This window comes from Phalacrocorax carbo, chromosome 15, assembly GCF_963921805.1.
Source record: "Phalacrocorax carbo chromosome 15, bPhaCar2.1, whole genome shotgun sequence".
Classification (NCBI taxonomy): Eukaryota; Metazoa; Chordata; class Aves; order Suliformes; family Phalacrocoracidae; genus Phalacrocorax; species Phalacrocorax carbo.
The window spans coordinates 5,764,231-5,882,903 of NC_087527.1; the positions used below are offsets into that span (position 1 = coordinate 5,764,231).

The 118,673-nt window shown below is 57.3% G+C and overlaps 6 protein-coding genes across 11 annotated transcripts; 4 read left to right on the forward strand and 2 right to left on the reverse strand.

Moving 5' to 3' along the window:
- Positions 1-9,732: 9,732 nt before the first annotated feature.
- On the forward strand, positions 9,733-20,297 carry LOC104043051 (caspase recruitment domain-containing protein 8). Of its 2 annotated transcripts, none has more exons than XM_064466292.1 (11): positions 9,733-10,037; positions 10,550-10,588; positions 10,875-10,945; positions 11,294-11,416; positions 12,305-12,366; positions 12,450-12,670; positions 13,964-14,223; positions 14,901-15,026; positions 15,488-15,632; positions 16,831-16,872; positions 18,520-20,297. In XM_064466292.1, exons 1-11 carry the CDS (start codon positions 9,779-9,781, stop codon positions 18,780-18,782), a joined length of 1,611 nt encoding a protein of 536 aa, XP_064322362.1. In that variant the 5' UTR covers positions 9,733-9,778; the 3' UTR covers positions 18,783-20,297. The 2 variants fall into 2 exon arrangements, with proteins under 2 accessions (XP_064322362.1, XP_064322363.1); XM_064466293.1 differs by having other exon boundaries at positions 11,297-11,416.
- Positions 20,298-21,439: 1,142 nt separating this feature from the next.
- On the forward strand, positions 21,440-51,740 carry POLE (DNA polymerase epsilon, catalytic subunit). 2 transcript variants are annotated; one of them, XM_064465836.1, is made up of 48 exons: positions 21,440-21,694; positions 21,875-21,955; positions 22,034-22,078; positions 22,227-22,319; positions 22,904-23,058; positions 23,975-24,116; positions 24,442-24,522; positions 24,804-24,911; positions 25,347-25,457; positions 25,772-25,857; positions 26,436-26,555; positions 27,352-27,484; positions 28,147-28,260; positions 29,210-29,422; positions 30,329-30,436; positions 31,192-31,320; positions 31,696-31,798; positions 31,891-32,037; positions 32,673-32,818; positions 33,624-33,772; positions 34,177-34,269; positions 34,538-34,682; positions 35,206-35,363; positions 37,473-37,668; positions 38,357-38,571; positions 38,869-38,971; positions 39,168-39,248; positions 39,322-39,444; positions 39,529-39,747; positions 40,066-40,275; positions 41,377-41,520; positions 41,870-42,010; positions 44,304-44,457; positions 44,538-44,644; positions 45,505-45,681; positions 46,088-46,311; positions 46,451-46,671; positions 47,270-47,474; positions 47,947-48,120; positions 48,407-48,532; positions 49,058-49,190; positions 49,303-49,495; positions 49,615-49,746; positions 49,854-50,047; positions 50,266-50,466; positions 50,752-50,877; positions 51,003-51,092; positions 51,324-51,740. In XM_064465836.1, exons 1-48 carry the CDS (start codon positions 21,455-21,457, stop codon positions 51,435-51,437), a joined length of 6,903 nt encoding a protein of 2,300 aa, XP_064321906.1. In that variant the 5' UTR covers positions 21,440-21,454; the 3' UTR covers positions 51,438-51,740. The 2 variants fall into 2 exon arrangements, with proteins under 2 accessions (XP_064321906.1, XP_064321907.1); XM_064465837.1 differs by having other exon boundaries at positions 49,306-49,495.
- Positions 51,741-58,733: 6,993 nt separating this feature from the next.
- Positions 58,734-61,793, forward strand: PLA2G3 (phospholipase A2 group III). The gene is made up of 7 exons (XM_064466075.1): positions 58,734-59,198; positions 59,282-59,414; positions 59,495-59,629; positions 59,810-60,315; positions 60,424-60,553; positions 60,686-60,820; positions 61,044-61,793. The coding sequence occupies exons 1-7, from the start codon at positions 58,766-58,768 to the stop codon at positions 61,246-61,248; spliced, it is 1,677 nt and encodes a 558-aa protein (XP_064322145.1). The 5' UTR covers positions 58,734-58,765; the 3' UTR covers positions 61,249-61,793.
- Positions 61,794-61,897: 104 nt separating this feature from the next.
- INPP5J (inositol polyphosphate-5-phosphatase J) lies at positions 61,898-70,644 on the reverse strand. Of its 3 annotated transcripts, none has more exons than XM_064466071.1 (12): positions 69,737-70,644; positions 68,642-68,752; positions 67,023-67,131; positions 66,278-66,394; positions 66,032-66,207; positions 65,344-65,455; positions 64,835-64,944; positions 64,306-64,495; positions 63,926-64,063; positions 63,442-63,534; positions 63,090-63,194; positions 61,898-62,942 (listed from the first exon to the last, which is right to left on the reverse strand). In XM_064466071.1, exons 1-12 carry the CDS (start codon positions 70,522-70,524, stop codon positions 62,322-62,324), a joined length of 2,670 nt encoding a protein of 889 aa, XP_064322141.1. In that variant the 5' UTR covers positions 70,525-70,644; the 3' UTR covers positions 61,898-62,321. The 3 variants fall into 3 exon arrangements, with proteins under 3 accessions (XP_064322141.1, XP_064322142.1, XP_064322144.1); XM_064466074.1 differs by having other exon boundaries at positions 62,914-62,985; XM_064466072.1 differs by lacking the exon at positions 63,090-63,194.
- Positions 70,645-74,311: 3,667 nt separating this feature from the next.
- On the forward strand, positions 74,312-76,349 carry SELENOM (selenoprotein M). Its single transcript, XM_064466718.1, has 5 exons — positions 74,312-74,500; positions 74,575-74,610; positions 74,694-74,728; positions 75,463-75,541; positions 75,634-76,349. The coding sequence occupies exons 1-5, from the start codon at positions 74,384-74,386 to the stop codon at positions 75,841-75,843; spliced, it is 477 nt and encodes a 158-aa protein (XP_064322788.1). The 5' UTR covers positions 74,312-74,383; the 3' UTR covers positions 75,844-76,349.
- A 690-nt stretch (positions 76,350-77,039) lies between these two features.
- Positions 77,040-100,739, reverse strand: SMTN (smoothelin). Of its 2 annotated transcripts, XM_064466716.1 has the most exons (21): positions 100,522-100,711; positions 95,055-95,215; positions 94,713-94,806; positions 94,543-94,621; positions 94,112-94,449; positions 92,198-92,300; positions 91,731-91,993; positions 91,536-91,599; positions 90,075-90,173; positions 89,153-89,527; positions 87,893-87,996; positions 84,356-84,514; positions 84,188-84,263; positions 83,746-83,910; positions 83,084-83,146; positions 82,852-82,915; positions 82,347-82,517; positions 82,148-82,271; positions 81,924-82,075; positions 80,419-80,590; positions 77,864-77,998 (listed from the first exon to the last, which is right to left on the reverse strand). In XM_064466716.1, exons 1-20 carry the CDS (start codon positions 100,570-100,572, stop codon positions 80,446-80,448), a joined length of 2,850 nt encoding a protein of 949 aa, XP_064322786.1. In that variant the 5' UTR covers positions 100,573-100,711; the 3' UTR covers positions 77,864-77,998; positions 80,419-80,445. The 2 variants fall into 2 exon arrangements, with proteins under 2 accessions (XP_064322787.1, XP_064322786.1); XM_064466717.1 differs by lacking the exon at positions 80,419-80,590 and having other exon boundaries at positions 77,040-77,998; positions 100,522-100,739.
- Positions 100,740-118,673: the final 17,934 nt, after the last annotated feature.

Here is a 118,673-nt window from a genome sequence, read left to right on the forward strand (position 1 = left end):
GAGGGCTGCTGCTCATCCCCATCTCACTTGCCCAGCACAAGTCCCCACCCCTGGACCATTGCTGTCACCCCTGGCCTATTGCTCTTACCCCCAGCCCTCTGGCCAGACTCTCTTGTGAAGAGGGTCCTACCACCTCCCAGGGCAGCTCCATCCCCTCCCCACCCCACTGAACCCCTCCTCTCAAGCCCTGTCCCACATTTCACCTCCCCTCCCTGCATCTTCTCCCATCACCTCTCCTCAGTGATGTGGGGGCTCCCAATGTCAGCCAAGAATACTGACGTGATCTCTTCACACAGGGGCTGGTGGGTGTGAGGCCAGAGAAGGCAGGGGCTGTGGTGCTGACCCACCGTTTGCTCCCAGAGAAGGGAACCTGCACTCAGGCTGGACCATGGGCCCACAGGACCTGAGGATGGAGGAACAGAAGATGCTGGAGCAGCACCTGAGGACCCTCGTTGTGGCTACCAGAACAAGAAACATCTCAAACTCTGTGTCTTACAATCCCAGACCCTCAAGGTTTTGCAGGGGCACAGCCCCTGGTCCTCCCACAGCTGCAGCTCCTCCACTGCCCCATCCTCCTCTCATGCCAGACTCAGGCCAGCCCTGGGGCTGCTGGGGACACAGTTCAGGTTCCCGAGGTCTAAGGGCTCAAGAATACGACCGTCAGTCCAAGGTAGCCAGACAACAACCTGCCACCACCAGCAACCAACCTCCAGTCTCCCAGGCAGTTCAGGATCATGTGCTCTGCCAGCCTTACTCCTCTCTCAGTTTCTGCTGGGGACAGGTTCATGAGGCACCACTGTCTGGACTTGCTTCCTCCCACAGCTGGAAATGCCTGCATGATCTCTGCCATGGGTCCAGCAAACCAGGTTCCCAGGGCTGCATGCTGGCAGCGATCAGCAGGCTTGCCCTCTCCACATGGATCTCCACCACAGCTGAACTCTCCACTTTCTTTGCAGTGCTCTGAAGGAGGCTCTGGAGGAAACCTGGGAAAGCACCTGGAGGTTTCCGAGGAGCCACTGGAATTCAGGGTGACCAAGTGGGACATCTGGGACCTGCTTTGTTCCCAAGGAGATGACTTGCCTCTTCATTGACACCAGCTGTCTGGAGGAAAACCGCTGCATGTTCACGGAAAGCCAAGGTCCACAAGAGTGAGGATGAGGAAGATCTCTTCTAGGACACAGACCAGGATCAAAAAGCAGAGGTCAGCAAGAGATACCTCCTAAGGAAGCCATTCTCTCAGGATGAGGAAGAGAGTTTCCCCAAGGTCAAGAAAGAACTTCTCCGTTTGGAGGACTGAAGAAAACCACAATGGAGAGGACAGGCAGCGTGAGCCGCTGGGGTGCCTGTTTCCCAAGAAGAGTGGGATAAAGGGCTTACCAAAGAGATGTGACACCACTCGGCAGCTTTTAACCCAGGGAGGGTGACACAGCAGCCCCAGTGCAGTTGTGGTCATGACCACGCTGGCCTTCATCTCCCGTATGGATGGCACCTCTTGCTCTGCACCCTCTGTCCAGGCAGCTCCATGTCATTCCTCTGCCATTCAAAGGTCTCCTCCTCGCTGTGCATGCTGCATGTCCAGATTCACCCCAAGGGCACCAAGACACTTGGGAGAGGTTGGGAGGCTGATGGCAGCCTCACGTGCCTGCAGCAGGGGGTCCCACAGGCATTAATAACAGGCATCACAGAGGGTATTTCAGCCTTGCAGGAACACGCTTAATTCCATGTCTGAGAGCACTGCGCTAAAGAGCTATTGTGTAGACACAGGATCGTGGAAGAATTTAGGCTGGTAGAGGTCTCTGGTGGTCATCTGATCCAAATCCAGCTCTGAGCAGGGTGAGATACCAACCTGGATCTACTTAAATCCTGCTTTAAGCTTTGGAAAATGGACCCAGTGCCATTCGTGACATGACAAGACCCACTAACACCTGCAGGTCCCCAAGGGTACCAGGCCTTTCAGATACTCAGTGGTATACAGAGAACAAGAAAACCCATTCTTGGCAGTTGGAGACCACCCCAGAGCTCCCCATCTGCACCTCTTCCATTGCCAGATGCAGCATCCATTACAAATGGGAAGTGGAGATATTCAAAGATGTTACCATCTCTCAGCACTTTGGAGCACCCAATCGTCACCTGCAGGGACATCTTTTCTCCCAGGCCTACAACTTCTGGAGTATTTTGCCATGCTTGGAAGCCCCTGAGATGCCTCCAGGGGAGGGAGGGAATGGGTCCAGCAGTGCTGGTGTCCCCTGGAGCCAGGGCAGCCCCAGGGGGCATGGCAGCAGGTCTTGCTCACATGCTCAGGGAACAGCCGATTGCCAGTTCTGGGGTCAGGAAGCAGTTTTTTCCCCCCAGGCAGACTAGCACAAGTCCCTGGGGTTTTTCCGCCTTCCTCTGCAGCACTGAGCATGGCCCCTTGCCAGGGCTTCTCGCGGCCATTTCTGGCCAGCGATTCCCTGCTGCTGTAAGGCCAGGAGTCCAGCTGTGTCCGTGATGTCTCCGCCTCTCTTCCCTGTGGCAGCTTTGTTTTTCTAGTTTTCAGTCATTTGTAGTCTAGGTCTTCTAAGGCAATGTCTTACAGCTCCATGCTCAACAGGAGCTGCTGGTTTTTAACTGCTCCTGCATACAACAAAATTTTCTTATTGTTGTATCTCAGTTCTATTTTCTGCAAACATATGCCTATTTCTGCCTCAAGAACTTCGTCCTTCAGAAGCATTATCAGTTACTGCAGATAATTTTTGGACTCACAGTGATGTTATCACCATTTGAAGAACTCTGTGTGTTCTTCTCAGGGCATCCTTCACAGATGTCTCTGAAGAGTCCATGTCAGAGCATATCCGTCATTTATTTCCTGCTCAGTATAAGGACACCTAAAATGGGTCTCACCAACACCCCTGTGCTCTCACCAGCTGCCACAACGCACCCAAGTCTGAGAGGAAGCCCTACAGCCAGAAGAAGAAAGACAATGGAGACACTTGCACTCAGTGATACCACCCCAACAGACACCTGGAGTTTTAGGAAGGTCCCTGATGTCTATCAATAATGGTCTTTTCTACCACACTTTCTGCTCAGGTAAGAGATTCTGGCCGGTTGATGCACATGGCTGATTTTCCATGTGAACTCTTTATTCTGGACAGAATTGATCTTCAGAAACAAGGAAGCAAAACTTTTCTATCTATAAGCCTGGACACACACTGCCCCGTGCTCCTTGATTCCTCACCTACCAGCATGCAATGCCACGCACACCAGACACGCCAGGGAACAGAGGACACATGGCAGCTCCATATCTCCTGGAAGATTTGCTTGTCCCTGAACAGTCTTGTCTGCTCTGCAGGGCAAGGAGAACCACGTGCCTTTTCCACCCAGTGAGATCCGGCTCTGCGGGCTGCGTCCCCTGAGCAGGAGCACAAGAGGAGGGGGTGGCTAGAGGCTCAGAGCATCTGGTGACACACTCCATACTCACAGGGAAGAGCTGGCTCTGACTCTCATCCCCGCTGTGGAAAAAAACAACCCTTGATCCCAAACCTTACCCTATCTACCGCAGAGCTGCCTCCTTGCCAATTCTCCATACATGCAAAATATTGTCTTTAACACAAGACCCAGCAGGAACTGTGGAGCAGTCCCAGCAGCAGACGCACTTCGGACACACCCTATAAAGTGAAGCACAGACCCCACCACAGCCTCTCCACTGTGTCCCATAAAGCACAGCCTATCCCACAGGGCAGCCTGGTCCTTGGGTACAGGGTTCCTCCTCTGGCCAATGAGCCCTGCACTTCACCAGGACCTAGAGCCCTTGTTTCCCACCCACCTTCTCACCCTGTGTGATAGCACCCAGCGGTGAACTCCATCTCCCAGACCCACCATCACACCACACAATCACTCTGTGTCGCTCCATCCCAACCAGGCACATACCCACCCTGATCCACCACACACCCCCTGCCACGCCACCAGCTCCCACGCACCAGACTCACACTTTTGGTGTCCTCCTGGGACATGGGATGCTCATTTGTCTTACTTTTCTGGGGATTTGCTCTAGCTCGACTCCCACAGTGATTGCCAAAACTATGCAGCGGGCCACCACCCTCCACCAGGTCCTCCCATGCCTGGCGCAGCGATGTTAGAAAGGTTTAAAACAGGTAACTCTATGTCGCCCCAACCCTGATGGGGAAACCCAGACTGCCCTCCGCTGTCATCTCCTGAAGGTCAGCTCCTGTTTCACTCTTGGTCCCCCTGTGCACAGCCTCGTGCCCCGCTCTTCCTCCATCTCTGCTCAGCAGGGCAGCTCCAGCCACCAGCAATGCTTCTCACCTCCACCTCCTCAGCAAGTTTCAGCATCATCTGCTGCTTTGGGGGCAGAGGCCATTCATAAATAAAAATATATAAGGTGGATCCCAAAAGTCCCTGCAGCCCACCAGCCAATACTCCTGCCTCTGTTCCAGTACCTTCCTGGTCCCCAGGAGCCTTGGCATGACCCCCAGGACCCCTGCCATGCCTCCCCTACCCTGCCAGGGACCAGGCTTCAGCCCAGAGGCCCAACAGCACCCTCCCACAGCCGACTTCCTTCCCTCCCCAAAAGCAGCCAGTCTCCATGGGCAATGGCTTTGGAGCAGTCCCAGTCCCTCCCAGCACAGCCTGGCAGAGCAGGAGCCCACACTGACCCTGCAGGGCACAGGCCATGCTCCCCACAGCACAGAGCAGGCGGTGGTGAGACAGCACGTGGGCTCCGGTTGTCGTCTGAGCACAGCCGCACCTGCAGTGTCACGCAGCCCACAGGCACTGTCCAGCTGCCTCCACCACCCTGCAGAGAGTGATTCCACCAAAAACCAAGGCCAGCTGCCAGCACAAAGTCCTGCTGACACCCCGAGCTGCCCACGCAGGGGCCCATCCTCCACCCACTGCACCACCCTGGGCACAGCCAGGCTGCCACAAGCCCACGACCTCCCCAGTTTAGCATCAGGAGCTCCAGTGCCCTGCAAGGTCTGGCTCAGTAGAGTCAAACTGCCCCATCTCCAGAACAATCCAGGCTCTACTGCCAAGGAAAGCAGGTCTCTTCTCTGAACATGGGACTCTGAGCATAGCTCAGGCATGGCTGGAGTGTTGGGGGTCCCAAGGCTCTTCCCCGCACCCCACAGACCATGCTGTGCACTCTGTGTCACCCAGGCAACGCACAGCAGCCCTGCTCTGACCCTGGGGAGGTGCACAGGGCTCACCCACCACAAGAAAATCCTGGGAAGACAACCAAGTCACAAAAAAGAGAGTGTGACAAGGGATGTTTTTAGGCAGTGAGAACTTGTATATTGAAAATAATTTTGGGGTGAAAATAGATGGGTCTCCATGCCGAAGCAGACTTTTTTCAGGAATTGCACTACAGAGGATGAACACGGGGCTCCCACAACCCCCCGAGCCCCGGCTTCCAGTGCTTGCACAGACCAGCCTCCCAGCACAGGGTGCCCAGCTGGGGGGCAAAACACCCTAGTTAGTGTAACTGCTTCCACAGTCCCTCCACCTCAAGGATGCTGCACCCATGACACCATCATGCTGCTTGCAGGGATGTGCCGCACACCACTGCCTCCCCCGCCCATGCAGCAGATGAGCCAAACTCAAGGGGGCTGGTGCACAGGAACCCCCTTGTCTCCTCTCCCTGGCAACCCAACCTCCCCTTTACCTCTCCAGCTCTTCAACCCCTTTTTTGCCCCAGAGATCTCTCTAGCCAGTTCCCCCCTTCCATCTGCCCGACCCTCCTGCTCCCAGTTTGCTGCCGTTTCTATACCCATCCAGACCCTGGTGCCTGGCCCCTGTGCTCCAGGGATCCCCCAGCTGCTGACACCACCAAAGCCCCACAGGTCCCCTCCTGCTTCCCCCAGGAACCCCCGACCCCCACCCACTCCTCAGCACACCCATCCCAGCCAAACCTTTATCTCTCCAGCTGCTTCGGGGTGGGGACCAAGACTCACTTTGCACCCACCTGGAGCAAACAGTGGTTTTGGCTTTGTCAGGTAATTCTTTTTCAGGTGGCCCAAGAAACAGAAGCAAAACTCACTCTGCAAAATGCCAAGAGCAGCTCACAGCCCCGCCAATGGGCAGCACGGCCCCGTCTCACGGAGGACGAGGAGGGATATGTCCTGTCACACCTCACCTTGTCACCCCGTCACCAGGAGTTTGTGTCAGCGGTGGCACAGAGAGCTACAGAGCTGCCGTTTAACGTGCCGCACCGGGAGCCGCTGAAGACACGCAGCGGGAACACTGTGTCAGGCTACAATTAGCCACAATTGTTTTACTCGCTGCTGCTTCAGCAATTTATAGAGTCCAGGTTAAAGGAGCCTCATTCGGCAGTGCTGTCATTGCCAGCCCTCCAAATATATCCTCTGCAAGCTGGATTGGAAATATTCTGAAATTAATAATTAAACATGAGGTTCAGGTCTCAAAGGTACACCAATAAAAAGCGCAAATGCTGAAAATTCTCCCCAGGTGCCGACTGCTTGATGCAAAAATCGAAACATTTCACAACACAAAAGAGTTTTCATTCTCAAACGCTCTATCACAGGCAGCCAAGTCCTTCTCTTGCTGGCTATCACTGCCAGCTGACGATTGCACAAGAGAAAACCGTGTTCCCTGCAGAAGCTGCAAGCAGCGCAAAAGGAGTTTATCAAGGCTATGTTTTCCAAGACTAACAGCTAAAGCGCACCACCACTAAATTTCAGCTTCCATCCACCGCGCTCGGAATTGGTTGCTCCCTCTCAAAGGAGACCGTGCAGCTACCCACTTTTGCTAATACCAGTTCCCCACGCACTCATGCAAAGGCGGATTTGCACCTGCAAGTATCGCTTGGGCTGTCTGCATTTTGCCAGTCCCCGGGCTGCTGGTCTGTGAAACCGGGGCTGTTTGCCCAGGTGGGATTACAGTCCCCCAAAACGGGGACAAACAAACTCGGAGAACACACTGGGGGGAGGACGGGGACCCCAAAACCTGGGGTTCAGGAGAAACGCGGCTTTTTCCCCGACAGCAATCGCAGCCCATTTCTTTGCTAAGCAAAAAAAAAAAATTCTTAAGCAATTGCTGCATCTCAAGAGCGATGCGAAAACAAGCGGCGCTCCCGCACCGCTGCGGAGGCCATCGGCCACCTCTCCGCCGGCCCCGGCCTTGCCGGCAGCTCCCGCCGCAGAGGAGCCCCCGGGTCCGGTGCGGCGCCCCGCCGCCCCCGGTACCCCCGCACCTGGGAGGCGCAGCGGCGGACCCTGCCTGCACCGGGAGCCCCCACACCCCAGCACTCCTAGGACAGGACCCCACCGCCCCCCGCGCTTACCTGGGCAGCAGCGGCGGGTGCCGGCGCGGCGGCGGCGGCGCGGCCGCCCCGGGCGGGGCGGGGCGGGGCGGGGCGGGGAGGGGCGCCCGCCCGGGACGCGGCACCGGCAGCGGGGAGCCGAGCGGGGGGTCCCGCCGGCCCTCCCCTCTCCCAGGACACACGTGGCGTGGGTGGCCACGCTGGCCCCGCGCCCGCGAAGAGGCACTTTTGCTCCCCCCTCGGTCAAGCAGGGATGGGCATCGCCGCCTGCAACCAGGGTCATTCCTGCCCTCTTGGAAATACCCCGTCCCATCCTTTCCCAGGTCACTTGTTTTACATTTTGTTTCTGGATTCACATTTCTCTGGTCTCCCCTTGGAGACAGCGATCTCTTCCCCCTCCCACCTGCCTGGCACGTTTCTGTTCTCCCCAGTAAACTATTTTCCTTCTCCATCATACCCTCTTTGGCAGAGTGTCAGCACCCCTGAGTGCCTTTTCTTATTGCCTGCCCTAAATATGTCCTTTGGTTTCCCTCTATGACTTTTGAGACCACCCTAGATACACAGGAAGGTTTTTTCCTCCCCCCAGTACAGATTGTCCTGGGTCGCTGCTGTTTTACACCCTGATTATATGACTCCCTGAGGTTGTCCAGGTGGATTGCTGCCCTCTGATGCACAGTTTTAGTGCCTTGCTCCCTGCTCCAAATGCGATGAGAGGCTTAACTGGGCTCTTCAGCTGTGGTTTTCACTGCTGTTAAAAAACACTACCCACGGATGGAGCCTGCAGACACAGGAGCTCCAGGGAGCACGTCTCCTTGGCTTTGCAAGAGGGATTGTGGATCCTTGTGGAGCTGCCTCAGTTTTAAGGCAGGAGAAATGACACCATGTCCACTGGGTATGGCTGCAGGCAGTGGAGCAGGAGCATCCCCGCACATGGTGCTGTGCCTGGCTGTGACACTTGGTGCAGAGCTCATCCCATGGGATGCAGCACTGCTGGCAGTGGGGACCCATGGCAGCCAACGGCCACCTCCATTTCCCTACCCAGCATGGAGGTTTTTGACTTCTGGTATGGAAAACTGCTGCCATGCAACTGCAAAGCAAACAGCAAGGAGTGGGTGTTGGAAGGAGTCAGTAAAACACTTTGCAGGGAATTATCCCAACAGCAAGTTCTCTCGGCAGGCAACAGGCAGTCAGGCTTGGCTGACACTACAAACGTACAAGATTTGGGGCTGTTTCACTGCACCTTGTAGGGTCAAATGCATTGCTCCAGGGAAGGGATGGCGAGACACCAGCAGCACTGTGGGGCTGCCTGCCCCAGGAACAGTGGGAGCTGCAGCTCTGCCTGCAATGGGGTGACTGGTCTAGGGCAAGGACCCGTGACGGCAGGGCGTGCAGGCAGCCCCAGCCGTGAGGGATGGCTGTGGGTACTCCCTTCCCTGTAAATACCACAGAGCTGCTGGGCAGTGTGTGCCCCCATCATTGCCATCTCTTGGAGTGCAGCTGCAGGCACTGACTGCATCACCCTGACGCCACTCCACATTAGGCACTGCCTGGGCTGCAGGGTTGGCTGCTGAAATGTCCTTGTTCCCCCTCTGCCAGGGCAGAGGGAGTCCTGAATGTTGCTGGCAGGTCCTGCCCCACTTGCCCAGCTCCTGGGCTTCCCTGGGCACCCTGGGGTATGTGGCAGGGTGCTCAGCCATCCTGGAGCTGCTGGAGGGGGTGGTGGGTGCTGTAGGGCAGGGCCTGTGGGTGAGCAGTGCCTCACTGGGGGCTGACAGGGCCATGCCAGCAGTGCCAGGCAGCTGCCCACCTTTCTGCCTACCCTAGGCTCCCTGCAAGCTCTGCAGAGGTCAGGGAGCTAACAGCCCACAGCTCTGCAACTCCCACCACCCCCAAATTAACACCCTCCACATGCCACTGCAGCAGGGGTGGGAAGGGGCTGGTCCCCCATGCAGCCTGGGGCAGGCAGAGACATGTCCTGCCTGGCCTGGGCACAAGAAGGGCTGGCAGGAAAGGGAGGGCAGGGATGTGCTGGGGAGATGGTGAAGGGCAGGAGCTGGGGTGACCCCGTAACCCAGTGGGGGACCCTCTGGCACCCCCAGACCTGCTTTCCAGGCTGGACCCAAGCCCCTGCTGCACCGTTTCCTTAGGAAAAAGCTCTGTCCTTGCCTGCACATCCCTGCCCTGCCTTCCCCTGCCTTCTCTGGGGAAGGAAATCCTGCAAGAGGGACTAGGTGGGGGACAGGGGAAAGGGAAAGTAACAAGAAGAGAGGTGGTGCGAATGCCCAGGGAAGAAAACCCAGTGCAGGCAGGGAGAGAGCCCATGCAGGCAGGGAAGAAAGCCAGGTGAGGGCAGGGGCCATGGGCAGGAGGAAGAGCGCTCATTAAGGCATGAAGACTCTTTAACAGCATGTCAGCCCTGACGTCACCCAGCACTTTCGGTTTCTTGGGAAGTGACGGAGCCGGAGCTTTGGACCTTCTGTGGTGGCTGAAAGAGGCGCCATGGCAGAGCAGCAGCCTGAGACCGAGAGCCCCGGCAACTTCTGCATCTTCATTAAGACTCTGACCAGGGGAACGTTTAAGGTGCAAGTGTCTCTGGATGACACTGTCCAGGACCTTAAGGTCAAGCTGAATGCACAGGATGCTTCCCTGGTCCCCGACGGGGGAAGGCTGATTTACAGACAGAGTGTTATGGAGGACCACCTGACCCTGCGAGACTATGGAATCACACCAAACTGCATTTTGTACTGTTTACAAAGGTGTAAGTGCAGGATGGCCTGGGGGAGGTGGGTGAGGATCAGGCTGGAGGTGGGAGAGGGGGAGTGGGTGCAGATCGGGGTGTGTTCCAAGGAGGGACCCTGGCCAGGACCACAGGCAGGAGGGAAGGGGCAAGGTGGCTGCGGCCATGTGTGTGCCAGGGAGCTGCCAGAACATGCTTGCACTGGAAGACGGGAGGAAGGCAAGGGCCCAGGGATGCACCTATGCAAGACAAAGGCAGGAGAGAGAGGAAGGACTCTGCTCCTGGAAGTTGAGCAAAAAATCTGCTCTCTGCATGGCAGTGGGGAGGGCTGGGGAGGAGGGGCTGGGAGCATGTTCTCCTGCTCCCTGGGACGGGCAGCTGGGTGGGCTTCCTGGTGCCCGGCAGCTTGGTGCGATTGGGCACAAACCAGCAGGAAGAGGTAAAGGTGTGACAAAGAGGGAGAGGGTGGGCAGAGGATGGGATATTCCTCTGAACATGACCTGGCTCCTGAGCTTTTCTCTGCTTTGTTGCAGTGCGAGGTGGTGGTGCAGCTATTGGAGATCTCACTTTAGGTAAGGTCATGCCCTGGTCCTCACTGACAACCTGGTGCAGCAGGGCTGGTGGAGCTGCACGGTAGTGAGCGTAGGACCTCAACTCACAGCATGGTGGTGAGCATGTCCCTGCCATGGTTCATGGAGGATGTGGAAGTTGTAGTAGGTGTGGGAGCATATGGTGGTTCACAAGGGGACCAGTATGGCTAATGGGACTGGGAAGGTTGGGTGAAGGCTGCTTGAGAATGGCTTCTTCTCCCAAACATGAGGCAAAAATGACAATGTCTTCCTCTTGTTCCAATCACAGGCTTGCCCATAAGGCAGCAAGGGGCAACCACTTACAAACGTCTGACAGACAAGGTCTCGGGGAGCGCAGAGGTGAGGTAGCACAGGACATGATGGCTGAGGCATCACTCAGGGGTGCCTAAGTGAGAAGCACCATGGGGCTGGGGTGGAAGGCATGGCTGCAGTGCACAACTCTCAGCCAGCCCTGCAGATAGGGGGCCTGGTGCTGCCCATCGCCACTGCAGCACTGCACCGTGGCAGGAGCTGGTGGGTGCTGCCCTCGGTCCCAGGAGAGGGACCTCTCACTGCTGGCACACCAGGTGGGAACAGCTGCTGCGCCAGCCTGTTTCCACCCTGCAGGAGTGGGAAGCAGGGCCAGCACTACACCTGATGCTGGGGATGTTGCTCGTGTTCTCAGAGGACCTCTCCTCTGGCTTCTAGCAGGCAAGCACGGCTGGAGGGGAGAAATACTACTTTCCAGTGCCTTCTGCTATGCAGCAGAGCCATCACTCCATGAACCTGGTCTCACCACTGCAGAGAAACTGTTGGCAGTGCAGGAAGGAGGTAAGGGCTTTGCTGGGCCTGGCAGAGCACTGTCACACCCAAAGGAAATGGCACAGCAGTGCAGAGAGTGACCCTGGCTGTCATCTGGGAGGTTGGGTGTGCCTTCGAAACCTGTAATTCACAGCAATTCTTCATCTTCCAGGAAAGTCCAGTCATTTTTGCTAATCTATCTCGGCATGCAGTGCCCAGTTTCCAAGTTTGTGGGAGGAAAAATTCCACTTGCTCACATGCCAAATTTATTCTCACTGCTAAATATTTCATCTGCTTGTGGCCGCTGTCCTCTCTGCTGATACACCATGACAGAGAGGGAACAGTGCAGGCTTTACTCACAAGAAAGTCAACAGCCAACAACATTTTCACTCTCAGGAAACAGAAGCTTTCCTATCTGGAATTCCCATTTGCAAAATACATCGTAAAAATCCGTGAGTCAAACGCATAGTTTGGATCTCCAGGAGCTGCTCTGCATATCCACACATTATCTCTCCTACTGATGCATGGAGGATGCATGGACTAACCGATGCCTTCCCCACCCCAGTGGCATCTACCCAAGCTGGGCTAAGTGTTCAGCCCTCCTTGCTGAAAAGGATTTCTCTTGGGCACCACTACAGGGATCTGTACTAAAGGGGTCATGAGCCTCAGGCATGAACAGTGCTTGTTTTAGATCCCAGGGCAGAGGAGTTGCCAGTTGATTTTTCTGGCCTCTTCACCAATGAGAATGAGAATGACACCTTTCTGGGCACCAGGCCGCAGCTGCTGCTGCCTGCATGGCTCTGAGCTCCCACGCCAAGCTGCATTGTGCTTCACTGTAAATCCCAGCACACCTCCTGCAAGCAGCACCCAGTGTGCAACATCCCATTCAGTCCTAAACCGCCCACTCTTGTGTTGCAGAATCTTCCAGAAGTGAAGCCGGAGATAACGCAAGACTTTCTCAAGTACCGCACTGAGTACCGGTAAGAGCTGTCGGGCGAAGTGGGAGCACCTTCCCAAAGCTCTGTCCCAGGTGGCATAAGCCTATCGCCCCTCCCACCTGCAGAGCTCACCTCCCTGGTGCAGGCGTCTTCCAGTGTTCCATCACAGGCCTCAGCTTCAAGGTAAAGTCGGAAGTGACCATCACCTACAGATATGCCACCTGGACCAGGCACCTGAGCAAGGCTGACCAGGAAATGTGGGTGCCCGCTGGACCCCTCTTCCACATCAAGGTGCAGCCTGGGGTCGTGCAGGCAGTCCACCTCCCCCACTTCATCTGCCTGGCAGGTACAGCAGCCACAGGGACATGGGTCTCCCAAGCCACCATCCCTGGGGATGTCTCAGTTCCTTGGATATCTCTCTCCAGACAGGGCTGAATTCTCCCTTCCCTCCAAGGTCCCCTGTATGCCCTTGTATTACTCTGCTTTGCTTTGGCATCTATCCTTCTCCTTGTCAAGCCTCCACAGTGGTCCCTTTCCCAGCTCCTGCTCCACACCACCAGCTCCTCCTCGCCCACCCTCTCCTGCCACCTGCTGTGATGACCCCCAGGCACTACCGCAGTCCAGCTCCCGGGCTCCTCTGCAGAGTTTCTCAGCTCTTTGGATCTAGGGCAACTGCGGATGGCAATGACTGTCCCTGCTCTGCTCCACCAGGACAGGAGCCAGCTGGCTGCACCCACCCACAGGCTGGACCACCCTGGGGTGGGATGCAACAGGCCTGGGCAGAAGAATAAGTGGAATGAAATTGTCCATTTTCACCCAGGCAATATGACAAGCCACAAGGCTTGTGTCTGGATCCGCTGCCCGGCAGTGCTCTTAGTGAGCCACTGTTAATGGGCGGAGAAAGAGCATCAGCATCTGCAGCTGGGCTGCAGAGTGGGCAGAGGAGTCCCAGCCCCCCATGCTGGGGACCCTGACACAGGCACTGGGTGTGCTTGCTGAGGGACTTTTCCTGGCAAATCCTCATCTGAAACAGAGCACACTGCAAAAGGAGTTTCTCGTTGCATGGCTCCATCCCACCCAGGGCCTGGCAAGCACAGCCATGTCAGCTGAAAAGTGGCTCTACGCACGTTTGACACGGCTGTGATAAGCAAAATGCTGTAATTATATTGATCTGTCAGGTTAATAGCAAAGTGAGCTCCAGAGATAACCCCAGTGACTGGGCATCAGCGGAGCTTTCTGACCCAGTCATTCCTAGGGATGTCACCTCACGATGCTCAGGCTGCTCTGGTGATCAGAAACTAGAGTGGCTCATCACGCAGCGACTGCCTGCCTCCCTGGTATGTGGTGGTGTGGCACTTGTATGCAGGATGCTGCAATGGTGCGGTCTGACTATTTTCATGGTCCCAAACTGCCACCTTCAGATCTGCAGTTTCCTGAGCCTGCAGGAAGACTGCCAAAGGCCTGTAACTCCCTGCTGAACCCCAAAAACCCAGGGCACACAGGGGCCTAATGCAGAGCATGTAATTGTCCATGGGCCCATGTTTCCTTTCTGCTGCTAAAGCCTTAAAGAGAAGGAAACAAACTGAGAGGGTGCCAGGATGACTAAACAGAACCTTGTTGCCTTTGCTGTCTCTTGCAGAAGAAGTAGACACCAGCCTGTGCTCCATCGCCCATTTTAAATCTGGGCAGATGACCCTGGAGAAACCAACCAGACTGGTCGCTTACTCTGCTGTCCTGGAGAATCCCAGCTTCTCACTGCTTGGGGTGCTTTGGAGGAAGTTACGTTCAACCTTAAATTCACTCCCTGTGCACTCCTTGGTGCTGATCTTCCAGCAGCTCAGTGCTGCAAATACAACTCTCCACCTCTACCTCATTCCAGATGACAACTCTGTGAAGAAGGTAAGACACAGGGAGATTTTCCAGGTTAAAAAAGGATGACATCTGGGGTGGCTGCAGTAGGAGGGACTGGATTTGATAAGCAGACATGCTCCCAGTTTTTCTGCCACCAGCCTCTGATTCACACACAGTACTGTGCCCCTATCTCCCACTGCGGGACAGCAGCTCCTGCCCCCCCACTCTCCTCTTCCACAGATGCCTCCAGGAATTGCTCTCTTTTTTGTTTGTTTTCAACTGGGATTGGTCATTTCAAACAATCAGTTCAAACTGAAGGAAGACACAGTTATGATCATGTGTTCAGCTGGGACAGCATGTCCTAGCACGAGCAAAGCTGTGGCACAGGATGGTCTACAACGTGGAGCAGATGTAGGACTTGCTGGCCGCTGCCAGACACAGCAATAGGTGGCTGCATACCAGCCATTCTCCTGTTGTGGGCAAGTCCTTACCCTCTTTCACAGTGACAGTGCATTACCCTGCCCGTGTTCCTGCCTGCACATGGTAGGTCCCTGCCTGTGCCACGTGGGAGCTCCCTGGCCCCTGAAGGACAGCACTGCCTGTAATACTCAGCAGTCTGTTCTGACTGGGTTGGTATCTTCTCTTCTTGACTTTCTGAGGGCTACCTCCAGTTCACAGCTCTTTTTGTTTTTTCCTCTCTCAAAAGTGATGCTTGATGTTTACAGGCCATTGAAAAGCAAGAAATAGATTGGCATTCAAAGCTTATTCCCAAGCCTCCTCCATTCAAACCTCTGTACTTTGGCTGCAATTACCAGGTGACCAGTACAAAATCCGTGGAGATAATGCCCGAAGTAAGTACGATTGTTTCCTTTTTTTTTTTTTCACTGAAATAGAAAATACAAGAAGCTTCTGTCTTCAGCCATATTCTGCTACCAGAATCTGTCTTACTAGGTCTCAGGCTCAGAGGCACAGGGAGCTGTACTGGTTACAAGTGGCAAAGGTATTTCATGATACACACAGAAGGTGATGAATCTCTGCTCTTTGAGGTTTTCCGTACTTAGCTAGACAAAGCCCAGGCTGAGCAGATTTAGACTTGACATTGGTCCATCTTTCAGAGGTAGGTCAGACAAGACAGGCCAGAGGTCCCTTCTAACCAAAATTTGTGATACTGGCAGCATAGCAGAGCCCTGACATGTGCATCTTCCCTTGTCTTTCCTCTTGCTGGTAAGGCCAGGAAGCACAGGATGATGTATGTGAATTCATTGCAGATCCCCATGGTGAGAGAGACTCAACTTGCTCCTTACCTTTACAGGCACAATTGCCATTTTGCTACAAGAGTCCGAAGGAACAGCAGCTCTTTGTTGAGATCTACATCAGCAACATGGCAGAGGGAATTGGGCTCTTTATGATAGACACACGCAATGACACTGTGGTCTGGAGGACATCACTGAGATCAGGTAGGAACAGCAGGCCCATCTAGGAGCTCATTCGCCTTAGCAAAACCAGAGGTGCGCCACCCAAGCAGACCCCACTCATTTTATGGTCACAGTCGTCCACGTATCCTGCAGGGGAAGCAAATCCTATGTATGCAGCGATTGGCCACTGAAGAATAGGGACCTGAAAGGACACCCCAATGTCAGTAGACCAGGGCTTCAGATTTAATGTGGAGTTTCAGATGCTGGGGTTTAACAGGGCGTGACAGCACTATCTCTGTTCTCTTGGCTACAGTTTGCATAGAAATCTGACTTATTTTTAAAAGTCCATTAATGTAATGAACACGCATGGATGTGCTAGTGCAACCACTCTGTGATGCAGAGGAGGTAAGGAGAATACCAGAATTTTAGTGAAAATCAACATCTTAAAAAACTACATGTTCCAGCCAACAGGACTTCCAGATTTGCTGGGTGCGACACCAGTGTGTGAAACAGCACCCAGAGTGCGCAGGATCAGGGCAAAGCCAGATGGACCAGAGCCTGCCTTCAACACACGTCTCTGCTCACAGTGGCATCACGAACGTGGCATGCAGCAAGCCTGCTGATGGTGTGGGCACTGCTCTCTTGTGGCATCAAGAGACCATTGCTTACAACTATCCTGCTTTAGGGCTGACTGTACGGACTTGGGTCCCATGCAGAACTTCGGTCAGGACAGCAGATGATGGAGGCAGGAAGAGCAGGGTTAGCGATGGCGGGTGCCAAGACTTCTGTTCATGTGTCCTCTGGGAAGACAGAGGTGCAGCCAGCTCCAGAGTGGCAGATTCCTAATCTCCACGCCTCTCTGCCCAGCTGCTGCCAGGTCGGCTCAGCAGCCACCACACATGCCATTAACTTCATGTAGCAACACCCACCTGTGAGGTCCCCTGTGGGAAAGCTTGGCAGAGGAGCGGCAGGCAGCAGCATCTCACAGCTGCAGGGTATTGTCTGCTCAGTGTGCATTAAGACCCCTTCTCTGTTGGTCTAATCCAGCACCCCCTAAAAGTAACACCTACAACCATGGAGAGCCTCGGATCTTTTATTGAGATCTCCACAGATGGGCAGGAACAGTAGGAGGAATGGCTAACAGCTTTGTGGAGGATTAGGCTCTCAGGAAGATGTGGAAGATTAGGCACCATTATTTCAGTGATGGCATATTCAGTGATCTCTCTTCTTTCTCTTTCAGGTGATATTATTCTTCCTGACTGTGCCTCCAAGAGCTTATCAGGTCAGTACAGTGTCTCAGAGCGGCATTTCTAGAGTCTGAATCTGTTTCTTTGGAGCTCACCATCCTCTGGTTTAAAGCAGATATAGGCTTCTTTTCCCATCCTTATGACAGTTTCTACACAAAAAGCCTTGAAAGCTGTGACCTCAATCTTTTACTCCCTCAAACTTTTACTCCCACATTGCTGGCAGCATGCTCTGTGCCATGCTGGTGGGTAACGTGGCATATTGCAAGTGACCCTCCAAGCTGATTTGCCTCCTTTGGGGACAGATGCCGTGTTGTTACAGAGAATGAGCTGCAGCTAGTACACTTCTCAATCCATAAATAATGTTTCATTGGAGTTCTAGTAAATGGTACAGCTGCTGCATCCCATACAGACAGCTCAGGGCTGATAGCTCCTGTGCCAAACAGGAGCGTCTTCTGTGGGAGTGATGCCCCCGGGAAGGAGCCTGCAGCCAGGCACTGGCAGAGGGGATGGCAGGGCCAACTTTACAACAGCTCCAGGGTTTCTGACCAAGGGGCTTTGCTTTCCACTTGCTTCAAATTCAGTAACAACAACATGCTGCCCAGCAGTTTTGCAGGTACTATCCCAGCCTAATTTCTCCAGGGCCAGAACACTTCATCATTACCTCTTGAATCCTATCTTATTAATGAAATGCCAGATCCAAGAGGACACCCAGGCAGCTAAACCACAGGTTGAGGCAGATAGGCCTGGCTTGGATAGACACAAATGCAGATATTTGCATGTTATTCTTTTTGTTTGCCATGCACATGGAGTCACCACACTGGCCAACAACCTGCCTAAGAGCACTAGGAGGGTAAGATGGCAGGGAAGAGCAAGGACAGGACAAGGGGCAACAGTTTTAAATTGAAAGAGGGCAGGTTTAGATTGGACATAAGGAAGAAATTTTTTACACTGAGGGTGGTGAGACACTGGAACAAGTTGTCCAGGGAAGTTGTGGATGTGGATCATCATTGGAAGTGTTCAAGGTCAGGCTGGATGGGGCTTTGAGCAACCTGATTTGGTGGAAGATGACCCTGCCCATGCCAGGGGGGTTGGACTAGGTCTCTTACAACCCAAACCATTCTGTGATTCTACAAAGAGATGCCCGTCCAGGTGCCCACTTCAGTGTCATGTAGGAGGACTGGGTGGAGGCTTGGGAGAAGAAGCTGAGCAGCACTGCCCACTGCACTGACCCACGGCTTGCTCAGCACCCTGCTGGCATCATCTGCCTTTCCAGGCTCTGTTTCTTTACAAAGTGTTTGCAATCCTGCAAGATTTCAGAGCTTCGAGTGACCTGTGTTCTGAGTTAGGAGCTCCTCACCTTGCAGGGTGGTAACTTAATGCCCAGACACTGCAGGTGTCCCAGAGGGGACAGTTGCTTGCAGCTGATGGGGTCTGCCCCCGACCTCGCCTCCCCTAGCTCTGACCTCACGTTCCTTCCCCTTTCCTTGCCCTGCCTCCAGTGCTCCCACCGCTGATGCAGCAGGTGCCCATCCTTTTTGGCGGAGGGATGGAAACAGTGGCTGAGGGACAGGGTGCACAGCCATGGTGTCTTCTGGCTTAGGGTGCCACGTACCACAGTGTGGCACTCACCTGCGGCTGCCTGGACACGTGCAGCACAGTAACACAGGCTTGGTGTCTGTTAGGTGCAGCTTTCATGAAGAAGCACAAGACCAAGCTTTGCTCCAGGATGACGCAGCTCTCCACCATTCTGCTACACTTACGGGAATCAAATGTCATCAACAGCGATGAAGAAGAGGAGGTGCAACGTCAAGATACGAGTCAAAGGAGGAATAAAGTTTTGCTGGAGCTAGCTGAGAAGAAAGGGCTGGAGGCCCAGGAACAGCTCTACCAGATCCTCCAGAACAAAGACCCGTTCCTCATCGCAGATCTGGAGAAATACAGCTAGACCTGGGAAAGCAGACTGCTTTTGCTCCCATTGCTTTGCTTATGGGAGCAATGGAAGGGCAGTCAGCTTTACCAGCACCTGAATCTGGACCTTTCAGTGCAAAATCTACAGTGCAAAGTAGCAATAAGCATTCTGAACCACACAGTCTCAGGCCTGCCTTACTTGGCTGACTCAATTGCCAGCAGTGGACAACCAGTGTCATGCTGGCCACTGGTGAGAAGCTGCTGGAACAAGACACCTTGGTTCCCAGTCAGTGCCAATACCTCAGACCTGTCTGCCTCCCTGTGACAGGGCCTCTGGCTCTCCAGAAGCTCCAGGCAGCTGCCAGCAGAGGAGCTCCCATCACAACCACCTCCAGGTCAGCCTCCCCATCCTCAGTGTCCATGGACACCTCACAATTGGAAGAGGGGAGCTGCTTTACCAGCTGCTTTGCTGTCTGCAAAGTCTTGTTCTCATGTGCAAGCCACAGGAAGCTGTAGATGTTGATATGAGCCCATATCAACATCAAACCTTCCCCTCGTTTCCCTCCAACCTAGTTTACCCAAATGACCAAAATTCACTGAAGGAGTAAACAAGCATCGTGACCCCAGCAGCAGCTGGGTGAAGGAGGCCCTCCTAAAGAAGCCACAAAAAATAGCCAAGATAGGAGATACACGTCCATGCATCTTCAGGGAAAGTCTGACTCAACAGCCGCTGGTTTACATTCAAAAGAAAGACAGCAGATTATTTTTAAATCACATTCTTTGTATCCATGAAGTCAGTTCTTTCTGGATCATGTGGATGTCTTCACTGCCAGCCAGGGTAGGAGCAGTCTGCTCTGGTGTCCCGTATTTCAGAAGAGACTTTTTGGGTCAAGCTCAGGTGAAATTCAGACTTGCCTAAGTGGAGACAGCAACTTCTGGAAGCTCAAAGGAGCTTCCAGGGACTGTTGAGTGAAATGGTCTCCACAACTCTCTGTGGCTTTGTGAGGTGGAAATGAGACTGCTGCTTTAAGTATTGCTTTACATTTATTCCTTCTTTTGAAGACCTGGAGAGCACATTGCTGCTGAAACATGCTGTTAGGGTGTGTGTTTGCTCCATTGTCAAGGACCTTCACTGCAACTAGAATTAACGTGAAAAGGAGGATGCTGGAATCAAGGCCATGCAGGGACACAGACCTGGCTGCCCGGTGACAAGGGAAGCAGCGAAGGGGACCGAACATCACCGCTCGCAGTAATTCACGGGCTATCCAGAAACCACGCTGGGGCTGGCCTTTCCAGGAGGATCAGGCCAGGCTTTGCAACTGCTGAGTGTGTGAACCTGGGGCACCCCGGACATGGGCTCTGTGAGGGGAGCAGGAATGGACCCATGGGAACAGGAAGGGGAACCAGGAGGAAGAAAACGGGCAGAGACAGAAAGGAATATAAAAGGGGCCACTCAGGCGTAATCCATGGCTGGCTTCCCTGAGCCCGTGTGTAGCCACTACAGTCTGTCGTATCCTTTTATATTTTCTTATTAAATGTTTTCTTAACTATTTCTCTGCATCATCTCACTCTCTATCCTTGTGAATGTGTGCTGCAAGGACCAAGTGCCAGCTACTGTGCCTACGTCAGGGGATTTGGTGTCACCTACTGGAGTGAGTGGGGGTCTTTAACCTCCAGCCACAGGGTTGGAATAGTGTCCCCAAAACTAGCTACTTGGGGGGACTGGTGTGAGGTGAATGAGGGGCTCCACTCAGTCGGTGCTGAACCATGTGTCACAGCCTGTGTGTCTGGTGGGAAGATGAGGGTATCCCCCCAAAACATGGTGTGTGGGGGGTGTGCCTGTGCATTCACCAGCAAAATTCCAGCTGGACCAGCTGGTGAGCCAAGGACCCATGGGGTTGCTCAGAGGGCTAGGGTGCGGGCTGGGGAGCCGGCAGGACAGAGGGGCCACGTTGATGCTCAGGGGACCCATGAGTGTGCATGTGCTTGTGAACCCAGAGGGTGTGCCTGCACTAGTGACCTCCTGCCTCTGCCACCCCAGAGGAGGAGGGGACGGGGATGGTGTGTGGTGTGGGTCCGCTGCATGGGTGCCGATGACAGCAGCGCCTTGCCTATTATGGGTGTGTGTCCTGTGTCTGTGTGTCCACTCGTGTCTCTGAGGCATATGCTCAGCTTCGCTGCTGTTTGAATCCACAAAGGGGAAAGCGGCAGCCACAGCCACAGCCTGGGCAGGAACCCCCGGACCCCTGGGCTCTAGCGGCCGGGCGGGGGGCTCCCGGCGGGGCGGTGCCGGAGGCGGCCACGCCGTTATGTCGCCGTGCACACGCACGGTGTGCTGGGCTGCTCTTCCGCTTCTCGGGCCGTGGGTGAAACCCTCAGCCGCCCACGGAGCACTCAGCTCCGCGGCCAGGAGCGGGCAGCACGCTGCCCTCACCGCGCACCCGCAGCCCCCGCTTGGCCCGCGCAGCCGGGAGGCCGGGCCCGCGGCGGGCAGCGCCGCGGACGGCGGCGGGGCCTGGCGGGAGGCGGGGCGCGCCGGGGGCGGGGCGCGCCGGCATCTCCACCCGCCATTGGCGGGAGGTGCCCGAGGGGGGAGGCGTGCCCGCTCCCTGATTGGTGCTCTCGCCGCGAGGCCGGGGTGGGTGGGGCTTAGCTCTCGCGGGAACAGGGCGCAGCGCGGGAAATTCCTTCCGCGGCGGCGGCGCGGCCATGGTGCTGCGGGCTGGCGGCGGGGACCCCGAGGGAGCGCGCTGGGGGCGGCGGGCCGGCGGGTCCCGGGAGCCGGCGGGGGCTGAGAGCGGGGCGTCTAGCAGGGACGATGGCCCCGCGCTGTCCGCTCTCAAGCGCCTGGAGCGATCGCAGCGCACGGACCGGCTGGACGCGCTGTTCGGCTTCGAGCGGCCGGCGGAGCCCGGCGAGAGGACGGGGTGGCTCATCAACATGCACCCGGTACCGACCGGCGGGGCGGGGGGGCGGTTTCCACGGAGAGATTCCCGGTAGGACCGGGGCGGGGGAGTGTCCCACGGGGAGGCCCCCGGTATGGCCGGGGGCGGGAGTCCCGTGGAGGGGCCCCGGGTGGGGTTGTGTCTCACGGATGGACCCCACTGAGTCCATGGTGCCTGTGGGCAGACGGAGGTGTTGGACGAAGACCGGCGGTCAGTGAGCGCTGTGGACTACTACTTCATCCAGGAAGATGGGAGCCGCTTCAAGGTGAGTCCCCGGGGGACTGGGTGGGGTGCAGGGTCCCATGAGGGGACCTGCTGCAATCACCCATCTGCTCTCTCCCAGGTGGCCCTGCCTTACAAGCCCTACTTCTACGTCGCTACCCAGAAGGTGAGGAGGGGACCCTGGGAGGGCCGAGGTCCCCAGAGAAGGGGACGGCAGGTCCCCGGGGAGTTCGAGACCTCCTGGCATCCTGCTTTGGGATGGTCTTCTCCCGAGGGACAGAACTGCGCTGCTCAGCACTGGGATCTCTTGTCAGGGCTGTGAGCGAGAAGTGTCTTCCTTCCTCTCCAAGAAGTTCCAAGGGAAGATTGCAAAGCTGGAAACTGTCCCCAAAGAAGACTTGGACCTGGTCTGTATTCCACCGCCGTCTGCGCTCTTGAGTAGCGGTTTGGGTTTTTTTGGACCTTGCACAGCTCTAGTGAAGTAGGAAGAGACTGAGTAGGGAAGCGGAACAGTGCATTTCAATCTCCTAGTCCTGCTTGTGGTCCCTATCAGAAACATGTTAGTTATGGCTAATTGCTTATCAGTAGTAATTACATTCATCTCCTTGAGCACATCAGCTGTTTCACAGTGTGTTCAGGACATTTAATTGCAGGAATTACAGAATGATTGGGGGAGGAGAGGGTGCTGTGGGAGGGGAGTGTTGCTCATGCTTGACCTGCTCTTCTTCCTCTTCCCTGGGTACATCCCGCTCATGGTCCTGCCCGCACAGGCAGCAGGGCTGGCTGGGTCCTTGCTGTGCAGCTCTTGTGCTTTTCCCTGATGTGCCCACCAGAGTCTCCTCTTGGTGATTGACTCTCCCACCCATTGGCACCTCTTTTTTGGCCAATTCTTCCACCTGCATCGGTCGAGTCTACCTTCCCCACCCGCTCTTATGGTGGCCACCCTCAGTACTCATTCCCCCTGAGCTGGCATTGTCTTGCTGCTTTGCAGCCAAACCACTTGGTCGGGCTGAAGAGGAACTACATCAAGCTGTCCTTCAACACAGTGGATGACTTGGTAAAGGTGCGGAAGGAGATCTCTCCTGCCGTGAGGAAAAACAGAGAGCGAGACCAGGCGAGCGATGTCTACACAGCCATGCTGTCGAGGTGGGAGCTCTCCTTAGGGTGGCCAGTTGGTCCCTCATGTTAATAATTAGGCGGCATTGATTATTTCTTAGCTGTCCTCAGAGAGATGTTGTCCTGCCTGGGGTCTGACCCTGGCTATTCCTCTCCGCCATCCATCTCCAGGGTGGTTCTTCCAGCTCAGTGCTGCACATCAAGAGGCCCCAGAGCCTCTGGGATATAATGTGCTGTGGTGGTACCTCTGCCTGCTGGTTAAATAGATTCCCTGTCCCCTGAGAAAGGATACTGAGAGGCACTGGGCAACCTTACTTCTAGCTGTGACTAAAGGGGGGAAAAAACCCAACAAACATTTTCCAGCTAAAAAGCCAGGCACTTGTTTAAAAGATTGGAAACACAGTTGCAGACAGAAAAAAAGTATGAAACTTTGGTTTTAAAGTCATCCAGAATATACACGTGAAAAATTCTTTGGTTTCCTGGCCCTGAAGTCTGATTTCAGTTGAAACTTGAGGAAGAATAATCAAGTGAGACGAGCGCTCCCTGCTCACCTGGAAGGTGTACTGTCCCTTTTCAAAGTGCTTCCCAGGTTGCCTCGTTATGCTTAGACCCATTACCATGCTTATAAATCCAGTGGCCTAAGAACCATTCATTATAAAGGCTTTTGTCTTTGGGGGTTTTGTCTGTCTGTCTCTCTGAGCAGACACAGCTCACAGACGTGAGAAGAGGGGAATTTAGAGGGGAGTGACGGGACTGCACGTGCTGTCCATCCCAGGGATGCCTCTGCAAGCAGAGGGTGGTGGCATGGTGGGGAAGTGTTCCCCATTCTCTCCTGTCACTGACTCATGCTGCTGGGTGTCACTGGTGCCCCGTGGCTGTCCATCACAGCTGAACCCAAGGAGATGTGCACTCAGGTAAGGTGGCTGTTTCGCTCTGCTCCTTGCAGTGCTCTGAGTGGAGGCAGCCTGAGCATGGATGATGAGGAGGCTTCCAGAAAGGTTGCCAACCAGATGGACAACATTGTGGATATGCGGGAGTACGACGTACCCTACCACGTTCGCCTCTCCATTGACTTGAAGATCCATGTGGTGAGTAAGGAATAGGAAAGCTGGAAGAGCTTTGCTTTCCTGCTGCCGTACTCCTGAAGTGCAGGCAGGGCGGAAATGTTTTCTCTCCAGGACCTTTGCAAAGGTGTCAGTGAGGATGAGTTCCTGTGTAAAGCTTAGTCCTGTACCACTGGGCTTTCTTAATCAATGACAGGCAGAAAAGTTAAATGATTGATGCACAGCCACAGTTTGAGTCTTTCTTCTGGGCTGTATTTAATTCGCGCAGCTCTGTCCCCAGCAGCTGAACAGAAGTGATGCAGGAAACTGGCCACACAGTAAGGCACTGCCTGCTCTCCTCTCTCAACAGGCTCACTGGTACAACGTGCGATACCGGGGCAGCACCTACCCCCCCGAAATCACCCGCCGAGATGACCTTGTGGAGCGACCGGTGAGCGTTGGTCGGGCAGGTGTCAGTCTGTCCAGGTGCCTGGCTGGTGTGTCCACCCCGAGGAGCTTGTTTCCAATGCGCTGCTGGTGTTACACCATAGTGTGCAGGGGGAAAGCTTTGTTTCTAGGCTTGGGTAGTAATTTTTGGGTTGATAAAGCAGTAAAATTATTACTGGGGAGGGTCTGGTTTTCTGTTTGATCTAGCACTGAGCTTAATGGGAATTACTATTTAACTAAAAAGTCAGCTGTAGAATATTTTCTAATGGATTTGGTCCTGCTCAGGATCCTGTTGTTCTCGCCTTTGACATTGAAACTACCAAACTCCCTTTGAAGTTTCCTGATGCAGAGACAGACCAGATCATGATGATCTCCTACATGATTGATGGGCAGGTAAGGGACAGCAGAGTGGTTTCCTCCATGCTCACCAGCAAAGCCGGGAGCAGGCCAGCATTTTGCCTCCAATGCAGCTTGCTCCGGGCTTGCCTTGCTGCTGGCTGCTTGGTGTGTGTGGCTGTGGAAGTGAAATTAAAGTCTGAATGATGCATAAGAGATTTAGTTTCGTGGTACCCGGCTCAGGTTGCTGGTGCTCCTCTGAGGGAGCAGTAGCAACCTGGAGAGCACAGGGACAACTCGGCTGTCCCATGTTGTTTCCCTGTGGCATCCTTAGCTGATGGCAAGCAATGCTTCAGCGTATAACTCCCAAACAGTTGTTCCCCCTTGACAGAACCTCTGGCTTTTAAGAGGAAAATGTCCCATTGTTCGGACAGCATTTTCAGACTGCCTGCAAGCCAAGTCCTCCTAACTGCCTCCTTGTCACCTCTCTAGGGCTACCTGATCACAAACAGGGAGATTGTCTCTGAGGATATTGAAGACTTTGAGTTTACGCCCAAACCGGAGTATGAGGGTCCATTTTGTGTCTTTAATGAACCCGATGAAGTAAGTCAGTTCTGCCCAGCAGACTTTTTACCTGCCTGGAGCTCTTGTTGGCCAAAGAGAGCTAATTGCTTGGTAGGCTGCCTCGCTGGGGAATGTGGTGGGTCCAGCAGTGCTGGTCATGCTTTCATTTCGTGGTAGTAAGGGTAAGAGAGGTCAGGTTTGGGCTAGCTGGGGAGGAGAGAGGAAGGGTGGAGTAAACTGAATGGTATCCACCACTTCTCTGTGGAGGAGATGAAGTTACATTATATATCTATATATATCCATATATATATTTAAAAAAAAAAAATCTTTTCTACTCTTCTGTTTCATCCTAGGCTCATTTAATCCAGAGGTGGTTTGAACATGTCCAGGAGACAAAACCCACCATCATTGTCACATACAATGGAGACTTCTTTGACTGGTAAGATCAGGAATTAAAACTAAGCTGGCAAGGTGTCACCTGAGCTGTGGGGCAGGGTGAGGTACCAGCCTCAAGGTCTTTCCACAGCTCACACAGTGGTGATAATGTGTGATCCATGCTAACTGTCTGGCCAGTTTGAGCACCTCACCAAATCCTGGGGTCTTTGGCTTGGAAGGATGAGCTTCTGTAGAGTCCCATCTACTTGGCTGAGGAGCTTTAAACACTCGTCAGTGTGGCAGTGTTGGTGTATGGACAAGCCCACTCTTGGGAGAGCATGGAGAGGGTCAGAAGAGATCTGGAGGATATCAGGGAGAGGGGCGCAGGCAAGCCCTTGGGAAGCAAAGGAAGAGGCACCACGTGCCTCCACCTCCTGGTGCAGGATGTAAGCAAGCAGCTTTGCCTCTTGGGTCATGGTGCAATTCTGTCCTGCAGGAAGCTTTCCCTGTGGCCAGATATCACAAATAAATTGCAAGAAGAATTCTTCAGGTAGTTTGTAGCAAAGCATTTGTGAAACTGTTGTCAGAGATGAAGGGAAACGGCTGTTCTGTTCCTTCTCTTCATGTTGCCTCTTTCCCCAGGCCCTTTGTGGAAGCAAGAGCAGCAGCTCATGGAATTAATATGTATCAGGAAATTGGGTTTCAGAAGGACAGCCAGGGAGAGTACAAAGCATCCCAGTGCATCCACATGGACTGTCTAAGGTACCAAATCCTGCACCTCTACCATATAAATGCATCTTTATCTCTTGAATTTATATAAAATACCTACAGTTCTATTTGAATACTGTCCTCCTGTCTGTTGGAAGCTTTCATGTGTCGCACCTCCCTAGGCTGGCATGATAGTCCATTTCTTTGACTGCTGCTTCCCCTTGGCACTCTGCATACCGCAGAAGCTGCCACACCTTCCCTGTGAAGGGCTATCAGGGCTGTGTTTCTTCCTGCAACCTGCTGATGACCGTCCTCAGGTGTTTGAGGTCTGATCTGGGAGAAAGGGTGGGATAAGATCAGGCCACTGGTGTGGGGAAGGGGCCGTATGCTAACACAACAGCCTCCTGGCACAGCCAGAAGAAGAAAGGACACGTTGTGCATGCATGGGAGAGAGACAGAAGATGGGGTTTTTATGTGGGTTTCCTCTACTGGAGCAGTGTCTGGACTTTGGAGAGTGGCTGGCTGTCCTTGCAGTCCTGGTGGTGTCTCCTCCGGTGGTTAAATGCTTATCTTAAAGCCACTGAGGGAGTTGAAAGGCGGTGATTTGGAGCAGTGGTGATGGTATGAACGGTGGGGGTTTTCCTGGCCGGGATTTAAGTGCATTGGCAGAGATGCAGGATATCTAAAACTGGGCAGCCTCTTACGCCATTGTGCTTGGATGCTTGGCTCTTGGCTGTCCTCAGTGAGTGGTCCCCATTGCAATCAAGTCTCCGTTCGCAGGCATGAGCCCCTTTTTGAAGGGCAGGCCTGGTTTCTCTGCACAAGCTGGTATTGTCATGATTCTGTCCAGGTGGGTGAAGAGAGACAGTTACCTCCCAGTGGGAAGTCACAACCTGAAAGCAGCAGCTAAAGCAAAACTGGGTTACGATCCAGTGGAGCTGGACCCTGAAGAGATGTGCCGGATGGCTACGGAGGAGCCCCAGGTATTCCCTCCCTGTGCTGTATGTCCTCTGAGCTATCGGAAAACAAGCCTAAAGCAGCTGAAATATGATTGACTCCTTAAAGTGTTACAAAACGTTTTTGCTTAATGCAGTGGGTTTTGAGAGATTAACTCAATCTGTCTCCCCAGATTGCCAGTGCCTTAGAGGCACTTGAGCTTGTGGGGGGAAAGAACAGGGTTTCTTTGAAGTGGCTCTAGCACTGGCATTGTACTGTGTGTTTTCTGTATTTATTTACATCAGTGCAAGGTGGCAGGTGCCACCTAAATCAGAAACACCACAAAAGGCCATGACTTGCTGGAGGGACAAGAAGTAGGCTTAGTGCTCCAGGTGTCCTGGGCAGGGGACGTCTGCTGAAGCCCGGGAGCAGCCTCCTGATTCCCAAACGGAGTGGCATCTGTGCCATGAGCTCATCATCCCCATTTCTTCTCATTCAAAGCTGATGTATTGCTGTGTAATTAGAGCTAGAGCAGGACGTCCTCAGAAGCAAATATTATTCTTTACAGTCCAGAATGAAGACAAATACACCTTTCCCTTCTTCCTGCTCATATGAGCGTGTCTAGCAGGAAGCAATTAAAGGTTATTGTCATTGAGCTGCTCTATCACATGTGATTGGGATTAATTTGCCTCTCACCCTTCCCCCACAGACCCTGGCCACCTACTCAGTGTCTGATGCAGTTGCTACCTATTACATGTATATGAAGTATGTGCATCCTTTCATTTTCGCCTTGTGCACCATCATTCCCATGGAGCCTGATGAGGTAGGTGCACTCCTGGAATGATGATTTCTTTGCTGGGTGAAGAGCCATGTCTCCCATGCTAGAGGGGCAGTCTGGCCACAGACCTGATTCCCGCTGCCCGGGCACTTTCCTAGCCATGTCAGGGAGGGAGGATGAATCTGGAGGCTACTCCTTTTTCTCCACAGCCCTGGGGTGTTTTGAGAGAGGTGCCTAAGAAAAAGAGGCCTCAGGGTTGGCAGTACAGGGCTGGAGCAAGGATGTAGGGCTGATGCTCCATGCTCAGTCAAGTTTACTTGCAGTCATGGTCATGCAAAGCTGGGTCCCCTGATGGCTGTTGTCAGCTGTAGGGAGGATGGGTAGGAAGCTGTCTATGCTAAGCACGTAGGAAATGTCCCTCTATCCCCTTCTGGTTTAGCTTACAAAGGTGCTCGGCAGTGGAGTAGTATCAAGCTGCTGGCATGACACAGATGATGGCAGCAGAGGTCTGGATGTCTTGGCACTGTCCATAGCCTGCTCTCCTCCCAGCTAACATGAAGGAGTTGGTGTTGGTTTCTCGCTTGCTCCCATCAGCCTTGCCATGGGCTGCAGCCCTGCCTGCTGTGTGCTCGCATGTGTGTCACCAGCTGAAGCCATCTGGCTTCCCGATGTAGCTGTAAGGCCAGGCCGGTCCCACCAGTGCTAGTACAGCAATTCTTGCTGAACCACAGGATGGTTTGGGTTGGAAGGGACCTTCAGAGATCATCTAGTCCAACCCTCCCTACCATGAACAGGGACATCTTTTACTAGATCAGGTTGCTCACAGCTGCATCTGACCTGACCATGGACACTTCTAGGGATGGGGCATCTACAGCTTCTCTGGGCAACCTGTTCCAGTGTCTCACCACCCTCATAGTAAAGAACTTATTCCTTATACCTAATCTAAATCTACTTTCTTTTGAGTTTAAAACTGGCTTTGATGTCCCTCCTGCAGGTGTTAAGAAAAGGATCTGGGACACTGTGTGAGGCACTGCTGATGGTTCAGGCCTATCATGCCAACATCATCTTCCCCAACAAGCAGGAACAGGAATTCAACAAACTTACAGAAGACGGCCACGTGCTGGACTCGGAGACGTACGTGGGAGGCCACGTGGAAGCACTGGAATCTGGGGTCTTCCGCAGTGACATCCCCTGCCGCTTCAAAATGGTAAGGGGCCACACAGCCAAGCCCTGTCATCGCTGAGCGTGGTGGTGTGGAGTAACCGTCTGCTGTTGTGAACATCTCCTGTGTGTCCCTTCTGGGCTTGGGCAGTACCTGTCATCCTTCAGGACACCTTGAGCACCTGAAGCTGGATGGAGCTGGGCTGGGAAGTGATGGGAGGAGGCCTCCAAGTGGCCCTCTGTGCTTCACTGGGAGAGCAGGTGTCATATGTTATCACATACTGGAAGCAAGCCAGACCTTGCTGACAGCAAGAGAGTGGTGAAGTGGGGTTTTGAGCCAGTGGCTCTTGGAAGATATGCCTCTGTCCCCTTGGGGTCCTGTCCTCCCTCTGTCCTTCTCCCACCCAAAGTAAGCTTCTCCTGAACCCTTCCTGGGCATCTTTCACCTGTTTCTGATTCATGCTGCTATTTCCATCACGTCCCCCTTGTCCTGCTTCATGTCTGCACTGTGCTCATGGACCCTTAAGTTTTCAGAGGCAACTTTACCCTGTGGGATGCATCACACTTAGCACTGGACGCTTTGGTGGGTATCAGCTAGCGAATGATCATGGGGGAGCATGCACTGGGTGTATAAAAGAACCTGGACTAAGTCTGAATCTTTGGACCCTTGCACCAGCCAGCATGTGACCATGAGAGCTGCTGCTCTACCAAACACAAATGCAACTGGCTGCTCGTTAGCGGCCCTTGTCTCTTCCCTTCATTGCTTCTGTTTGTTTGAACTGGTGTCAAGTAGTCCAGACGTTACACATGCCTCAACATGCTGCCCTATGCTGCAGCGTCATGCTTAGAGCTCCCCAAGACAGGCAGGGACACAAGCAGCAGGGCAGGAGCTGCCAGCCTGCAGCCAGGGACAGCTGCCCACAGTCTCAGTGCCATCCCCATGCCCCTGCAGAATCCTGCTGCCTTCGACTTCCTGATGCAGCACGTGGAGAAGACGCTGCGGCACGCCATTGAGGAGGAGGAGCATTTGCCATTGGATCAAGTGACCAACTTCCAGGAGGTACGTTGCCCGTGGCATGGCTGGACTTGGCAGGGAGGGCTGAGCTGCCAGGCTGGGGCTGCAGCTTTAAAGTGCCTGTTTAGGTTCGTTTTATGCTCTACGAAGAGAGACCAAGCAGCCCATCTATGGGCATCTCTAGAGTAGGTGTTGTTAAGGGATGTTATAAGCAGCCACAGCCCCCAGCAGCCACAGCCGGGACCCTCCTGCCCGGCTGCTGGAGCCCAGCCTGGCAATCTGGGGTCTCTGACTCAGCTGAGGGATGCGGTTCTTGCCTTCCCCTTTGCAGGTTCTATCAGGAGCAAAACTCAGAGAGCTGGGAAGGGATTTAGTGAGAAGACAGACCCCTCAGATATCCCAAATACTCATGGTCTTGTTCCCTGCACAAAAGTGCAGGCTGTCCCTCTCCAAAGCCGAGCCTGGAGTTTCTTGGAAGGCATCATCAGTTAGTGACTGAGGATTTCTGGTCTTTGCTATTGTCTCCATTAATCCATTTGCACAGAAAAGATCCTTGATCGAGTAGCCTTTAGGAAGTAGCTGCTCTCACCTTCCCTGTATCCCTACAGATAAAGCCTACCTTGGAGGTCCAAAACAAAACCTGAAGTACCGGTGATTGAGGAGTCCCTGATGCTGCTCCTTTAAATCCTTCCCCAGAGTCAGTGCTAGGTGTCCTTGTGCAGGAGTAAAGGACCAAATTCAACAAGTACTTGACTCATTAATTCCTTCCTGTCTGAGGTTCACTTTTTGCCTTGTCACAGGTTTGTGATGAAATCAAGGTCAAACTGAATTCCCTGAAGGATGTTCCAAACAGAATTGAGTGCCCCCTTATCTACCATCTAGATGTGGGAGCCATGTACCCCAACATCATTCTGACCAACAGGTTGCAGGTGGGTAACATCAATCTTATTTCTCCTAATTTGTCTTTCAGATGACCTTGGTGGTCCCTGTGATTGGATCCCATTAACAGCAAGGGCTGAACTTTCTGCTCAGGGCAGAGGGAGCTGGGTGTGAAACCCAGTCAAGCTGCCATGGATGCCAGGTCTGCAGAGGCTGAGATACAACTTCAGCTAGGACCTTTCCCAGAAAACCAGCTATTATTTTTGTGGGTTTTTTGTTCCCAAAAGGCTCTGGAAGGCAGAACTTACTGTGTGCCGTCGCTGATGTTCACACTTATGCTCTTCTGCCACCCAGCACCTGTCCTGGCATGAGTCGTTTGGAGAGCTGTTCCCTCTAACTCCTGTGTGTCTCTTACTTGTGTCCAGCCTTCGGCCATGGTGGATGAGGCCACATGTGCTGCCTGTGACTTCAACAAGCCAGGTGCCAACTGTCAGCGCCGGATGACGTGGCAGTGGAGAGGAGAGTTCAGTAAGTGCAGTAAGGACCGTGCAGTCCAACTCACAGAGATGGAGATTAATTCCTGCTTCTCCCCTGGGAAACTGATAACTCTTCCTCCACAGTGCCTGCCAGCCGCAGTGAGTACCACCGCATCCAGCAGCAGCTGGAGTCAGAGAAGTTCCCTCCGCTGTCCCCCGAGGGAGCACCACGTGCCTTCCATGAGCTCTCCCGGGAAGAACAGGCCAAGTATGAGAAAAAGCGGCTGGCAGGTAAAAAAAAAAAAAACAAAAACACAACAACCCAACATCATGATCTGGAGCAGTGTTTTGCAACCTAGACTGTGAGCGGTGCTCACCATTAATTATCTCTCTTACAGCTGTGGGGTTATTTAAGACTGGGTCTGGTCTTAGGCCATACTTTGGCTGACCTCCAGGGTCCCAGCAGGGTCCTGTGTGCTTCCCGAAGAGGGGCCAGGCACCAGTGCCTGTGTCAGTATTTCTCCTCTTGTCTGAGAGCTACGGGTTTGAGCTGAAGCATGAATTGCTCCAGTTTTTGGAAGTCTGCTAATTAAAGCCTTCTGAAGGGGAACATAATGTTATCCAATCACCTGGAGTGATGCTGTTCAGCAGAACCATCCAGCTGGCTGGGGGCAGAGCCTGGGTTTGTGGATGGGCCGTACGTGCATCACAACGAGTTTACTTCCCCTACCTGTTCCTGCATCTCCATAACAAGGTGCTGCTTTTCTCCATGCTGGTATCTTCTTTCCCCTCCGTTTGCAGTAGGACTGTGTCCCCACTCACCTGTGCCTGATGCTTAGATGTCTCCCTGTCCATACTGTGCCTATCCCTGTCTGTGGCAGAATGCCCATCCCTGATAACCTCCCTCTGCTTCTTCTCTTGACTAGATTACTGCCGCAAGGCGTACAAGAAGATCCATGTCACCAAGGTGGAGGAACGAGTCACCACCATCTGCCAGCGAGAAAACTCTTTCTATGTGGACACGGTGCGAGCTTTCAGGGACCGCCGCTATGAGTTCAAGGGGCTGCACAAGGTACTGAACTCAACTTCTGGTTTAACTTGTCTTGCCAAGGCCGGGGACCTCTCATCTCTCACTGAAAACCTGAGCCCTAAAGGATTGCTCTATTCGGCCTTTGTATTTGAGAAGGACACAGTGGAGCTCCTGATAGCTGTGGCTTCTCGCTGCTGAATCTTCAGAGGCCGCTGCCACGGCATGTACTGCCTCTGTGGTGCTGTCAGAAACAAAGCTGTATCTCCAGTTTTCACTGGGTTTAGCAAATCCTCAGCTAGTCTCTGTTCTGATATATCTGATCTGGCCGAGTTCAGTGTAGGGCATTCTTCCTACGTGGAGAAAAAAGACAAGCTGAGAAGCAAGGTCTAGACCTTGGGTTAAGGAACAGTTGATTCCAGGGGAACATTTTAGTTCTTCTCTGCTGGTTGAGGTTCGTGCTAGAAGACACGACATGTTATTCTTGGAGCATGTTGAAGGCAATGATGAGGCCCTGGGACTCACCATCATTTGCTGCACGCAGTTGTTGCCTGTGCACTCATGGTGCAGCACAGCTGATGCAGGTGGGCAGCACTGCTGGCACTGGTTGAATTCTGATCGTCACCGTCAGAGTTATGGTTGGTGTTGCAGGTCCCTCCTACCATGTGGCAAAGTGCCTCTGGCCAACTCCTCCTCTGCTGCAAAAGAAAAAGAAATGTTTAGCTCATGCTATTGATCTTTGGCAAAGATACTGTTCTAGAATTTTAATGCTATGCTGGGACTAAGGGTGAACCAGTTGGATACCACCAGTGATGTGTGGGATCGTCCTGACTCTGCCTGTGGCTTGCAGGTGTGGAAGAAGAAGCTGTCTGCAGCAGTGGAGACAGGAGATGCCTCTGAAGTGAAGCGCTGCAAGAACATGGAAATCCTGTATGACTCCCTACAGCTGGCCCACAAGTGCATCCTCAACTCTTTCTATGGCTACGTCATGCGGAAGGGGTGAGTATCCTGTCTGGGCAATGCTGGGGCCCTCCAGAGAGGACCCTGGAAACAGGGATTGTCCTAGGGAGGCTGTCATTTGCTTCATCTGCTTCTGAAGCACCAGGATGAAGGTGGGTGCTGCCTGTAACACTCTCCTCTTGCTTCTACGAATGACTTCTCATCCTGGAGACTCCTGTCAGACATTAAGTGTTGGGCATAAGTGACAGGAATCTTGTCTGTTAGTAGGTTTCCAGCTTTTCTGAAGCATCATAACTAGGGCAAGGAGAACAATCTACCAAGGGCCAGTGTTGATGAGTTTCTTGCCCTTCTTCCTCTGGATGTCCTCATGTCCTTTACATAGCTGGGACTGGGAGGGAGCGCTTCACTCTTCATGCTCTTCACTTTTACTCCTCTGCTCACAGAGCTCGCTGGTACTCCATGGAAATGGCTGGCATCGTCTGCTTCACAGGAGCAAATATCATCACCCAGGCCAGGGAACTGATCGAGCAGATTGGGTGAGTATGTGCTAAATGGGGGAGGAAAGGTCTGTCTGCAGCTGGAACAGATGTGGGAGCATGTTAGACACTGAACTTCCAGCAGTTACTGTTGAAGATTTGGATTTCTGACACTGCTGTGGTTATTCTATTGTATTTTGAGGGTTTACTTTGCAGAAGGGATTGGAGAGTGGATGCAACAGGCTGCCTCTGCCTTTATGGGGACACAGAGCTGATCCTCACCTGTCATCCACTCTCTTCCTGACAATGACCTTCCATCCTTCCTTAGGAGACCTCTGGAACTGGATACCGATGGGATTTGGTGTGTCCTCCCAAACAGCTTCCCAGAGAACTTTGTCATCAAGTCAACCAATGCCAAGAAGCCTAAGGTGACAATCTCCTACCCAGGTGCCATGCTGAACATCCTGGTGAAGGTGAGTCTTGTACCCATCCAGCCCAGGTCTGCAGTCTGGGGAAAAAAGAGGTGGAGAACTGACAAGGGAGGAGGGCATCTCCTCCGTCTCTGCTCCCTGTGTAGTGAGTGGGACATTGTGGCTGATGGCCCTGCTTGCTGCACAGCTGCTCTCTGCCTCGGGGAGCATCTGAGCAGCGGGAGAGGCTCCGATATCCCTGCGGCAGAGAGGGCGGTGTGTAAGAGGCCAGGGTTGGTGTGTGCTTGCCTGTGCAGGCTGGGAGTCCAGGCTAAAGCAAGGTCCAAACCCATCCTCTGCTTGCTCCAGCTTCTGTAAGACAAAAGAATATAACTTTAGGGTCCAAAGCATTTTTCTTCTCAACAGGCATGTCAGATGTTTTGACTTCAGGACTCAAAAAAAGTGTGGTGTAGCTTTCAGAGGGGTGCACAGTGATCCCTTTGGGCAGGGCATGCCTGAGGGGCATCTCCTGGTGTAACCAGCCCGAGTGAGTGAGCTGTTCTCCTGGGGCTGTCCCTCCCTGCAGGAAGGCTTCACAAACGATCAGTACCAGGAACTGCAGGACCCAGCCTCCCTCACCTATGTCACACGCTCAGAGAATAGCATCTTTTTTGAAGTGGATGGACCATACCTGGCCATGATCCTCCCAGCTTCCAAGGAAGAGGGCAAGAAGCTGAAGAAAAGGTGAGATTTCAAAGTTTGAAATATTACTACTTCCCCCAACTAACAGACTGAGGGTCTCTTTCCCTTCATGCGTGTGGGGCACGTTGGTCCTTGCCCCTGCAGCTGGCAAGGATGATTCACTGGTTTTAAATGCTGAGTTCCTTACACCAGATCACCTTTGAATCCAGCCATGCTCTTGCCTTCACTGCCATACTATAGCAATAAAATTTGGAAAATAACAGCAAAATAACATGTCTCCAACTTGGTGATCAGACACAATCTCCCCGTTTGGTTCTGAGGTGTGCAGGAGAACTTTGACTTTCCTTCTGAGGGCTTCTAATACGGCTTATATTCAATCTGATATGTTTAAACTCACCAGTTCCCACCTTCCCATCTCTCAGGAATTCACAGACCTCCAGTAATGCTTCTCCTAGACGTTTCTCCTTCCTTCCCCATCTGGAAGAAGGAACAGACCCTGCCATTACTTTACACTTACATTATAGGATAGTTGTAATCAGACTGCACTGATTTCTCTGCAGCCTCCTAAATAGGAGTGTGAGCTAGAGCAGTAGCAACCACTAGCTAGAGGGGTGCTCACAGACCTGGGTCTGGCTCCAAGAAATGCTGTCTCTGCCCTACAGCACCCTCGGTCCTTACAGCTCTATGCTTTTTTTGTGCTTAATGCCTGTCATGGTTTTAGCTAGGACAGAGTTAATTTTCTTCCCTGCAGGTGGCACAGTGCTGTGCTTTGGACTTGGTATGAAAACCATGTTGAGATAACACACAGAGGTTTTGGTTGTTGCTGGGCAGTCCTTGTTCTAGTCATGGGCTTTTCCAGCCTCTCATGCTCTGTTGGGGCACGAGCGGCCGGGAGGGGAGGGGGCACAGCCACGATCCAAACTGGCCAAAGGGATATTCCATATCATGTAACGTCATGCCCAGTGTGCTTACTGGGATTTGCTGGCCGGGGCAGGGAGGCAGCAGTCACGGCTCGGGGACCGGCAGCATCAGTCGGCAGGTGGTGAGCGGTTGTATCGCTTGTGGTTTTGGTTTTTTTTTTCCTTTTTCCCTTTTCCTTTTTATTATATTATCATTATTGTTGTTGCTATCATAATCATTATTATTATCGTTATTTTATTTTATTTTAATAATGAAACTGTTCTTATCTCAACCCACAAAGTTTTTTGTGCTTTTGCTCTCCCGATTCTCTCCCCCATCCCACAGGGGTGGGGGGAGTGAGCGAGCGGCTGCAGGGTGCTTAGTTGCCAACTGGGGCTGAACCACGACAGTGCCCTGCGGGATGAGCTCCAGCATCCACCATCCCCTGTCAGTGCCTTTCTGCAAGCAGTAAGTCTCTGCCACAGGAGTCAAGGTGATGCCAAGCACTGAGCAGGCGCTGCTTGTAGGACTCTTATCTAAGGGCCTCTTTGTTTCTGGTGGTTTGGGGAAGTTAGCAAGTGCATTTATTTCTTGGTCACTCTCCAACCGAAACAGCCTGGAGGTGGCTGGCAGGCACCAGTGTTGGTGGAAGAAGAGAAGGCTGTGCCCACAGGAATGTGGTCAGGTGGGAGAAGGGCTGGCCAAGTGATGTAGGTTTGAGTATCCCCTCTCTTCTCTTAGCTGATGTTCCATAAGGTTTTTCTGCAGACATGCAAACAATTGGCAGGGCTGTGAAATGCAAAAGAATGCAAGAGAAGAGGAGAGAGGGACGAGAGTTCCTATAGTTATATCATGGCTACATCGAGTTTCCTCTGAAACCCCTTTACCCGTATCTGAGCTGACAAAACTTTTTCCTTCTCTCTAAACCTCTTCCTAATATCTTCCTCCATTTCCCCACCCAAGTTCTCACCTCCTGCCCTTTTACTTGTCTGTAATTAAGATCATTCTCCCCATCAGTATGGATGAGCTGGAGCATGAGCTGACGTGCTTTTGCAGACCAAGTTGACACAGTTGGTAGAGCAGCTGTAGATATTCCGAGGTCATCCTAGTGCCAAGCACCACAGCTCTGTTAACAGGCCAGATGGTAGCATGGTGGTATGGGGCGAAGCACCCTGGCAGGAGGAACACCAGTGGGATCCTGGAATGTGTCCCTTGACTCAGGCCAGGTTTTGCCCACGCTGTGTCTCCTAGGTATGCGGTATTCAACGAGGATGGGTCCCTGGCTGAGCTGAAGGGATTTGAGGTGAAGCGGCGGGGAGAGCTGCAGCTGGTGAAGATATTCCAGTCTTCTGTATTTGAAGCCTTTCTGAAAGGCAGCACCCTGGAGGAGGTGTATGCTTCTGTGGCCAAGGTAGCTGATTACTGGCTGGATGTGCTCTACAGCAAGGTAAGCACAGCTGAGCACACCTGTGCTCCCAAGGTAGAGCAAAGTAGAGTGGTCAGGCACCGTAGGGACGGTGGACTTCGCTTGCACAGAGTTGGTGGTCACTTCTATTTTATTTCTGCTCCTTTAGTTCTCTAGGGCTACTATTTAATGTCTTTTTAGTGCAGGGGTTCTTCATTCATCTGTAACTGTGGGTGAGTGGTATCCTTCTCTTGTCATCTCCTTCATGGAGCTGCTCTGGTGGCCCTCACCCCCCAAGGAAGCTGGCTACGGGCATTCGCTGAAGCAGGGGGTGACAGAGTTACTTGCCTGCGAAGTGTTTTATGAGGAGCACAGAGACTTCACCTATTCAATAACTGGGAGGGCAGAGAAAACAGAGGAAACTGGGGGGTGAGAGGGACTGGGAGCCTGGCTGGGTCCTTCCATTTTGCAATAACCTTGTACAATAAGTTCTTGGTGAGCCGAACTACTTTGTGTGCGCAACACAAAGCCATGCTGCCACAGCATAAACTGATGCAGGCCTCAAACCCACGCTCTCCCTTTTCAATAGGTCGCATTGGCAGCTGCAACAGGGAGCAATTCCCAGGCTCCCTATAGAGAGCCGCACCAACTGGGTGTAGGCGCTCTCTGTATCGGGCAAGGTTTGATCGTTAGGTTCTTGCTAGCTTTGGGGCTTTTTCCTTCCTTTCAGGCTGCCAACATGCCTGATTCGGAGCTCTTTGAGCTGATCTCAGAGAACCGGTCCATGTCGCGCAAGCTGGAGGACTATGGGGAGCAGAAGTCCACCTCCATCAGCACTGCCAAGCGCCTGGCAGAGTTCCTGGGGGACCAAATGGTAAAGGATGCAGGGCTGAGCTGCCGGTTCATCATTTCCAAGAAACCAGAAGGGTCTCCTGTCACCGAGAGGTAATGCCATCTTGAGGGGACAGGGCACAGGGCTTTTGATAGTGTGGGGGGCAACCAAGAGAGGAAGGGCAGGGTAGCCGGAGGTGAGTGAATTGGTGTGGTGTGACCAAGTGATCACTTGTCTACTGGTCCAGACTGTGAGCAAGCTAGCAATGGGTAACGCTGTACAACCGCTGCACGGTGGCCTTGCAGGGGTGGGAGGAGAAGCCTGGAGGGTCTCCACAGGCTGGGAGAGGGGATTGTGTGCTGCCAGGACCTTGCTCCAGTGGGTAATATGTGCTTCCCTACCTTTCCCAGGGCCATCCCCCTTGCTATCTTCCAAGCCGAGCCCAGTGTGCGCAAACACTACCTCCGAAAATGGCTGAAGAGCCCCTCGCTGCAGGACTTCAACATCCGTGCGGTGAGTGGGGCATCCCCGTGGATGGCCCCATCTCCAGGACAAGGGCTCGTCCCTTCGGAGGCGTGACCTGGGCAGTGGCTACTTGTGCTCACAAAGCGGGGCCTGGAGGCGGGGGTCTTGGGGAGATGCTTGATCCTCCACCTGGTGGCCTTCTGCTCGGCTTTCTTTACTACCCACTGCTCTGCCCTCTTCACAGATCCTGGACTGGGACTACTATATTGAGAGACTGGGCAGTACCATCCAGAAAATCATCACCATTCCTGCAGCTCTGCAGCAGGTATGGGACACTGTCGGGGGCAGGAGGAGGGCTTTGGTCGGGGGACTCGGTATGATTTGGAGATTCTTTCCAGGTAAAGAACCCGGTGCCACGGGTCCGGCATCCGGACTGGCTCCACAAGAAACTCCTGGAGAAGAATGATGTGTACAAACAGAAAAAAATCAATGAGCTCTTCATTTCGGAAGGCAAGAGACAGGTAAAGAGGGTGAGGGAAAGGTGCTGGCTGTGCTGGTGGGGCTCTTCTGCAACCCACATCCTCCTGCTGTCCTTGTTCCCTCAGGTCCTCGCCAACCAGCCCCCAGAGGGGACACCCAGCTCACAGATTAGTGACATAGAGGACTTTGGGGCTGCTAAGACCCTTCAGCCACCGGTTCCAATCACAAATAAGCGGAAGCGAGTCCCTGCCGCACAGGAAAGCCAACAGATGTCCCAGTACCTGGAGCTATCCCAGTCCTGGCGAGAGATCCTGGGTCCACCTCCACCTCTGGGGACCACCAAGGTGAAGCAGATTGGGCAGGAGATGCCCTGGGGCTATGCTTGTCCACCCAAGCAGCTTGGATGCTTCCAGGAGTGAGCTGGGGGTCTCCTGAAACCCTCTGCATGCCCGTGGCTCAGGGCTACAAGAAGAAATATACCAGGAGATGGAGAAATATAAACACTGATAGAGAAAAGGGAGGCAGTGGTGGTTTCACAGCTGGGGCAGGAGTGTAATGTTGGGCTGGGGGATGGAGGGCTCAGCCCTATGGAATGGTGTTTGAGGGCTGGGAAGCCTGTGCTGGTTTCTGGCTCAACTCATGTGCACCATCACCCCACTCAGGAAGAGAGGCTGGTCTGGCTGCGCTTCCACCAGAAGAAGTGGGAGCTGCAGGCTCGGCAGCGGCAGGAGCGGCGGAAGAGGCGGCGTCTGGAGGACGGCGGGGTGACAGCAGGTGGAGGAGTGGTGCGCGATGCCCTTTCCAAAGGGCTGAGCAGCTACCTACGCAGGACAGCACGCAGCATCCTGGACTTGCCCTGGCAGATCGTGCAGGTACAAGGGAGGGGATGTGCCACAGAGGGCAGCCTGGGGCGTAAGCCTCGCATTTACATTATCCGTGGTCAAATGGTGAAGTTCAGGGACCGCTGACCCCAATGCCACTCTGGGGAGGCCAGGTGGGGCTGCAAAGCCTCAGGCTCACACACGTCCGTATGGAAATAGGAGTTTACTATTTCATGGAATGACCACCAACATGGTCATTGGTGGTGGTGCATCTGGGACATGCATGTAGATCTGCCAGTTCAGCAGCTCCGGTTCAGCCCGTGGGCAGCACTGTGCAGTAGTCACAGAACCACAAAAGCACCAGCTGAGATTGGAGGCAGCTCTGGGGTCCATCTGGTCCAAGCCCCTGCTCAAGCAGGGTCACCCGGAGCCAGCTGCCCAGGGCTGTCCAGTCGAATGTTGAGTATCTCCAAGGATGGAGATGCCACAACCTTCCTGGGCAACCTGTGCCAGGGCTCTGTCACCCTCACAGGGAAAAGTGTTTTGTGATGTTCAGAGGGAGCCTCCTGTGTTCCAGTTTGTGCCCATTGCGCCTTGTCCTGTCACTGGGCACCACTGGGAAGAGCCAGGCTCCATCCTTCTGCACTTACCTTCAGTTATTTACGTACACTGACAAGATCCCCCGAGCTTACTCTGCTCCAGGCTGGATAGTCCCAGCTCTCCCAGCCTTTCCTCAGGGGAAAGATGCTCCAGTCCCTTTTTCATTCTTGTGGCCCTTCTTTGGGCTCTCTCCAGTATGTCCATGTCTCTCCTGTACTGGGGAGACCAGCACTGGGCACAATGGGCCTGAGATGGACACAGGATTCCAGTGATGCCTGGAAGCAGCCAATGTACAAACGTAGAGGTGGGGTGGTGCCGTCCAGGCATTTTCACAAACCCTCATTACACATGGCCGTCTGAACCCAGTCCCTTGTCGCCTACTTCATCTTCCAGAAAGGCCTTCAGAGCTGCAGGCAGCCGTTCTGCAAGCACAAGCCTGAGGTGGGACTGCTGGCTGTATAGATCCACAAAGTGCTCCACAGCTTAGGTGTAGCTCTGATAACGTATTGGATCTCCCTGCTAATGATAACTTTGTACCGCTGTGTCTTGTAGATTGCTGAGACCAGCCAGCCTGGGCTGTTCAGGCTGTGGGCAGTGATCGGGAACGACCTGCACTGTATCAAGCTGAGCATCCCCCGGGTCTTCTACGTCAATCAGCGCGTCCCAAAGCCGGAGGAGGGAGCAGCCTACAGGAAGGTGAGGACCTGCCCCTTCTGGAAGGGGAAACAGCCGCTTGTGTTGAGATAAGGCACTTCATCTCTGCTGCAAGCAGATATAAGCATAGGCCTTGCAGGGCCTCGCTCTCCCACTCCACGGATGTACCACATCCAATCCCCGGTCCCTCTGCTAATCCCAGCCTGCCCAGAAAGCGGGTTCTCTATTTTGGTATTTGTAACATGCATGAGCATAAACCACTGATTTCCTTAGGGGAGAAGAGCACCGGTTCAGACCCCAGCTCCTTGCAACCCTTAGAAGTGCCCCAGCTCCCTGCAGCAGTGCCGCATGATGTGACGTGCGCCGCTAAGCATATCCCTTGCCTCTGCAGGTGAACAGGATCCTGCCCCGCTCAAACTTAGTTTACAACTTGTATGAATACTCTGTCCCTGAAGACATGTACCAAGAGCACATCAACGAAATCAATGCGGACCTCTCTGCTCCAGACATTGAGGGGGTGTATGAAACGCAGGTAACTCCTCTGGGTGCTCATTTTTAAGGATTGCTGAGCGGTAGCTTGCTAGTCTGAGTGCTGGTGGCACAGGAGGACACCTGGCACTTAAATATTCGACAGCTTGCTGAGACACCAAAAATCAAAGACCCTGCACAGCAGAGTACTGGGGAGCATACCCATGTTCATAGGGGCAGAGGTACTGACTGTCAGCACGTGGTTTAATGCATGTCAGGGAAAGGGGGTTCAGTTTATTTGGAGTTAAGAAATTTTGGGGAAAGAAGGCATTTAAGCAGAAGGGGTGATCTTCCTTTAAATCAAACCAGAACTAGCCTACTAGTGTTTGAACCAGAAAAGATAAGGGGTATTTACAGTAAAGATGGGGGAAAACCCAATCTCTGTGGAGTCATGCATAAGTCTGGGTGCCCTGTCGTCTAAAACGATGTTATAAAAGCCTATAAAAGAAGAATAGGATACAACATGAAAGTTTGGGAAGAGCAAGAACAACCTAAATGAAGTTCAGTACAAAGCAATCAAGCCAAAATTTAATTTACCAGTGCTATTAATGCTGAAAGCCTGAAGATGAAGATGGGAAACTGGGGTGCCTGCTTCTAATGAGGACACTGGTTTGTTCAGCAGCTCAAAACCTCGTGACAGAAATTTAATCAAGGAGGCATTGTAGTGTCAGGACCTGACCTGTATGGAAGTGGCAGAGTAGGTTGTACCATTGTAAGAATGGAGCTATATGTTAAAGAAAGCATAAAGGCCAGTGAATTTGCTACTAAAATGCAATGTAGAATTATTATGGATCAAAAGTCTTTGCCTAAGTAGGACAAGCTTGGTGTGACCAGTGGTGCCATTAGCTACAAAATGCTTTGTGAGATGAAAGAGGCTGCAAGGGCAAAAAGAGTACCATAAAGTTGGGAGACTTCCGATACCAAAGTTATCGGTATAGCCTGGAAAATGTTACAGTGGGGCACAATGAATGAAACCATTTTAAGTCACCTTTAATTTCTGCTTTTAGAAAATTTGGATAAAGGTCCCACGAGACAAGGCACAACTCTTAGTTTAGTAAGCATTGCCCAAAACTTATTTCAAATGACTGTGCCAAAGTGACTAGCGTGTACGCAAATTCATTATAGCTGCAAATCTTGTAACAAACCTGAGACCTCTCCACTACCATTGTGTTTAATAAGTGGGACTAGGTAAAAATCAGGAAGCAGCTAGCTAAAAGGAAATTAAAATTAGCAACTGAAGTAAAACAAGGGGCATGGAGACCTTTTAAAGATATAAAAGGAAGTGAGATGATCAAGGGGTTGCAGCATCTGTCATGGAAGGGGAGGCTGAATGGGCTGGGACTGTTCACACTGGAAGAGGAGAGGCTCAGGGGACCTTCTCGATGGGAGGAATAAAGGAAGAGGAGCCAGACTCTTCTCAGTGGTGCTCAGGCAGAGAATGGGAGGCAGCCGGCACAAACTGAAGCATGGGAAACTGTAAACATCAGAAGAAACTTCTCCTGCAAGGGTGGTTGAGTACATTGCCCAGAGGGTTGTAGAGTTTCTGGCCTTGGAGATACAGAGAACCCAGCTGGACACAGTCCTCAGCAAGGAAATACCTGTCTTGATCTTTAAACAGCTGCAGTGCAATTCTGAGCACAGTCTCCAAAAAATGTAGCAGGACTAACGTAGGAGAACGATGAGGAGGACATGAGGGAACAGCTTCTCTACAGGGATGGGGCTTGGAGACACAGGAATGCTTCGGCTTGCTAAAGAGATCTGAAAATGGGATGTACTAGGCATCTATAAAATCAAAACTGGCGTGAGGGAAGCGTGATTAGGCAAGGAATGTTTATTGCTTCTCACTGGTTTGGGACTAGGTCCCAGAGCAAGTCATTCAGGAGGAGTCTTGTGCAGCGGTAGAGTTTACAGCTGTAGGGTTAATAACGCATGGTGAATCAGTGGTGGATCTCTCACTATGCTGATTATCTGGTGGTTCAGATGAAGCCTCTGTCTTGAGGGAATGCTAAACCACAAGTTGCAGAGCTGCAAGATTGCCCAGATACTGCTCCACACATCCTCCAAAGTACCTGCTGCTGCCCTTGATGGTGGGATCTGGGGCTAGAGAGGAGCACGTGTGAGCTAAGATACTGGTTCTGTATCTCCACCACTGGCAAGGGTGATAATACCAAACTCATGCCAGAGGCACCTCAGGCATGTCCTGCCTGTGGTTTTTCAGTGGTTGTTATAGGTCTGAAACCCCTGAGAGGAGCTTGGTAGCAGAACACTGTTCCACCATCTCTCTCCCCGTCATTCAGGTGCCACTCCTCCTCCGTGCCCTGATCCACCTGGGCTGCGTGTGCATGGTCAGCAGGCAGCTCGTCAGGCACCTGACAGGGCGAGAGGCTGAAACCTTTGACATTGAGCACCTGGAGATGCGCTCACTGGCCCAGTTCAATTACCTGGAGCCAGGTGAGGCACCCTGGGAGAGGGGCTCGTGGGGCACCTGGCACCCGTGGGTACCACTCATGCTCTGTGCTCTGTGTCTCTAGGAAGTATTCGCCACATCTACCTCTACCACAGCTCCCAGGGCAGCAAGGCGCTCTTGGGCCTTTTCATCCCCTCGCAGTGCAAAGCTGCTGTCTTTGTGCTGGACAAGGTAAGGTGGGACTTTGGAGGCTGGGGGATTGGGGATACTGGTGGCTGAAGAGCTGGACATGAGCTGGCAAGGTGTGCTCACAGCCCAGAAAGCCAAAAGAAGTGTGGCCAATGGGTCGAGGGAGGTGATTCTGCCCCTCAGCTCTACTCTGGTGAGACCCACCTGGAGTGCTGTGTCCAGCCCCAGCACCCTCAGCACAGGAAAGACGTGGAACTGTTGGAGTGGGTCCAGAGGAGGACCACAAAGATCATCAGTGGGGTGGAATGCCTCTCCTGTGAGGACAGGCTGAGAGAGTTGGGGTTGTTCAGCCTGGAGAAAGAAGGCTCCGGGGAGACCTTGTCTGTGGCCTTTTAATACTTGAAGGGGGCTTATAAGAAAGATGGGGACAGACTTTTTAGCAGGGCCAGTAGCAATAGGACAAGGGGTAATGGTTTCAAGGGGTAATGGTTTTAAACTAAAAAAGGTAGATTTAGCATGTAGATTTAGACTAGATGTGAGGAAGAAATGTTTTATGATGAGGGTGGTGAAAGACTGGCACAGGTTACTCAGAGGTGGTAGATGTCCCATTCCTAGAAACATTCAAGGTGAGGCTGGACGGGGCTCTGAGCAACCTGATCTTGTTAAAGATGTCCCTGCTCACTGCAGGGGGTTTGGACTAGATGACCTTCCAACCCAAACCATTCTGAGATGGGAGTCAGACAGCAGGAGGATTCTCCGTGCATCACGCATCCCTGCTGCATTTTGACAGAGCTTGTTGGAGGGCATCTCATGGCATGTGGAAGGGAGAGACCCCCGGGACCGCACAGCCTGGGGTCCTTCTCTCCCTGGCTCCAATCCAACCCAGTCCCCCTTGGGTGCAGGTACGCAGCAACCAGATGCCAAATCTTACCACCCTCTTCTCGGTGGAGCGCAGCGCGCTGCTGGAAAAGGTGGGCGAAGAGCTGCTGCCCCCGGACAAGCACACTTTCGAAGTGCGCGCCGAGACCGACCCCAAAGCCATCTATAGAGCCGTCCAGCGGCTGCTGCTGGGCTACAAGGTGAGATGAAGGTTCAAGGAAGGTCCCTGTGGAACCTAGTTCATGCAGGCACATGGATGGGGAAGGTGCTGTGGAAGGCACTCGTGCAGCAGTTCCTACAGTGCCTGCGTGTAGATGCCCAAAGTCAAGGGTAAAAGCTGGTGTTGCTCAAGGGCTTTGTCTTGCTTGGCATGGCTTGCCTAGGGCAGTGCCAGCAGTGAGGCCATCTCAGTATCTCCCCCATCCCTGTGCTCAGCTGGAGAGCTAGTTGCACCCAGAGGTGGGTGCTGCAGGAGCACTGGCATGTGCTGTCCCCACTGTGGGGTCCTGCCGGGGGGACGGGGCATCTGGCACTGCTGGTTTCCTGCTGAGTAGAGGTGCTTGCCGGAGAGGTGCACCAGGACGTGTCCTCTTCTCCTTTGGCCAGGACGAGCGTCGGGGCCCCACACTGGTGGCTGTGCAGTCTAACTGGGACCTGAAACGGCTGGCAAGCGTGATCCCCATCATTGAGGAGTTCCCCTTGGTCCCCATCCGTCTGGTAGATGACATCAGCTATGCGGTCCTGGACTGGCAGCGTCACGCCGCTCGCCGTATGATCCGCCACTACCTCAACCTGGACACCTGCCTCTCCCAGGCTTTTGAGATGAGCAGGTGCGTGGAGTAGCTGATCTCCTCTGGGGCTGCCATGCCCTTGATGGGACCACAAGGCTGCCTCATCCCTGGAGGGGACAGGTAGGGGTCTTCTCTGCAGCTGTGCTCACCCTGATGACCATTCACCTCTGTGCCCCAGGTACTACCACATCCCGATTGGGAACCTCCCTGATGACATCTCCACCTTTGGCTCTGACCTGTTCTTCTCGCGCCACCTCCGTCGTCACAACCACTTGCTGTGGCTCTCACCTACATCCCGCCCAGACCTGGGGGGTAAGGAGGCTGATGATAACCGCCTAGTCATGGAGTTTGATGAGAGAGCTTCTGTGGAGATAAACAACCCCGGCTGCTACTCCACAGGTAAGGAGGGAGTAGGGTGGTAGTACTAAGCAGGGGCAGAGCTGGATTCTGCTCTGCAAGTCCTGTAGAAGGATGGATGCAGCCTCCAAAGAGTCTCTGTGTTGACAGTAGTCATCAGCAGGTTTGGAGCAGTGATCTGAGCAAAGGCATGTCCTGGGGCAGGGAGGTGTCACCTGCAATAAGAGCAGACATCCAAATGAAGATTCTTTCCTTATTCGTGGCCACTGTCAGCAGCACTCAGAAGACCACCTGTGTGTCAGCCCAAGGACAGACTAGCCCAACTGGTCATCCCTGGTGACCCTAGGACAGGTCTTTCTCAGAGACACAAGCAGCTTGAGTGGAGTCAGTTTTTCTGAGCTCCTCTGTTGCAGCTTCCAGGAAGAAATGGTGGTCCCCAGAGGGTTAGTAGGTCCAAGTCTTATTGGAAAATAAGTGCCAGTCAAGACAGTCAGGCCCGTGAAAGCATTTCTTCACTCAGTGCAGCAACACCTATAGATCACCCTTGTAACTGTGAAAAGCACTTCTGGCAGAGGGGCAGGGAGGGCGTCCTTGTTGGTCCTTTGCCCTGCCTGCCAGCTGAGAGGTTGTTTGCTGTTAGTGTGTCTGGAGCTGGACATCCAGAGCCTGGCTGTAAACACGGTGTTGCAGTCCCACCACATAAACGACATGGAAGGAGGCTCCAGCATGAGTATCAGCTTTGACGTGATTCAGCAGGCATCCCTAGAAGACATGGTGACGGGGAACCAAGCTGCCAACATCCCGGCCAGCTATGACGAAACTGCCCTCTGCTCCAACACGTTCAGGTATGGCTCTAGGAGCCAGTGGGAGGTGGAGCATCTGGTCTCCATCCTGGCAGGTCCCCTGGCAGGTCCTGCCTCTCGTTCCCTCCTGGCTTTAGCCTTTCCCACACTTGTGCCAGCACTGGGACTTGTGGGGTGCTCTAAACGTAAATTCAAGTCTTAAGGGCATGGCAGGCATCTTCTCTAACAGACTTTTGAAGATCCTGGACTCAGAACTGCCTGGTGGCTCAGCCAGCAGATATATGGGGATGTTGGAGAAGACTCTGCCCTTTCCTCTTTCTCCTTTCTTCATGCTCCACCAGGTTATAGAGGCACATACCTACCCTGTGGCTCATGTGCTGAGGACTCATACATCTCTGCTCTGGCAGAGTTCCTGCTCTGAATTCTCCAGTGTATCCAAAATATGTCCCTGTCTGGAAGGGAGAAGGGGTCACTCGTGGCTAGTGGGGTGATGCTGGTCTCTGCTCCCTGGCAGGATCCTGAAGAGCATGGTGGTGAGCTGGGTGAAGGAGATCACGCAGTATCACAACGTCTACGCAGACAACCAGGTCATTCACTTTTACCGCTGGCTTCGCTCTCCTTCCTCCCTGCTCTACGACCCGGCACTGCACCGCACGCTCCACAACATGATGAAGAAGCTCTTCCTGCAGTAAGTGAGACCTTGAGCATGCCAGGCTGGTGAACAGGGAAGGGACAGGCGTGGCCTTAGTGACCAGGATGCTGTTGGCACCCATAGGCACTCTGCTGTGCCACAGCCTCCAGAGAGGTGGGCAGTAGGTTGGACCTCCTGCACTGTTTGGATGAGCTCTCTTGCATGGCATCACTGACATGCTTGACTCCTGACTGCTGGAGCAGCACGTCCTCCATGGGTTACATTCACTCCTTGAGCTTTGCCTTCCTGCCTGCTGACTCCTGCTCCTGTGCCCTGCCTGCAGGCTGGTGGCTGAGTTCAAGCGTCTGGGCTCCTCGGTGGTTTACGCCAACTTCAACCGGATCATTCTGTGCACGAAGAAGCGGCGCATCGAGGATGCCATCAGCTACATGGAGTACATCATCAACAGGTGGGGTGCAGTTGCCAAGCCGGAGGTGAGACTCCCAGGTGATGGCACCAAGGCAGGATGGAAGATGTTGATTTTTTTTTTTTTTTTTTTTGCCTTTGACAGGCCTCAGCAATGAGTATTTTTTTTTTTTTTTTTTGGCGAAGCTACTGAAGGGACAAGGCTGCCCAGTTCTCTTGCTGTCATGTGTAGAGCAGGGATCTGTCCCTTAGCTGTCCCCTCTAGGTAATATTCCAAGAATACTCATAGGATTCAATCCAGAATCCAGAAGAGACCTTGAGATGCCCAGCATCTCATCCTCTGGATGGCTCTCAGCATCCCGGCAGTGGTACAGGCACTTCAACACAAGCACAGGGAGCTGAGACTCCTCAGGCGTGGCTTCCCCTGGGGTCCCCACCAGTGGTTGGTTGAGAGAGGGGAACCCCCTTTCCTTGCCAGCACCACCCTTTCCCTGTGGTGTCCTGGGGAGAAGGCTCTGAACTAAGGATGATGCCAATGCTGTGGGTGACTGCAGTTTCTTCCCTCCAGCATCCACTCTAAGGAGATCTTCCACTCTCTGACCATCTCCTTCTCTCGATGCTGGGAGTTCCTGCTCTGGATGGATCCAGCAAATTATGGAGGTATCAAGGGAAAAGTGGATTCTCGCATCCACTATGGGGAGGTAAGAGATGGGAAGCACTCAGCTGCCCAGGAGCAGGGTGCTGGGGGTTGAGCTGAGTGGGGAGGTGTTGGCTGGGCCTGAGGAACTGCTGCAATATCGCTGACTCCTCCAGAAGGACACCAGCAAGCAGCAAGTGTTGGAAGAGGAGGACAGCGAGGAAGAGGAGGAGGAGGCGGCGGCAGGGGAAGAAGAGGGGGACGAAGGGGAGCTGAATGTGGAGGAGCTGCTGGAGAACAGCTGGAACATTGCACAGTACCTGCCCCAGGCTGCCTCCTGCCAGAGCTATTTCCTGATGATTGTGTCAGGTGAGCTGTCCTGGGGTGGGGGATGAGGTCCCTTCTGCCTCCCTAGTGCCAGGGATAGCCTGTAGTGGGGGCAGCTGCTGGCACAAGCTGGAGCTGGAGCCTTGCCCATGTCTTCCCAGCCTACATTGTGGCTGTGTACCACAGCATGAAGGAGGAGCTGCGGCGCAACGCCCCCGGGAGCACCCCTGTCAAGAGGAGGACAACCAGCCAGGTGTCCGAGGAGGCACTGGGGGAGATGGGGGCCATGCCCGGTGAGTGCTGAGCCACAGGGCAGCCCTGGTGCAGGCAGAGAGCCACCCACCTTGCTGTCCCCATAAGCCACCATACAGCTCAAGTGCCCTCTGTTCCATCAACCTAGGCATGATCACCTTCTCGCAGGATTACGTGGCCAATGAGCTCACCCAGAGCTTCTTCACCATCACCCAGAAGATCCAGAAGAAGATGTCTGGTTCTCGTAATGCCACTGAGCCTTCAGACATGTTCCCGGTGCTGCCTGGCTCCTACTTGCCTCTCAACAACCCGGCTCTGGAGTTCATCAAATACGTTTGCAAGGTCAGCAGGGTGGGCCAGGCCCCTTTTCTGAAGGTTTGCAGTCAGGGCTCAAATTCTGGTCCTTGGCCATGCTCGGATTTGCTGGAGCTTTCCTCCAGGAGTGAAGACAAACCAGTTTGTCTTGTCCTGCACCCATATGAGGTCATGAGGATATGAGCTATCCTGGTGAGGACACTCTCTTCTCTGCTGGAAGGCTCACCTGGCTCTTTTTCTTGTAGGTCCTCTCCCTGGATGCCAACATAACCAACCAGGTGAACAAACTGCGCCGGGACCTGCTGCGCCTCATCGAGGTGGGCGAATTCTCAGAAGAAGCCCAGTTTCGGGACCCTTGCCGCTCCTACGTGCTCCCTGAAGTCATCTGCAGGAACTGCAACTTCTGCAGGGACCTGGACCTGTGCAAGGACCCTGCCCTCTCCCAGGTGCATCCTCTTTCCTGGGGACACCAGAGGCCCCAGCACGGCAATGCTAGAGGCTGGTCAATCACATTACCCATCTTCTCTCAGCCCCTTTGCTTTGCAGCTCTGCTTGCTCCCGGTGATCAGCCTCACCTAAAGGCCACTTTCTGTTCACCTCCTTTTCTAGCTGCTTGTGACAGGTCTGAGCATCCCTTGGCTTTGGCTGATGCTCCGTCCTCTCCAGAAACTGCGTACACTGTGCCAGTGCTTGGGACTCTTGGCACTCACCTCCCTCCTCTTTGCCCCTAGGATGGGTTGGTGCTGCCCAGCTGGGTCTGCTCCAACTGCCAGGCACAGTATGACTCCAATGCTATTGAAACAGCGCTGGTGGAAGCCTTGCAGAAGAAGCTGATGGCCTTTGTGCTGCAGGACCTGGTGAGTATGGGGCTCCCCTGCTCTGCCCACCCTCCTGGCTGCCTGAGGCTGGACACATTTACTCTGCCCCTGGCAGAGGGGCGTGGCCTCTTCTCCTGGCCCAGCCAAAAATCCTTGGCCTCCAGGTGTGCAAGAAGTGTCACGGCGTGAAGGAGACGCACATGCCTGTGTACTGCAGCTGTGCTGGAGACTTCTCCCTCACCATCTCTTCCAAGGTATGTCTCCACCCTCCTGCCTAGCCCAGCCCCATGCCAGCAGCTCCTACAGAGACAACAAGGAGCCCTGCAGTGCCCTGTTCCTCCTCTGCCTCTTCTCTTAACTGCTTGTCCCCTGGGATCTGCTGTGCTGTCCTCTGCCCCACCAGTGCTGCCCAGCCACCCCCTGGAGGCTCCCACCACCCAGGGGTGCTAGGCAGCCTCCTTCCCTCCCTGCTTCCTTCTCCCCAGACCTTCATGGAGCACGTCAACGTCTTCCAGAACATAGCGCGGCACTACGGCATGGTCTACCTGTTGGAAACTATTGAGTGGCTGCTGTGCACCAACCCCCAGCTCCAGCAGTGAGGTGGTGGGCTGCTCTTCCTGCCTGCCCTGTGCCAGTCTGGGCACTGGGGCTGTGCTCTTGCGTCCACAGAAGACTGGTCATGGACCCCCTTAGCCATGCATGAGACCCCAGAGAAGCTGTGCATCCCTCCTGTGGCAGGGGAGGGAAGGCAGGAGCTGTGCTAGGGACGGGGCTGTCCTGTTCCCAGCTGCCTGGCGTGTGGGTCTGGGGCTACTAGGGCCTGGAGCTGTGCTCCACAGGTCTGTGCTGGTTCCCAGGTGTGGTTTTAATCTTGAATTTCTATAAATAAATGGATTGTAGAAGACAGGTGTAGTTTTTGGGGAGGGGGAAAGCAGGGGCTCTGGCCCCCAGCTCCCACCCATAGGCGATGCCTGCAGCTGGGGGTGTTGAGCTGTGTCCTTGCTGGGCAGGAAGGACCAAGGAATGCTGCAGCCTAGCAGTGCCCCCGGCTGTCCCCCTCCACCTCCAGGAGAAGGGAAGGGGCTGCCAGCACCTGAGGGGCAGTGCTGGCCCCTAATGTGCCAGCGGCTCCCTGCCATTGTGGCTGCAGCCTGCGTTTTGGTACACACGTCTGCCCTGGCTCTGCCTCCTGCTCCTGCCTTCCTGGGGGCAAAGGGCCCCCAGGACTGCAGCCAGAGACCCTCCTGTGCTTCTTGGAGGCTTGGCTCTGCTTTCAGGACGATCACATGGTGCAGTCAGGGGTGACCTCCTCTTTCGGGGGAGGCAGTGCCACTCAAATCAAGGCAGGGGAGTCCAGCAGCCCACCCTTGCCTACCCCAGAGGCCCCTGCCTGTGCTGCAGGCTGCATAGGGGCAGGGATGGTGCCCACAGGGGGCTGGGGGGACCCTGTTCTGTTCCCATTGCTGCAGCACGGCAAGCAGCCCTAGGTACCTCCAGCTCCCCACCAGCGCTGGGGGCTGTTCATGTCCCCACCATGGCACTGCAGGGCTCCAGGGTGGGGACACAGCCACCAGCTGTGACACCCATGCCACCTCCATTTCACCTGCAGTGAGCAGCCCCAGGCAGGGATGCTGAGCCCTGGGGTTCAGCGACAGGCCTGGGACTGGCAGCAGTGGCAGGCGGCTGTAGGAGACAACTCCTGGGGAGCAGCAGGTCATTCAGAGCTTGGGGGGGGTGACTTGGATGGGCTCAGGCGGAGCAAGCGTTATCCCACCCTGCCCTTTCCAGCTCTGGCAGTACCTGAGGAGGGATGGGATGGGCTGGCCTGAGGCTGGAGCACCCCAGGGCGCTGTACCCCCTCTGTGTTACTGCCCTGTTCTGTCACTACTGACACCCTTTAACACAGCTGGCCTCATCCTGCTGCTGCTAAACATCTGCAGTTTCTTCTCTGGAGGCTTTGTGGTGTGGCTGTTCCTCAGGCTCACCCGCTGTAGAAATTGTGTGACACTGTGCCTGTGTATATCTGCCTTGTTTCTGGGCTGGACCTGAAAATGGGAACCGCAACAACCATTTTATTGGGCTGAGCCAGGAGAAGCCCAGGGTCTGGCTGCACCAGGCTCAGCTCTAGCAGGAAGGAGAAATCCCCTGGGGCCCAAGGCCAATTGAATTTGCCTACTTCCTTCACCAAAACCAGGGAAACAGGCTTTTATCCGATGTGTGGGGTTCAAGGAGGAAACCTCAAGCTTTTAGGCTTGTTCTGCGCTTGCTACCCATTTGCTGAGCCGTACAATGGTATCGGTCTGACACGGGTGGCTGCGGTCCAGGGCAGACAGGCTGCAGCCTGCCAGCAGAAGGACTCCACAGGGCTGCTGTGCTCCAGGTGGAGCTGGCTGCACGGCTGGCCCCAGCTCTGCACATGCTGGGAGTAATGCAGACATACATGCTGTGACCTGTTAGCCTTATTCTGCAGTTTAATGAATCATCTAGTGCAATACAACGCTTCCTGCTGCAGGCATCCAAACATCCCCATCAATCGTAGAAGCTCACAGTCAGATCCAACATACACAATATTAAGGAAACCTGAATGTTGTAATCTTTTCCCTTGTCAAGCTGCTTTGGTTCCTTCATCTCATTTCCAGACAGATGAAAATACCAGCACACAGTTTACCTTGGACACCAAAAGAAAGGAGGCTGCTTTCCAGAAATGCCCCAGCCCTGTGACTTTTTCTGCTCCCCATCTTACCAGCCCTTGTGATTTCTGCCAAACCTGAATACGTGCTGACAAGTGAGTCCCTGCTTCTTAGCTGCTGCTCCTCGTGCTGTTGGTCAGCCCAGGTCCTGCTGACTCACCACTTACCCAGCCTTTACCCGGAAGCACAGCAGTATGTATCAGCCAGGTACCAGCTCCTCCTCACAGAGCTGCTTCCTTCTAGGCAGGTCTCATAATTTAACTGAAGGCATTCACCAGGCTGGTAAAACCAGGCACCTTCCAAGTACACAATAGCACTGAGGTTTGCTAAGGGAAAGCAGAAAATGGTGGGAATTTCCTCCTGGCATCAGGATCTGACCTTTTACAAGGAACCTGTGTGTCTTAGGGAGGTTTTGGGGTAGTTTTCATCTTCTTTTTTTCTTATGTCTTGGGGCTTTCTGAATTTTCTTCTAGGCATGGCTGTTTAACAGAGACCATAGTTGGTTACTGCTGGAAGCCACTCCAGAAGGCCAGCATACCGCCTTGCTGAGGGTGGGGATAATCTAGTCCCTGGTTCAAGCAGGGTCACCTAGACCAGGCTTCCCAGGACCTTCAGGGTGCTCTTTGACCCTTGGGAAATGCCTTGAGGTGGTTGCATTCCTGGGGCGGGAGAGGATTCCTGTGAGCTGTAGGACACGCAAATGACCACGGAGCCTGATCTGACTTTTCATCTCAGCAGCCAAGACTTGCACTGAAAATAGCTGATGGAGCCAGCCCAGCAAGAGAGAAGACAACTCCCCCTTTTTAATCCTTTCCCCCACAAACCTGAATTAGAAAATATATTCTAGAGGGATGCCCCTTTCCTTAAGGGGCTCTGGGTGCATGCCACATCCTGACCCCAGCACAGCCTCCCCAGGGCCTGGGGCTGGGCATGTGGGCCTGGCTGTGCAGGCAGGGCATGCCCTGCCTGTCCTTGCCCAGGGTGGCCTGAGCACCCATGGACACCAGTGCCACCCCTGCCTGAAACAGTGATCTCCCATAGAGCCAGGGCTGCAGGGCATGGGCAAGTTGAGCCCACCACCTTGGCCTCTGGTTCCAGGTAGTAGCGAGGGAGCAGACAGATGCCATAATAGCAGCAGAAGAATCTGACTCCCACCACATCCCAGTGGCACTGGCTGATGGAAACACTGAGCTCTGCTCCTGCCAGCCCAGCCACCCCGATCCAGCAGAATGGGGTGGAGGCACTGGGGAGACTCCTGGCTGCTGCGTGCTGAGGTTACCCACAGAAGCATGACAGAGTGGCCCCAGCATGGGGTCTTGGCGCCAAAGCAGGGGACGCAGGTGGGAACAAAGATGTGACACAGAGCCACAGCTCGACCCAGGCTATCCTAGGCAGAAGCAGGTGATAGACATGGTCACACCCAGCCATGGCAGCTGCCAGCCGGGGAGTGCCAACCCACCGTGTCCCAGCAGGAGATGGAGGGACTTGGTGCGTGGCAGAGTCTACACAGCCCCCAGGAGTCTCCCCTGGGTCTGCAAGCTGGCTGAATTTATAACCTCAGCTCAGGTGTAAAAGAACTGCATCATCCCTTTGCTCACTCCAACTCGTTTTCACTTCCAACATTCACAAGCAATTTGCTCGCATAACGAAGTTGTTTCTCTGCTCTGCCTTCTGTGTCCAGAGCTGTGGATGCCCTGGTGCCCTATTGAACAGGATGGACGTGTGTTCATCCTTCTTCTTTCTATCTCCACGAAGTTTTAAGTTCCAGCTTAGCGCAGTGGAAAGCAGAAAGGCTTCAGCAATTCCTTATGCAATACCACCGTGGATGCCCCACACAAAGGGCAATGTCTCGTGGCAGCCCTTCAGCCACTTGGTGTTTATATGCAGGACCTGGCTGGGGTCGCCCAGGACTCTGCAGAGCCAGTTCCCCTCCCTGCTTGCACTGTGTAAAGCTCAGTCTGCTCTGGCTCTGCCCTGGCTCTGCCCCAGGCAGGGTAACAGCCACTTCTCCAGAGAGGGGAGAGCCATGCTCCCCATCCACTGGTGCCTCTCCTGCAGGGACATGAGCAGGATGTGGCCGGCGCACACATGGCACACGCACTTGCACACCTGCAGGGAGCCAGCGCTGCCGGCTGGCTGGGGCGAAGGGCAAGGCTGGACACAGGGGCAGCCGGGAATGTGTCAGCTCTGGGACACAGATGAGGCCCCAGGTCCAGCAGTCACCCATACAGCCTGGACATGCAGCTCCTGCCTGCAGGATGTCCCCGCAGCCGGCATCACCCTGATGCCTGTGCCGGCCTGGGGATGCAAAGGGAGAAGGAACGAGCCCTGATGTGACCTGAAATTCCAGGCAGATAAGGTCTCACCTCTCCTTCAGCCCAAAGAAGCCCAGCTCCAGCCCTGACCAGATCAGTAGCCTCCACCAGCCTCACTCCAGTATGTGATGGTTTTCTTGTACTGGGGAGCCCCATATGGGGTGTGGCATGTAGAGCAGGGAGGGGGAAGAATCGCTTCACCAGCCCATCCCTGCACTCCTGCTGACCCAGGCTGGGACCTGCTGGCCTCATGGCACAGGACTGTGGCTGCTGGCATCTCTGCCAGAGCCCAGCACTCCCCCACTGCAGGCACAGTGGTGTTCCCAGCACTGCAGCAGCACAGGCAGCGCAGGCAGAGCAAGCCCTTGGCGTCTCAGCCCCGCGCTGGCCTTGCCTGCGACCTTGAGCAGCACCAGCGGAGCTGGGCGCAGGGCTGCAGAGCACTGCCAATAGGGGCAGGCAGCCCAGGGCTCATCCCTGCACCCTGGCCAGCTGGACCCCAGCCTCACCCCAGCAGCCAGCAGCAGGGCAACAGTCACCTGGTTAGACATCAGGCTGCTCTGTGGCATGGGGCCAGCTGTGTCACCCCCACCCGCTGCTTGGGTGGGGGGGGTGAAGGCCGCAGCACCGGGTGTCCCTCCTTATCCCCCATTATCTTCCAGACAAACCCAAACTGGGTCCTCGGTCCCTGACACGCTCACACACTTCGCAGCCAAGGCTGCACTGTGCTGCCGACGTTGGCCTCCCCGCCGTGGGGCCCCTGCAGGGCTGTGAGCCCTGGCGTGGGGCAGTCCCAGGGGTGCAGGGGACAGGAGTGCAGTGTGGCAGAGCCTGCAGCAGGAGGGGTCTGTGGTTCCCGGTGGGGTGGCTGAAGGCTGGTTCCTCCGGGGCCAGGATATCCCCTAGCAGAGCCAGTCCCCAGCGCCCGCACGCCAGCCCCCATCCCACTTGGTGAACACATCACCCAGGGTGGAAATTTCCTCCCATGGGACAGGGGCCACATAAGCCTAGAGGTGGCCCTGCCAGGTGACACAGCAGCTGGGAGACCTTTGCAACACCTCAGGCGATGTCACGGGTGGTACACAGCAGCCGTATCACAGCTGCAGAGTGGACTCTGCACTGTCTGCAGCGTTGGCCTCTATAGCCACGCTGTAAGGGAAATCCTGATAAGGTGAGATAAGGTTCTGTTGCTGAACCCTGTCCGCCAGGCCCCAGCTGCCCTGCAGCACTCCTGGCACACGGGCTCCGCAAACTGTCCCCCCCCGACCTCCCAGCATGCAGAACCACAGCAGGGCAGAGCATCATCCTGGGCAAGTAAATAAACCCCAGGCTGGCTCTGGAAGCACGAGCTGTACCCGAGGAATCGTGGTGGCTCCTTCTGCTTCCTTCCTTCCCTTTGCTGCCCCTTCCTGGCTCCCCCTTGGTGGAGGGAAGTGAAGCTGGACCCTGGTGGGCTGCTTCTCTGGGGCAGCGTCCCTCTGGGGTGATGCAGTGGGATGGGGGTTCCCGGACCCACCAGCCACCCTGAGTAACGTTCCTCCGGGGCACTGGGACCCTAATGTGAGGTGGCGGGGTGAGCACTGCCCTGGAGCCCAGGCACGCTCCTGGGGGGTTTCCAGGGGAGAGAGATCCAGGTTCCCAAATGGGAAATGTACCAGCACAGGCTGTGTCACCGGCTGGAAAGCATCTCTGTGAGGACAGACCTCGGGATCCTGCTGGGCCCTTACTGAGCAGGAGCCAGGGATGTGTCCTCGCATCAGAGGCCACCAGCAGCCCCTGCTGCACCTGGCCGAGAGCTGCCAGCAGAGCAGGGGAGGGGAGCACCAGGCAGGGAGGGCAGTGTCGCTGCGTCTGCTCCAGCCCAGGCTCACCCAGTCAAGGTATGGACTTGCTGGGATGAGTCTAGCAAGGGGCCCTGATGGCGGTGAAGGAACTGGAGCGCCTGTCCTATGAGGAGAAGCTGCGAGAGCTGGGACTGCTCAGCCTGGAGCAGAGGAAGCTCAGGAGTGTCCAATCAATGTATAGAAATACCTGCAAGGAGGGTGCAAAGAGGACAGAGCCTGGCTCTTCCCAGTGGTGCCCAGTGACAGGACAAGGCACAATGGGCACAAACTGGAACACAGGAGGCTCCCTTGGAACATCAGAAAACACCTTTGTCCTGTGAAGGTCAAGCACTAGCAGAGGGTACCCAGGGAGGCTGCAGAGTCTCCATCCTTGGAAATAATCAACCCCCAACCAGACGCAGGCCTGGACCGAGAGGCAGCTTCAGCAGGGGTTGGAGAGGTGATGGCTCTGTGACCTGTGCAGTAGACAGCGTCGACATGCCTACCCCCCGTGCAGGTGCGTGCACACGGTTGGACATGCACAGGATGCACACCAGCATGCGCGCACACACACACAGGGGTACACACCTGCAGAAGGCGGGTGTGCAGACACCTGTGCGCACACACCTACCCGGAGACGTGCATGTGCCCCTGCGTGCTCCCGGGTGTTCTGCACTGGCGCAGGGCTGGGGCTGCCCCACAGAGCTGCACCTGCCGGCAGGTGCCTGCCCCGGGGGTGTCCGTTTGGGGGGGAGGTGCATGGACAGAGGGTGCATGGGGCGGGGTGCCGCGGCGAGGTGGGGGAGGCGGGGAATGGGCAAGGGGCGCCCAGGACGGTGGGTGCACGGGACTGGGGGTGCACGGCCGGGGGGGGGGGGAAATCTGACACGGGGGTGCACTGGAAGGGCGCGGGTGTGCGGGCGGGGGTTACCGGCTGCCTCCCGCCGCCCCAGCTCGCCTTCCCCGGGGCGGGGCGGGGCCGGCGCGGCGCGGCCCGGCCCAATCAGCGCTGGGTCCGCCGCCGGGCGCGGACTTAAAGCCGGAGGACGAGGGTTTGGGGTGGGGGTGGCGGGACGCCGCGGGGGCGAGACGCGGTGGGATGTGGGCGCGCGCCGTGCTGGCCTGCGCGGCGGTGTGCGCTTGCGCGCGCGCCTGGCCCGGCGGTACCGTGTGCGCGCGGCGGGTGGCGGGCGCGGGTGGCGCGCGCTACGTGGCCTTCCTGAGCGGCGGCGGCCCGGCCGCGCTGGTGGAGAGCACCTGGGCCGGGGGCGACCGCCTCCGCGCGTGCTGGGCCCGCCGCGACCCGCGCCTGGCCCGCGCCTTCCGCGCCGCCTGCGCGCGCCGCCCGCCCGCCGCCCCCGGCGCCCCGCTGCGGCGGGACCTGGCCGCGCTCTGGCGGCGCCGCGCTGCTTGCACCGACCCCGCGGCGCCGGGAGGGAGCACACCCCGCCGCCGCCGCCGGCGGGGCTGGACGCTACCGGGCACACTGTGGTGCGGAGCCGGTGATTCGGCGGGCAACACCAGCGAGCTGGGTACGGGGGCGGGCGGGGGCGGCGGGCGGGCACGCGCACCCCGTCCTCCCGGCGGGGGCCGCGCTCACCGGCGTTGCCCGCAGGTCTCTTCCGCGGCCCCGACGGCTGCTGCCGGGAGCACGACCAGTGTTCGGCGCAGATCGCGGCGCTGCAGTTCAACTACGGCATCCGCAACTACCGCCTGCACACCGTCTCCCACTGCGACTGCGACGCTAGGTGCTCCGGGGGGCCGGGGCCGGGCAGGGGTCCGCACCGGGGGGCCGCCGGGCCGCTCACCGCCCCCGTCTGCCCCGCAGGTTCCGGCAGTGCCTGCTGGCCCTCAACGACACCATCTCCAACATCATCGGCGTCACCTTTTTCAACCTGCTGGAGGTGCCGTGCTTCGTGCTGGAGGAGAGCGAGGAGTGCGTCCAGTGGCAGTGGTGGGGAGGGTGAGTGCTCTGGGGGGGGTGTCCCTGCCTCGGCCCGCTGCTGCAGACCCGCGGCTGGGCGCATCTGCTGCTGCGGCCCCGGGGCGTGCCCCGCCTGGCTGCCCCACCGGCTGCGGCGGGGGCACAGCTTGGCTGTGGCAGGGCTGGTGTGCAGGGCCTTATGGCCGGTGGTGTCTCCAGGTGTGAGCGTTACGGTGTAGTACCCCTGGCCAGGATGGTGCAGCAGAGTCAGTACCACTACAGCTTGCCTGCAGAGGAGGTGGGCAGCCCTGCTGTGCGGCCCCCGGGCAGGGGAAGGAAGTCCTCTAGAGCAGGGCGCAAGCGGCTCCGACAGAGACTGGGGCAAAACCCCACGCTCCGCCAGGCATGGAGACCTGTGACAGCCCAGCAGCCGCGGGGCCCAGGTACCTTGTCCCCTGTGTCCACCAGGGACAAGGCTGAGCCCACAACCAGGCACCCGACAGCGCAGTGGAGGCTGGACCCCAGCCCCCCAACAGCAATGACCATGTTGGAACAGGACCTTGCTGGAGGAAGGCGAGCGCTGGGAGGAGGGCAGCAGGTGGCCGGGGGCTCGGCATACCCTGCCTGCAAGGCTCACCCTGAAGATGGCAGCATCGGATCCAGCCCGGCTGCGGAGCGGTGCGGAGCCACCCCGGTGCCTGCTGTGGGGAGGCGCGGGCAGCAGGGTGAGTCGGTGCTGGGGGCAGAGCGTGCACCACAGCTGGGGCATCCCGAGGCCTCAGCCTGTTGAGGTCGTGTGCCAGGGGTGCCCCTCACTGCTCTGCTGTCCTTAGGCCGGGGCAGGGCGTGCAGGTGCTACAAACACCTGGATAAATGCGAGCACCGGATTGCACCCCATGAGGTGAAGTACCAGCTGCACAATGTGGACACCCGGACGCTCTTCCACTGCAACTGCACTCGCAGGTCTGTGTCCAGGAGGAAAATGCAGGGCTTTTTCCACCCTCACAGAGCACTGTGTGCAAATAGTTTGGGGTCAGATAAGGTGGGACCCACCCTGGCCAGCAGCTGCTGACTACTGCCCTCCTGTGCCCACAGGCTGGCGCGGTTCCTGCGCAGAGCGAAGGACCTCGATGACACGGAGGTGGCTGCCCTGGCCAACCACATTGCCACGGGCTGCTTTGTTCTGGAGCCACCCACTGACTGCAGCCTGGGAGAGGGGCCACAGCACAAGTAAGTGCAGAAGGTCACAGGAATGTGGGATGTGTGGGGCTTCCTGCGCTGCATGGGCAGGAGGGATGCTCTGGTGGGGCTGGGTGCTGTCCTGCAGTCTTGCATGGAGCTGGCATTGCGTTATCCCCAGCTCTGCTGTGCCATGAGCAGGGCTGGGGTGGAAAGCAACGGCTGTCAGTGCTGCGTTGTTACACTGATGCTCACAGCTTTGCTTTCCTGGCAGCTGTAGCATAGTGACTCGGGCTGTGCTAGTGCCTGCACAGCATCTCAGAAAGACCCTGAGGCGCTGGGGTCCTCTGCATGTGACCTCCAAGGCTGAGCATCCAGACTGGAAGACACAGGACAATGGCAGCACCCTCTATGAGCGATGCCTGCAGCTGGCCTTGGAGCAGAAGCTGGGCACCCAGCACCACACAGTGCCCCGATGATGCCTGAGAAGCACTACCTTGTATGGGGATGAAGATGTGCTCTGTAGCAGCAACAGAGTGGAGCTGCTTGATTTCTGGTCCTTGAGCCAAAGGATGGTACCGAGCATGGCTGCTGGCGTGACTGCATGGAGCTGGTGGGGGCCACAGTTGGAGCAGGGGCAGGCAGAGGGACTGAGAAGCCTCTCAAGGAGCTGTGGCTGCAGTGGCATAGCTGTGGCTGCCATTTGTGAGCTACAAAGCAAGGGGAAAGGAATAGGAGGGCTTGGGAAAGGGGAATCCCACCATCTTCCTTCCCCATTGTGCCCTAGGGCAGGAGAGGGGTGTGCTCTGGGCACTGGCTCCCCCAGCCAGGTGGCCTGAGCAGTGTGGTGTGATCCCAGCCCTCTTCCCCAGGCAGGGTGGGCTGAGGTCTGTGCTGATTCTGAACACTGGAACAAAGTGGGAGGGGGGAAACAACAGCCAAGGGCAGGGAGCCAGGACCCTGCCCTGGGGAGGGACCAGTCCCTGTGTGCTGCAGAAGATAAATAAAGGGTGATTTGAGTGTGGTGTGTAGTGCTGGGGCTTAGCCTGCTGCCCCCTGTTCATGCTGTAGCACCCACCCCAGGGGCTGATCCTGGCCCCCTGCAGTAAGCACAGTGCAGCTGGGATGGGCAGGATGGTTTATTTTGTCGCTTGCACTATGTCCAAGGCTGAGGCACAGTGGTAGCAGCAGGGAGGGAGCAAGCTTCAATCTCCTGGGTACCTGGGGGTGGTCCTCACTTTATGCCTGTTGCCATCAGAGCTGAGGCCAGCCCTCCTCCTCCCATAGGACTGAAGGGTCCTGCACTCCAAACTTCATAAGGGACTCCCCACCACAGCACTAAACCAGCCTTACCCTCCCCTGTGCCACCACCCAGCCCTGCCAGGGCAGCAGCTCAGGCTAGGGGGAGTAGGGGAAAGCCCCTACCTGCCAGGCACACAACAGGGGTGAGGAGTCACTGCAATAAATAAAGGATCAGGGTGTCTCAGCAGGGAAGTGGCAGAGGAAAGCACACAGCAAGCGCACTATGGGGAGGAGGGAGGGGGCAATTGCATCAGCGGCCCATGGCACAGCTATGGCTGTCGAGCTCCTGGGGGTTGCTCCCCTCCTTTGGGGAGGTGCTGCAGCCCAGGGGGCTGGTGGGGCTCATCCTCCGGCAGGGGTAGCCCTGGTCCACACTCTCCCTCCGCCGGCCCATGGCCTGGTCTACCATCTCCAGGCGGAGTGCAGGCAGCAGGCCCAGGTTCCTGGGGTCAGCCCTGGGCAGGGGGCTGTCAGTAGAGACACTCCGGGGGCTACCCTGCTCCCGTACAGTCTGGTAGAAGGAGCTGCCCTCCTGGCTGTCAGCTGCCCGCCCTGGCTCCTTGGCTTTGGCTCCGCGGTGCCCCGGCTCCTCTTTGGGCAGGTGTATGGTGGGGATGTCCCCGGGGAGACCTCGGCGGCTCTGGGGTGAAGGGCTGCGGCTTGTACCCCTGTCCCGGCTTGATGGCCGCAGGATGAGGCCCTGGAACTTGGCTAGGCTGGGGCTTCGGCTCCGGTGCCGTTTCATCTTGCCCGGGCTGGGGCTACGGGATTTGGGGGCCAGCAGAACAAGTGTGCTGTCATCCTCCTCTTCTGAGCTGCTGCCTGAGCTGTCTGTGGGGCTGCTGCCCTCCTCTGATCTGGGCAGGGAGATCTGCAGCCCTGCATCAGCACTGCTGGCTGATCCTCACAGGGGGCTGTGGGGTAACCACAGCAGCTGGCCTCTTCCAGCCAAGCCACCCCTACACCCATTCCCCTTGCCTCCCTCAGCCCCTCACCCTTGCCTCTTGGCCATGCTGACCTGGAAGGGCTCAGTCACACCAGCAATGCTGCTAGAGGTGTTGCTGTAGTATCCAAGGATGTACTCGCCCTTCCCCTTGGGCAGTGCCTCCTCTGAGAACATCACCTGCAGCCCAGAGACAGCTGATGGGCAGAGGGGCTGGGCAGAGGGGTGCCCCCTCCCACCACCATAGAGAGCTCCAGCCCCAGCTGAGAGCAGAAATCCCTGACACCAGCACAGTAGGCCTGCCCAAGGTTCAGCACAAAGCAATAAGGAGGTGCCCTCCTGCCCCATCAGAGGCACAAAGGGGACATTGTCCCTCGACGATGGGGCACATGTGCCCAGCAAGACAGCAGGGCTGGCTCCAGCTCACCTGTGCACACAGTTGCTTCTCTAGGCAGCGCTCTCCATCATCGCTCCTGGCCCAGACATAGGACACATAGTCTTTAGGATGCCGAAAGCCCACCTATATGCGTGTACAGGGGAGAACACAGGTGAGTGGGGGAACATCAGCCCTGCTTTAGCTCTCCCCTCTCACTCAGCCCCCTCTGCACAGGGGCATTAAGAGCTGCCTTGCACCCACCCAGCAGCGCCCTGTCCCCCAGCTCCCCAGAACTGCCAGGCTTTGGACCCTGTGGGGCCCACAGAGCAGGAAGGTAACTGCTGGATCTGAGCCTCCTGAAGCAGTGCCAAATCCTGCTGCTAATTGCCAGGGCCTCCAAGGGGAAGAGAGAGCACAGAACATAGGTCCATGCCAGGTACCTATGTCCACTGGTGGGGATTAGCTCAGAAGGGACCCCATGGTGCTGTGCAGTGCTCCCCACTCCCTCCAGCCCCAGCAGCCCCCATTCCCCTACCCGGTAGAGTCCTATCCAGTCCCAGGAGCTCCGGTGGAAGCCAACAGCCATCTTGTACCTGACAACTGCTTGCTCAGGCCTGCTCCATTCGTCAGCCACATAAATCTCAATTGGGGGCTTGTCTGCCTTGGAAGCAAACTGTCAGACACATACATGGTGAGCAAGGGCATGCCAAAGAGAGCTGCCTCTGCTGCCCAGGGCATGCATCTAGGGCTGGGTCCTCACACATAGAACAATAGCAACCCCCAGCCACAGTGGCAAGACAGCTGAGCTTGCCAAACAAAAATAAAATAAGCCCCACGCACCCCATCATACACTGCACACACTAGCTGGGCACCTTGCTCCTGCCTGTGTGCCCAGTGGCCCTGGATGGTGCTCACCTGCACTGCAAAGATGGCAACTACTGGCTTGTGGTCACTGACGGTGTACTCCATGTGGCTGCAGTAGCAGAGCTGGCTCACCGACAGGACACCCTGGCTGGGCCGGCGCCCACCTGCACCAAGCCCAACACTGGGAGATTTGATCTTCCAGAGGATGCGGTCAGTCCAGGCAGGTTTTCGCTTCTTGGCACTGCAGGGCACAGAGGGGCATCTCTTGCCTGGCAGGGGGCAGTGGGCTCCACCCCAAACTGCCTCCCCCTGGCACTATGGCACACACGGGCAGGGGATGCAGCTCATCTTGGCACACAGCTCAGTGCGGCTACAGGGACAAACCTGCGCTGGCACCAGCACAACAGTTGTGTCCCAGCCTGCCATCCCCAGCCCAGCCCGTGCCCACCCCAGCACGGCCCCCTGTCCATCTGTACCAGCATCAGCCCGTCCTGCTGGCACCAGCACCCTCCATTCCTGCATCCCTCAGCCATGCCACCTGCTCCCAGGCCCACCACACACTTGAGCTCTGCTCTCCTACCTGCTGTCATACTTGTTGGTGCCCACATCAAACTTAAAGGTGGGTGGAAAGTTCAGGGGTCCCTCCTGAAAGCCACTGAGGACTGGCCAGGTGCTCTTGGCAATGTTCAGCTGGGGGAAAGACAGCAAGTCAGGGACCACACCAGTCCCCATGGCCAGACCCCTCTGCAAGCCCCCAAGACCTCTCCACCCCCAGCACACAGTCAATCCTTGCCCCGCTGCTGCCAGCGCCGCACAACCCTCGGGGTTTGTCCATGCCCTGCAAGCAGCGAGTCCATAGACCCAATGCCCCAGATCTTCCCAAGCACACTGATAAAGGAAGCATGTGCCCACCTCCCATAAAGACCATCCTGGGACTGTGCTGTCCCCTCCCCACAGGGCCAGGGCCCTTTGCGTCCCATGGGCAGCAAGGGGACATGCCTTGTCCCACAGCTGCACAGGCTGTTTTGGCAAGAGGCAAATGCCACTCAGTGCCTGGCCAAGGCTCGGCAGCATGCCCATCCCTCTCACCTGGTCCTTCTCCCAGAGCTGGCTCAGGATGTTGCTGTCGATGGCATACTTCACAAATCGGATGTCAAGGCTCTCGATGCGGAAGTTGAGATCCCCAAACCAGAACACAAGGCTGTGGATGTGAGGAAGGGCAATGAGGCTATCAGATCCAGGCAGCACAGCAAGGGGAAAGTGTCAGCCTGTGGGCAGCCTCAGCCTGCAGCAGAGGCACTCTCAGGAGCACCAGTGCAGGACAGCGCTCAGCCGGCAGCTTGGCCAGCTGCCAGCCCTGCCGGGATTCCTCAGGTAGTACCAAGCACCATTAACCCAATAGGCCTGACTTCCCTGGGCAGAAATTAAGGGTGGAAATTTCCACTGTGAGGCACCTACCAGAGTCAGACTGCCCAGCCAAGACACTGGGACAGGCCCTCCACCTCACCAGTCCCAAACCCCAACAGTGCCATTATGGCAGGAGCTGCACCAGGCCTCATTGTGCCCCAGGGGAGACCAAGGACCCCTCTTAACACCTACCCCACCATGCTGAGTCTCCACTGGGCCATGGGACAATTTTGCAGCTCTGCTGGCAAGACCCCTCCTGCAGGCTGTGCTGGGATTCAGGGGACAGACCCCAGAATTAGGAGGCAGTCAGGACAGGGGCTGGCACTACAGCCCAGGCCCAGATTGGGGAGCAAAGTTGTGGGGTACGCACTCATGGTCCAGGATGCCGCTGGCTGTATGTCCCTCAAACTGCTGCATGTGCAGTATGGTGGCAAAGTCCTCCTTGCGCTGCTCCGCCTTCTCCAGGTGTGCTGGCAGGTGACAGTTCAGGAAGCAGACCATGTGGCCGAAGATGGACAGACGAACGCTCACCCCACCCTTGTTGCCCTGCACCAAGAGGATCCCATTACTCCTCAGGAAGCCAGCCCCTTGCCACCTCCCCCAGGGCCACACTCACCCAGTAGCCTCCCAGCCCCGTCCTCGTGCAGTCTGTCTGGATGTCCTGCAGGAAGGGGAGGTGGTAGTACTTGGCAAATACCAGTAGGATCACACCTTGCATCCGCACAGTGCTGACCTGGAATGAGAGCAGGGGCTGAAGCAGGATGGTAGTCACAGCAGAGCCCATAGGGGCAGGGACAGCTTCCCCCACCTCCAGGCCATAGCGGCAGCACCTCCATCCTCTGCAAGCCCCCCATCTTGCAGATGACTAACAGCACATTTAGTTCAGAGATCTATGCACACCCTCGTGAACACTGACAGCTGAGATAATCCCAGCAATGCTAAGGCTCATGTATGCCCTGGGGCAAGTGCCCTGGGGAGCTGAACCTGCCCTGGGACCTGCAGGCTGCTGCCAGAAGCACAGGCTTGTTCCCACATTCACCTCCTTGCCCTGGTGCAATGCAGCAGGCAACAAGAAGCATCCCCAAAGCACCACAGGGGAAGCCTAAGGCGCAGGAAAGGGAGCAGGATGGCACAAGCTAGAGAGCACACTGGCGAGACGCACCACTGGCCCTCAGGTCAGCGCCCACACGCTGCTTGGATGGCTGCAGGCTGTCCCTCCAGCAGTCTGTCCCTTCAGCTGGCTCTCCCATGGCACCTCCTCCCTCTGTCCCTGCAGTCCAACTCTCCCTCCCCGTGGTCTACCTGCCTGGCAGAGGCAGAGAGGGAACACCAACTGCCCAGCCCCTTTGGGACCTCCTTACCAGGACAAAGTGGAAGGGGCTCAGCACATCCATGAAGAGCTCACTCCACTGATCTGTGAAGAGGGCATCCTTCAGGCGCTTGTTTATCTTAGAGTTCACCTCTTGCAGCCTGGGAGGAAAGGGACAAGTCCCTTAGCCACACCAGGAAGGGGTCTGTGTCCCAGCTAGCGAGAGCTCCTTGGGAGAGGTGCCAAAGCACAGTGCTGGGGAGCAGGGCCTGGGTAGGAAGAGCAGTTCAAGGGAGGACCCTGGGTTTAGAGCACAAACCAGCAATATCCTTGCTCCAGCAATGCTGGGCCATGTGCTAGCAGAAGGCACAAATGGCCCTGAAGCCACGAGGTCTTGGACCTTTTTAAAAACAGGAGCAGTTCAGCTGCACAGGGCTGGGCAGCAGTCTAAAGCCTATCTCTAGGTGCAAGAGAGGCTACAGGACTTTTCAGCTGCGCTGGTCTCTACAGAGAAGACAAGTCTCACTGCTACTTCAGCACAGGGTGTCCAATGCATCCTAGCCACCAAGCTCAGAGCAGCAGCAAACAGAAGGTTAACAGCGCTCCTCCCAGCTCAGCAATTAGTGAAGAGAGAACATCCACAGAGAACAGCAGAATCAGGAAGTGTCTTGCCCAAAAATATCAAGTGCTCGGGGCACAAGGACACAGGTCAGAGGAAAGAAGCTGCCAGGCAGAGACAGCCTGGGTGCAGGGAGCAGCAGGACACCCTGACCCAGCCAAGACACAGTCCCAGCAAGTCCCTTGCTGTCAGCTACACCCCTGCCCCACCCATCCAGACTTGGGTCTACCTTCAGAGCCCCATCCCACTGGTCCACAAGGCCTAGGGGCCCAGGAGACTGTCTCCAACACAGCATCGTAGCTCCAGCAGCCTCAGCCATACACCACTCCCTCCCTGGGGCAACAAGCACTGGAAGAGTCCCTGGGAGCTTCCTGGGGGCAGACCCAGCTCTTCTACCTCATGCCCACGGGCAGAGGCTACTTCTTGCTCCCTGTGTAAAGGCAGTATGTGCCTGGTCTTAGCAGGAATCAACACACACCACAGCAAACCTTGAGGGACCAGTTTTAGACTCTGGCAGAGCTTGCCTTGCCAGCCACGCCAATAAAGCCTCACCACACCAACATAGCGCTGCCTTGCCAGCAGTTAAGTGTTGCCAGGGGCACAGAGCCAGTCCAGCTGTGAGAGAACAGCAGATTTGTACCCTTGAGGCCTGCATACCATGGGCAAAAGCTGAGATGAGGAAAGTGCTCCCAAAGGACTCCAGCAGGTGAGTTAAATGCCTCTACAGAGCTGACCTCAGAACTGCCAGTGCTCACGGCAAGAGCAGTGCTCACCGAGGCCTGGCTCTGCAGAACACAGGATCTTTGAGGGTTTGAAGCTATTCAGGATTCAATGGTTTCAGTTCCAATCAGCACTCCCATTTTACTAGGAGCTGTTTCTCCATCACCTTTCCTGATATTTTACTGCTTGTGATGCACACCCCTCCCTGCTCACCATGCCCCAGGGAGGCTGGGGCTGCAGCTCTTCTGTTCCCCACCCCCCAGGGCTGCAGAGATCCCCTGAAAAGGGACGTGTCACGGCTCGGGAGGGGGCCCTGCACCTCACCCTCTTACCCAATGGCAATCACGTCTGCATCATTTGTCTCGCCAGTGTTGAGGTGCAGCAGGGATGTCACATCGTTCGGGGGCATGGCTGTGCCCACGTTCCAGGTGACCACTGTGATGCTTGGGAGGACAAAGGAAGAACAGGCTAACACTGGGACTCAGAGGTGTTCCTTGTCTCCCCTGTTTAGCCCCCCAGCTCAACCAAGGAAGGAAGCTCTCTGCCTGCAACAGAAGTGTCCACTGCTAAAGCTTAGCCAGGGCATGTACACCAGGTCCTTAATTTTGAGGGAGGTGGGTCCTTGCCTCTAAATTCCCCCAGGGTCTGCACCTTGGCACATGGCAAGCCCCACTGTAACCCAACCCTGGTGAAATTCTAGAAACCAGCACAAAGAGCCCTCGTTTTCATCACTGCTGACTGACACTAGCAGGCTGGCACAGCAGGCAGCCTGTGAGACAGGGTGTCCCCAGAAAACTGCTTCCCCTCCCTTCCCCAGGAATCGCGCATCCCTTGGGCTCCTGCGGAAAAGGACCTGAATCTCAGTCCCCAGAGACTGTCCCAAAGCACGGCCAGCCCCAAAGGCCAGGGCACTGCATGTGACAGCAGCGCTGCAAGCCCCGCAGCAGTGTCCTTCACCAGTGCAAAGCCACCATCAGTCACAACACATTAATGCTGTTACGCAGCCTGCGCCAGTGGCCCGCGGGCTCTTTCGGCGGTGCTAGGGCGAGCCTCAGTCACAAGGAGCAGGTTTCAACAGCAAGGGAAGGTAGTGCCACATTATTTCCAGAGCTCAGGGACAGCGGGGGGGGAGGGGGCAGATGGCACCCATTCCACAGCCTGTGCCTCTGACACGCCACCCCACACAGCACCCGCTCCCCTGAACGTTGCCTGCACAGAGAGCAGGCACTGTGCATCCTTCCCCAGCCTGTGAACCCTGCTTGTCCATAGCCCCTCACCCCAAATCTCCTCCAGCTAAACACCATCCACAACAGTAAGACAAGGGCAACTCCAACCCATAAGAGGCTTCGCTCACTGACTCAAAGCAAGGGCAGCTTTCGCCCGGCACTGCTCCCCTCTGCCCTCCCGCCCCAGTAACACCCGCTCACCGGAACGAGCCATCCTCCGGGACCCTTGCTGAGCAGCCGAGAAGTGCATCGCAGGAGTCGCTGGAGCTTGGCAGGCCAAGGGACCTACCGAAGAGGGAGAGCTCGTCCGGCTCCGGTTTGGAGAGGGCCACAGGCTTGGACAGGCCCACCCGCCCGCCGGCGATGAACTCGCTGGAGACGGCTTTGGGCAGGCCGGCGGCCCTGGGCGAGGAGCCCGCCCAGGCCGAGATGTGGTCGCTGGACTCCGCCTTGGGGAGCATCTCCCTGCGCTCGGCGGGCAGCGGCTTGCCGGGGGCGGCGTGCTCCAGAGGACCGAGCTCGGCAAAGGAGGGCCGGCCGGGCGCCGCCGGGGAGGGGGGCACGGCGGGGCGAGCCGGCGGGGCGCCGGGGCTGGGGGGCAGCAGGGTGGGCAGCGCGAAGGCGTGGGGCCCGCCGGCCCCTTCGGGCTGGGCCCGGCCGACCTCCAGCGGCAGGGGCTGGGCAGCCCGGCCCGGGGCCCGCTCCTCGGGAGCGCCGCGCTGCGCGCCCCCGACCCGGGAGCAGCCGTAGGGGAAGGGGTCGCAAGGGGTGTCCGTCCGGGAGCTCCTGCGGACACCCGGGACGCCGCCCCCGAGGAAAGGCGCCGCCGGGGCCCCGCCGTCGGGCTGGGGTCGGGCCGAGCCCCCGGGACCGAAGGGCACCGGCCGCGCGGGGGAGGCGGCGGTCACGGAGCCCCGCGGGGGCCCGGGGCGCGGCCCCGAGGCGGCGGCCGAGCCATGGTCCGCGCTGCCGCGCCGGGCCGGCTCCATCGGCGGGAGACCCGAGCGAGCGCCCCCAGCGCCGCCGCTCCCCTCACGGCCCGGCCCGGCGCCCCCCGCCACCTGCGCGGCGCCTTAAAGGCGCAGCAGCGGCAGCAGGGACAGCGCCTCCCCCCGCCCCGCGCGCACCTGCCGCCGCCCCGCCCCTCACGTCACGGCCTGTGCCCCGCCCCCTGTCCCCCCAAACACACCACCCCCCCGCCGGCGCGACACGGGGACGACTCTCTTCACGCGTGCCCTTGTGCAGCGCGTGCACACGTAGAGCCACAGAATGCCCTGAGCTGGGAGGGACCCACAAGGACCATCGAGCCCAGCCCCCGTCCCTGCACAGGACGCCCCAAATTCACACCGTGTCTCTGAGGGCCTTGTCCAAGTGCTGCTTGAATATCGCCAGGCTGGTGCCGTGATGCCTCCCTGGGGAGCCTGTTCCAGGGCTCCACCACCCTCTGGGGGAAGGACCTTTTCCTAATGCCCAGCCTAACCCTCCCCTGGCACATCTCCCTGCCATTCCCTCGGGGCCTGGCGTTGGTCACCAGAGAGCAGAGACCAGCCCTGCCCCTCCTCCTCCCCTTGGGAGGGAGCTGCAGAGCGCCACGAGGGCTGCCCTCGGCCTCCTCTGCTCCAGCTGAACAAACCAGGTGACTTTAGCTGCTCCTCGTACAGTTTCCCCTCTAAACCCTTCCCCAACTTCGTGGCCTCCTCTGGACACTCTCCAGTAGCTTTGTATCCCTGATGTTCTGCGGCGCCCAAAACTGCCCACAGGACTCGAGGTGAGGCTGCACCAGCACGGAGCAGAGCGGGAAGTAGAGCACACCTGCCCTTGCGCATGCAAGCATGCGTGCATTTTTGTGCACGCAACTGCATGTGTGCTACTGTGACTGTCGCGTCATGCACCCACATGCATGTGTGCACTGTTGTGTGTTTGTAGTTGTCGGTGCACGCACACGCTCAGGGTAGCTGCTCTGCGGTGCTCTGTGTGTGGGGAGGGTGGTTGTGGGGCTGCATGTGCAGCTGCATGCGTGCAGCAGCACATGTACCTGTGCGTAGCACCACGCCTGTGTACCTCAGTGCCGGTGTGCTCATGTGCAGCTGTTTGTACAGGCAGGTGTGAAAGCGTGCCGGGGGTGCTTCAGATGTGTGTGCCTGAAGGAGTCGGGGGGCCTGGTGACACAGAGCATGGAGAGGGCAGACGTCCCAGGCACCTCAGTCTGTACCAGCAAGACCCTCCTTCATGAGCCCCAGAGCCTGGGGGAGGCTGGAGCGCAATGTGGACAAGGATCTTGGTGGAAGAGGACTAGGTCCTGTGGGATGGACCCACGAATGTAGAGGCAGCTGGCTGCTGTCATCGCAAGGCCACTCTTGATAATCTGTGATTGATCATGGCAACTGGGAGAGGACTGGAGGAGAGCAAATGTCACACCTCTCTTCAGGAAGGACATGAAGGAGGACCCAGGGAACTACAGAATTAGGCCAGTCAGCCTCATCTCCATCCCTGGGAAGGTGGTGGAGAAGCTGGTCCTGGGAGCTGTTGCCAGGCACGTGAACAACAAGAAAGTCATTGGAAGGAGTCAGCATGTCTTCACCAAGGGGTAGTTCTCCTTGGCCAACGTGCCCACCTTCTGTGGTGAGGTGAGTGGCCTGGCAGATGAGGGGAGAGTGGTGGACGTTGTCTGCCTGGATTTCAGGAAGGCCTTTGACATTGTCTCCCATCAGATCCTCCTAGAGAAGCTGTTGGTGTACGGGCTGGATAAGAAGATGTTGAGGTGATTGAAACTGGCTGAATGGCTGGTCCAGAGGGTGGGGGTCAGTGGCACAAGGTCTGGTTGGAGGCCAGTAACTAGCGGTGTGCCCCAGGGGTCATTACTGGGTCCAGTCCTGTTTAACATCTTCATTATTGACCTGGATGATGGGACAGAGTACACCCTCAGCAAGTTTGCAGCTGACACCAAACTGGGAGGAGTGCCTCATAAACCAGGGGGTCGTGCATCCATGCAGAAGGTCCTGGATAGGCTGGAGAAATGTGCTGGCAGGAACCTTATGAAGTTCAGCCAGGGGAAGTGCAAAGTCCCGCCCCTGGGGAGCGATGACCCCAGGCACCAGGACATGCCAGGGGCCACCTGGCTGGAAAGGAGCTCTGCAGAAAAGGCCCTGGGCATCCTTGTGGACACCACTTGGAGCATGAGTTTAACGTGTCCTTGGGGCAGAGACGAATGGTGTCCCAGGCTGCATCAGGAGTGTTGTCAGCAGGTGAAGGGATGTCAGGGAGGCACTGGTGAGGCCACCCCTGGAGTGCTGTGTGCAGCGCTGGGCTCCCAAGAGCAAGTCCAATAGACATGGGTCTACTGGAGGGAGCCCAGTGAAGGGCCACAATGATGGACTGGAGCATCTTTCACATGAGGAGAGGCTGTGAGAGCTGGGACTGCTCAGCCTGGAGCAGAAGCAGCTCAGAAGTATCCAATCAATGTATAGAAATACCAGTAAGGAGGGTGCAGAGGGCAGTGCCTGGCTCTTCCCAGTAGTGCCCAGTGACAGGACAAGGCACAATGGGCACAAACTGGAACACAGGAGGCTCCCTCTGAACATCACAAAACACTTTCCCCTGTGAGGGTGACAGAGCCCTGGCACAGGTTGCCCAGGAAGGTTGTGGCGTCTCCATCCTTGGAGATACTCAACATCCGACTGGACAGCCCTGGGCAGCTGGCTCCGGGTGACCCTGCTTGAGCAGGGGCTTGGACCAGATGGACCCCAGAGCTGCCTCCAATCTCAGCCAGTCCGAGAGCCTGTGATTCTATGACCAGGGGGATGTGCGTGTGTGCAACTGCCTGAGTGGTTTGTGTGTGTACATGCAGGGATGCATGCCGTTCTGTGCACACATATGCATAGCCTTGTGTGCGTTCAGGTGCGTGTGTGCAGTTGGGGTGTGCAGTATATATGTGCACATGCAGCTGGGTGCACGCATACAGCTTTGCATGGATGTGCACACTGTTGCATGTGTGCATGCGCCAGTGTATGTATTTTTCTGTGCACTACTCTGTACGCTGATGTGTCTGGGTGTGGGCATGCTGTAAGCAGTTGTGGGGGGGGGTGTAGGTGTGCGCAAGCTGTTCCTGCCTGTTTGTAGCTCTGTGTGTGTGCAGTTGCATCTGTGTGCTGGTGTGTGGACTGCATGTAGGTGTGTGTATGTAGAGCTCTGTGCATGCAGCTGTGCATGTGTGCGTGCAGCTGTATGTGCAGGAGGGTGTGTGTGCACAGCTGTGTGTGCATGCAGCTGTGTGCCATTGTGTGCATGCACAACAGACAGCCGTGCATGCACACACCCTGTACTGCATGTTACTGCCTGTGCATGCGTGTTTGTGTTTGCAATGTGTGCGTGTAGGGATGGTGCGTTTGCAGTATGTGGGGCGAGTCGCACTCTGCGTGTGCATTCAGTTTGTGATGGGCGTGTTTGTAGCGCATACATGTGCATAAAAGTGCGTGTTTGCAGTGTGCACATGCATATTTGCGGTGTGGGTGTTAGTCGCGTACGTGTGGGATGCGTGTGCGTGGTATGTCCATTCGTGGCGTGTATGTGCGGTGTAGGTGTGTGTGGTGCGGGTGTGCGCACAGCCTGGGCGTGCACGGGGTGCGCAAGATACGTGAGTGCGCGGGGTGGAGCGTGCATGGTGGGGGCTCGCAATGTGTTCCACGGTGCGTGCGTGCGTGCGCGTGTGCTCGCGCCGTGCATGCGCCGTGTGCGTTTGCTCCGTGCGTGCAGCGTGTTCACGCTCGCCGTGTGCGTGCGCGTGCCTGTGCCCACCGGGGCGGGGCGCCCCGCGCGCGGGCCGCGACGTGACGTGGCGGCGGCGGCGGGATGCTGCGGGCGCTGTTGCTGTCGCTGCTGGTGGCGGCGCTGGCGGCGGGGGGCAGCCCGGGACCCCCCCGGCTCCGCGGGGCCGAGCTGCGGGACCTGGCCCGGGGCAAGGTGGAGGTGAGCGCGGGGCGGGCGGGGGTGCGGGGACAGCGGGGTCGCCGCTGGCGGTGACGAGGTGTCTCCTCCCGCAGACCTGTGGCGGGTGACGGCTGAACCGCCTGAGGGAGGTAAGTGCTGCCGGGCGGGGAGCGGGCGGGTTGCGGGGCCGCCCCGCCGCTGAGCCGCGCCCGGCCGCCCGCTCTGCCCGCAGGTGAAGGCCTTCGTCACGCAGGACATCCCCCTCTAGTACCCGCCGGCCGGCCGCGGCAGCCCTGCTCGGCGGGCCGTGCTCGGGGCGGCCGCAGCCCGGGCGCAGGGTCCTGCCGGGGTGGGCGGTGGGGGATGGGACGTGGCGTGGGCAGGGTGGCATGGGATGGGATGGGACGGGGATAGAGGATGGGATGGGACAGGACAGGGCTGGGCAGGATGTGGTGGAGGATGAGACAGGATGCAATGGAGGACAGGGTGAGATGCTGAGGGATGGGAGGGGATGGGATGGATGATGGGATGGGCTGAGGGATGGGAGGAAAGACAGAATGGGATGGAGGGGAGGGGATGGGATGGATGATGGGATGGGCTGAGGGATGGGAGGAAGGACAGAATGGGATGGAGGGGAGGGGATGGGATGGATGATGGGATGGGCTGAGGGATGGGAGGAAGGACAGAATGGGATGGACAAGGATGGGATGGGCTGAGGGATGGGAGGAAGGATGGTACAGGGTGAGGGATGGGATGAGATGGAGGGTGGGACTAGATGAGGGGTGGGGGACAGGATGGGACAGGGCAGAACGGGATGAGATGAAGGATGAGATTGGGACAGGTTGGATTGGGATACAATGGAGGATGAGATGGCTTGGGATGGGGGACAGAATGGGATGAGATGTGATGGGATGGGAGGAAATGGGATGTGGCGGAGGATGGAATAGGATGGGGGGCTCCATGGGCCTGCCCAGTACTGTGCTCCTTAACACGCCACCCAGTCATAACCTGGAGATGAAGCACCTGCCCGGTGCTGACCCCGAGCTTGTGCTGCTCAGCCACCGATACGAGGAGCTGGAGGTGAGTGGGCAGCGCGGCACCTGCTGCCACAGCAGAGTCTGGGGTGGTCGGTGTCCCACAGGTGCCAGGCTGTAATCCCTGTCTGCATGCAGAGAATCCCCCTGAGTGACATGACCCGGGAGGAGATTAACCAGCTGGTGCAGGAACTGGGCTTCTACCGCAAGGAGACACCTGATGCTCCCGTGCCTGAAGAGTTCCAGTTTGCCCCTGCCAGGCCTCTGCCCACCCTGCCACCACGCCAAGCTCCCACGACTGATGGCAAAACCCCACTTGAACGTGAGGGAGAACACCCAGACCTGTAGCGAGGGCTGCTGTGCTCGGGAGAGGGTCCTGCAGCCAGTTCCCAGCATGCAGGGACGAGGGTGTTACAGCAGCTGGGGATGGTGCCACAGGGTGGTGAATGTCCCCCTACTGTTGCTTGGTGCTGTGTAGCTTCTGCCCCGGGGATGCTCTGAGCAGCTCCAGCCTTGAGAAGGGCGCACTCTGGGCATTGCAGGCATCCCAGGGATCCTGTGTGCCTGTTGCTGCCCTCCCTCCCCTGCAGCCCGGCATCCCCGGCCCATTGGGAAGGAGCAGTATTCTTTGTGCTCAGGGCACCATACCCTGAGATTTGACTGACTTGTGGCTCTGGGCAGCAGTATCCTACCTCCATGGGACAGGATGAAACCCTCAGCAGAAAGCCCCAGGTGCTGAGGGTAGATGTGCTGAGTCCCAGAGGTGGGAGAGCTGCCCTTGGGGGAGGTATGGCTTTACACCCCAGCAGGGTTGTCTCGTATCGAGTCCCCAGTAAAGCCCTTGTGTACAATCAGCTGCACTGTGTTGTCTCTCCAGGGAGGGCTGTGGGGCACAGACTGCTCTGCTCTGTACAGGGTGCTGGGAGTACCTGCGTGCCCCGGAGTTGCTCATAGAGGCAGGAGCAGACAGTAGGGTCACAGCCACTGCTGGCAAGCCAACAAACTATCCCATGGACCAGCTGTGCTGTTTCTGTGCCACCCCCTCCCCAGCACAATGTATGGATGGGACAATACATCTTGGGATGAGCTGCTCTCACAGGGTGTAGGGGCGTGGGTGCGAGCCCACGAGTAGGTCTTGCAGTGCTGAACCAAAGCCTGATGGTTGCGCTGGCCCAGTGAGGACATCTGGTCCTCAACCAGGGAGGGGAGCAGGGCACAGCTGCACTGTGTGCAGACCTGGCTCCATGCAGCCTTGGTAGCAGCATGGGGTCTTCTCCTTGTAACAGGCCTGGGGGCGATGGGGTGGGGGCAGCAAATCAACAGGCCTTGGTCAGGGTGAGATGCTGATGGTGCCCCTGGGCTCCAGGCATCATCCCTGAGCAGGAGGAGCATCTCCCCCTGGGCTGGGTGAGCAGTGGGCCTGCAGGCAGGGGGGGTCCATGAACGGGCAGGGCTGCCAGCACAACCCCTTTGTGCTGCAGCATGTGCTTGCACTGGTGGCACGAAGCAGCGGTGCGGCCAGGGAGAAGGACCCGAGGCAGGGGTGTCACCCTATAGAATAAACGTTTATTGTCTGGCTGATGTTGGTACACATGTCAACGCAGGTGTAGAGACAGTGATGGAGGGGTGAGTGGTGCTGAGCAGGTGGTGCCCCGAGCTGGGCTGGGGAGGAAAGCGGGGGCTGCTGTCCCAGCTCATTGCTTGGGCTCCTTGCTCTCCCAGGACCCCTCGCCTCCTCACCCACTCCCCAGCACATGGGTGCTACAGCCCCCCAGTGTGGAAGTGCCCCAGGGTGCACGTGCCTGGTGGGAAGCAGGGTGTCAGCACAGGGCTGTGGAGCTGCCCCCAGTGAGGTGGCACCAAGCAGGGCCTGCGGTGAGGGGAGGGGCTTCCTTGCAGGGAGCCAAGAACTGCTCGTGGACACCCTGCCTGTGGAATGCACCACGACCTAGGCTGGGCTGCATAACCCTGGTTGGCCACTGACCCATGTCAGCCCTGGGTCCGAGCGTGCAGCCGTGCCCAGGCCTCCCCAGGGATGCAGGGGTGCTGCACACAGGACAAAACTCCTGGGGAACAATTAACACACTGGAGCACGGGAAGCGAGCCAAGCTGGGGAGCATCCCTGGCAGCGCCTACCTGGCCCTGCCTTGCCCTGCCCACGGGGTCAGCCCGCAGCCGGCCGATGCAGAGGGAGCTCCAGCGAGGCAGAGGCGTGGGGTTGCCCTGGTGGCAGAGGCCCCTAGCCCCAGCGCCGGTCCCGTGGCCGCCCCAGACCCTCCTGGGGCAGGCAGCTCCCCTGCCTGCCGGCAGCCCTGAGGGCAGGGGGCAGCGGGGTGGCGAGCAGGGCAGGCTCTAGCACTCTTTCTGCTGCATGCGCAACTCGTGGCGACGCAGGTGGTTGTAGAGGGACTGCACGTAGGTGAAGACACACTTGGAGTCTGGCTTCTTCCCCATGATCATCATGTCTTCCACCTCCACCAGAGGCACGCAGTCCACCAGCGTCCTGCAGAGACGCAGCCCTCAGCGCAGCCCCAGCTGGGCTGCCCCAACGTGGGGCTGGGATGGGAAACCCACACCACCCAGCGCTTGCTGGCGCTGGGTACCGCTGCCCCCAGCCCCGCTCAGCTCCTGCCTGCCCCTCAATAGCCACAGTCCTGCTACTCCTGGCACTGGGAAGAGAGTGTGTGCTGCCTGCCTGCCTTGCACGCCTCACGCCCCCAGTGCTCTCTGCTCCAGCTCTTGGTGCTGGCAGTCACCCCCTCCTCAGGCTGTGCCCACCTTCCTCATCCAGCTCATCTTGTGTATTGGAGGGAGAGATGTGCCTACCCACACCTGCCTGTGCTGCGTCCCTGCCCCAAACAGCGCTGGCTAGGCCACAGGAAGGCAGTGGGGGTTCCTGGTCTCCTGGCTCCCCTCAGCTCTGCCAGCCCACTTCCCACCCTTGTCCTGGACCAGAGCCTGGGGAGCTGCCTGCCCCAGGCACAGCCCAGCACACCAACAATGGTGGGGTGGGCACTGCCCAGCTCCAAGCAGCTCAGCACTGGCCTGTGTCTAGCCCCTGCTAGCCCAGGCCCCAGTGCTATGCTGGGGTCTGTGCAGGGCCCTGCTCCAGCAGCTGCCAACCTCGGGGGCCTCTGGCAGAGCACCCATGGCTGTCCCCTATCCCCATAGCCTCTGGGCTCTGCCACTGCCCCTTCGATGGGGTGCATTCTGCCTGCAGCACCCACCCAGCTCCATGGGCTGCAGCTGCATCTCTTGCCCCAAGCTGAGGCTCCCTGGGCAGCTGCGGGGTCTAGCTGGAGGGAGCTGCCAGCACATTTGGGGTAATCACTGTGACAACCAGGCAGGGCACAGAGGGAAACTGGCCACCTCCATCCTCTTGCCTTTCTGCTGGGTGCTGGTGCCAAGGGGAGAAGCAACCCTGCCACTGCTGTGACCCACCAGCCCTGTCTGGGTCCCTGTACCCCTGCCAGGCAGTGTGGCAGGTGCCAGCACCCACCAGGGGACAGACAGTGCCAGAAGACCCCAGGCTGCTGCTGCCAATAATGGCCGATGTAGCCATGAGTGCCCAGGGTGGCAGCCCCCACAGATGCCACGGCTGGCCTGGCTGCTCTGGCCCCCGGACCACCCTCCAGCAGGGGCTCTGACCCAATCACAGGGTGCACTGGGCAGCTCCGAGCACATGGAGGGTCCAAAACCCAAGCTGCCACCCACCACCACAACACCCTCCCAAGCCCTCTCCCCATCTCCCCAGGCTGCAGTAACACCCCTGCATGCCTCACCCCCCGCCCAGCACAGCCCACCCCAGCCCCACAGGCTGGCACCGGCACACTCGAGCAGGTAGCCCCAGCTGGTGCCAGCCCCTTAGGGAGAAGCAGGGCCAAGGACAGCCATCTGGCCTAGAGCTCTGCCAGGACCCTATGCCTGCACCCTACTGCCCCAGCTCTTCCATGGGGCCTCTGCTGTGCTGGAGTTGATGCAGCCATAGAGTAGATGGGCTCTGAGCCCACATCCTGGCCAGCACTGGCCCCACCTCGTGATTTGGCCACCCTGGGGAGGTGGGGGGGACTGTGCTCAGAGCCTTGGAAAAGCCCCCACCTGAGCGCTGAAGGCCCCCTGCTACTGCCAGCCCTGGCACAGGGGTGATGGTAAAGCAACAGCTGCGCAAGGAGAGCGGCTCTGCCCTTATAAAGGCATTGTTTGGACCCCGGTGTGCTGGTGCTGTGCAGAGCCCGGGGGAGCAGTGGCTCCAGCATCAGCTAGGATGCCCCTGAAGACAGGCACAAACACTGCAAGACGAGGCAGGACCCAAGCCTTGACTCACACTTTCCAGGCTCCCCGCTCTTGCCCATATATGAGCAGGCAGCACCTCACAGGCAGAACACCATCGCCCACGCCTGGCCCTGCACAGTGGCTGCAGCTCCCCCCTGGCTGGGGCCAGCATTCCCTGCACACCTCAGGGTGGGGGCAAGAGGCAACAAGTGCAAGCAGTTGCATCGTGTGGGGTGCTCACCCACACCCAGGCAGCACCACTTGAGCTCGTGCTGCTGCAGAGCACCCAGAGCAGCATCCCCAGAGCTAATCTGCAGTGTCGGGCTCAGCCAGCGGGGAGGGAAGAGCTGCAGCAGCTCTGTTTCTGCTAGCGCCATCCCCATGGCTGGAAAGCTAACAGCCCCCCAGGGTGACACAGCTCCCCCATCCCCAAATCTCCATGGGTGCTATTGTGGAAGGCCAGAGGCCAGCTGGCCGCCTCCGCCCCTCTCCTGGCCACACCTTGGCCCTGCTGGCTGACACCACCAGGACTCACCCCTCACCCACCGGCATCCCCCAGCCTCTTCCCCAGCCACAGCAGCTGCTCCCCGGCCCCTCGGCCAAGCAGCAGTGGTGGGGCACGGGTGAGTATTTGGAGGGGAAGGTTCTCACCATCGCTCCCAGGGGGGTGAAAATGGGCTACGACTTTTTGGTTTTTACCAGCCCCTTCTGGACCAGGCAGCGATAGAATTCCTGAATGTATGTGTACACACACTTCCAATCGGGCTCGCGCATCCGGACCATGTCCTCCACGTCCAGCAACTGCGGACAGTCCGCGTGCTTCCTGGGGGCAGGGAGAGAGAGGGGCAAGCCAGTGACCGCAGCCCAGTCGGGAGGGGAGGAAGAGAGAAAACAAGAGACACGGATCAATGCAGTTCCCGTCCCCGCCCCCGGGCAGATGCTGCTCTGCTCTTGCATGCTCTGGGGGTGCGCGATGCAGGGGCAGGAGGGCTCCGGGCACCGCTGCGCCAAGGCCATTCAGTGAGATTTGGGGGGGCACAAGCAAGGGATGGGTAGGGCAGGTGAGCAGCGTGGAGAGGCGTGAGGTCCAGAGGGAAGGACAGACAAAGGTAGAGGAGGAGGAGTGAGGTGTTCTGGCACGCTGGGTGCTCGGGGAGCGGGTTCCAGAGTGGAGCGGCGCTCTATATAGCCCCTATATAGACCCGCCGGGAGGATGGCAGGGCAAGCCCAGCTGTCCTGCCCTGCTCCACTTGGAACCACATGGCACAGCCCTGGTGCAGGAAGCTCGGGAGAAGACGCTCACAAGAGCTGGAGGAGGAGGAGGAGGAAGGACGAGAGGCCACCTGGCTTCCAGGCTGGAGAGATCGATGGCTCTCTCAAGTCCACGCACCGGTTCCCCAATTAAGACAAAAAGTCCATTACCAGGAGCGCCAAGAGCCAGGCACACGGCCCCCTTCTCGCTGCACCGAATAGCACCACGGCACCCAGGGAGCTCGCAGGAGCTCCCAGCTCATGCCACTGCCCTCCGGCACTGGCCAGGAAGGGACCCCTGCCCACCCGGCCCTGCCCCTGGGCAGGGTGCTGGAGAGGAGGAGGAGTGGGTGGGAGAGAGACAGAAGGAAGGAGAGAGGGGCTGGCTGCCAGCCCTCCAGCTGGACGCGCTCCGTCTCTCAGCACCCAGGAAAACCAGAAGCAAAAAGGGAAGGGAAGAGACTGGAAAAGCTGCAACGGTGTTTGAGCCCCTATGACTGTGAAAGGAGGCACCTGGCATGGACAAGCCCCACTCCCCACTCCCCAGGTCCTGCAGTCCCACACCCAGCACCCCAGGATGTACTGCCTGCAGCTGGGCGGGCTTGGGGGGCTGCTGCCCTGCCTTTGCGTGCTCTGCCCCACACCCACGCAGCCCAGACCCCCATGGCCACCCTCGCCACACCAGACTGGGCTGCGCTGGCCTCTCACGGCTCTCTGTCCACGCAGCCACTGCTTTCCCCCCCATGTCCAAACCTTGTTGCACAACAACATGGGGGGAGTGATGCTGACAGGTGCCCACCTCCGGCGCCATCGCCCCTGCCTGTGTCCCCCCTCACCCCAGGCAGCAAGTGGGAGACCTGCCCTGAGCCACCCCACGCCCACATGATGGCACAAGAGCTACGTACTCTGCGGAGGAAAAGGCCACCTCGAAGTTGTGGCGGCGGTTCTGGGGCGTCAGCTGGCTGTAGTCAAATGCGTCGGGGAAGAAGTTGTGGACTAAGGCGCAAAAGGCCATGCCATCACTCCAGCTGGATGAGAAGTTCTGGATGTCCACGTGCTGTGAGAGCAGGAGAGTTACCAAGGGGCAGAGCAAGCAGCCCTGGGAATGGGGACAGGAGGTGGCACTCACCTCATAGCCCCGGGTCTTGGCTCTGCACCAGTCCAGCAACATCTGTTTGATGCTGTTGGCGTTGGGCACACCAAAGCTGGAGGAGCGTTGCACAGCGGTGCGTGCTGCTGCGGGGTTTGGCGAGCTGTGGCAGAAGATGTGGATTGTTACCCACGTGGTGCTCACCACCCCAGGCAGCCTGCCCCTGGCCCAGCCTCACCTCCCACTCTCCTTCTGCAGCTTCTCCATCATGGCCTTGCGAGCCTGCGAGGCCGATGTCTTGGGCAGGCTCTGAGCTTTCATCAATTCCTTCTTCTTCTCAGCCTGGCGCCGCTCCAGCGCAGCCAGGCTGCTCTGTCTGGAGGCACTCTCATCTTCACGGTCAAAAATGCTGGGAGACAGACAGACAAAGCTAAGGGGGCTGTGGGCAGCCCGGGGAAGGGTACATGGTGACCTCAGTCCATTGCCAGCCGTGGAGCTTTGGAGACCTCTATGTCCCTGGGACAGAAGAGGGGTGGCTTAAGGTCCCTGGCTGGCAAACATGTCTCCATACCCATGGAGAGACTCATGAGGACTGCTGGAGACAGCTAGCGCACCCCAAGGACCAGGAGGCTTTGGGGACATCCCTGCACAGGGACACTGTAAGCTGGGCAAAGAGGGTTTGTGCAAGCAGATGGCTGACAGGGACCACTTGGGGCCAGCCCCAGGGAGGCACTGCCACTTACCTGCCCATTTTTTTGGAAGAGGAGCTGTATGATGATTTGGTTTGAACAAATGTGCTGTTGCCATCTGCAGAGAGAGAGAAAGAGAGATGCCTTGGGCAGGAGCCATGGGAAGTGGTGCCAGGCAGGTGTGGGGCTCTGCCCATACCATGGGCAGGGACATCTTAGCAGCAGCAATGCCCCTCAAATTAAGCCCAGAGGATGCTGCTGGAAAAGGGGCAGCAAAAGCTCTTACTGTCTGATCTCTTCACGTAACTTGACTCCATGGTTGTGGTACGGGAGGTCTTGGTGCCATCACCTGTAGGGGGCAAGGCAACAGGGGGATCAGCTGGGGCTGGGGGCAGCAGCACCCACAGACACCTACTGCTGCCAGGCACCCTCACACCCATGTAGTGCAACAGGGAGAAGTCCCAGGTGGCAGAGCCATGGCCAGGGCACGCAGAGGGAGAACTGATGGCACATGACCCCCAGGCAGAGTAGAGAGGCCAGTGTGAAGTAGCAGGGAGGTGGAGCATCTCTCAGCTCCCTGCAGCAACTCTCAGCTTGAGCCACCCAGGGACTGGGAGAGTAGAGGTGTAGGGGACAGGAGACAGGCCCGAGGTGCAAACAAGGCCCCTGCCACCCCAACAGGGCAGAGGATTGGGTGGGAAGGCACCAGGGAAGATCCCTTAAGGATCCCCAGGGAGGCTCTGGGCAAGCCAGAGGAGATGTAGGAACACTCAGCCCTGAGCCCCGGTATTGATCCCAGCACAGTCAAGCCAGACCCAGGACAAGTGGCGAGAGCGGCAGAGAGAAGCTGTGGTGGCAGAGCACCAGGAAAGACTCTGCATGGCCTCCCAGAAGGCTGGGACACCGGCTGTATTGGGCAAGCGAGCCTTGCACCCCCCCAGCCCATACTAGACTGGACGAGACGCTCAGTCTTGGTGACGGTGCTGCGTGCTGAGCCGTCGGCCGACTGGGTGCTCTGTGTGGTGGTGGTCTCTGTGGCATGGCCAGCCCTCCCTGCTGTAGCCTGGCTCCTCATCTCCTGCAGTCGCTGGTCCCGCTCTTTCTCCCGCTGGTCTGCAAATGCAGGTGGGAGACAGCATCAGCAGTGAGAGGCAGGGGTGGTGGTCATGATCCCTGCCACACTGGGGGTCCTGCTGTCTGCTGCCAGTCCAGAACCAGCTTGTGGGAAGGACAATGTCCTCAGCCTGGCACAGCCAGAGGTGCAGCAGAAGATCCAATGCGCCCTCCTACTTCACCACAGCTGCGCGGCCCCACTCCAGCATCCTGCTGGCTCCACCTGCAACACCACAACCAGAGCCCTGACCCCTGTGGGGTCACCATCCCCAAGTACCTCGCTTGCGCTGGCGCAGCTCCCGCATGGCGTTTCGGATCAGTCGCCGCTCCTCAAAGTCCGTTGTCCGATCCAGCTGCAGGAGAAGGTGGAGGTCAGCATCAGCCCTCTGCCACCAGCTCCGGGTCCCCTCGCCTTCCCCCAAGAGCCCAGTAGTGGAGGAGGTACCATCTTATCCAGAACATCCTCATCCTCAATCCTGCTCAGCTCCTCGACATTCAGCTTGCTCCTTCGCTCCAGCTCCTTCACTTGGACCTTCTCCATGCCGTTGGGCAGCTGCGGCTCCAGCCTCGGTGCCTGGGGCTGCTCCACCACCTCTGGCTCCATCTACAAGGACAGCACCATGCGACTGAGCCTCTGCCAGACTGGCTGCCCCCCCACCCCCCCAACCCCACTGCTCAGGGTCCAAGCCCTCCATCAGCCTGACACTTGTCCAGTGCCACCGGCAGCAGGGACCCTGGAGAAGATGTGCCACATGTGATGTAAGAGTCCACAGCCAGTGGGACACCACAGGTATTGCAGTGACCAGGGTAGGAGAGGAATGCAGTGTCCCCCCGCAGGGCACCCCCTGCCCCAGGAGGGCCTGGCGGGCTCCGACCCACTCCCAGTCTGGCTGCCAAAGTGTCCACAAATACTCTCCACCCCACATCACCACAGGCTGCCAGGGCCCTTCAGCACGCAGGGCCTGCCCGGGTGCTCCAGGCTGGGCAGTGCCTGGTGCCCAGCAGTAGGCAAGGTGCTGGCAAGGCCACTGTACGCTATTAGCAGCACAAGGGATTTCCAGGGAATTAAGGGACTTAGAAGAGAGAAGAGCTTGTCCAAGAGATCAAGAGCCTCCCCCGCATCCCTGCTCAGGATCTAGGCCAGCTCAGCCCCCGCCGGAGCAAAGCCAGGACGCCAAGTCCCTTTCAGCATGACCCCCCAGCAATGCGCAGCAGGCAGCGGGCCAGGACTGGAATAGGGCAGGGAGGCAGCAGAGGCGAGGTGCCGGCGTGGGGCTGGAGCAATCCTGCCGCACACCTGGCCCCATCCTGCGTCTTGCCACCCTGGCCGGCACCTGGCCCGCGGCAAAGCTGCCGGCGGGAGGTGACGCCAGCCACGTGCGCCTGTGCCACCACCTGCGCCTTGCCACTGCTGTGTGTGGGCAGGGGCAGGACAGCTGCCTGCAGCCTGCCCGCCCCGCCGGCGTGCCAGCAATGCAGAGCAAGCAGGCGCCACTCGCCCCCAGCAGCAGCGAGCCTGAACGGTGGCAGATCCCGGTGACGCTGTGTCGCCCGTGCACCACAGCAATGGTCCCACCTCATGCTAGGGGCTTCACCTTGGCTCTAAACACCCCCGGGGCTGCCAGCAGCCCCATGGGCCAATGCCACCCTCCCGCCCCCCCTGCCAGGCACTGCCGTGGGGCAGGGCTGCCCACACTCACGCCGCTGTTGCTCCGGGAGAGGTGCAAGGCCGATTGCTGGCGCGTGCTGGAGAAAGCGGGCGGATGGGCCACGGGGCCGCCAGGCTCCTCGGTGCCCTCAAAGTGGGCGCAAGGGTCCTCTGCTTCCAGAAGGAGGGTGCTGAGGTCCTCCCCGGGGGACTCCTGCGGCCCCAGCTGCAGAGCCAGCAGGTCGAGGCGCCGGCCCAGGCGCGCCAGCTCTGCCCGCAGCTCCAGGTGCTCCTCCTGCAGAACCTGCAGCGCCCGCGCCAGGGGCTGCACCCGCTGCAGCGCCTGCTCCAGTTGCCCCTCCACTGCCTCCCGGAAAGCCCCCAGCTCCTGCCGCAGCTCCGCCAGCTCGGCCGCCCCGGCCTGCGCGAGCCCCTCCAGGCTGACCCCTGGCATGGCGGCGGTGTCGGTGCTGGCAGGCGCTACAACGAGCCCCACTCAGCTGTCCTCTGCCCTTTATAGGGGCGCCGGGGGCACCACCCCCGGCTGGAGGCCGGCCCGGCACAGCTCTGTGCCTGCTGGGCTATTCTTGTCGCAGCGGCCGGGGGTCCCGCACAGGGGTGCCGAGGCAGGCGCTGACACTTGGCAGCATTTCCAGCCCTGAGACCAGGTGGCTCAGCAAGGGGGAGCCCTGCTGAGCAGCTCCCCCCGCCCCACCCTCCGAGCGGCTGCCAGTGCCCTGATCGCCAGCCTGGGGGCCCTGGGGCACAGCAGGTGGCTTAGAGCCCCCATGCAGGATCAGCCCCGGACCACTACCATGCTAGGGCCGGGGGCCACCCATGGGCCCTTTCGCCCAGGTGCCCTCCTATTCCTGGCTGGCGTCACCCACAACACACTGACATCTCCAGCCCCAGACCAGTGCCGGTGTGAGGACATTAGTCACGAGCTGTGATTTTTTGGGGGCTCCCATTCCCCCATGCTGCCTGACAAATGCCCAAGAGGAGCAGGTCCCAGCAAAATGGGCACAGGCAGCACCCCACCACCGAGAGGACATGCTGCAGCAGCCACTGTCCCCAGAACCCGCACCCCACCAGTCCCTCCGACCGGGCCCTACCTGGCAGGGCTGCCAGAACCGCTGCCACTGCCACCTCCTCCTCCCTGCCGGCTGGGAGCACACCTGGAGGCCGTGTCTCCTGCCAGGCAGCCGATGGGTCCTGAGCCCCCCCACCCTGCCAGGCAGCACTGCTAATACCTTAATGAGAGCTGACGGGCTGCTCGGGCCAAGCCTGCCCAAGAGCATTAGTGTGGAGAAGGCACCCCTCTACAGGCAGCGGGACCTGCCGGCTAGTGCAGGCAGCACTTGAGGGCAGCCCTGCCAGGCTGTGGGCGCTGCCTGCTTCATGCTAGCGAGGGCTGAGGCGAGGACAGAGTGAGCCAGCAGTCCCATGGCCACTGGCAGTGCCATGCCTGCTGAAGCAGCCAGGCGAGCACAGGGCCACGAGCGAGGCAGCACCACACTTGTCATCCTGGCTCCTGCCAAGGCCACGTGCGCGGGCGCCTCGCATTACCCTAGATGGCCAGGAGCAGATAAAAGCACTCGAAGGGCTACACGCACGGGGCTGCCTCTTGTGCACACCCAGCCCCGCTGCCCCTAGCACCTGAAGGTCCGCATCCCACTCGCCCCCAAAACAGAGCAGAGGGATTTTTTTTTTTTTTTTTTTCCCTCCAGTCGCACCCAAGAATCCCTCCTGGGCCAGGTGGGCTGGGGCTGCCGCTCTGGTCGGTTCAGGATTGCAAAGCAGGAGGAGGCAGGACCCCAACCCACAGCTCCAGGGTGTGTCAGAGCCCCTCAGGGAGCACCTCCCGGGCGGGCTCCCCAGCACCACAGCCAAGGTCCATTCCCAGGAGGGAAAACAGAGCAGTGGGTGGTGATGGGTTTTTCCCTGAGCTGCTGCCACCATAAAAGGTGTTTAAAACAGAGGGATACCCAGAAAAGGCTCTTAGCCCACCCACCCCCCACCCAGTGTCTGCACACACAGTGGCACAGTCCAGGGTGCAGAGGGCTCATGTGGCTGGGCCTGTGCGTCCACGTGCAGACCCCAGGGTCTCTTCATGGAAAAAAAAACCAAACAAACCACCACCAACAAAAAAGCAAAACAAAAACAAACCCCCTAAGCCCCCCAGACCAAACCAAAAGAACAGCCAGAGCTTCCAGACCATGCTGCCAGCACCAACCCACTCGCTGGGTCACTGCTCCCCACTCCAAGCCCAGGACCCCCCAGATCATGCCCAAGGGGGGCATGGCCCCACAGCACCGAGCCCCTCTCGACACTCACCTTGGTGACATTGCTGCTGACGCTGCTGATGCTGCAGACACTGCTGCCGCTGCTAGGGACAGCGGTGACGCGGATGGGGGTGCTCCGCAGCCCCAGGGTCACCTCTGCAAGGGGAGCGAGAGGCACACGGGATTTGCCCCAGCCCAGCAGGCCCAGCCCCCACCCAGGGAGCAGCTCACAGCCCAGCTGCCTGGCTACTGCACACACCCTGCCTCAGCGGTGGGCACTGAGCTCTGGCACAGGGAAAGAGCTCTGGGGACAGCCAAGGGATGGGGAAGCCAGGCCCACCACCACCACCCTGGCTCACTCTCCTCTCCCCAAGGAAGGGCACTTTCCACAGCGCTCCTGCTGGAGCCAAGACCCCCCTGGTCCAAGGGATGGCCCCAGGAGCATCCCAAGCCAGCCACAACTGCAGGCAGGCAGGGCTGGATTGGGGCAGAGCTGGATCGGGGCAGAGCTGGATCAGATACTGCGCAGCAGCAGGGATGGGATGGCGCAGGACAGTCTGGACTCCCCTGGACCTGGTCAGTGAGGTCAGAGCATGAATGTGGGGCAAAGGTCAGGGCATGGCCATGGGGATAGGACAGGGGTTTGCAGAGGGACCCCAGGCACAAATATGGCAGCATGGTGGAGATGGGGACAGGCTGCAAAGGCTAGACAGCCTCCCAGTACTGAAATGCCCATAGCAGGCTAAGCATCCCTGCCAAAGGGTGAGGAAGGCTGCCAGGCACGCTGAGCCCACAGCCTCTGCTCTTCTGGCAGAGCCCATGCTCAGCCTCTGGGCTGCCAGCACCCAAATGCCACTGCTGCTGCTGACATGTCCCATCAGTGCCTGCCTGGCCTATCACTACCCACCTGCCTGCTGGTTTCCACCTGCTCGCTGGTGCATACCACCCTGTCAGAGCCCAACAGCCCACTGGCACCCATTTGTTCCACCACCCGACTGTGCACATCATCCTGTTGGGACCACTGTCCCACCGTGCTTGCAGCCCTGCCAGCTGCGTGCTGGTGCCCACTGCCCCCACGGTGCCCACCTTTCGCAGTCCTACCTCCCCGGGTGATGCCCACTCACGCCCATCGTCCCTACAGCACCCAGCTGCCGCACTGCCCATCTCCCCCTTCCCATCTTCACAACGGGTGTCCTCTGCCCACCCTTCCCCACCCAGTCCCCTGACGGATGCGTTCTGCCTGCTCTACTCATCTCCCTCACCCCATCCCCCCGATGGGTGCCCCTGCCCATCTTCCCTGCGCGGTGCCCACCTGCCCGCTGGCTGCCGGGGGCGGCCACGACGCGGGGCGCCAGGGGCTGCACGCGCCCATCCTTGATCTCGATGGTGAAGTAGGTCTTCATGCCGTCGAGGCCGGGGCCGGGACCGGGGCCGGCGGGGAGCGGGACCGGGCGCTGCTCTGCGCCTCCGCCGCCGCCGCCCCGCGCGTTTTGAGCGGGGCCCGGCGGGGCCGTGCGGGGCCCCCGCTGCCATTGGCCGGGCCCGGCCCGCCCCCCCGCGCCGCCCGCCCCCGCCGGGCCGCCCGCCGCCGCCGCGCTGGGGGCCGGCCCCGGCCCCGCCGGGGTGAAGCGCTGGGCGCGCTCCCGCACCGAGCCGGACCGCGGCGGCGGCCCGGCGGGGCTCAGCTCTGCGGGGGACAGAGGCGGGGGGGGGGGGGTGTGTGTGTCGTCACCGGAGCTGCAGCAAGCCACGGGGATCCCCGCCACGCATGCCGCACCCCCCACCCCTTCCCCGGCCCCACGCGATGCATGCTGCCCCCCCCCGCCACAGGGTGCCCACACGATGCATGATGCCAGTCCCCCCACCTCCGGTGCCCTGCCACGCAAGCAGCACTCCACGATGCCCCCATGATGCATGCTGCCCCCCAGAGACCCCACCACACATGCAGCCCCTCTGAATCCCCTGCCATGCATGCTGCTCCCCCCAGGGTGCCCTTCAAAGCTTCTGCCCCCCTGCTTCTCTGGGGCCTGGCTGCTCATGCACATGGGTGGGGAGGGATAGATGCTGGGCAGGGGGCAAGAAAGCAGGTGGGCAGCCAGCAGCCAGCTCCACTCAGCCAAGCGCATCCTGCAGCATCCTGCCACTGCAGAGCTCTGCACCTCCCCAGCCTCCACCAGAGACCTCCTGCCACTGGGAAGCAGACAGAGTGGAGGCAGCTGTTGCTGAGACCTTACCAGTGCGGCCAGCCAGGCGTGGGGAAGGCGGCATTTGCTCCCACCGGTGAGTGTTCAGGCGAGCCGGGGTCCCTGCTACATCCTGGGTGAGAACTGCCACTTGGGAAGGGACAGGCCAGATATGCAAGGAACAGGACAAGGAGAGCAGAGGGTGAGTGCGGCACAGGGTGCTGTTGCTTCCTGTGTGTCATGCGTGTCCATTTCCATCCCCCATCCTCCCCCCCGCCCCCCCCCCCCCCCAAAAAAAAAAGTGCTGCATCCTGGGCTCCCCCTCCCCGCCACCCCACACTCTCCGGAGCATAGTGCCAAAATCCATCAGCACTTGCAGGCTGCTTTGCACCCTGGGCAGCCAGCTCTGCCCTGCAGTGCCAAACCACACACAGAGGAGGGCAAGGCAGAGATTGGGGTACCCATGTGCCAGCAGGGCAGTGCCATCTCTGTGCCAAGAGATGGGGATCCCCCCTGCACCTGCCAGGCCCTGGCACAGCAGGGCAAGCCCAACATCACCTCTGGAGAGGAGGGTGAGGGGGCCCAGTGGCTCAGCCCCCACCCAGGGAGCACCCAGGGTGCAGACGGACTGAACAGGCAGCACTCTGGCCTGTGGCCAGAGTCACTGATGCCCAAGTAAGGGGACGCAGCCTTTCCCCAGCCCCCAGGTGAGGCAAGCGGGGTGTCAGGTCCTGCACACTTCCCTCCACCCCAGGACAGAATGCTGCAGCCCACCACCCTCCAGCACCTCCCCAGGGTTTCTGCCTTCCCAGGAGCCAGCAGCCCCCAGGGGCTTCTTAGAGGGAGAGGACCTCCGCTTGCAGGAGTGGCTCTGAGTGGGAACCTTGACCCTGGGGGCAGAGAGCTGCTTTCTGGTTCCCCTCCCAAATTGTTTCTCCACGGCACAGCCACGGGGATGGTTTTCCCAGCCGTAGGAAGAGGGCAGCTGCTGGCCACAGCAATCTCTCAAGGCTGTGGGGAGGACCCGGAGAGTGCTGGGGCCCAGCCTGGCCAGCGAGCATGGCCCCAGCAGGGTCAGGGCCAGCCGGCACACGGCTCCCGGCCATATTGGGACAAAGAATGCAAAAGGCTGGGGTTTGCTGCCGGCACCAATTCCCTTTCATGGCCCTGCTGCTGCCCAGCCTGGAGCTGGGGGACTGGTAAACAGCCCTCCTGGCACTCCGCTCCCCTGGCACCCAGCTGGGGCAGGCACTGCCACCACATGGCCGGGCAGCAAATGGCCACTGACTGGGGACAGCCCTTGGCCTGGCCACGTCCTGCTTTCACATTCCTGCCCCAGCCTGCGTAGCCTTAAGCCAATTCCCCAGGGCTGAGGCTATTCCCTGTGCTGCCGGGATACGCGTGCTACAGAGCAGGGGGGGCAGTGGGGGTCCCCTGGGGCAGCACTGCCCAGCTTGGGGAGGGGGATGACACAACAGCCCCAGCACTCCCTCCCCATGGGGCTGCACTTACCCACTGGCAGCTCACCACGCCTCCCAGCTGGCCCCAACAACTGGCTGCACACCCTGACACCAAGCTGCAGGGAGGGAAAGGGGCAAAGCAGTCAGTTGGGGGGGGGGCACACACACCCCACACCCACAAGACCACCAGCCCCTGGCGAAGTGATCAGTGGCAGCCCCAGCCTGTGCCACCAGTTCTGTACCATACCTGGCTGCCCTGGCTGCCAGCACTGGGCTGGCCCCGAGGGGGCTGCTCCACCCGGTGGCTTTGACCTCCATCAGGCTCCTGGGCAGTGGCAGGGCTGCCCAAGCTCCCTTCCTTCCAGGCTGCCTGGGGCTGCCCCTCAGGCTGGGCAGTGTCCAGGGAACATGGCTGGTCCCTCTCCAGCTCCTTCCCATCATCTCTGGGCTCCGGACTGGGCTCCGGAGCTGGCTGCAGCTCCACGAGCACAAGGGTCTCCGAGACCACGGCTGCAGGAGAGAGGAGAGGCTCTGCATGGGGGAAGCCTGCTCCCGTGGCCCCACCAGGCACCCAGCTCCCCTACTGGCACCTTTGGGAGATGCCATGCTGCCCTCTCCATCCTCCCGCCCCTGTCTGCAGCTGGCCCTCGCACTGCTCAGGCCCTGGGCGTGCACCCGGATGGGGCTTTGCCACCAGCATCCATGGGGACTCACCCTGGGCACTGGGTTTCTGGGGGTCTCCCGCCTGCTGGCTGCATAGCTCCTGCATCCCAGCTGGGACACACTCCTGCTCCACCGTGTTGTCTTCCTCATGAGCCTGGGGAGAGCAGGGGGTGAAAGCGGAGCCAGACCCACTCAGTGTCTGACCAGGTCACCCTGTCTTATCCCTGCCACTCGGCCAGGGACATGCCACAGGCTGTGGCCTCCTCCCATGCCACCCAGTTCCCTGTCTGCACACTGCCGGTGAGGGACAAGCCACCCCCTGCACAGGGGCCACTGTAGGAGGCTGACAGTGGGACAACTGTCCCCACACCCCGCTGCCTCCGCCAGGCAGGGAGGTAGATGATGTGTCTACTGAAGGAGGTCCCAAACCCTGCGTATCCCCAGGGCACCCAGCACTCCTCTGCGTGGGGCTGATAAGCACCAGGGCATGGAGCAAAGAGCTGGCTCTTGGATCCCTCTGTGGCCTCTGCCACAAGTACACCAGCTTTGCCCAGCATGGATGCCAGGAGGTGGGAGGAGAGAACAGCCCCTGCCCAGTTTCCCTGTCCCCTCTTACCCCCCAGCCCAGGCACCTCAGGGCTCCATGAGGCAGGAAACACCCACTTTTGCATCACCCTGTCTCTGTCCGTCACGCTGGCAGCTCTGCTCAGCAAATGATCGGATGCTCTGGGCACAGAACCACACGCTCACATCAGAGTGGCAAGGACACGCAGGTGACAGGTGCATCCCTGACACATTCCTGAGCAGGGCCAGGGTGTCCTGGTATCACCAGCCAGGGCACAGGGTGCCAGTCCTGGCTGTACCAGTGCCTCTAGGAGCACCATGGGCTCCAGGTGTTGATGTGACTCAAGGGTGGCAGGAGGCGGAAAGGGCCTGTACCCCAGGGGAGCCAGGAGCCAAATCCAGGTGCCACTACAGCTGGCATTTAAGGGGAATGGCCTCGGGTTTGGAGTAATCAGCTGGACAGAGTGGGACAGCCCCACCAGCTGCTCAGGAGGTGTCCCAGCATGGCCAGAGCTGGGGGCAGTGTGCCAGCACATCCGGATGGGGAGGGCAGACAGTGCTGAAAGGTGGCACAGGGCCATGTTCCCCCCCACAACCTCTTGCCACAGCCCTGGGGCAGGCAGAGGGGGAAGCTGGCTGAGCAGAGACGGATGCAGGGATCCAAGCCTACCCACTCACTGGGGTTATAACCACTGCTTCTCCCTTCCCCACCCCCTCCCCCAACAGGCAAGTCTGTGGTGTCTCTGCAGGGACCTCCTACCACCACAAGCACCACAGTCCCCTGCAGGGTCACTGCCACTGGGCAGAAAAGCCAGGCTTGCACCCGTTCCTTCCAGCCCTGCCCACCAGCTCATCCTTTCCCTGGCCACAGAGCCCCCACCATGGCTGGTAGGCACAAGCCTCACTCCAGAGTGAGCCCCGGCCCCTCGAGGGGCAGGAGGAACAACCAGCATGGGGAGGGGGATGAGGGGATCAAGATTTCTGTCTATGCAAGGAGACTGATGCAGGCAGCTGCCGCAGGCAGGACTAGCAGCTGTCGCCTCCAAAGAGCGCCGTCCCTCCAGAGATGCAGCAGGGAGGGGTACACCAAGTGCACTGAGGGGCCCTGCAGACCCCTCACCCACAGCACTCATGCCCAGACTGTGTCCTCAGGGAGAAGCCCAGAGGCAACCAGGCCTGAGCCCCCAGCCCCAGCTCACCACTGCTGGGGCCACACTGACACAGCCCAGCCATGTCCCCCATGTCTCCAGGGACCCCAGCTCCACCTCCCCGGTCCCCTCAGGTGGGTGAGTCCAGCCTGCCCAGGGGTCTGTGCCCCAGGCAGGCTGGCACAGGAGCCCAAGGGAAGGGCGATGAGGTCTTTGGGGGTCCTGCCTCCCCAGCGGCACCCTGCACACTCACCGCTGAGCCTTCAGGCTCCTGGGCAGGGGACTGCTTGGCAGCCCCCCTGCAGCTGTTCTCCTCTGGCCTAGCCAGCGCTGGCTGCTTTACATCATCCTGCTGGCTGTTCTCCCTGCTCGTGGCTGTGGCCAGGGGCTCGGCGCTGCCCTCACCATGACTCTCCCTGCTCCCAGCCAGAGCTGGCAGCTCAGTATCGTCCCTCTGGCTGCTCTTCTCATTCCTAGCCATGGCTGGCGTTTCAGCATCATCCTTCCGGCTGATTTTCACATCCCCAGGCACAGCGGAGGGCTCACTGCTGGCTCTCCGGCTGCTCTGCGCATTCCCAGCCAGGGCTGCGGCTGGATGGGAACAAAGGCTATGTTTAGGAAGGAGCTGCCCATGTTCTGGGCTCTCCAGGGTACCCACCCCGGGACGTGGGGACAGTGCCTTACCTTCGATCTCCTCAGCCCGCAGCTTGCGGATGGCAGCTCGGATCAGCTTGCGCTCCTCGTACTCACCCGCCGCCCGCAGCTGGAGGGGGAAAGACCGAGGAGAGAGGCAGGGTCACCCCAGCACACGGACGGCCCCGGCACACGGACGGCCCCGGCACACGGACGCTCACCAGTTTTGTCAGCTCCTCCACATCGGTGATGGCTTCAAGCTGCTGGGACAAGGCGGCCAGGGCTGCCTGCTGCTCCTCCTCCAGGCGCCGGGACCTGTGCAGGGGCAAGAGCGACCAGCCAGGAGCTGCCATGGGTGCTCAGGATCAAAGTCCCCTCACGGGCAGCTGGCAAATTCAGGCAATGGGCCCCCCGCGACGTGCCAAGCCGCTCGGCACCAGACTACTCCCACCTTCATACCCTCCCAAATCTGTCCAAGCCACAGTGGGGCCAGGCATCAAAGCCACCACCCCCTGGGGCAGAGACAGGGAGCAAGTGGGACACCAGCCCCACACCGGACTCACCGCGGCCAGTTCTCCTTGTCGTCCTGCCGGTGGCCGCTGCGCTCCGGGCGGAAGCGCTTGGATGCGAGTGCCTCCTCGTCCCTCTCCAGCTCCTGCCGCTGAAGCTCCCTGATGGCCGAGCGGATGCGGCGCCGCTCAGCCAGGTCCACCGTTACCTCCAACTGGGTGTGACAGGGCAGGGCTCAGAACCGGCTCTGGCCACTGCGGCCCCCCCCCCCTCCCACCCCCCGGCTCAGCCCCAGTGCCGCCTTCTGCCTGGCTGCCACAGGCTGCCCACGCGCCGTACAATGGGGCCGTCTGTCCGGCAGTGCCCACGCACAGGCTGCCTGGCACTGACTGGCCCGGCGGGGAGCGGGCACGGCCTCCCTGGGGCAGGATGCTGGAACCAGCCATGGTGAGGAGGGGCTACTATGGTGGCACTGAGACCTTCAGGCATATGAGGGGCAAGGATATGGGGCACATGGCACGAATGCCCGTCAGTGGTCTGTGCAGCCACCAAGGGTCGGTTTGCTGCAGCCCTGCCCCACCTGCCACCAGTACAGGGACGAGTGCTGGCATGCTCCCACCTTGCCAGCCCCTCCAGCAGCAAAGGGGGACAGCAGAGGATCAGGTTCCCCTCCCACCCACACAGGCCCCAGGGGGTATTAGCTGGGAGGGTCTCAGCATCCCACTGAAGAGGAGTGTCCCCCCCCAGTCCCTCTGCAGCCCTCCCCACCTTCACACAGCACTAAGGGATGGTGGGCAGCCCTCAGAGCCAAATCCATGAGTAGCATCTGTCCTAAATCAAAGCCCAACCCTCTTTATGTGGGCAACGTGGCCACGACCACTCCACACAACCCCCCACAAACATCTCACGGGTGCTCCTCAGCCCACCCAAGGCCATCCACCAGGACCTGGCATGGGCATCCAAAGCTGCTTCCCCTCTTCCAGATCAGGTCCATAGTCCCAGCCCTGCCACTGGCCCCAAGTGCTTTGAGGGGGCCATGCACAGCCCGCCCCCCATGCTGAAGGGAGGCAGAAAGCAGCTGGATACATGGGGAAAGGCCAGCCAGGGCAGGCACAGCCTCACTGTCCTCCCACTGTCCTGCTGTGGGACATCGGGACTGACCTGGTGCTGGGAACCCAGGAGGCTATTTCCCATGGAGCTTGTTAAAAATAAACCCTGTGACCCACAGCAGCTGCTGACAGTGTCAGGCCCCAGCACACTGGGAGCAGCCACAGCTGCGCCACAGGACAAGAGCATCAGTCCCCTCCCTTCCAGTCCCACGGGCCACTGCCAGGCCACCCATCCGGGCTTTTAAGGTTCTGCTGCAGAGGGAAGCCAGGGCTGGCCCCTCAGCCAGACCCAGCCTGAGCAGTGCCAAGGGCTCCAAACCACCACCCACACACAGTAACCCCTCTGCACAGACCCCCTAGCAAAGCCATTGCCTGTCACCTTCCCTGCTTGGTGTTTGGGGACCAGGCTGGAATATTTCCATCCCAGTGAAGCCAGCAGGCACAGAGCTGCCACGTGCTACCCCAGTGGCAGCCAACATTGTGATCCTCCAGCCCCTGCCACCCTCATGGCCCAGCTGGGAGCAGCATCCTGCCCCAGCTGGGAAGACCCTGGCAGGATGCTCAGCAGCCAGGACTGCTGAACCCCAGGGCAGCTCTCCTCAGCCAGCCCAGCACTGAAAACACATGCAACATCAGGGCAGCTGCTTGAATCTGGGGTGCTCCCTCCCAGCCCTGGCAGCCCCCACCACACCAGCTGGCAGGCCCATCCCTTCCAGCATGCTGCAGCTGCTTATCATGTCCCACAGCAGCACAAGCATCTGCCTCCTGGCTAGAGCTGGGGCCTGCAGCCCCCCTGGGTTCTCATCCAGAGCTGGCAACTCCGCTGGTGCAAGGGCAGGGAAGTGGCTGGGAAGAGCAGGAGCCACTGTGCTGCCAGGGCAAGGGGATGTCAGGGAGGAAGCCAGCCCCTCCGTCCACAGGGGCCTCCCATTTCCCGTCTGTGCTAGGCCTGCTTGCCCCAGGCAGCTGCCTGCCCCCCTGCGGATGCTGCTGCAGGCAGGGACACCAGCTGCCAGAACAAAGGCACCAAGACTGGGCCTTTCCCTCTGCTGCCCCAGCAGACGGCAGCCACCCTGGCCAGCTGGGAAGCCCAGCTCTGCTGCGCCTAGAGTGGCAGCAAGGGGCTAGGAGAAGTGATGGAGTCTGGTCCGGCCCAAAATGAGGGGCTGGAGGTGGAGGCCCCATGGCAAGCATAGCTCTCCCTGCAGCCATGCAAAGGCCCTGAGGACAGAAAAAACACTTCTCTGCCGCACGCTGGGAGGACAAGGCCCTATCCGTTCCCTAAATAAGCTGGTGGTGGTATGTGGCTTGGCCCTGGTAACTGGGTCAGGGCGGTGGCGGGGGGCAGCAGTTGCAGGAGCCAGGAGTGACAGGACACCAGCCCCACACACCCCAAAGCGGTGGACACCCCCTGCACTCACATGCTGCGTGATACCCGCCTGCCAGCAACTGGGTCTGCCCTACCCAGGAGCCTTCAGCTGGGACCTGACCCACAACTGGGTCCTGGAAGGCTTGTCCCCAGAAACAGCAGCAGGGCAGGAGAAAGAGCCTTGTCCCAAGCCCATGTCAGCAGGGAGCCAGGATGAGGCAGACGAGTGGCTTTGGAGCCACTCTGTGGCCAGTGGTGAGGGGGAGTGTGCCAGAAACCACAGCTGGAGCCAGGGGTGGGAAGGGGCTGAGGGGCCCAACCCTTCCTGCATGGGCAGGCCCAGGGATCAGCACATGCCAGGGCCCCACCGGCCCTGCCCAGGCAGCAGCAAATTAATGGTTACAAGCAAACGCCTGCCTCGGCACACATAAAAAGTGGCTTTGTGAAAGGGTGCTGGCAAGGCACCCATGGGCTGCTTTCCTGATGATGCCTGCATACAGTGGTGTTCAGAGCCCCAGCACAGCTGGCAGCTCCTCTGAGAGGGCTGTAATTAGCCCTGCATCCATCCAGCTCCCTGGAGCGGCTGAGCAGAGAACACCTGGGAGGCTGGAGCCTGGCCACAGGGAATCTGCTCTAGGGACAGAAGCCAGGCACATCAAGCACCTCCTGTGGCCCCAAGCTTCACTGTCACCTTTGGAAGGAATCATGGAGAGTGTGACGGCCTCCCAGGCAGAGGACGGCAGGAAGGACAGCTGGGTGATAGGGACATGGCAGGGATGCAGTGCTCCTTGGGGCAACCGAAGGCTACCAGGTGTAAGAAGAAAGGGACCTCATGGCTGTGACTTTCTTAGATCAAGCCTGCCCTGCCTCTGCCTGCAAGGGGATTTGCATCCTGCCTGTCTAATTAACCAGAATGAGATCTGGAGGGACTGGAGTGGGTAGCATTCCCAGCCTGGGGCCAGCAGACCACAGCCTGGAGCTCAGCACAGCCCTGAGTGCTCAAATAACCCCCTGCTTCCAGATACCCAGCTAAGGGCCACGCTGCAGCAGCACTCACCCTGTTCCCCACAGCTCCCTCCCCAGGCTCCTCCAAAGCCCTTGGTCACCTTCATGCTGCACCACAGGTTCATCCCAGCTGGCCTCCCCAGGACTGGGGTACCAACAGGCAGCTGGTGAGGGAACCGCATTGATGCCTACAAGAGGGAAATGGGGAGCAGAGGCTCCCTGGCAGCTCCCAGCCCATCCAGCACAGAAACAGTGCTGGTGAGGTGGATGCAGGGACATGCTCACATTCCCCAGCCTCCTTCTTCCAGGACCACCAGGGACATCACACACCGCTGCCGAGGTGTCACTTGCTGGGAGAAAGGAGGAGAGGCAGCCCAGAGCCGAGGGCTGGGGAGAGCAGAGGAGCAGGGAGGAAGCGGTGGGAGAGGCAGTTTTCCCTTATATGGGCTAATCCTCTTCCAGCTGAGCAGAGCCAAAACCTAACCAGAAAGAAAAATAATTCCTTCCTCGCCTCACGTCAGCTCGGAGCAGGCTTTCCCCAGCCCACGCAGCACAGATGCAGGGAGACCCGAGCTGTGAGCAGGGTACTCTGGGGATGCAAAGCCCCAACAGTCAAAGACCAAGCCCAGGGGAGAAGCAGTGCTTGCTGCGTGGGTAAGAGCCACCTCCCCAGGCTGGCTGGACACCCATCCGCACCACAGACCCAACACCCACCCAGTCACCGCTCCCGGGGCTCCATCTCAGCCCAGAGACCTCAGCTGGGACATGGCAGAGCCAGACCACTGGCAGGACAGGGAGAGACCCAGACCACCCATCCCCACACCTCCAGGGTCCCCCATTGGCCCTGATGTCACCCCACAGAGAGTGGTGGGCCCCTCAACCCACGATCAACAGGCAGGTCTGTGAGTTGTCACCCAGAGCAGGCTGAGGATGGCATGTCAGGAGGCTCTGACATAGCAGTGCAGCCCCTGTGCCGACCCCCTGCCCATGGCACAGCGCAGCTCCCGCTTCCCGCTGGTGCTGCGGCACCCCAACTCTTTCCTGTTCCCGCAGACGTGCCTTCCCGGCTGACTCAGCTTCCTGCTGTAGCCATTCCCCAGCGCTGGCCTGGGCCACCCCACACTCAGCCCCCAGAGGCAGTCGGCAAAGCCCCAGCCCCGAGCCTGTGGTGCCCTGGGGCTGGAGGGGAGGTGGCAGGGCCACCTAAAGCTGGGCACCACTTTGTAGGGCTTCCCGGCACAGCAGCCCTGGCTGAGCAGGTCAGAGACCAGCACCCAGAGTCCCACTTTTGGGACACATACGCACTCATCCCCCACAAGCTCACCCAGCCCCAGCAGCCACAAGACCAGGGTTCGGCACCGGCTCTTTCACCCCGGGGGTACAACTGGAGCAGGGCAGTGACTTGGACATTGCTCCAGCAGCTGCCGCACAGGAGGGGATGCCCAGTCATGCAGGCACAGAGCCTGGGGAGCAGCCCCTGGCAACGAGCCAGCCCGGGCAGCGCAGGAGCAGACACCCAGGCCAGACAGCAGCCGGCACCCGGAGAGCGGTGAGCAGGTAACTGAGCCGGCAGCAGGAAAGGTCTCAGGCGGGAGCCCCTGGCCAAGGAAATGGAGCCAAGAGACAGACGTTACCGCCTGAGCGCGGGTGCCAGCAAAGGGCTAAGTGTGGTCAAAGCAGGAGCGCTGGAGTCTCTGGATCCCTGGGACAGGACAGGGATTGTACTAGAGCTCACCCGTGCCCAGAGCTCCAACCCGGGCCCCTCCAGGTGCTGCTGCCCGGGATCCCCCAAGCACCGCAGCAGCTCCCTGCCGGCGGCCCCACTCGCCCCTCAAGCTGGGGCAGATGGGCCCACGCTACCGCTCAGCCCTGGGGCCAGCCCGCGCCTCGGATAGCCGCTGCCTCCCTCGGCAGAGCACAGGGAGCCGGGCCACGGCCGGCTCCACACCGACCCGGCCCCTCGGATGCCGCCACCAGCGAGCAAAGGCTGCGGGCAGCGGGCGCCGAGCCCCGGCCCTGCCCGCCGCGGGGACTCACCAGCTTCCGCAGCGCTCCCTCGTCCATGCCGAGGAGGTTCTCCTGGGACATCCTGCCCGCCCGCCCCGCCGACGGGGCCCGCCGCTGCTGTCGGGCGAGGGCTCGGCGGCGACCGAGGCAACAAAAGACGGCCGGGACGGCCCGGCTCCGGCTCGGCCCCGCTCCGGCCCGCCGCGACCCGCCCGCGCCTCCCCACACTTCCAGCACCGCCGCGGCCGCCCGCTGATTCCCACCGCCCCGCCCCACGGCTGCCGCCATTGGCTCTTCACGCCGAGCGGCGCGGCCCCGCCCCGCCCCGCCCGGCTCCGCCGCGCCCCGCCCACCCCAGCGCGGGCGAGGCACCGTCGCCGTGGCCGCCGCCGGGGGTCTGGGGGGATCTCGGTGCCTGTCCCGGTGCCGTGGAGCCGAGCCGAGCCAAGCCGCCGTGCCGTGCCGTGCCGTGCCGTGCCGTGCCGCGCCGCGCCCCGCCGCGCCGCGCCCCGGGGTCCCTCCCGCCCCACACGGAGCCCCGGGACGCTGCCGCGGGTGTCCCCCCCGCCCGCGCCGGTGCCGTGCCGCACCGCGGAACTCGGGCCTGGCCCGGCAGGGGTTCGGACCCTCCGAGCGGTCACGGCGCGCCCGGCCGCTCCCCCGTGGAGGCGTCCTGGTGCAGCCTTTCGCGACAGCTTTTAGCAACCCCCCAAATGTGGGTGTAGTGCTGCCCTGCAGAGCGGCCCTGCGCCCCCAATCCTCCCTGCCGGTGCAGAGGGGTTCGGGTGGGAGAGCGCGATCCCCACCCCTCGGTCAGCTTAGTGGAGCCTGCAGGCCATGACGGTTCCATCCAGGGACTCCCCAGCCTGTCCCTGCCAGCGGTTGGGGCTGCTCCTGCCCGCCAGAGAAGCTGCTGCACCTCCAACTTGCAGGGTGCAGGGTGGTGAGCTGCCCAGAGCCTCCTGCGTGGGTCCCGCTCTCCGCTGCGCCTGCGGGGAGATCACACCATGGAGGGCACCTCTGCACACTGTGGGGCTTATTTTAGCCTCTTCCTGACACCTCAAGATTAATTCCCAGGGCACTGCCAGAGCCCACCACCCACAAGGGCTTCGTGGGGACATGGGAGTGTTTGCTCCACATGGTCCCAACACCCACTCGCACTCAGGAGCTGCTTGTGGTGTCCTCAGCCCATCCTGGCTCTACACCATCCCGCGGGACTCTGGTTTGGCCCATACCTCTCCTGCTGGCTTCTGCTGCCCCAGAACAGGGGCCTCAGCCACTCCTGTGCCACTCAGAGTGGGCCTCCTCTGCCAGTCAGGGGTGGGAGCAATGGGCGATATAGGGGTTTAGGGAGGTATTCCTCCAGGCTCCTGTCCCATCCCAGGTGGCAATGCCAGGACGGCCAAGCGCAGGTATTGGGGTGAAGGGAGGATCCCATAGAGAGGATGCAAGGCTGCAGCCCTGCTCAGCAGATGACAGGCTTGGTGGGGCTCAGTCTGGTTTCTGGGAAAAGGCCAGAAGTACTCCCTGGAGGGGACCAAGCCTGACCCACTCCTGCAATTGCCTGGCAGTGCTGTGGGCTCTATAGAGCAGGCAGCTGCCACCTGCTTCCAGCTCCTGGGAGAGGAGTAGTGCTGCCCCCTGCCCTGTCCGGCAGCCCAGAGACCAAAGGGCTTGTCCAGAGCAGGCTACTGACATCCAGTTCACTGCTTCTCTGGGAGTTTCTGCCTCTGGGGATGCGCGTGGAATAGAGCAGGACCACAGCCTCCTCTGCCACAGGGGAAGACCCACCACTGCAGGACAGAAAAATGGGGTGTGGTAGAGGTGCCTAAAGGGTCTGGCAGGTTCCATACCAGGAGTGTTGCTGGTTCAGATGTCCCACTCCAGGCCTGTTTGACAGTGTGGCTCTCCAGCTAGGCTTGCATCCCAGAGCCCTCTGCTCTCTCCTCCCTGGCAGCTCTGCTCTCTGGCCCTGAGCAGCATTGTGCTCTGCTGGAGCACGACGGCCCCTTCCCAAGCAACTGTGCTAAAGCCAGCCTCTCTAAGGACTGTGCTGCCAACAGGTCCTTCCTATCCCTCTACCAGCCTCAGAAGCGACATGGTCTTCACTTGCTGGATGAGCCCCATGCTGTTGGGCTGCCACATGTGCCATGCAGGGGTCTCCACCCCTGCAGATCTGCTCACTACACAGCCCCTTGGCTGAGGTGCCTGGGGAGCAGGCACTGGGTGCACAGCCAGCTCCAAGCCATCGGGCAGCACAGCTGGCAGCAGCTTTCCTGTCTTTGGGGTGTGTGTGGGACCTGCAGACAACCTTAAATGGATGGTGGTGCAACTGGTTTGCTCCCCTGCCCCTCTGCCAGCAGCGGCACTGGGGCATCAGCACTGGATACCAGTGAACAGCTGGCAGCATTGATGCTGGGCTTCCTGCACAGAGCACTCAGCTGCAAAAACACACTGAGCTATGTTGATAAAGCAGCCCTGGATGCACAGCTCTCAGTATGTGCAGCAGCATTTAGCCTCTGCTCCTGCAGGTCTGCACTTCTCCTGGTTTCATTCACCCCAGGTAATGATCCAGCCACATCCTCACAGGCCCAGTGAAAAGGGCCAGTGCAGCAGGGAGCCCACAGACCTGCTGCACTCCATGCAGCACCCCCCAGGGCTCCCCATGGTGGTGAGGTGTGCGTGCCAAGTGCAGCCTAGGAGAAGCAGACCTCCTTATTCCCATGAAAGTGGAGCAAGGAGAGATTTACAAACGCCTGGAGTAGCACAGAGGCTCTGGCTCCAGGCCTGGCTCTGGGGGGAGCAGGGAGGGCTGCAGGCTGCTGTGCAGCATGTTGGCACCAGGCAGGTGAGGATGTGATCTCACCCGCTTGCAGAAATCACAGGGTGGCTGTCATGTGCCAGCACAGGTGGGCAGATTGCCCAGCAGATGGGACAAACCTGTGCCAGGGAGCAGGGGCCTGGGTGAGTGCAGGGGGGCTGGTCCCTGGGGGCTCCCCCAGCCAGGGGACAAGTGCAGCAAGGGGAGGAGGGTCAGGAGTCCTTTGGGTTCCCTTTGTAGATGCTGAACATAATGTTAAATACCAGTGATGGAATTTTATTGTGCCAGCATATGTCTGGGACTGGTCTGGCCCATGGGTTGGGGACACATGCCTGACTCAAGGGTGGTACAATGCAGGCCAGAGTAGGGACCCGGCCGCAGCACCAGGCAAGGAGAATTCAGTCTCTTCTGAGCCTGTGGCCTTTCCCCTGGGCATGGCAGCAGAGACGAGTACAGGGGCAGGCACTACCCTGCTGTCCTGCCAGTGCCACCCTGGCAGTGCAGACCCGCAGGCAGCGCAAGGCTGCACGGCTGCACAGGCTGCCGGAGTCCTGACAGTGGGGAGAGGAGGGTCCCAGGACTCCTCTCTCCTCCCTCCTTCCTCCAGCTTCAGTAGCACATGGGAGCTTTCCCAACCTTGTTCCTCCTCTCCTGGGAACACCTGACACCCAGAGACCCGTGTTGCTCCTGCTCTCCCCACACCCAACACTTTGTGACCACTCCCAAGGTCACAAATCATCTGGACCTGGCTGGTCCCATCTCCCTGAGGAAGCCAGGGAGTGGGGACCTGCCACTCCAGGGGGATGCTTGGGTCAGGTACCCACCCCTGGCTGACAAAAGCAGCTGGACATGCTCAGGGAGGAGGGAGAGGAGGAGGATAGCTCTTGGCTTCACTGCACCATACTGTTTGCCCACAGCAAGCACATGTGTAGCCTGACACTGCCACTCCTCTGTGTGCCAATACCAGGGCAGCTCCCACAGAGCACCGTGCTATTATAAACAGTGACATCATGCTGGCCGAGTTTTGGGGCTCTCAGACTCACTTCCCAGGGCACCCCATGGCAGAGGGCCCTGACAGTGCCCAGCTCCTGGGCAGGGGAGAAGCTCTTCCAACTTGCTGGGGCTGCAGGAACAGCAGGGCTGTCTGTGCCTCCTCCTCCTCCTCTCCCACCTGGAGATTGCACCCTTGGGTGTGAGGATGAGCCAAGATCTTCCTGGACAGCAGGTCCCCGGGCACCAAGTAGCTGGGTTAGTGCTGAGACTGGCACGAAGACAGGCCAGAGCAGCAGGACCTGGGGATGGATGCAGGGCTGTTCCCCTGTGGAGAAGTGGCAGGACCTGTGGGTGGGTGCACCCACCAGAGACGTGCAGGGCAAGGGATGGGTGAAGGGCTTCCCCCAGCTCTCCCTCTGGGGTGTGGATGGAGGCTGGGTAGGGCAGGGTGAATGGCTGGGGGTGGATGCACAGGAGGGTGTCAGTGAAGTAGTGGTACAAGCAGTGCAGCTGGAGGCGGGAGAGGGCAGCAGCGTGGCAGCTCTGCTGTGGCCAGACCAGCCATAGGTACCATCGACCTGCACAAAACTGGTGAACTGGTGCCATTTGCTTAGGACAAGGCACTCGTGCCTAAGCACATGTCCCCATTTCTCAGGCATGACTCATGTCCTGCTGGGAGCCAGGGCAGGATCAGGTGTGATGGATTCCTCACATCCTGCTGCTGGCACAGGCACCGGGCAGCCTCCTGCCTGCCCTGGGGGAGCTGCATCACCGGGGATGGGAAGAAGCCATGTGACAAGGAAGGTCCCACTTCTGGGGCACCACACTGCCTGAGGAGGAGCAATGCTGCTGTGGGCACTGAGAACTCCACCTGTAATGCCTGGCTGGCACATATGGGAACCAGCACACAGAAAACATGCACCGCCTCTCTATGAGCTAGAAGCTATTTGCCCCAAGTGTGGATCTCCAGGGATGGATCTCTGTTGTGTCTCTACCTGCTTGCAAGAATGAGAATGGGCAGGTTTGTGCATCTGTCTCCAGGCTCTGGTCTGTCTGCCTATGCTGCCCGCAGAGGGATGGGCACCCCGGCCTAAGGCTGGGTGTGCATGGCAGACGGCTGCAGCGTGCTGTGGACTGAGGGCATGCTGAGCATCGCTGCACATTGGACATCTTGCTGTGCCAGGGGCCTGACTCTGCACGGGTCCCACGCTGCAAACAGGAGAAATTGCTGGCAAGTGCCCGGGGGGCTCAGCCTGCACAGGGCACACACCCGCACTCCTTGGCGGGAGCCTCTTGCAGAGGAAGGATCCTGCACTGCACGTGTAGGTACTGGATCAGCCAGCATGCTTTCTCTGTCTGCACCGTGCCCACCCTGGTCCAGCTCGTGTCCTGCTTGCGGGGGCTGCAGCGCCAGGCACTGAGCTCCTGCCCTGCCACAGCCTTGTCTAGCAGGAGTTAAACCCCAGATGAGTGAATCCATTGCCTGGATTTTTCCCTCTGCTGACCTTTGGCCCTTGTCCTGCGTGGAGTCCCCCGGGGATCCTGTGAAGCAATCACAGCCTGTCCCGCTCCCTGCCCTGCCAAAGGAGCCAGCAAAGAGCCCAGGAGGACTGTGTGGACCCCTCTGCCAGGGTCTGTACTGCTACACGATGTCCACCATGGGAGCCCAGATCTGCTCCTGCTGTAGTGCCTGTGACACTGCCTGTTCCTCCCTGGCGACCTCTTCGCCATGAATCCACCATTCCTATGGTCCCAGGAAGAAGAGGAGAGGGAAACACCATCAGTCTCCAGCATTGCAGGAGCCCAGCAGCCCAGGGACAGACCACAGTGCTGCACAACACCCTGCACCGCAGGACGTGGCCACAGGCAGGACATCATGTCCATAGGGAGCAGAGGGAGCTCAGAGGCAGAGGCTGGAGCAGAACTGGCATCTGCTCAGGACACAGCCCCCGAGGTTGCAGCCTACTCCCTGGCAGTGGGCCTGGGGGACTGGAGTGCTTGAGAATGGTAAGGGCTTTGCTGTCAGCATCTCCAGCACCGACAGGGCTGCCAGCCTGTGAGGAAGAGTGGGCACCTACTTTCCCTGCTGTACGCTGGCATTTCAAGATGGATCTGCCATTTCAAGATGGTAACACACATGCCTAGACTGAGCACATAGTCCCTGTCCTGGCTGCACAGCTGCCGCTGCGGGGTGCCCGCAGAGGCACTCTGTGGCCTTGCTCCTTGCAGCAGTGGCATCTGAGCTTGCCATTGAGCTGCAACCCTGCACAGCTGCTGGGCTGCAGAGCTTCCAAATGTCACTTGTCTGCCTTTCCTCCTTCCTCTGAGGGCTTGTAACCCTCCCAAAGTACAGGGGAACTGACCCCTAGAGCTGTGTCACCCTGCTGTGCTTTGCAACTAGAGCAGCTGTAGGAACCAGTGCCCAGGGAGACCATAGCTCCTGGCCATTTCAAAAGCTCCACTTGGAGCTGGAAAGAAAGACCTTGGTGCTTTCAGACCAGAGGGAGGCTCCAGCTCGACTGCAGCTCTGGGAGCTTGCATGAAGCCCTGGCTGTATGTGATGGCAAAGAAGGCTGCTTCAGAATTTCCACAGGCAGGACATTCCTAAGAGGTGACCCGTCCCTCCCCAGCATCCCCCCCCCTCCCCCCTGCTGCCTTTCCAATTTCTTTGTCACACTCAGTGAACACAGCTATTTTTTCCCTTTTTGGGACACCTCTACAGCCCATAAATCACAATATGGAGATCTGCTGTGGCCAAGAAAGGAAGGATTTGGAAAAATGATGGGGGTTCAGGAAAGACGCCACTCCTGGTAACTTACCCCTAAAACGTAGGCTTCAGACACCCCCAAGCATGCCAGCCCTTCCAGGGGCTTCCCAGAAGACCTCACAGGAGCCACCTGCAAGGACCTTGCCTGTCAGTTAGGGTTTTTGGCCATCAGGATGCTGATGGGGAGCCAAGGAATCAGTTTTTCAGACTGCCCTAAAAACTGGCTTCATCCACAAGCTGTGTGTCAAGAACAGGATGACCTTTCTTGCAGGGATGGATTTGGGGAAGGTCCTCAGGGTCACTGAGACTAGAGGAGAGACAGAAAAGGGGTACCACTCTGTCACAAGCAAGGACAAACAGTCCTGGGCAGAGGCAGCCAAACCCTCTGGACTCCCCAAGTCCTCTCTGCAAGAAAGGTCATCCTGTTCTTGACACAGCAACGTTGACCGAGCAACAAGGTACAACTTCTCTTCCAGGGCTGGGGGAGCTGGGGACAAACCTGCTCCTGTGAACAGCCCCAGAGGGGCTGCAGGCAGGTGCGAAGCCCAGGCACAGCCCCTTGTGCCTCGTTGCTCGGTGGCTGCTCTCTTGTGGGCCCATGACAGCGTGGAAACAGCATCACAGGCACCAGTGCCACATTGCTCCATGAAGTCTGGAAGCTGTAATGTTATGGCAAACTTGTAAGAGATCAGTCCTGGTATCTGTGAATGAGCCAAATCATGTGCTGACAAAGGGCTGTCAGGTGTGCTGTACCCAGTGAGTCATGTCCTGCCACTCGGTGCAAGGCTTGGCTGTGTGCCACATCTCCAGGTGCCTGCCGGTTGGTGATGGCTGACCCATGCTCCAGGACCGTCATGTACTTACAGACCAAGAGGATGAGCCTTGCTTTGCTGTTCTCTGGTGTCAGCTCTGGTTGCTTCAGCACCTGTTCCAGCCCCAGCCCCTTCTGTCTCATTTGCCATGTGAACTATTTCAAGACCAGGCTCTTCTCTGATCATAGTTTCTCCTTATATTCTCTTGACACTCCACTGGGACACTCACAAGGAATTAAGAAAACTTGGCGAAATATTTCTGTGTGCATGTGCTCTTGGGGGCCTCTCCTCCCCAGGACCATCCTTCCCCCCTCCTGCAGCTCAGTGCTGTGTCCTCTTGCACTACCTGAGTCTCGCCGGCTCACTACGAAGAGACATTTCTTGGCAAGGCTGGACCTTCTGTGTGCAAAACATCAAATGTTTTCCTAGTTGTAATAAATCTGACTAGTTACCATTCTTTTCCATTATTTTTATAGTTGTTCATAGACTTTTCTCTGATGCATAGCTGGCTTGACTACTAACATCCTTCTGTTCCCCTCCTTTCTTTGCACAAGCTCAAATACAAAAGCTGCAGGTTGGAGACCATCTGTGCAGGGAGTAATAGTCTTGCACCAGGGTTGGCTTCATTTAATCTCTTCTGGTCTAGACAGCTTATATAAGAAAGAACTGAACAGCTGCCTGGTCAGGAGTCTTCCCTGCCCAGCTGTGACTCTGCCAAGTCTTGCACTGGACTCATAATCCTTGTCGGTATGTCTAGTCTGCTGCAGCCAGGCTGAGCTACGTTGCATTAAAATGCCCTGTCCACACACAAAAAGATGGCTAGCACAGCATTTGGCATTCATATGTGGTCTCAAATTCACTTTGGAGACAGAAGATTAATTTATCTACTGCAAAGCCAGTATGAACATGTCCTTATCCCACAGCAAATGTTCCCATCAGCACTCCATGTTGCTCTGCTGGCTCCCTGCTCCCTATGATGTGCCTTCCTACCCTTTCCTTTTCTGGGGGTCATTCTTGTAAGTCGCAACTTCAGTCACTAAATTGGGGTCATCTGCAGCTCCATTGTGCGTGGAGGTCACAAACCAGCGCTGTACTCGTGACTCAGTTACAGATGAATATTGCGTCCCAATCCAACAGAGGATCCTTCAGTGACTGCTGAGCTCCTGCTTCAGTTACCCAGGTTGCAAACAACTCAGATGCAGACGAGAACCTGAATTCTTTGCTACCACTACACCGAGTGTGGCTGCACCCAGCTGCCAGTGCCCCCATGGCACAGCATCTAGCTGCGTGCCCTCCGGCTGAGCCAGTGACATGGACATTGGCTGCAGAGTGCATCTAGCAGCCCTGAGCCTGGCCGTGCTGTGGGGGCTTAGACCCTGCCCTGGCCAGACCCCCTGGCCTTCCTGCTCTTGAGCTAATATCTTCTGTGTCTCAGGGGCTCTCCACTCTCTTTCAGAATAAAGGCTCTACCCAGAAGGGTACCGTTTTTCCATCCTTTTTCACCATACCATGGGGACAGAAGAGCAGCTGCCTCCTGTTTGCGGTGCTCTGCAGTCTCTCTGGCTCCCGCCTCTGCCACCACCACCTTCCAAAAATCCAGTATTAAGAGCCTTAGTGAGGGGAGAGACTGTTACCTGCAGCAAAGACTACAATAGTCCTCCTTTAAAGAAGTTACTGGAGGTGACTTTGAAGCAATTTTTAAATTTATCTTCCATCCAAAGCAAAGGAGCAAGAAGGGTTTTGCTGGCAGTGAGCAGCAGAACGACGAACCTCACTGCAGGAATGCCAGCCTTCTCAGCATCAGATGCATCACGGCACCCTCCAAGGCTGATGGACTTTTCCTAGGTGTATTTCCAGTTCTACGTGTAAAAGCCACTGGGGATTTTACATTCATAGTGTTGAATGCTGAAGTTTGCTCTCTTGAGGTGTTTTGCTACCTTGATATCCCCACAGTCACCTCCTGAACACCAGCTATGTTTCACAGCAAAACACACTGTACAACCCAGCTAGAAATATGGGACCAACAGCTATCGCCTGCCACTACACAGTTTCTTCTCCCTGCTCATTGGTATGACGGCACATGAAGGAATCTTACAATAACCTTTCACAAAACTACTGATACTTCTCACAAGTTGTGCCCACATCTGGAGGTCCCTCATGCTCTGTCTGGTCCCTTGGGGAAGTTGCTCCACCAGCCACCCAAAATGTGCCTCATTTCTATCCCCACTCCAGCAGCTGTGATGCAGGACACAAAAACCAGCTGTCACAGTGATCCACTCCTGATCCACTCGCAATGTTTGCCTTTCGTTCTCACACATGCGATGGCTTTTGCCATCCTGCAAGCTTCTTTCTCTTCTCCCAGTACCTGTTAAGATGTTTCCTGGTCCCAGGTACACATGGTAATGTGAACCTAGCAGAATGATAAGGGATATCAGCAACATCCACTGAGATCACACAATGAATCAAAGTTGCCAGCTGATGTTACAAAAACCCTCTCACAATTCTTAAGATGCTCATGCTATGGACTTTCCCTCCCACCCTATATAAATACAGTGGGTACTTCCAGACTGGCACTTAGAAAGCACCACAGAACAAATACTGCCCTATACTTTGGGTCCTGCTGGAAGCAAAAAAAGTAGGCAGCTATGCGATTAAGGACACCATCACTCCAGGTCCCCTTAGCAACCACACAACTAGCCTGGTGGTCCTGTGAAGGACATGACCTCTCAGTGGCAGCAGGAACCTCCAGCTGATACAAAACTCATTAGCTACAGGTCAACAGCAGGCTGGGGTGGTGGACTCTCAGCTGAGTGTGCTTCTCTGTGCTGGGCAGAGGTTGCACTAACACACAGCCCATTGCTGCTCCTATCCCTGAATTATCTGGCCTCCAGTCCCTGCATCTTTCTTCTTGTTTCAGGGAAATGCTTTCTCAAAAGATGTCCAGCTATCAGTTATTGGCACTCCTAAAAGCAAGCTGTCATTCACTTGCCTGCACACCTGGGAGCTGGTGCCTGCTCATTGCAACAGCAACAGCCCAGCAGCCTGACCTCAGCTCTGCCACGGGCTCCGGCTCGGGGAGGGAAGGGCCAGCCCTTCATGTGCTCCGATGGGACCCCTGCAAAGGTGGGGTCCTCAGCGCAGGCTTGCACCCCTCTCTGCCTGGTGGATCTCTGGACCATGAAACCAGCACACAGCAGAGCCCCAGGTGTAGCGTAGGACGTTTCTCCATAGTGGGAAACATGCGGTGTGCCTGAAACCCTTCCAGCAATATATAACCAGTGACACCTTTGCCAAACCGCAGGAGAGGCAAGCCCCTCCTCAGACTGTTCAGCTTTGGAGAGCCTCAAGGAGGAGTTTGCATGGAGAAGCCCCAGGTGTTGCACGCAGTCCACACTGCCTGCTCCCCACCATTCTGTGGGCTCCTTGTCTTGCATGAGCTCTGAGATCAGTAGTCTCTCTTGCAAGGGCACCTCGTTCCTGGCAAATGCCCCTTTCCCTGCACACCCAGTTCAGGTGGGACAGGGAGGCTCAGCTTTTGCCCCCCAGTTGTCCCATCCTCTTCTCATGTGCACTCTGGGGAACACGGAATCTTCCTCGTTCTCAGTTGAAAAGTCTGCCAGATGAAAAGCTATTTTTCAGGATTAAACAAGGATAAATTGTCTTTTCTCCCCCTTGCTATGACACTGGTTGGATTAAGGCCTTAGTCACATGTAAACAGATGGCAGAGCGGGGGGAAGCCCTCGTCATGCCCAGAGCTTTAACTGTGTAATCAGCAAGGAATCAAACCTCTGGGAGTGGGGGAAGGAAGTACTGTCTTAGAACAAAATATTTAGATTCTGTGGACTATTGGCCAATTACAATATTTTTCTTCAAATAAAACATAAGAACACTGAAATAAATATTTGAGAACGCAATATACCAAAGCCCTGAGTCATTTCTGATGCAAAAGTTTTCCCTCATTTTTCAGACAGCTTCCCCATGTAGGGTTTGGAGTCGTGATGGCTTCTGGTGGCACTGAGGTACACTGACAGGTCCGATGACATGCGTCCCTGCTGCCTGGAAATGGCGGAGCTCCTCCTGGCTCCCAGTTACCTCCCAGTTTTAGCCAAATGCCTGAGTGTGCTGCGGAGTCTGTGGCAGGGTCCACGGGGAGATGTACTGTCTTGAATTCAGACACTGCCAGCAGAAGCTTGTGGAAGGCCCTGAAGGCAGCCCTCCCCAGGAGATGGGAGGAGGGGGCACTTCACCACATTCCTCCTTCCTCCAGTCCTTTTGTATGCAGGACTCAGCAGATATGCGGATGTGCACACAAATGAGATTCCTTAGACGGTCTTTTCAGAGATTCACATGAACTGAGATGCTAATTTGAGCCACACTTACTGCAGACATTGTCAGGGAACTCGTTCAGTGGTGCTGGGGGCTGCATCCCATCCCCCTGGCTGTGGAAGCAAGGCAAACCCCCCCATACCACCACAGCAGATCACTCTGCCCTGCTCCTGACTGCATCTGATCTGATGCCCACCCTGGCCCCAAATAGCCCCAGCCACATGCTTTGCTTCGACCTCTATTTTACCCCACTTTCTCCCTGCCATATGAACAACACACCTCAGTTCTTTCCACCTCCCACCTGTTCCCGCAGGCTCAAGTTTTGCTCACTTTGCACCCTTGTTCAGTAATTACAGCCTTGGTAAGTGATCCTAGTCAGGCAGCACTGCCCTTAGGTACTCTCCATCCAGGGCAGGTCTGACACTACCTTTCACCCCTTTGTCTGGTTGTTTCTTGCTTTGATTGCTTAGCCCCAGGTGAGGGCTGGCTTCCCTTTAGCCTCTCCACTCTCTGCAGCACCTGGCAGTCACCCCTCCATTTAACCACAGGCCAGGGCCAGCCATCTGCCTGCAGCTTTGCACTAATATAATTAATGCTGGTACTTTCCTATGTTTCCACTGCTGCCACGGCTGCTGAAGCATCTAAGCTGACTTTCAGCACAGGTTGGAGACAGTCCCTTTTCACTGGCTTTCGCAATACATACTATCCCACATATCTGTAGGGAACATATCACCACCACACTCCTCGTGTGATACTTTGCTCTTCCTTGTCAGGTCACGTTAGGTGGGGAGTGGGGAGAGAAATAGTTTGCAAGAGGCACACAGGCAAAGCCACCTTTATCGAATAAAGGTCTTTGTCTTTTAAAATATTTAGGCTCATGTGAGAAAAGAACATGTACTATCCAGATCATTAGCGCAGGACAAAGCCAGACCCCATGAAGAAGGGAGCTCAGGATGTATCAAACAAGCATGGTGACATCTCTGCACATCCTCCAAATTGGACACTGATGAGGTTACACAATTCCTGAGAACTGTTCAAACCATCACATGACATGATCCAACTGTGCTGATAAAAACTTTCCTGAGTTGCTTTCTCTTACTGAAAATTACCATGTCTGGATGAAAGATCTGAGTGACAAGAACAAATAACTTCAGGGTGAAGTTGCTGAAAAAAAATGCCATTGCCCACAGCTTTTTTTTTTTTTTTTTTACCTCCTCCCGAGAACCTCCAGGCTTCCTGACAGTCCCTGCTCAGGCTAGGGACAGTTTCTGGAGCTGTGTAGTGACACAACGCTGACTGACAGCTTTTCGTTACCGTCTGCTGCTACAGTACTTTTGTTCCTCACACCACCTCTTGCCTTCATGTTTGCAATTGTCAGACTGACCAGCTTCCTGTAAGCCATCACATGCCAGAGGAGATGCTATGCGTCTGTAAAGTCCCCCTCATTCTCTCCCACCACAGCAGCCAAGCCTTTCTTCGATGTCAACTTCACATAATGCAGAAGGGCAGTCTGGGGTTCTGGTGTACCTTGTACCTGTCTACATCTAAAGCAAGGGGAGATGAACACCTTCAGAGACGACAAAAGATGTTTAACAGGTGGTAGCATTCACAGCACATGCTAGAGGAGCAGTTATCTATTGTCAGTCATCACTGAGAGATGTTTTAATGGGAAGAACCTGTAGAGCCTTGCTCCCTGCCCAGCACTTCCCAAGCACCAGATGTGGTCATACGGCTGTTCATCTCTTCATTTTTATCACAGCTCGATCTACTTGGATGCTACCCAAGAGGTACCCGCACATGAGATTTCCGTAAGCTTTTCACTACAAGATCATGTTTTCGGTTGCTTCCAAGTTTGCCAAACTGAAATTACTTGAGATGCCCATGTTCGGCACATCCATCAGGGTCGTTTAAAAAGATATCCTGAACTGAACAAAAACCCACAGGTAAATAGTCCACACATTATATTAAATGAGACAAGGAAAACTATTTATTCATGAAAAAAAAAATTCTGCTAGTCACCTTGTTAAGAAGCCTGCACACCTTCTCATATTGGTAGAGACCACTAAAATGTCATGCAATTACAGTTTAGAAAGAACAAAGCCTCCAGGCTTTGGTCATTTTCAGCATCCCTGTGGAAAACCACCCAACCTAGGCCAAACTGCAAATTTCTTGACAAATGCTCAGTTCGTGGTATTTGTTACTCTTCTGAGTTTGTCAGCTAAATTCTTTTAAGATGCCACCATCGCTCCTCTTCCACTAGCTTCTTGTGGGCTCTTCTGCATGTCATTCTTACAAAGACACAGAGTATTTTCTGTCTTAGGCCCGAGGTGGTGCAGTAATGCTATACTGACATGTTAAATTTTTTTCGTGCCTGTTAATTCCATTTGCTTAGTTCATTAATCAAAGCTGGACTCAGGACAAGGGGAGCCTGACTGGTAGTGGAGGATCCTCACCATCCACCATTCTGTTGGCAATTTCCTGGTTCTCACTTCAAGATGTCTATCCTTGCTCTCATCTATTCTTACCCTTTCCATACTCCTGCGAACTCATTTACAAAGTCACTTCTGACAGCCAGTGTCTTACTGAGAAAGGTACCTAGACCAAAATAATGAATTTAAATCCATGGTGTGACTTTCCCTGGAGCCAAAGAAGTGAGAGGCCGACACTTGGCACTAAGGAAAAGGTCTTTGAATTTTTATGCCAGTGCCTCCCCTACACATTTGGGTACTTGAACATCTTGGCCTGTAGGTCTTATAAGGATTGACTCACTGAGTGCTTTAGATGACTGTTCCAGAGAGAGGAAAGGCAGGATTTAGGTCCCCAACGGAGGAGAAAAACATACTTCCATGAAGAGAGGTCTCACTTCATGACTCCTTCATTTAGCCAGCAAATTGCTCTGCTGCTTGACATGAATGACGGAGAGGCTAGACAGACGTTGACTATGAACACAAGAAACAGGTCTACCGCAGGTCACATAAGGCAGAACTCCTTACTAGGAAAAGCCAGGGAGAAAACACTTCCTTTTTCTAAATTCTTGACCTCATGGCTTGTATTCTTGTATTGAGTCAACCCCGAGATTCAACTCATGCCCAAGAAAAGGCAGAATGTTTTGATGAATAACGAAGCTCTTCTCTGTGAGTGAGGCAGGCACACTCCATTTAAAGAGTACCTTATGCTCTTTTGAGGGAGTAGCGTATTTCATGGCAGGAAGTTTCCATTCTCAGGGAAACAATCAGAGGGAATCACGCAGCAGAGCCAGGGCGTGGCACAACACAAAGGAATGAAACAAAAAGCTGATACGACCATGACGACTTCACAGCCCATTAAGGGAAGGTACTTTGAAAATACTTCTATAAATTCAGGGCAATAGAAAAGAGATCCATGTCACTTAGGTTGCTGGAGCCTGTAACTGCACCCACGCTTCGTAAGTATCTTGAAAGCGAACACTAGTAGAAAAATAGCACAGACCTAGGACTTCAGCAACTTCTGTCACAATGTATACAGAGGGCCTTGTACCCAGAGACAGTGTTGGATGCTATTTTTTCCTTCTAGAAAAAAGGAGGATAAAGGACCAGTAAGTCCCAAGGATTACTGGTAATGTTCTCAGAGTTATTCTCCACTGCCTGCAGTGATTATTTCACTCTGACAGTGCAAACCTCATTTATACAATGCAAAAGTTCACATTTGTTCGTGTGCATAAACACAGAATAAAGCCACTAACAGTTCACTTAGTAAGCATCACAGGAGTGTGGAAAAGGCACTTTACTACACTCATGGCACTTGTCTGGTGCAGAGTAGAGTACTTACCATTACGGCAACTCACCCATTCAGTACTGGCTTGGAAGTCTAGTGTCTTAAAAATCAGGGGAGACAAAAAATAACCATTGATTCAAGGCCCACACAGGTGTTAGAAGCAGTTATCTCCAATTTTCAGAACAAAGGCCACATAAATAAACTGTATAGTGACCTCAGGCTGTGGCCCAGACTCCAGTGGAAAGAGGCTTAGCAAAATACTATGCCAGACTAAGGACCCAGCAAACATTATACAGGACTGCAAGGGAGCTCTTACTCCCCAGCCTAGAAACACAAAATTTGGCCAGTGTGGAATCAGAAGACTAGTTTTACCAGGGGATTTGGGAGTTATTTCTGAGTAAGAAACTCAGCTATGAGTTAAAGAAGAGCAGTACAGTTTGCCTCAAGTTCCACATCTACAGGCTAGACAAATCACCAATCCACAGGTCATTTATCAGGAAACTTATGTGCACCAGAGCAAACCGCTGCTTTCTACTGCAACAAGAGCCTCTCAAAGGTGAGAAGGTATTGCCTGTAACTCCTAAGAAGCCAGACTTGTTCTGCCCATTCACATAAGATGGCTGCAGAGACACTGGTGCTGAACAGGAACTCAAGGAAATGGCGCTGGTAGCAGATGGGGAAAAAAAGGCAAGTTGCCTGTCATAATCAGTCTAACAGAGAGATCTAGAACTATGTAAACAAAGTTTGAAGAGAGACTTTCCAAGACAAATCAGTTGCCCCAAAAGAGGACAAGTGTGAATTTGCAGTGGGAAGACTTCCATCTCAAAGGCACTCAAGAACTCAGCAGTTTGCAGCACCGGCACATGGGCAAAAAGGGCATATAATCCATCCACTGAAAGACAGGTTCCTACCAAAGAATAGTCATGCTGTGGCCATGGTAGAGCTGTGGTGTGATCCAAATGCTGTTCTGCAAAAGGCAAATTCATTTCATTGCTCCTTGGGATAATGTCTGGCAGTTCAGAGAGCCAGGGAACAATGGTACAATCCTGTCAAGACTTGGACAAGAGAGACTAAGAACAGAAGTCAGAAAGGTGTCTAAAACCAACTGCAGAATGCCTGTGGAAAGTGTAAGAATTCATTTTTCATCTCACTTTTGCCAAAGAAAATGAAACAGGCGTGGAATTCAGCAGCACCAAATGGTGGGATGGAAAAGAGTAATTTCCTGCCTGGGACCGGCCAAGTAACATGGAACTGCAATGTACTTCTCCCAATGGCCAGATGGAAAGGACTGGCATCCACCCAGCCAGCCCTGGGAGCAGGTCAGATCCCACAGGAGCATCAGAAAGATGTCCAACTGCTCTGTTCCAGAGTGCTGCAGTACTCTGTTGATGTTGTGAACATCTCCGATGTCAGGAAAGGAACACTGGTTCCTCCCCGAAGGTAAGATGATGACATAAAGTTCCTGTTAGGAAAAGACTTACTCGGAGTACCAAAGAGCAGAAGGCTGACAAGACACACAAATTCAGGTTCACATTCCTTAGGAACATGTATCTGGGTAGTTACTTTGCCCTCAAGCTGATGGGACTTATAAGGCTTTTGAACATCTGCTTCTGATATTGACTGCAATATGATGAAATAAAAGCTGAGCAGAAGAGAAGATGCTACAATCTTTGAAAGACCCAAGTAGATACATTGTATTCTGTCATAAACTTAATGACACTTGAACACAGTTGTTGCCAGTAATTTTCCTAATTCTTTCATGCAGATTTGATATTCTGCTGTGCATAGCTTTTTGGAGATAAGGCCTAAAAGAGTCACAGCATGCACGTACGCAGTGACTTTTTGATGACTACACATATACACACCAAGCAATCCCCGTGACCAGAAATGGCATGACTTGCTGGCTTTAGATCTGAACAGGTTGAACTGAGCACAAACAGAACTAAATGCTGTGCTGGGGAGTGAAGTTCTCAGGTCAAAGCTGCAGACTTGTCTGCTCTGGCTTGCATACCACTGGGGACTCATTTCACACAAACACAGAGACTAGAAGGTATTGCAAACAAAATGGGAGGCAAGCAATTCAGATACGAAGCTCGGATTTTAGCCATTCACCGATCACAATTAATAGATTATTGAATTTAACTTCTCTCTGCATAGCTTCGATACACCACACCAGTTTCTGCAGATTGAATTCTTTCAGACTTTGGATCCTTAGGTCAGATTCTTATTATCTGAGACAGAGGAGATACAGCCATCCTGTATTAAAGTCAGTTTCAGAAGAATTTGGTATGTTTTTCCACCGGGCAATTCAAGTGTTCAGCAAAGTATTTCCAGCCTTCAGGATTCCCGGGTTCAGCCTGTGGTTTAGAGGGGGACAAGGTGTGCGCAGGATACAAGGAGGACAGCCCCACTTTGCTGAATCCCTTCGGATTTCAAGATGCATCAAAGGCACAAGACTGAAGTAAGAATGATTTTATATACCCTATTAAGCTACTTTAATAAGCAGGGGCATATTCAGACTTTTCTCCTTAATGACTTCCCGGAGCCTTCACCAGCTGTACACGCCGCCAGCTGCAGGAACCAGACAGCCGTTGGAAGTCCGCACACTCTCGCAGGCCGGAGGCCGACCGCCTCCAGACGGATTTCAGCGGTGGGGTCTCTCCATCCAGCCGCGTCCCTCCGATGGAACCGCGGCCCCTTGGACACGCCG

Coding starts and splice junctions, on each gene's coding strand:
- PLA2G3 (XM_064466075.1), top strand. CDS start 58,766: ATGTGGGCGCGCGCCGTGCTGGCCTGCGCGGCGGTGTGCGCTTGCGCG. Junction 59,415..59,494: donor CACTGCGACTGCGACGCTAG/GTGCTCCGGGGG, acceptor TCTGCCCCGCAG/GTTCCGGCAGTGCCTGCTGG. Junction 59,630..59,809: donor CAGTGGCAGTGGTGGGGAGG/GTGAGTGCTCTG, acceptor TGGTGTCTCCAG/GTGTGAGCGTTACGGTGTAG.
- SMTN (XM_064466717.1), bottom strand. CDS start 100,572: ATGTCCCAGGAGAACCTCCTCGGCATGGACGAGGGAGCGCTGCGGAAG. Junction 90,174..91,535: donor GCGTGGTGAGCTGCCAGTGG/GTAAGTGCAGCC, acceptor TCCCTTCCCAAG/TGGCAGTTCTCACCCAGGAT. Junction 84,515..87,892: donor TCAGCAGCAATGTCACCAAG/GTGAGTGTCGAG, acceptor CTGTCCTTGTAG/ATGGAGCCAGAGGTGGTGGA.
- LOC104043051 (XM_064466292.1), top strand. CDS start 9,779: ATGGCAGAGCAGCAGCCTGAGACCGAGAGCCCCGGCAACTTCTGCATC. Junction 12,671..13,963: donor CCACTTCATCTGCCTGGCAG/GTACAGCAGCCA, acceptor TGTCTCTTGCAG/AAGAAGTAGACACCAGCCTG. Junction 14,224..14,900: donor ATGACAACTCTGTGAAGAAG/GTAAGACACAGG, acceptor TGATGTTTACAG/GCCATTGAAAAGCAAGAAAT.
- POLE (XM_064465836.1), top strand. CDS start 21,455: ATGGTGCTGCGGGCTGGCGGCGGGGACCCCGAGGGAGCGCGCTGGGGG. Junction 22,320..22,903: donor CCAAAGAAGACTTGGACCTG/GTCTGTATTCCA, acceptor GCTGCTTTGCAG/CCAAACCACTTGGTCGGGCT. Junction 45,682..46,087: donor GGCTGCTGCTGGGCTACAAG/GTGAGATGAAGG, acceptor TCCTTTGGCCAG/GACGAGCGTCGGGGCCCCAC.
- INPP5J (XM_064466071.1), bottom strand. CDS start 70,524: ATGGAGCCGGCCCGGCGCGGCAGCGCGGACCATGGCTCGGCCGCCGCC. Junction 67,132..68,641: donor GCAGACGTGATTGCCATTGG/GTAAGAGGGTGA, acceptor CTTTCCTCCCAG/GCTGCAAGAGGTGAACTCTA. Junction 66,395..67,022: donor GCCCCTTCCACTTTGTCCTG/GTAAGGAGGTCC, acceptor CTCTCATTCCAG/GTCAGCACTGTGCGGATGCA.